Source organism: Brassica rapa, chromosome A01, assembly GCF_000309985.2.
Source record: "Brassica rapa cultivar Chiifu-401-42 chromosome A01, CAAS_Brap_v3.01, whole genome shotgun sequence".
Classification (NCBI taxonomy): Eukaryota; Viridiplantae; Streptophyta; class Magnoliopsida; order Brassicales; family Brassicaceae; genus Brassica; species Brassica rapa.
The window spans coordinates 13,782,121-13,920,923 of NC_024795.2; the positions used below are offsets into that span (position 1 = coordinate 13,782,121).

Sequence of the window (138,803 nt, forward strand, 5' to 3'; positions counted from 1 at the left end):
TAGCTTAATTCTCTACATTAACCACCTAATCAACACTAATTAACATAAAATCCGTAAACATATCTAAATTCCCTACACTAACCACCTAATCTATCCTAAACTAATCAAATTAGAGAGGAATTAGAGAAAGTTACACTTGCTACGAAATAGAGAGGAAGTGGAGAGGAAGTTGAGACGAAATGAAAGTGTGAGCGCTCACGAGTATATATAAGAGATTAGATATCCTCGTAATTTCCTCGTATATTTACAAAGAATTACAAAAGCCCGCGTTTTCTTTCCTCGTAAAGTCCACGTTAAATTATGAGGAAATAGCAAGGCCCGTGTTTTTATTTTACGAGGAAATAGCAAGGCCTGCGTTTTCCGGTTACGAGGTCTTTACGACGATTTCTGCTTACGTGGAATTAGCGACTCCCGCGTTCTTTATTTTTAATTTCGTCGTTATTTCGTCGTTATTTTACGAGGAAATTCTCATCTTCCTTATCTTCTACTTCATATATTCCAAACCACAAACCCATCTTCCCTTTGACGAGGAACTCACGAGGCCCGTGTTTTTATTTACGAGGAATTAGCGAGGTCCGCGTTTGGTTTCCTCGTAACGTCCTCGTTCATTTACAAGGAATTAGCGAGGTCCGTTTTTTTATTTACGAGGAATGAGACGAAGCTTATTGGTCGTAAATCCTTTCGAAATTTCCTATAAATACTCACCAGTTTGCTTCTCAAATCAAAGACTCACCAATTTGCTTCTCAAATCAGTGATAATTACTCACCAATTTGCTTCTCAAATTATAAAGATTTGAAAAAAAAAGAAAGAGAATAAAGATACTGGAACACATGTGGGCGGAGACAAAGCTATACTTACGTAGGTCTCGCCTTGTTTCTTTCCACCTGTGATTCCAATATCTTTCTTCTCTTCTTTTTCAAATATTGCAACGGTAGTCCCTAACTGGTCGTTAAGAGAGGAATTAGATTTCAATATCTAAATTTCCTACACAAACCACCTAATCTACCCTAAACTAATCAAATTAGAGAGGAAATAGAGAGGCCCACTTTTTTATTTACGAGAAATGAGCGAGGTTCGCGTTTTCTTATTACGAACTTTTTACGACGAATACGGCTTATGTGGAATTAACAACTTCCGCGTTCTTTATTTTTTAATTTCGTCGTTATTTTGCGAGGAAATTACGAGGATTATGTTTAAATCCCTAAAATCAAAAACCCCAAACCCCATCTTCCTTATCTTCTACTTCATATATTCCAAACCCCAAACCCATCTTCCCTTTAACCTCAATCTAATCTTTCCATTCCAAACCCCAAATTCTAAAACCACAATTCCTTAACTTATAATCTCAATCTCTTATTTCTAATACAAACTCCCATTACCTTACACAAAATCAAGTTATATAAATAGTTTTTCATGATTAAATCCATTAAATCACATGCATTAAGTTTGAAAATCAATCTTATTAAAAAAAATACATCAATCGGATACATCGACATTCTCGTCATCACTAGAAACATCATCATTTTCATTAAACTCGTCTTCAACAGCTTCGTCCGTGGCATCGTTGCTAAGATCTTCGCACTCATGATTATGCGGATCAATGAGAAGGATTTCATCAATTCCTTGTTCAGGTTCCTCGACTTCATTTATCTGTTCTTCTTGCAATGGTGGTTCTTCTCCACTGATGATTCGTCCTCGAGGTGTAACTTCGATCACGGCTAACCAATTTGTTTCCGATTCTCTCATCCGAGGGTATGGAAGGAAGCTAACTTGGTACAAAATTTTAGTTAGGTTGCCGAAAAAAAACGTGTTACAACTACAAAGTTGGTGGATTCAAAATTTCCTAGCTAAGTAGACGTAAAATATTTCCTCGTAAAGTACACGCTACATTTACGTCGAGTTTACGAGGAAAGCGTATTTCCTCGTAAAAGCCACGTGACATTACATCGACTTTACGACGAAATGATTTTGTCGTTATTTTACGAGGAAATAACGTTGATTTTATATTTTTCTCGTAAGTTCCTCGTAAAGTCGACGTAAATTTACGAGGATTAATTTTCCTCGTTAAGTTCTCTTGCTAAACTTGTGTTTTCTTTTAGTGATTGTTGCATTTCCGACAAGGACAAAACATCTTATCGCTTTCTTGGGCAAGCGGTGTCGAATCTGCTTGATGCATAAATATCTCCAGCCCTGCAAAGTATTCTTTCGTCACTCTTCCGTTAGCATTTTTATGCATATACATCCACCTCCGCAACTCGAAAATATTCCCAGAGTCCAACATTTTTTTTTCTTTCAAGTTTTTTTTTCTTGTTGGTGTGTTTAAAATGGTGTTCAAACGTCCATATTTATAGAAAATTTTTGAATCTGGTAGTTGTAATTTTGCTAGGAATTTAGGACGAAATTTAGTTAGGTTGCCGAAAAAACGTGTTACAACTACAAAGTTGGTGGATTCAAAATTTCCTCGCTAAGTAGACGTAAAATATTTCCTCGTAAAATACATGCTACATTTACGTTGAGTTTACGAGGAAAGCGTATTTCCTCGTAAAAGCCACGTGACATTACATCGACTTTACGACGAAATGATTTCGTCGTTATTTCACGAGGAAATAACGTTGATTTTATATTTTCTCGTAAGTTCCTCGTAAAGTCGACGTAAATTTACGAGGATTAGTTTTCCTCTTTAAGTTTCCTCGCTAAACTTGTGTTTTCTTGTAGTGGTAAGTCTCTTTTTTTCTTTCTTTCTTTATAATCTAAAGAGCAAGTCATATACACAATCACATCAGGGGTGAAGCTACTATGATAGTGTTGGGTGCACTTGCATCCATAATTTCTGAAAATGAGATTTGTTTAAGTAATTTGATGGTATTTGGACTAAATGGTTAAAGGTGCACCCATTAAAATCTTAAAGAAGCAGTTCAATTGCCTTAGAGCTGTAAATTGGGTTAGCCCACGTCCATTAGCCCATATTTATTTATTTATTTATTTTTTGTGGATAAAGAATGACCATGTCCATTATAAACCATGTCTATTAAAGACTAGATCCACTAACACCCATGTTTATATGGGCTGCCATAGAGTCCATAATAGACCATATAAGAAACAAAATTAAATTTTAACCAATAAGCCTACAAATTTTACAGTTTTGTCTTTGCGTTTTCGGTAAAAAAAATTGATTTTGCGGTTTTGCCGGAAAAACTCGGTTTTGACGGACAAACTCGGTTTTGACAGACAAACTCGATTTTGCGGTTTTGGCGGGAAAACTCTATTTTACGGTTTTGGCGGGAAACTCGATTTTGGGGTTTTGGCGGGAAAACTCGATTTTGCGTTTTTGGTAGAAAAATCGATTTTGTGGTTTTGCCGGAAAACTCGGTTTTGGCGGACAAACTCGGTTTTGACGGACAAACTCGATTTTGCGATTTTGGCGGGAAAACTCGATTTTCTAATCTTGCAAGGAAAAATCGATTTTACGGTTTTGGCGGGAAAACTCGATTTTACGGTTTTGGCGGGAAAACTCGATTTTGCGGTTTTAGCGGAAAAACTCAATTTTGCGGTTTTGGCGGGAAACTTGATTTTTCCGTTTTGGCGGGAAAACTTGGTTTTCCGGTTTTGACGGAGACTGAACGGAGAGACTCAGTTTCAATCGCCAAAGGAGTCGCATAAACTCTCTTTCACGATGAAATAAAATTTTCCAATTTTTCCCCAAATTTTGGAAACCTAATATTTTTTTTTTTAATTGGGCCGCTCATGTCCATATTAACCAAATCCACAAACACCCATAGATTAATTGGTTTCCCAATTTTGACCATTTAAAGCCATGTGGAAATATGGGCATAACTAATGGAAGCCCAAATATATTTGGACGGCCCACCGATTTTACAGCTCTAAATTGCCCCTCTTGTCATTCTAAAATTTTAATTTTAGTTATGTTTTTAGCTTAATTCATATTTCTATATTTTTTTCAAATATTTTTTTGTGCCTCCATTAAAAATGTGTTCTAGATTCGTCTCTAATTACATGCTTTAAACCATTTGATAGTAAAGTTTGACCAAAACACGCCGTTTTCGCAGATATAATTTCTGAGAGAGTAAACTTTGTCATCTCCGATTACAGTGTGAGACAACAGCCAATGATTTAAAATAAAATAATCTCAAGTAACAGCTTGAGAGCGCTTTATTTATCTTATATATATTTTTCGTAGCTACATATTGAGTCACTATTCTCACATAGAGCTAACAAAATCAACGATATCAACAATATCATGGAGTAGAAAATTGGAATTCACCACCCTACAATTCAGCCTGATCTGTCCTTGAGTTCCCGTAAGAGGTGTAATGTTTCCCATCCTATTCATCGCCTCCACAAACGCATTGAAGAATGTTTGTGTGCCATCAGCATATGCTCTTACCAAGGGGATTGTGTCAGTAGCATTAGGACTAGAGAACAATTCTTGGTCGCTCTGGATAAGACCTTTCTGTTCTCTTAGATTCACATAGTATTTGTTGTCGAAAACCGTAGGTGTACGCACATCAAAATCCACCAAGGCGCTTAGGTTACCAGTACGTGGACATAGTCCACGAAGAGTTTGGAGGTAAGTAGTGTTGAGAGTAGGATCAGGTAAACCGGTGTTGCTAAAGTTGTATAATCTGTCCATAATGAACCGGCATTGATTCTTACCAAATGTATGACCCCCTAACCAAAGAAAGACCATAACATTAATAATAAACTCGCTAGTTTCAACTATAAACCATATGTATTTAATAAGTTTTTGTCAATTACCGGAAAGAGCAACGAGATCAGAAGGACGGTCGAGGCCAACTTTTCTAAAGCTGGCTTTAAGTTGTGGAAGTGTGAAGAATGGAGCTGGAAGATTAGCATTAGCTAGATTCAGAAACGCTTGTAAGCTGTCTCTTCTCCCCAAAGGAACCCTCCATGAAGGGCCTCCTGCCTATATAATATGATGTAGAAACCTTTATATACAGAATAATTATTGTTTTCAGAGAATTTTGTTCCAATGTTACAGAGATTATTCATTATTCTTATTATTCGGAATTTTCAAGGAGAAAATGGAAAAAGACAAACATGTAATTAATTTCATTGATTATACATTTAAAGCAAAGTTTTTCATCTCCAGTATTTCTTGAAAATTATGATAACAATTATCATGGGTTACCTATAAAACTAGTCTTATCTAATCAAGTAATGGTATTTAATTATGTCAATGATCTATATTAAACATGCCAAGTTTTTCTTCACGGGACCACGCGTTTTAAATATTTCCGATTAGTTTTGCATAACTGTGTCTGTGTCAAAAAAGAAAGAAAGAAATAAACTGTGTCTGTGTCGCATGTGAAAAATTGATACTAAATATAAATTATAATTTATTTTACAAATTCTGTTTTCCAATCTTATATGTCACGTCATCACGCGTTTTCAATATTTAGTTCTCAACCAATTTTTTCAAAAGAAAATCAGGTTTTCTTGTTGATATTCTTAATTGAAAACAGTATTTGTAATAATGAATAAAAGAAAACGAATCAATGGAACATACCAAAGTGACAGATTGTTGAGCTGCGATAGTGAGCATATCTGCGCATGAAACGGTTCTCGGGCACGCCCTCTCCACTGCGGCTTTCATTCTATCAATCACAGGAAACCCCCGAGCCGAGTTTGCATTTCCAGCTGCATCTTTCTCTGTTCGGAACGATGTCGTGTTGTCTAACAAGATCGATGCATCACAACCCTTTTAATTTCAAAATATTATTTGACAAATCATTAGTTATTATAACCATAGGTTAAATCTTTCTCAACTGGTAACAGTGTAACATAATCAGAGAATATATAATGAAAATAGAAGTGACGACGGATAAAACTTCTCTCAAAGATGTTATACTCAATGATAAGTAATATTATTCATGCTACGTGTGAGAATTTATGGTTGGTTTCAAAATATCTTCTCGTATAATATACCCCATAATTAATAAATACTGATTGATGGATCTTAAGTTCATGCCGTTATTGGTTGCTTTCAACTTTATGTAACGCTGATAATTCATGTACAAGTGAACCGATATCTGACTAAAGCATATGTTTTTGGCATCGTCGCTGAAACTAATAACTAACCAGTAGCCAATCATCATAGTCGAAAAGGTTATATTAATATTCTTGTGTCTACTGCATAATCTAATTAATGAAATAAACCATATTTGGTTATCCAGGCTGGGAGAGAAATTGCTAAAAGACAAACAAACATATGACATCTAGCCATGTAAAATTTTATAATTATCTTACTAAGGATATCGTTTCACCCTATATAATGACATTTTCATGAAATCAGTATTTTGTAAACACTAAAAATTCACAATATAAAAACAGTGCTGTGATATTTAATTTGAAACATAGATGTAATAACTGAATTGCGCATGAAAAATTTGTATTTTTAATCACTTTTTAGGTAATGCACTGATTTATTAATATATAAAAGATGCAGCACACAAATAATTAGAAAGGAAATGGATATATGAATAGTGATATCTTACATTAACAAAGCAGTCGTGGAAGTGAAGACGAAGGATACTCGCGGCGATACGAGGGTCTGATCTTAGCTCGTTGACAATGGTTTCTCGTACGATGTTAGTGACGTTTGGGCATGAACTGTCGTAGAAGGTAGGGGTAAGCTGAGCATCGGACAGAGACGCACGAAGCATAAGACATGCCAATGTGATTAAGATTGTCCAAGTGGACAAAGTAGAATGCATTTTGAAGGAAAAGAAAATTAGATGATTGGGTTTAAGAGAGAAAGATGAGGAAAGTCCGTGATCTTAAGGAATCCTTTTATAGGCAAGTTGGGTCTAACTTGGAGGCCCTTTTTTCTTCAATTGAAGAGTTTTTTCGTAACAACAAAATGATGACTTTTACTGTAAAAAAAAAAAAACAAAACAAATGGTGACTTTTCTTCTCGAGTTGTATCTATCATCCACCACGTTTATTGGTTATCTTACATTTTCGTATCTACTGTATTAGTTAACTTCTCAAGTTCGGTAACAGAATAAGTTTTGAATTATTCTCATATACAAATATTAACATTTTTGTCAACATAACCAATATTATCCACAGAAACTAAAAATCATCGTTAATTTTATGTCAAAAGTATAAATTAATTAAAACAGTCCAAAAGGCCAAATCAGAAGGTTGTAATAATTATTTTTCTTATCATTAGCATTACTTCTTAAAAGAAAACTTCTTATAAATCCTCTGGTGACTTTTGGAAAATATACAAGTGAGCCCTCTGGTGAGTAAACAAAATTAATTTACTGGTGGTGGGATGGAGGTTTTAGGAGACTGTGTCTATATTGGAATGGAGATTGTTGTCTATTTTGGAATGGAAAATGCGATTGTGCCTCCTTTTGTTTCTCTAACCCAGATGGAATGAATACATACTCCAACACTGGGAAAATTGCATTTTTCGACCCAAACAATTCCAGTCGTGCCAAATATGGTCTAAACAAATGATCAATGCTAAATATGATCCTAACTCAATTATACTTCAAAAATACTATTTAAACTTTTTAAAACGTGATAAAAACTACATTGACCGTAATAGAAGTTCGCCAACCGTTAAAAAATAAAAACGACGTCGTTTTGGTTTAATCTTTTTTTTTTAAATATGTTCATTCTAGAATTTAAACTCGTGCATTAATACACTTTAAATGAAACACTCTAACCACTGGGCTGAAGTAAATGTTTGATATATAATTACAAATTTGAAACTATATATACTACTATTGTTCTTCATCTTCTCCAAATAAAACTTTGGTGATAATTTTTTCTGATTTTTATAAATACATTAACATATCTATTAATTACCATATCTTTAATATACTTTTATTATACTAAAATATTTAATATTTTAAATTATACAAAATTAAATAATTAAAATTTTAAAACTATTTATAAAATTTTATTATATAAATTATTTTAATTTTCTAAAACTTGAATGGTATTTTTCTTTTATTTTCCAAAATTAATGTATTGTACTATATATTTTAGTTCTTGTTTAATGTGTCTAATATTTTGAAAAAAATATCACAAATATATTATATTAATTTTTAAAAATAAAAAATTACAATTCAATTTCTTAAAATTACAACAATTTATATAAGAAAATTTTATAAATAGTTTCAAAATTTTAAGTGTATTTAATTTTGTATCATTTAAAAAATATGTTTATTCTGGGATCCATGCTCTTGCATTGATATACTCTAAAAGAGACACTCTAACCACTGGATTAAAGTAAATGTTTGATAAATAATTACAAATTTGAAACTATATATTCTACTATACTTTTTCATCTTCTCCAATTGAAACTTTGGTGATATTATATCTGATTTGTATAAAACACTGGACGTTAGAAATAAAAGTGAGCTAGTCATAAGTACTGTTGCCGTCTTGCCTAGCTTCTCCATGGTATAAATATAACTGAATATATTATCCTGCACTTTCAAGCCAAACTGAAAACAAATAATACATTCAGTAATTTTAACCATTTCGTAGTATTTCATTTCACTTTTTTTTTCTTGGGAAAGCCACTACAAAAATGGCAACAATTGTTTTTAATTACATAACTAATGCATCAACTTTTGAAAATTCAAAATAAAATGCAAGAATTTAGTTGCAATATAATAAATATCTAGTGCCAGGAAAAAGGGGAAAAGGAAAATGACAAACAACAAAAGATAGAGGTACCGTGAAGGGCTTGATGTTACATGTGATTCACCGGAGGCAATATCTATCAATACTATTAAAAGGAAAGGAATCTAAAAAAATCTACCTATAAAAGTTGTATGGACCTTTTCATTTAACTCATTATTTTTTGGTCTTACCTTAAATTTATACTAACAATATGTTACCATATATTTCTCTAACAATAATTTAGTCAATTCTTTTATCTATTTAAATCTCACTCCTAAATCCTAATCATTACTATTACTATATTTATCATTTTGATTTTTAATCATAAAAGCATTGAAACTAATGTTTTATATTATCATTTTTATTATATAATATATGATTTAAAGCAAGATAAATTACAAGACATATATGTGTACATTCTAACTTCCTCTTTCGTTTATAATAAAGTAATCATATCATATATAAACTTTCCCACTAAAATCTCATATCATATACTAAACTTTCAACCGTCTATAGTTTGATAATATTTTCATATTTAAAAATGATTTTTCTGAATATTCATGTTACCTTCACAAAAATGAAGAAATTCATTGGTTCTATTAAAGCTAACCTAACTTCACGATATCAGTATTGATTATTCAAGATTTTGAAAATTATTTGTTTAGATATTATACTTTTATATACTTTTCATTTAAAACGAATCAATACTATTAAAAAGGAAAGAGTTTTAAAAAATCTAATATAAAAAAATTGTTGGAGTTATGTATAAATATTTATTATTTTCTGATAATACATTAATCATTCTAAACATACAATATTTTAAATATTTTTTAACAGATCTTAATATTATTTCTTATGCTACCTTTATTCAGAAAAATATTTCATCAACCATGTTTTTGTACAATAACGTTAAAAATCTATATCAAAAGGTTGTTGGACCTGATATGGACGTAATGGGTCCACATCTGTTCGGGTATTTAAGATCCTAAAAGAATTTGAAATATATGAAAAATCTGAAAAATATCCGAAACACGAAAAGTATTTGAAATTCCAAACAAATACCAAAAAAATTCAAATACCTAAAAATTTAAAATCTTATTCAAAATCTGACACGATAACTGAAAAATACCTAAAATTTTATCCAAATACCTAATTTTTTTTTAATTTAAAAATTTACCTGAAATTAAAACTCTAAACGTAAACCAAAAACTTAAAAGCAATATCCATAATATCGAAAACATATTCGAAATATCCAAATATACCTAATAAACACATATTTATGATCGGGTCTAGGGTAGGACCCGGACTCAAACAAAGACATGCGGGTCAAAAAAATTTAATAGGTTATCTTTTATGGACCTGAACTAAACCTATAATTTTGGATCGGTTCGGTTTGTTTTTTTGATCCGGATATAATTCTCATGCCGAAAAGAAACTTACGTAAAAGTGTACATATAAAATCTCAAAGAAACTAATTTGTAGATTATATAACTGTTTAAAATTATGTTTTTCGTTATAAAAAAACTGTGTATTATAATATAATCCAACAACCCCGCGCTTTCCAAGCGCGGATCAAAATCTAGTATCTTATTAATTCAGAGTCCTATATTTTATTTACTATTGAGAAGTCATAGCAAAATCATTATATTAATAGAATAACAAATTAGATTTATAATAGATATCAACCAATTATATCTACAATATTAACATTATATAATTTCCTGACAAGATATAATTCTAATTCCTAAAAATCAGTATAAACAGCAAAACTATAATCTCCTAACAAGATATATGTTACCAAGAATAGATTTCGATGTTTAGCTATGTTCTAAATATTTTTAAATTAAATCTTTATAAAAATTATAACAAATATGTTTGGACTTGAAAAATATATTTTTAACTAATTAAAAATCTAACTTTAGATCACGTTATTCAAACAATCATGAAACTTTAAGCTATGGTGTTCAATTATTAAGCCAAAATTCTTCATTTAGATCTATATATGAATGTTTTATTAATTACATTTCTTATATAAATATTGGTTCTTCTTAATATCAACACGATTTATATAATAACCTCATGTCATAAATACTACAGTATACAATTTAAATGTTTTTGAGCACCAAAATAAATTAAAACTATTTTTTGCATATGCAATATATAACACAACATCATACTTCTTTTCATGTCAATATAAATTTATAACTATAACAAAAAATAATTCGCGCAAGTGCGCGGGTAAAAACTCTAGTGTTTGTTTAAGTTTAAGCAAGTAGGGTGCATACTCGATTCTTATGGAACCCTACAAAACTATTTTGAAGGAGAGTTTCACTAAGATTTTAGATGATTTCAATGAGTGAATAAAAAGTTTACCATAATTTGTTCCTAAAATTGTTCAGAAGGTATTTGAAATCATAAAAAAAATTCTTATTTTTCTTAGCTAACTAATCATTCTAAGACGTGCCACTTATTTATTTTTAATAAAACTGAATTAAAATTAATAATAAAATTAATATTTCTATATAAATTATAATAACAAATTCAATATCAATTTCTCGGAACACCCCCTATATTTTAACAAAGCCGTCCTAGCTCAGTGGTAGAGCGCGTAACTTTTAATATTGGAATAATGATTTATATGGCTCCGTTTTGATAAGGCGACAAAAAAGGCGATTTGGGGTTTCTCGTTCGACACCGGTATGAGTACAGCGGTTTTGCCGGGATCAGCTCTCTCTCCGACGAGGGGGAGTGCATCACGGAGGGAATCGCGCAGTTCCGATCACGAAACAAGACGGGAGGAGGAAGTTATGGATCTTAATCAAAATTTGGAGAAGGATGAAGTTACGAAGAGTATCGATAAAGCTGGAGAGGTGGAGATAGTTGACCTGGGAAAGGAAAAATGAAGGATTGGATCAAGATCGGGTTTCTGGAGGGATCAAAGGTTCGTGGGTAGGAGCAGTTCAGGGGCGAAAAGTTTTAAAGAAGTATGACGTGGAGGTAACGATGAAGAATGGGATTGGATCGGTGATAGTCCCGGAGGAAATAACGAAAGATGTTCCTCCATTGTGGGATGATTTTCTGGTAAGTAAATTCTTGGATAATGCTCCGCATATTGCTAAAGTTCATGCGATAGTAAACAAGATATGGATGCTAAATGATAGATCGCAGAAGATAGAAGTGTTTGAGGTTAACTCTACCACAATGAAGTTCAGGATTCCAAGCCAAGCTGACAGACACAGGATTCTGAGAAGAGGAATGTGGAATTTAGCTGGAGTTCCGGTGATATTGACAAAGTGGTTTTCTATGATTGAGAAGGAGAAGCCGCCTGTACAATCCATTCCAATGTGGGTGCACGTGAAAAATGTCCCAACAAAGATGTTCTCGTGGCAAGGATTGAGTTTCCTGACTAGCCCAATTGGTAGTCCAAGCAGGCTGCACCCGGAGACAGTTCAATGCTTAAACCTGAAAGTGGCAAAATATTTTGTAAAGGTTGACCTAACAAAAGATTTTCCTGCAAAGATGAACTTCAACATTCAAGGAGAGGAGGTGTTGGTGGAGTACATCTATCCATGGCTGCCAACAAAATGTTTGAAGTGTGATAAATGGGGGCATTCTACTAATGCTTGTTCTATGGGTGAGGACTTGGTCGTTGCAGTAAAGTCGTTTTTTGACAAAGGTTTTTTGCCTAAAGGAGTTAACTCCACTATCTTGGCTTTAATCCCAAAGAAGAATGATGCAAGCTATATGAAGGACTACCGACCCATCTCATGCTGCAATGTGATTTACAAGGTAATATCAAAAATCTTTGCTAATCGTATGAAGAACATCCTCCCTCTTTTTATCTCTTTAAACCAATCTGCGTTTGTAAAGGATCGATTGCTTATGGAGAACGTCCTCTTAGCATCTGAGCTAGTAAAAAGCTATCATAAAGATTTGGTATCTGAGAGGTGTGCAGTGAATATTGACATCTCGAAAGCATTCAATTCGGTTCAGTGGTCTTTTCTGCTATCTGTTCTTGCTGCCTTGAAGTTTCCTGATAAATTCATTCTGTATATTCAGAAATGCATCGAGTTGGCATCTTTCTATATTCAGGTTAATGGGGAACTTGCTGGATATTTCAATAGCAAAAGAGGTTTACGCCAAGGCTGCTCCTTATCGCCGTATTTGTTTGTCATCAGTATGCAAGTCCTATCAAAACTCCTTGACAAGGCTGCAGCTGAAAGGAAAATAGGCTATCATCCTTATTGCAAGGAACTGAACCTGACCCACATCTGTTTTGCCGATGACGTGCTGGTTTTCTCAGATGGTAAGAAGCAATCTATTGAGGGTATTTTGGTAGTGTTTCAGGAGTTCGAGAAGATGTCGGGTCTCAACATTAGTCTGGGGAAGTCCACACTCTTTCTGGCAGGGGTTAAAGCAGAGGATAGTGTGGAAATTTTAGATCAATTTCTCTTCGATAAAGGAACTCTCCCAGTTCGATATCTTGGTCTCCCCCTATTAACCAAGAGAATGAATGTTCAAGACTATAGCCCCCTCATCTCAAGAATCAGAACTCGGATCTCTTCTTGGACAGCGAGACATCTTACATTTGCTGGTCGACTTCAGTTAATTGGGTCTGTCTTATATATCATTATCAACTTTTGGATGTCCGCTTATAGACTGCCCAATCAATGCATCCAAGAAATAAACAGCATCTGTGCGGCTTTTCTCTGGTCAGGACCGGTCTTATCAACGCAGAAAGCAAAGGTTGCATGGGTGGATGTCTGTACTCCGAGAGAAGAAGGAGGTCTCAGCTTAAAAAATCTAACTGAGGTAAACATTGTTTCCGGTCTTAAGTTAATATGGAGAATTATGACTGCAAAATCATCTTTGTGGGTCAAATGGATATGGAAATACCTCATCAGGAAAGGGTCTTTTTGGAGTATCAGAGAAGAGAGTAGCCTAGGCTCTTGGATGTGGAAGAAGATTTTGAAATTGAGACCTTTGGCTATGCAACTGACAAAGAAGGAGATTAATAGTGGAGCTAATACATCTTTTTGGTATGAGAAATGGTCTCCTTTGGGTCAACTGATTGTTCTAGCGGGGGATAGAGGTAGCATGGATCTTGGTATACCAAAGAACGCAACTGTGGAGAGTGCTATACAGATCTACAGAGCCAGAGGTCATAGAGTTCATACCCTGAGGTTGATAGGTCAGGAGATCACAAAGATTAAAAGCAGAGGGCTTAACCAGCTAGAAGATATTTGTCTTTGGAAGAGGGAGAATAGGAACTTCAACACATATTTTCTCACGTCTCATACTTGGCAGCTTACAAGACGCAAATCTCTGAGAGTCTCATGGTTCAAGGGTGTGTGGTTTACTGAGGCTACTCCAAAATTCTCTTTCCTCGTATGGTTAGCTATTCGCAATAGACTAGCAACATGAGACAAAAAATTTCGATGGAATCCTCAAGCTATCACAACCTGTTGGTTATGCAACTCTGAAACAAAAACACGAGATCATCTCTTTTTTGAATGTGTCTACTCCAAAGAAGTCTGGAAGGGAACTATCAAAAATCTGGGAAGGCTCAGAAGTGTTTATCAATGGGACAGAGCTGTTCAAGCTGTGGTGAGTGGATTTCGAGATAGGAGCTTAACATTTCTGGTGCGATATAGTTTTCAAGCTGTAGCTTATGCTATATGGCATGAATGAAATGTTAGACGAGTGGGAGAGCCCTCACAACCTGCGGCGTGTTTGATTGATCGAGTGGATAAGATGGTCCGAAACAGAATCACGTCGATTAGAAAGAGACCAAGGTGGAAGCATGAAAAGACTATGGAGATGTGGTTTGGAAGAAGCTAATGGATTTTGGGGAATTTTATAACTTTGAAGAAATTTGCATTTTCAAAAAAAATTATAATAAGGAAGCAGTAAACTCTGTACATAATATTTTTTTTATTTGAATAAATTTAACATTCTTTCAAAAAAAAAGTTATATTTGTTTATATAATTTATAGTAATAGAAATTAAGCCTAAAATATTTTTATCATCTAAAACATTACTAATTTGATATTACTGAATTAAACATAACTAATATAAATTAAATTATAAGGTTAGAATATAATTTAAAATTTTAAATAGTGAAACTTAATATATAATAATTTCATTTTCTGATCTATACAAATCATGGCAAAAAATATATGACAGTATTATAAACCATATATTACTATTTTAAACTATGATGTATTTAATTTGTTCTTAAAATGGAACCATTTATAAATTGACAAATGTCAAATGGGCAGGTTTATCAAGAGTTCTCAAAGTCTGAAAAACGATTCTTATCTTTTGATTTACAGAAATTATTTTTGATTATTTCTTATTCTTTTTATTGTTTGAGACAGTGAAATATTTCCATTAGAGATGCTTTTAAGATCCATGGCTACAGAAACTCAGTAGCTTTCATTGATACATAGAAACTCAAATAACGAGGTTGAATATGAACGGTGTAGTTATCTGTGGTCAGGGCTGCGGCAAAAGTTGTTGTTGAAAATAAAACCGAGTGTTGTAAAGTTTTAAACGAGATTACGTACACGTATAGCGATTTCTAAAACGAAGCTGTCTTACTCTTACCTATCTGAAATATACGTAGCAATTTAGCAAACCACATTAAATTGTCTCCATTTAGCTCCAATGCTGAATCTACATTTGGTTATACAAAAAGTCTGATTAGTTTGTGAAAAAAAAATAGAAAAAGAAAGATAAGAACAAGGCCACGTGTTCTGTCGTTACAACAAGAGTAAGAACAGAGACCCTCAATTATAGAGATCACGTCAACATCCTCCAACGGCGACCCACGGCTCCAAGAAAGCGGATTTTAAGCATTTGTTTTAATAGTTACTATTATGATCTTCGATTTCAAAACGTGAAATTATTTTGACTGTTAGTAAATTTTATTTCAGTTTTATTTATAACTTTATAATTTTTTGTATCTGATTTATTTTAATTATTATTTTTTTGAACCTTTTAAATTATTTTTCTTAAATAAGAAAAATGTTTGGATTATCAAATTTTAGTTTTTCTATCCTAATTTATTGAAAAAGCTATAAATTTATTTTGGGATATAAAATATTTTCATCGTTCGAGTTAGAGCGGCGTTCAATTCAGATTTTGGCTCGTTTTTCAGTTTTTTTTTTGTTTTCTAAGAATTAGTTACCATATTAAAATCCTTTCTAATTGTATTTGTTTTGGTTTATAAATTTTTGGTTTTCGGTTTATTCAATTTAACACCAAGAACCATAACTATATTTATTTTTATCTTAAACTTTATGAATTCTAATTTATATGATTAGGAATCAGATGTATTAAAATATAACAATATCTTTGGTATTATAGATAAATAATTTGATTTAAGCATTTGTATTAACAGTTATACCAAAATCTTTCAATATATAATTTTATTAATTTTAAATGTAAATAGAAATAAATATTAGGATTTACTGATGACCATCTAAAATTTTACAAGAATCCCAAAAAACTAAATTATTTGACATGAACTTCTTGAAATTTTTAGATAAACACCCACAAAATATTAATAAAATTTTGTATTTACACTTCGATTTTTAGATATTAATATAAGTTTTTTGTTGAAAATATTAGTGAAACTTTGGCGAGGGGTCTTTTTCTAGTTGGTGATCTACGTAGAAAAATAGACACAGAAAATGTGATGTATTTCAAAATTTATACCATTTTGAAAAGGGACCCTTTTAAAAATATATTTCTAAACTGAGAAATGGGGTTTCTCTTCATTTTCTAATTTTTTTTAAAAAAAAAAAGAAACATGACAAAAAATTAAAAATATTTTTTTTATTATTAAATAATATAAAGCATTAATAATTTTTATTTATAGAGAAAACTATTTTAAGCATTTATATTTTAATTAAAATTTTAATGAAATATATGTTATTCATAATCATCAGTCACTTAAATAAAGTTTCAAAAAAATAAGAATTCACTCATATTTATCTTTACATTATTTTTACAATCATCAAGGTAAACCATAAATATATAATTTCTTTTTATCATTAAAGGTCTATAAACTGTCCTAATAATTTTTAGAAGATCGATTGATTAAACAAAATTAGATAAGTTTTTACTTATGGATAATATTTCTTATTAGCAAATTGTTGAGAAGTAGTTAATAAAATTTATAATTATATGAATTAGAGGATAGACTAAAACGAATCTTAAAATCTCATTTCAACTGTCGAAATGCGACTTAGGTGGGAAAAATGAATTAATGATTTTGATGCTAAGACATAGTTATGAAATATCAGCGCTACCACAATAGTATTCAATATTGGCGTCAAACAAGAATTTGAAATTATAATGTCAAAATGTGATATTCCTTAATCTCAGCTCTGAATCTAAAATTATGGCACCAACTCCGTGATTTTATCATGACCTGTATTTTGTACTCCCAACAGCAAAATGAGCTGTAACACATTGTCTCGTCAATTTTCCTGTTAAAATATGATTATGGAATTTGATATCAAATATGAATTTCGGTGTTGTTTACAAAAAAAAAAACAAAAGTTTGAATTTCAGTGCTGAATAAAACTACAATTTTGGTGACTGCATACAACATTGCTTTGGGGATATTTTTGAGGTTGTTTTATACTTGCATAAAATTTTTGAGTTAATAATTGGTAAGCGGAAGGTAGATAGATGTGTACTGAGAGATGAGGAGATGTCTATTCCCGAAGCTTTTTGAGCCACCTCCGTACTTGGAAGAAATGGCACTAAAGTTATTCAAGAGAGAAGAAGAGTTCATCTCCCAAAACACTTAAATCCCAAGTCAAACATTGATCAATTAGGCTTAATAATTCGAGATGTATATGAGGCCTTGGGTGAGAAAATTCATCTGTAGATTGATGTTTGACTAAGTATTGGAAGCAAAGAGAATAGAGTTGGAACTCTTCTCTTCTTCTCCCTTTTAGTTAGCTTAAGTGGGAATATCTGAACCAGTTGTGCTGCATTCTCACTTGGCTGCTCTTCTCTTCTCTTAATATATCTTTTTTTATAGTTGGAGTGGCGTGGTGAAGTGAACTTCTCCCCTTACCTATTCTTCTTTCATTTCTGGAATTTGGGACCTACTACCTTAGTGGTTATAGGGCTCTAGTTGTGGTTTTACTGTAATTTGCGGAAATAACGGTGGCTTATTCACCTATGTTGATAAACTTACATGACCTTTTATCTATATACTTGTCATATAATAGACGTGGTAAATTTGGCTGCAACAACATCTTGTGCTAGCAATTGAATGTTTTTTTTTTTTTTTTGATAACTCTGATATCTGGGCAGCCACAATCCCAACTATCCCCCCGAAAAAGGTCCAGCGCCCCAACGGAAGGGATGTTAAATCCGTTGTGGCCAAGACTCGAACCAGGGTGGCGGGCAGTACAGCTGTACCTCCTTTACCACCAAGCTACGAGCGCTTGGTTTGGCAATTGAATGTTGCATCCTGAGAAAGAAACGAACAATCACATAGAGATATCAACATAATGATTCGGCAAATCGATTAAAGCTGTGGGCAACTAAACTCTACATAAGTTGAACTTTGATACACAAATTTCAAATACTCTAAAAATCCAACTTGCAATATCTGATTAAATTACCAAGGAATAATATTTAAGCAAGAGAGAGAGAGAGAAATAATATTGGTTACATTTTGTTCAAAGTCAAATAATGATATGAATTAAAATATTGTTACCGATTTATAAAGTCGTTTATTAAATAAATATATTGTGGTCAAATATGAATGCCTTTCAAACACAGAGTAAATGAACTAATTCAGCCTCCAAATGGTGACAACGTATTTGATAATAAAAGTAGCATGGAGTTAAAGTGAAGGATGGTGCAATTGCGGTTTTTGTTGAATTAGAGTGCGGTACGGAACAACTACGGTTTAAGTAAAAAACAGTGCAGAATATTGTTTGATTGGTGACAATACATATTTGTGGTATTGAATGATTATTTAATAAATAAAATAATAATTGTATAGAATATAAATATATTAAAATAATATAATAATCTATTCATATAATAAACATATTTTAAAATAAAAGTGTCTTTACTGAAATGCATTTTTTTGTCAACTGAAATGCATTTGATAAGTGCATTTTGGATAAAATAAGCGATACAAAATAATTTTTCGATTGCTGGAAAATATTTTACGCTTTTGTTACATAAATATCAAAAATAATGTAGAATATAAAATTTGGTTATGGTTCTTGGGTTTTAAAGATATAAAATTTATTTGGGTAATTGGTATGATCCAAACAGAACAAAAAAAAAGAGATTTGGTTTGGTTCGGTTCGAATCTTCAGTTCTGGATAAATATGCATATGCCTATCTATTCCTATATTTTAATAAAAGTGGTTTGATTATTTTGTTTTTTTAATCTTCTTAATTAACTATTTTGAATAACTATATAAATGAAATATTACCATGTATGCTTTTAACAAAAGTTTAAGTATTTAAATTTTAAAATAGTTATTAATAGTTGATTATAAGAAAACACATATATATCGCAGTCATACACACTTATTTATGTTATTCATTGTCTTAAGATAATTAATATTTTATAATAAATAAATTTTATTCGGAATATTTAATTGCATATTTTTCTATTCAGTTGAAATATTTAGATATGAAAAGTCTTGAACCAAATATTTTAATTATATAGTTATAGAGGAAAATGTGAAAAGAAACGCACATTTACATAATACCGCAGTATAATTGGAGCGTAAACTACTGTAGGTGTGGTATTGTATAAGTGAACAAACAAAAAAATTGGATTTGTTAAGTGCATTATTTTAAGAATTCCGTTCCGCTTTTTTACTGTTTTGTGATTGGTGACTTTTTCAATTTTCATTCCACGTACACAAATACGCACTGCTTTTCATTCACCAATCGCAACCTAAATATCTGGACCAGATATAGAAAATGTATTCCCTCCGTTCCAGAAAGTAAGATTTTCTAGATTTTTTTCTTGTTTCACAAAGATAGTTTTTTTTTTTTATTTTTAAGATACTTTTGTATACTTTTAAGAAACATTAATTACAAATATTTGAATTGATTAGATTTAATTGATGGAGAGTAATTGGAAAGTGTGTAGAAAATTAAATAATAAATTAAGCTGTAATTATTTTTGTCATCATTAAGCTGTAAATATTTATTATATTCTTAATAATCGTGAAATCTCTAAAAAAAAATTAGTTTTGGAAACAGAAGGAGTAATAAATATGGCACTGAAAATCTCTAAAAAAATTACTTTCGGAAACAGATGGAATAATAAATATGGCACTGAAAAGCCAGTTAATTATTTTCACACTACATAAACTGAGATATACTATAAATTAAACAAAATAAAATATCATTGAATCCTACAACCCGTAATTGATGTTAGAGATCAATCAAGCAATAATGTAAAGAGATGGCCAGAGATTCCGTTTGATGAAGTGTATTAATCAGGCCGGAAAAGATGATACAAGTTTTTATTCTTGAAAAAAAAAGAACATGTAGTCAACAATCGAAAATATGGTAGTCGTTCTCTCTCTTATCCCTCTTATGATATCTCCCTTTATAAAAAATCATTTCATTTTCCCTCTTCCAATTATCCTTTTTTTGTCACAAAATACTTTAAAATAGAGCCTAGAGGCCCAGTCCCTAGGAATATGAAAAAAAAAGCGATTGAAACAAATACAAAAGACAAATCATGGATGTCTTTGATGATTCCCAACAATTCATTCCTCTGTGTCTTGTTGTTGATTACTCCAATGAGCGTTAAGTTGTCAGAGCAGACCCAGAGATTCGAGATCCCTTGATTTGCATCCATGTAAAAGTCCTTCCTTGATCGCCAGAGCTTCAGCGACCAACGGTGAATCGATATAGTTGTTCCCTCAATAAAGAACTCGATGCTTTGATTATGATCCAAGCTAGGCCTGACTTGTATCGAGTCGCGTCCCACGAAGCATCCGTCTTGCAGGTGGCGATTTCAGATTGGGCAGAATTGATTCCCTGATTCAATTGATTTGTGTTCCGGTATGAGTCTTTTGGCCTTTAGAGACCGGCGATTGTGTCTCATTCCATTCCCTTGCTAACGCTAATCCTTTGTTGTTGTATCTTCATGTTGTTCACTTTTCCCTTCAAATATGAGTGTGTTTCGGTCCTTCTAAATAGACCAGAATACCCATGGGAGAATGGTGTTTGATACTTCAGTGGGGGGGGGGGGGGGAGGCAGGTTGCTGAGCAAAAGTGTACCACCGTCGATGCAAACGGACAGAGAATAAGATATGAATAAGAGATTCAATTTCCTTACATCTTGGGCATCTAATATCTGAGCTGATTCCTCCTTTTTGAAGGTTCTCGCCTAGGGACAAGGCGACTTGGATGATCGACCAGAGAATGACTTTCATCTTAGGTGAGCAGGAGATTGACCATACGTCCTTAATCCAGTTAAAATCCCCAATCGAGCTACTGATGTTCTGTTCTTGATTAAGGTTTGCCACTGAATTATACCCTGATCTTGTAGAGTAGATACCAGAGGGGAGAGGTTGCCATATGTACTGTTGTCTGCTCCTCTTTGACTTGGTTTGGGGCATTGGATTCACTCTGCAAACTCAGGTAGAAATCTCTCAATTCTTTGCTTGTTCCTTCTTTTTTATTGGCCTTTCTTTTTTGCTAGGCCGGGTCAATTCGGGGTCCATATGTTTATACGGTCCACTTCCAACACACTTTTAAACTTGTATAGTTCTAGTCAAATGAGTACGTTTACCAAAAATAAATAAACCACACAATCTTTCATCAACTAAGGATGCGTAAAAATTCCATAGTATTTGTAGAATACCTTGATGCCCCTAAAGAAATTTAGGAAAGATAGGGAAAAAATAAGGGTGAGGTCTCATTAGCATGTTCTTGATTAAGACTTTTCCATGTATCCAGTGCCATGATCTTGATCATTTCTTCGGCTTTAACTACAATTTCTTCAGCGGGAGCTGCTATCAGTATTGGAAACGTCTTCAGTTTTGGGCTTTGCTCTAACCGAAGCTATTGCATTGTTTGCTCCAATGATGGCCTTTTTGATCTTATTCCTATTCTGATAGAAGAAAGAAGGTTTCATTCAGTCTCATGGCTCACGCGCAACCCCTCCCTGCTTCTGTAACACCCGTCTCCTCCTACATGGAGAACGGCGTGTTACTACCGGTGAAATATCGAATTAAACCGAATTATTCCAAATCGAACAAAATAACATAATATTTAATAGAATAATTTTAAAGGAAATAAATTTTTAAATTTAAGTATAAAAATATATCAAATAAATCGAATGTAAAATTCGTATAAATCATTAGTTAAAACCGAAATAAATACAATTATCCCAAGACACCAAACCGTCCAGATATCCAACAACTCGGCAAGCTCACCTGCAAGGGGGAAGAAGAGGGGTGAGCAACAGGGGAGTTACTCCGTGAGGTATGGGGATGCTAAACACGCAAACCACTGACTTGAGTAAATAGAACTCCCACTATGGAAGTTTAGCTCTAACATGAACACATACGACGCCTAGCGCGTCACACAAACCAAACAATGCGATGATAGCATAAAGCTAGTCCATACACCCCGCATCTCCTCATATGGATATATAATACGTAGCGTCGCTAGTACAGTATGTCTCTGTACCCCCGCCCTCTCAAGTAGCGTCCATGATACAAACGTCTCTGCACCACACGCCCGCACAAGTAGCATCGCAAGTCCAGACGTCTCTGAACCCCTGCCCGCACAATCAAAGTAGCGTCGCTAGCCCAGACATCTCTGAGCCCCCGCCCGCGCACATAGTCCGTACTAATAACTATGTATACATACATATATATATCGCATCTCTTAACATCACACAATCCAATAAAAAGTTGAATCCTCTAGACCCCTAGTTCCAATTTACAATGAATGAACTAACTAACAATCAAGACTCAATTCAAACAGACGGATCATGATTCGAAATCTAAAATACGATAGAGAAAATTCTACACTGGTACGGGATTTACGGAATAGACCCTCACCTTAGCCATAAAGAAAAAACCAGAAACGGATCCGACAATACATGAAATGACTTGATCATCCAGAAAGCTAGAATTTTGCCATGGATTTCGAATACTCGTTGAAGACAAACCATATCAAAAAGGAACATAGAAAAATATTAAAATAAGAATAAATAATGGATTTATAAGGATGGTTACTTGCTACACAAGTAATAAAGAAACGAGCACTTGAACCTCACGGTTTTGACTCGCGGTTATGGATCTCGAACTCGGCGAAGGGTGCTGCATCTCCGATGGATCACAGCTCACGGTTGATGATGATGGTGCGGATCAACGGCGGTCGAGGTGCGGTGACTCCGGCTTGAACGCCTTCTCTCCCTCTCCGCTCAAGCTCTTCATCTCACGGATCCGATAGGTAAGATTAACGCAATGAACGTGACGGCACATAACAAGTCTGTAATGGCAGGGGCTGCTTCTCCAGTATGATACACGGCCATTGATCTGTGGTGGTTGGTGCTAAGGGCGTGTGACGAAGATGACAGCTTCTCTACCCCAAAGCATGGAGATTGCACGAACAAGAAGCTAATCAAGGAGAAGACAAAATAGAGAAGGGAGGAGATGATCGTGAAGTAGAGAAGAAATAAAAATGGTGGATGCGGCTCCCGAGAAGGAGGAAGGGTAAGTGAAATATATATAGCTAGGTATAAGGAATAACATGATAAATTAGAAATATGAATAATTTAGTTTGGGGCATGGTTTGGTCCAATCAAATTAATTAAAAAGAAACCAAACCAACCGGTTGAGAAAACCGGGTCGTTACAGCTTCTCCCTTCCCCCTCCCCTTACCGTCCAAAACTCAGATGCCTTATGGAGTATAGCCAAGTGGTAACGCACCGGTTTTTGGTACCGGCATGCAAATGTTCAAATCCTTTTACACCAGATTATGAACACCCGATCGTATCTGTCAAGAACGAGCTGACGACTACAAGGGAAGCTCTCATTAATTAGCTGATAAGGGGAAGCGGCTGAAAGCAGTCCCTGAGCTAAGCCTTGGAAATCTAATGCCTTTCAAATCCTCCTAACCATTATCCTACTGCAACAATTCTTGCTAAAAAGAACGCCCACCCCTATCTGTTTGATAACAGTTTCTTCCTAGTTTTCTTGAAACAGATAATCTTGCTCAACTGAAACAAAAAAAGAGCGACTTATTGCATTGCTCTCACAAACTATTAATTTTATAAGAGAAGAAAGATTGTTTTAAAAAGAAAGAACGTTTGGATTCGAGGCGGATCCCTTTTTTCGTTTCCTTTACGAGTAAGAAAGTGGTTACGCTCGGGGAGTCGGGGACTTTAAATTTCTTTTACTTTGGTTCGAGTCCACAAACCACTAAGACTTCAGGCTAAATCCTGAAGTAAGTTAGAAAGCGTTGTTTGATGAGCCTGCCTAGTATTAGTTAGTTGGTTAGGTAAAGGCTAACCAAACCAATGATGCTTACCTTTCCTAAATGAATAGATTATCGCGGAGGCTTTACATGGAGAAAGAGATGATATCCCTTGGAAAATATTAAATTTTGATTTCTAAACTTATGAATTCTTTTGATCTCATTTTGTTGATATTAAGAAGTGATTATAGGCACTTAATTATCTATTCCGCTTTCTACAGTATTTTGTGCTACTTTACTTTGGAGTTAATGAATGTTCTCATATCTAAGTATAACATATCTACAGAGAGTGGAAGGGATTCCTACATGCAGACTGAAAAGAAAAGGAAAAGGGACAGGTGTGCACCAAAGCTCTGCGCTCCTGATGAAAAGAAATGTTAGGAATTCTTTTAAAAAATGGAATAGAATACTCTGATAAGTCCGATTCCAGTTAGATGGTCAGACGAGTCCCAGTTGAAAAAGTTTCATCCTAGCTAGACTCCAACATCTAGATCTAAATTCTAAAACTACTAGCTATGTTCACAGGCGAATATCCTTAGGGAACTCCTTATTCAATCAATTCAACAAGGGGCTCGGGGGGAGAAAAGGAGAGCCAATGGCGAAACCAAAGAGAGAGGCGGCCTGGTGGTGACACCACAATATGATAGGTGAATTTAAGTAAGGTCTCCTCGGATAATCTATATAATCTATCAATAGAAGTCTCTTCACCAAATGATAATACCCATGCTTGAAGGGTTGCCTCAGATCAGCAGGAGCCAGACACTGCATGGCTCATCCATCAGGTAAAGAAAGGCCAACAATAAAATACATGTTATTTGTGGATGTTTGTTGCGGGAAGAGTTTCATCAAGAGAACAAGGAAATAAAGTATCTGCAGATATAGGAGTTTGCGGGTGTAGAAAGAATAAGGGAATCAATGTTGTCTGTCGGAACAACTGGTTGGGCTACTGCTTCTTTGAGGAGTTGGTTTCTTGATTCTTTATCTTCGATCTAGAAATAGTTTCAGTGCAAACTATTCTCATACTATCAAACCGGAATAACTCGATTGTGAGGAGAGGTTTAAATAACTCGTGGAACCTTATACTCTCCTTTATCAGTATCATTTCGTTGGACCTGTTCTTTCTAAGAGATAGGGGATACATTTTCTATTCATGCCGCTTTCTTTTGTTGTATCGCTAAATAAGCAGGCTTCCGTCAAGCGGGGTCAGTCAAAGGGAAAGAAGAAGAGTGAGCGAGAAAGCACTGAGCTTACTCTTTAAGAATTGATTACTGTTGATGGCGGGGAATGGAAACCTTTCCTTTTCTAGTTGTGAAACTAACTCCATTATTTTATTAAGTGACAATAATTATAATACATTTTTATTATTTTGATTTAAGTTATTATTTTATTCACAAAAACATGTCTTTGAATTATGTTTTTGGCTACGTAATTTTTCAAAACCAAGTTATTTTACATTTTTGATTTTATAATTAGAACAAAGTTAATAATGTTGATTAACTAATAAATAAAAATCTGCACTATTATTATTATAGTAATATATGTTATAAGTGAAGAAGAGAAGAATATAATTGGTGTACATTATTCCATTAATAATGAGTCTTTATATAGGATTACAATAGCTTGGAGGCAAAGTATAACTTGGAGAACAAGTAGACTTGACAATCAATTAAATCTAAGACTTTCCATATGGACATCACATAATATTCATAACACTTCCCCTTGATGTCCATTATACCGAAGTGCTTTCAAAACACTGTAGGTGTTGCCTCGTTAAAAACCTTACCAGGAAAACCCAATGGAAAAAACCGTGGTTAAAGGAAAAAGAGTGCAATGCATAATAACTTCCCCTCTTGTGTACATACGTCAAGATCTTCGAAGTGGCATAATCCGATAAGATGAAATAACTTCTTGGAAGTAGTATGGTGTAACGTCTTGTTGAATAAATCAGCTAACTTGTCACTTGAAAGAACATGTAGGAAACGAATATCACCATTCTTCTGCAGTACATGAGTCTTGCTATGATTTTGACAATTTTCATCGATTCTTTTGATCTCAAAAGCTTTAGAACGTTGATAGATTTTTATCAATGGAATTCTAATATTTCCCTTGGATATCTATCATATGTGTGCTATTTGTTGTCTCGTTAAAACTTTGTCATGGAAAAACCCAGTGGGATAAAACCATGATGAAAAAAAGAGTATAACCACACATATTTCACATTTCTTCCCCGGAAAGCAATATCTTCAGGATATGCATTCCAATCCGATAAATCTCCTTTTGAAATTGAGAATATCATAATACTCTTTCCATTAGATTATTCAAGATCTATAGACTTCCGGTCCACAATTCTTATTTGATATAAACAATATTTTCTTGGTCTATTTGGATTTAAATCCAAATTTCTTACATACATTCGTCTTGCACATACGAGTAACTCATTCGTAACTATGAAAGTTACTATTATGACTTTCTTTCTTGTCATATGAAATTACATCTTTTAGTTATGAAAAAGATTAGTAATTTGCTCAATAACATTTTAAATATGGTACTTCAAGACCAAACATATATGAGCATCTTAAATAAAATACTTCAAGGATCTTTACGATAACATCTCATTTTAGATCGCCAGTTTGGAATACATAAAAACAATATGATATTGTCAAGGCCTTCTTCCAAAATACAATTTTTCTATAACTCTTCAGGAGTTTTTGATTATATTCAAATAATGACTCTATTGATCTATAATCTCTTGATAAATATAAATATGTATTGATTAACTTCAAATATTTCATATATCCCATAAAACATATTTTAATCAAATAGTTAGAGTTCCCGGGAACATGATTTTGATATCACCAATCCTTCAAAGATTCTATCTTTTAGGGATTCAATCTCTTAGCGATTATCAGTTTCCAGTGGGTTGTATAATTCAAGTTTTTCCTTTATTGCCAAACTAATAAGGAACATGAAAGTAGTTGCATCTACCACATGAGAATATGTCTCTCCACAATTCATTCCATATTGATCTTTCTTTGGTGTAACGAGACATTTCTATCCCACTTGTTACACCTTCTGGTGTATGGATTACTGGTCCAAATACCTCTCTCTTTCACAAGAGTTTTTATCTTTGTCTATTGCTTCTTTCTGATTTGGCCAATCATCTCTTTGTGTACATTTTTCAATATACTTTCTTTTATGATCCTCTTTCTCATTAATCATATCAACTGCCACTTTGCATGCAAAAATATCTTTGACGTCGATTTGCTTATTGGCTTCATTTTATTTCGTACATGACATAGCTTATTGAGATCTCTTCATTGTCTCAGGTACCTGAATTTCTTTCAGTCATGTTTAATGTCTCTTCTGTAGACCATTCAAAAACTCTATTACCTCGTTTTGACCATTATCAATATATGCTCCTTTTCATATACGAGGATTCTTATTTTAGGAACCAACATGTCTACCACGCTGCAGGCGTGACTAACAGTTTGATATTGTTCTTCTAGAACATATATACTTATTGGAGCATTTACAGCTGGTATATGTGACTTGATCACTATATTTATTTGGGTCAACAAATGTGTCTGGCAACTTCTTTACTAAGCATTATAATGGAATTATCTGTTGGACTTCTATTAGATATTTTCTTTAGTCTGAGGATCAATGATAACTCATATCAAATTATTTTCTTTTCCAGCTTTTTATTTTTTCCCTCTTATGTTATAACTACTAATTCACTTTTAGCATTCATATAGAGCCTTACTTATATCCTTCAGGGATGGCTTTAGATACTTAAGTATCAACAGAGATTCATATCCAACATAAATATCCAACCTTATTAACACATCTTAACTAAGCTCTATGGTGGGGCAACTGGAATGTATATTGCAGATCCAAAAATCTTAGATGGAAAATGGTTGGTTTCTGACCCAATAACAATGATGGGGAGAATCAGTGATTACTTGTTGGCTTGATGCGAATCAGTGTTGCTCAAAATGTTTAACACTTATCCCAGTGATTTTTCTATAGTCGTCAAAGACTTTAAGAAGTAGATTCACCAGTATTATAAAGATGCATAGTGGGTGATCAGTCCACTAACATCTTCTTTATTCATGCCAATAACTACATTTGGCTGGTGAAAACCGTCTTACCATTTTATCTTAGGAAAAACAACATATGTGAAATCATTCAGAAGAATCTTCTGGTTCTTCAATGAATATTCACATAAATATTTATGTATCTTATCGCATCATTACTGAACCAAAATGGTCTAACTGATTCATGCCATATATTTTGTAAACTTCTGGTTTACTATATATTTATCTCCATTACACTAATCTTTGTGTAGTACAATATATAGGAGGCTATAGATACTTTTTATAAAATACTTATATTGCCTTGATAAATATTTATGATTTGAAATGTATATAGCATTTCTTTTGCTTATTGTCTCAACATAAGTGTCTCAAAATCCCAGAGATTTACTTTGAGAATGATTCATCAAACTTAGTTTTAGTGCAAACATAATCTTCTGGATGTTTCACTTATCATAAAATGTGAGCTTCTTTAACTCTTCCCCTCGAGATGATAATACTACAGGTTTATCAATCTCGAATGAATCTCATTTTTGAGTCAACAACATACCCTACATGGGTTATGTATTATTTCTTAGATACTTCTAACTTTTGAGACGTATAGGAATACAATACCTTAAGAATTAAAATTGCATTCTTAGGAACCTTAAATTGCATTCTTATATGCAGTAATACTATATACTCTTCTAGAGCATTCATATATCCTCTTCTTGAACACTCTATAAGCTTTATATTAGCTTGTATTGTATTCACAATAACTTTCTTTCATCTTTAGATGAATGAATCATATCTTTTCTTTATTACTATCTTTATTTTCTCAACTTCAAGTGAGAGTATGAATTCTAAAAAAAAAAAAACTCTTTAGATCTTGACCTTATTTATATATACACATTCACGTCTACAACTACTTTTATGTTCATTTTCTTGAACAATACTATTTGTGTGGATTTTCTTTCCCAATATAAATGTCATATTCTCTTTAAAAGAAGAGATCATAATCAACTAGATGTGATTTATTATCTTAAATCAATAGCTCATTGTTTCTCTGAGTCTCAAAGAAACAAGATACAAGTAAAACTTTTTTCTTTTCATCTATTTTTCCAATCATGTGTCTGTTGGACAACATTACTAGTGTGAAAAATATATATTTTCCCATATATATGCATCATAAAACAAAATTCGAGAATTTTACTTTTAAACTTAACATCCAACATAGTTGAGATATACTACAGACTTCAGGTATTGTAATCTTTAGATGCAAAATACATAATGAGCTATAGGTAATCACTTCAGGTGATTGTACATTTCTTTAGATTATTCTCCAAGACTTATGGGATCTTAAGGTCAAGCCTTAAATTTAAAACTCTCACATATACAATCACAATGAAATATAATAATAAAACTATTTAAAATTATATAAAATATGTATTAACATAGATCTTATTATATAAAGAAATAGATAATATTTCTATAGTAATCATCATCATATGTGCTACTTCTTTACTTTCATGCTATTGAACAAGGAATCAATAAACTTACTAAACAAATCTTATATCACATTTATCAATTTTTCATGTAAATTATTACCCTTGTATATAAAGCATGAAAATAAAATACTTATCTTGGTAAAAAGTGCAACGGAGATGCGAATTTGAATTGCTCATGTATCTTGGCAGGATATAATTTCACATGATCTCTTCTCTTTTAAAGAGGATAAATAATTCTGAAATACTCAAAATTTGCTCATATAAATATGGCTAACATGTTAGTAAACATCAATATATAACATAGATCATATTAAATCTATAATATAATGAGGCAGTTGCCTCATTCCTTAGCCGCCACGTCAGTATTTTGGTCGGTCCCACTTTAAAAAATGTGAAAAAGTGTCAAGCCTGTGGCTCAAACTTGGGTTATTGAGAACACCAACATTTATACCACTAAACTAAATGATACTTTGTACATTGATGGCCGAAACTAATATATATTTATGAAGGTCGGAAACCTTTGCTTCTTCGGTTTTCTCTGTGGGCCGGACCTATAAGTGTATTATGAGTTTCATTTTTAAATGAGGTTCATCACGTTATATGAAAAAAATAACAATTATAGTTTTTCTATATTGTAAATTGTCTACGTTTAACATGAGTTCTTTTCATCATTGTCTTAGACAAGTCTGAGTTACAGAGTTGCGCTGTGTATCTGTTCATAATCTATTTTTTCACCGATGAACTCTTCATCTCCCCATCTTAAATCGCTTGATCTTAAATGTTCCTGATTTGTAGCCTTTATGTAAACCCTATATATATGATTCTCATCTTTGATGAACTCAATCTGCATCTCCACAAAACTCATTGATTCCTCTTAGCTTTAACGATCTTCTAGAAAATGTCTCTTTGCCTCTCCAGTTCCTCAAACCGGCGTTCCCGGCATCCGGCACTCAACCTTCGAGTCTCTCCGTGTTGGTCGTAGTAGTCAGAGCATATCCTCTAACCTCCTCACTTATGGAATTCCCTGAACTTCAAGAAAGACAGTGAATTTATAGGAATCATGGTTCTCTTCCTTGATGAAAAGGTAAGTTAATTTTCGATTTATCACACTTACTTAATATAATTGATTTCTTGATTCTTTGTTAAATAATATTATTTGCAGATTCCGTGATTCATGGATTTATTCCCGTCGAACGTGCTAATCATTACATGTCATCTTTGAAAGCCGGTTCCATTGTGAAAGTTGATCGTTTGAGGTTGCTAGGTGCTCAAACATGTACAAGATAATTGATCAACCATTCCTCATTCGTTTCATCTCACCAACTATTATGATGAAGTCATCACGGGTGCTCCTGAGATCAATCTACAAGCATAATTAGATTGTTTGACAATTTCCAAGTGACTGCGAACACAAACCTAGAATACCACATATATTATCATATTGCATCTTGGTTTATAATATGTTTTGTTATCATAACTGATATTTAAACTCGTAGATGTGGTTGGGCAAATCCGTTCTGTCCAAGGCTCTGACCTTAGCAAAGAAACAACTCGAGTCGTTATTCGTCTCTTCATTGATCCGTAAGAAACAATCAACACACAATTCCCTTTATATTATTATCTATATTGTGCTAACATTAATAATCAAAAATATTTCCTACCCAAATTATGTGGTCGTCTATTTATCTCACATACTTATCAAATTAATTTTACACAAACCTTTATTTAACAGCTTAAAAGAAACCACAACAACCCAAACAATCAAAACACCAAAAACTAGTATTCCAAAAAAGACAAATTATTAATGATCACCTCTCTTTTTTTGTCTAATCTTAGAAATAAACTTCAAGACAAATATACCAAACCAATCACCAACTAAAACTCAACGACACATACATCGAGTCAGCTAAACAAATACAAAATACACGGCCAGATATTTAACGATTTACAAACTTACTTTCGCAACGACTCATACATCAAGTCAGCTAAACAAATACAAACTACACAGCTAACTATTTAAAAATTTACAAACTTACTTTCGCAACGAAGAAGATGAAGACGACAACCAAGATCAGTGAAATTACCTAAACAAAAAAATCAGAGTAAGTTATGAACTCTGATAAATACAACTTACAATGATTTTTGTTTACATATTACCCATCAAATAAAAGATAAACAAAGACAACCACAACAGGAGATACAAGAGACAATCCCGACAGACACAAAAGGTGGCAACAACAGCTCCACCTGCTCATTCATCTTGTCTTATAAAAATAGCTTACATGCCCAATATCAATAGGCCAATGCTATTGTCTTCTTATGAGAAATACATACATTCGTTTAAAACTCATTAAAGCCCAAATACTCAGAACCGTCACTCATTTTATAGTTATTTCTACAAGTCTTCATGTATTTGTTTTAAAGGTCCGGTAAGACCAACAAATTTAAAAATAAATAAAAACATATAGCAAACATAATAAGGATAATAAAAATTATTACTTAATACACACAACTTACACAACTAAACTGGAGAAAAAAATATCCAGAAACAAAATGTACTCTCAACAACTTTAATATAATTTATGTACTCTCAACAGTACAAGAAACAAATTAAAAAGACAAACAAACAATAAGTCTCAGTGACACAGCAAACAACAACACGAACTATATCAATCACATTACTAACATAGTTTAGTCCTTCATAAGTGGAGAACAATGCATACACAGTTCATCATCACAACTCTAACCCTATAACAATAAAAAAAACTTGAAAAATAATTATTAATGCAAAATTCACAACTACAAGAACCCTAACAAATATTGATATGAAACAAGAATTCTGTCCACAACTTAAGCGCGGGCAATGTCCCTAGTAGTAATAATTCATCCGGAAAAAAATCTACTTAAATCAAGCGTATATATAATTACTATAAAAATCATTAGAGCATTAAGCAGAATGTGCAAACCAACGGTTTCTAAACCCGATGCAAACCAAAACTATTACCATATCATGTAATGTTCCAAGTAAAATAGAAATAATATATTGCATGCACTCAACCGTAACACTTGATTACTAATCACTTATATATTAAAAGAGAAACATTGTAATAAATGCGTTCACACTAAACTGGACATGTGTCACGTGTATAACATTGTAATAAATACGTTCACACTAAAATGAACACATGTCACATGTAGAGAGTTTCTCAGCCAAACTCTACATAAATATGTTCACGCTATGTATTTTACGTTTTTTTAATATAAAACTCACATATATGGTTCTTCTTTACGTTATTTTTACTGTCTACGAATAGGTGGACAAATTATTCATAAATTTTGATTCAATTTGTTATCCATTTTGATTCGAACCAAAAAATCCGGAGATCTGTTACTCTACGAAGCAAATCAAATACTAAAATGCAATATCCTTAAAAAAACAAATCACAAATATTAATATTTATAGGAACGGATATCCAATTTGATCCGTTATATGCATATATATATACATATACTTAAAGAATTATATATAAGTTATATATTATAGTTTATATAAATTTTACAATATTTTTGTTTTTAAATAATTTCATTTTAAGAATTTTATTTTTCATGTATTATTTCGGAAAAAAATGTCATTTAATATAATTAACAATATCTTTATATATTTATCAACCATCTTTATATACTTTTACATACACATACATGTGCACATTGACGTGAGCACTTTATAACTAAGTATTTACCACAACTGAAATATCTAATTTGTGTGGAAATTAAAATATTCTTTTTTAATGCTTTTTTCACTATCAACCAAATTGTAGTAAAATGATTTGTCTTTATAATTTTTTTTAACTATTATTCGTTTAGAAACTATAATATAAAACCATTGATTCGACATCACTACTATCTTAGATTCATAACATGAAAACAAACAAATAATAGTAATTTTTGATTATCACATGAAAATAAAAACCAAAAACATCAAACATTTTAACCGAACAAACCAAATAAATATTAATTTAAAATGATAGTTATATTTTAGGAGATTAAAAACAAAAAAATAACCTAAAACCGAACCGATATCCAGATTAAACAGATTAATGACTCCTTATTAAAAAAATAACAAAACTAATAATCACATTCCGCGCAAGGCGCGGGTTATTACCTAGTATTATATGTATTCGTATATATTACATGCACTCAGCCCAAAATTTTAAACCAACATGCAATATCTTATCAAGTCTAGTAAATAATTATTAACCTATAAATCCAATTCGATGATATAGTTTTAAGCATTGAACAATGCGCAGCCATAAGGAATAAAAGTGGATGCAATCACAAACGCAATAACAATATAAGATGTAGCTGCAACACTAAATCTATGAATTTGTTAATTTATACGTTCAACTGTATCGATGCTATATGCAACCGTAATAATAATATGCAGCCGTAATGAGACGTTTTCAAACTTTGGAGCTATAGTCATCTGTCTATTACTGAACAATAATGGTATGCTATAATCAACAATATGCATAAACAAACTATATGAACTTGTTAAGCAATAATCATGGTTATACGAATATGAATATCAAAACTAGCGAGATTGAGTATAGCTTATAAAGTCGATAAGATCTCACTTTGATCGAAGGATTTTTCTTTCCTTGAAACAAGGGAAATCAATATTGTCGACTAAAACTTTTAAACTCAATCTAACATGTGATGAACTATGAATCTCAATCTTACAAACCATGAATTGATAATAAGTATGATCGGTAGAAGGATTGAACATAGACTAAAAGTATAAAATAAAATCTATACCTATTAGTTCAAGATCACTAGAGATTCCTATTGATAACGTGTTATAAGTGAAGAAGAGAAGAGAATAATTTATGTATATTATTCTATTAATAATGAGTCTTTTATATAGGATTACAATAACTTAGCGACAAAGTATAACTTGGAGAACAAGTAGACTTGACAATCTAGTAAATCTAAGACTTTCCATATGGACATCACATAATATTCATAACAATATAATTAATAATTTGATGTATTGTTAAGGCAATATAATTAATTAAATTGTTAAACTGAGTGAAATATAGAAAGATAATTAATGTAATTATATTAATAAAATTACTAAAAGTACATTATCCATGTTTCCAAACAATTCTCATTTATATTGTTATCCATGTTTCCAAACAATTATCGTTTATATTATAATTCATGTTTCCAAACAGTACGAAAATGTACTTCAGTTTTAATAATATTAGATGTTAAACTGAGTGAAATATAGAAAGACAATTAATGTAATTATATTAATAAAATTACTAAAAGTACACTATCTATGTTTCCAAACAATTCTCATTTATATTGCTATCCATGTTTTCAAACAATTATCGTTTATATTGTAATTCATGTTTCCAAACACTACGAAAATGTACTTCAGTTTTAATAATATTAGATTAGATATAATGCACCAACACTACTTCAGAAACGTGTCTAGATTTACAATCATTCGCGTACCAAGGTTGCGTAATCAATCTATTGGTAAGCATGTTTTTTTGTGTGGACGACAATATTCTGGTTAAGACATGAGCATTCGAGTAGAGTGAGTTGTCTTTCAAGTGGATAGTTTGGTGCTTGCTTATATAATGTGTGGTTTCTTGGTGTGTAAGGCTCTAATCTGAGTGCCATGTGCCTTTTAAACACACTGTGCTTTTCATTTAAATGAACTGAAGAGTTTTTTTTTAAATGACATGGGTAATAGGCGGTCCTTGTTAGTGCAAGATGACACAACAATAAGGCAATGCAGAAAGTAAAGCAAGAGACAAACAACTACAAGCAACCCTTAAGCTTTATTAGAAATCGCCTTGTACACTCTATTACAAGTTCTGCTTAATCAGCTTTACACAGTCTGTTACACCCTAACAACTGCTACTGAAAGATTCCTAAGCTACCCGCTTGTGTCTCTCTTCCGTCGAGTACTTCAGCCACTGCTTCAGCACGACCCCAGAACACCTCCAAGAGCTTCTCTCTCTCTATAAGATCAGCCTCCATGTCTCTGTCTCTATACAGACGACCCCATAGCTATCTTATAGTTATTCTCCATGTTCCTGAAACCCTAGTCTCTAAGGCAACATGTATGGACATCTTCCATAACAATAAGTGCAACTTTCCTTTTCTTGGAATGCACTTATTCCTCTTTCTTTAAGTCATAAACTTGCTCCTCAAGTTTATTCCTCTTTCCATATCTCCAAGATACTCCCTTGCTCTCCAAGTCTACACGACTTCAGCTCAGTATCTTGACTCCACATGGTCTTCACCACTCACTACGACGTCTGCTTCAGCAACTACGTCAGCGACTACTTCAGGACAGACATCTTACATCTTCAATCTCCCCTTTTTAGCTTCGTGTGCCGATCAAGCACAACAATCTTCTGGTTCAGCCACCATGTTCCTCACCTGGAAACTTCCACACCAAATGTGCTTTTCTCCCCCACGAGATGTGCACCACACCATGCTTTTCTCCCCTATGAGATATGCATACTAAGTACCAGAACATCACCATTCTCCCCCTGCTTGATTGCATACTAAGCTAAAACAGATGCTTAGATGTCAAGCCTTACAGACCCACCGTCTGTTTCTTCATGTATAATCATGACACAGCCCCTGCTGCAGCGGAATAACAAGTACTGCATCACGATCTGACGCACCTGTCGAACTACCCTTCGACCAGCTTCTGTTGAGGACCAGGCTTCCTTCATGTGTCATCTCCTTGACCATGAGCCCTTCCCCATCCGCACCGAGTGCCCTCTGCACTCGTTGATATTGTCTTGGAGTGATTTCACGCCCCTGAAGATCATCTCGCACCACTTCCTGACGCACTTCGATCTCCTTCCCTATTGTGTCACAGACAACTCTGTGTCCTGACTCCACGCTTGATGCTTCTTGATCTTCCTGAAGATCACTCCAAACAGAGCTGCATCCATCTTCTGATATCTCTTCCTTGACCTCATCAAGCAAGCCACTCTTGGCTAAGAGCACCTCTTCAACCCTCTTGGGTTTAATGAACGTCTTGTTCACCTTATTGGCCATGTTTCTGCTCTTCTTACGAGCAAAACACTCCACCTTCTTGTGTTCAACCTTCCCACAGAACCAACAGCACATCTGATGCTGCTTCTTGCTTGGCCTGACACAGTTGCTGATGCATCGATCAGTCTTCTTCTTTGTACCAGCTGCACAACCATGATTCAGAACCTCCTGTCTGACCTTCATGTTGTTGCACTGATGTACTACTTTCGGCTTGTTACTCACAGCTACGCGCTGTAGAACTTCCTGCCTTACTCACTGTCGTACGTCCCGACGTACTTCCTGACAAGCTCCTTTGGCTCCACTTTTTGATGTGCTCCCATGCACGAAATGCGATAGCCCCTTCTGGTGTACTTCCTTAGTACTCTCAGCTCCTCAATATCCCAGTCCCCAATTCGCCTTGGCTGGTTGACCCATCGAGAGTATTTTATCCAACTCTTTGGATCCACTGTTGAGCATCCTGATCTGTTTGCGATTCTCAGCCAAATCACGTTCCAGCATCATTGCTCTCTCACGTTCATCAATAGCAATCTCCCTCAGTTTGCTAACCTCCTTCTCCAGAAACTCATAATTCTCATTTACAGCAGCAAGTTCTTCAGCAAGATCTTCATACTGCTCACGGCTCTGCACCACATCGTGTTGCAACCTCAGATTCTCATTCTTGAGATTCAACCACTTGTTGTGCATCACTTGATAATCCTCAGAGTCTGTACTGACATCTGAATCCGAGGATTCACTGGATTTCTCCCTGCGTGCACCAAATGCAACCATATTCTTCACCACCTTTCCATCTTCTTCAGACTCTGAATCATCAGACGACTGCAATGGAACTCCTTTTTCCTTCTTTGAGTTTGGACATTCACGCCGTGTGTATCCAACACCTCTGCATTCAGAACACTTAAGTTCTCTTTGCTGTGCTACAGGACAGTCAGCCCTTATATGACCAATGCCTCCACACTCATAGCACTTGAGACTTTCTCTCCTTCTGCCATCACTACAAAAAAAGTTGCTATTCATAGCACATTGTTATAGCACGTTTCACTGAACTGCTGTCGTTGATGAGTGAATTTTTTTTTTAGTATAGGTTAGCATTATATTAATGCTATGATAGAGTTTTGCTAAGCGGGAAGCTAAAATTAGCTTTTCCACGAAACACTTAGTAAAAATTAGCTAATATTTTCTGTTTTCCCTCTCTCTAATCGGGGTTCCCTCTCTTCTCTCTCATTTTCCCCCTTTCTCGACAAAACTCTAAGAGAAATCAATCTGGATTCTCCATCTCCTTCTCTCTCGTTCTCTCTCTATTTCCATCTCTGTCTCGATTCTCCATCTCCGGTTCTCCATCTCCGCCTCGATTCTCCATCTCCGCCTTGATTCTCCATCTCTGATTCTCCATCTCCTCCTCGATTCTCCATCTCCTCCTCGATTCTCCATCACTCTCCTTCATCGCTGCTTCTCCCAGCTCCGATTCAACTCCTGTTCTACATCTCTTAGGTATAGGAAGTCACAATTTTGATATCTCTGTCAGTGTTAAGCTGAAATCGAAGTTTTATTTTTTTGCTTTAATTTCTTGGTTGCTTTGATATGTTTGTTGCTTTGATTTCCTGTTTTATTCCAGTTATCTTTTTATTTGGTTGGTATCGTTTCATGCTCTGAATATTTTTGCTATATCATTACATCCTCTGACTCTTATGTGTTATGTTATAAGTTCGTTTTGTTACAAAAGGTTTCAACTTAGGTTCGAACACAGCATTATGGACAAAGCTTGGGTACATCTAAACAGGTAATGAGCTTAAGCGTGTATCTCATGTTTCATTTGGTGATTACTGACTTAACTTGTTTAATTTTGTTTTTCTTTTGATTGTTAATGGCAGAGTTGATCCTGGATATGAGAGAGGGGCTTCAAAGTTTGTCCGGGATGTGGCTTCAGCAATGGGAGGGGTTGATGTTATTGTATGTCCGTGTATTGACTGCCGTAACATAGTTCGACATTCAGCAAGTGTGGTACTTGATCATCTTGTTACTAGGGGTATGGAGGAGGGTTATAAGATGCGGGCTGATTGGTATCTACATGGAGAGTTGAACACAGAGGTTGCTGATGAAAGCAAAGGAAGTGAGTGGAACGATGAGATCTATGGGTTGTTCAGAGCTGCTGAGTGTTTTGATGAAGAGTTAGCTGGTATGGGGAATCTATCTGATATGGCAGAGGGAGAGGACAAGAAAGAAGATGAGTTCTTGGCAAAGCTAGCTGACGCTGAAACACCATTGTATCCGAGCTGTTCAAGCCATAGCAAGTTATCTGCAATTGTTTCGTTGTTCAGATTGAAGACTCAGAATGGATGGTCTGACAAGAGCTTCAATGATTTGCTAGAGACCTTGCCAGACATGTTACCTGAAGAAAATGTCTTGCACACATCACTCTATGACGTGAAGAAGTTCTTGAAATCATTTGACATGGGCTACGAGAAGATCCATGCTTGTGGCAACGACTGCTGCCTATTCAGAAAGAGGTTCAAGAAGCTCGATAAGTGTCCTAAATGCAAGGCTTCAAGGTGGAAGACTAATGTTCACACGGGTGAGACGAAGAAAGGCGTCCCACAGAAAGTTCTCCGTTACTTCCCTGTAATACCAAGACTTAAGAGAATGTTCCGGTCTGAAGAAATGGCCAAGGATTTGCGGTGGCACTTTACCAACAAAAGCAGTGATGGAAAGCTGCGTCATCCTGTTGATTCTGTGACATGGGATCATATGAATGCCAAATACCCTACGTTTGAAGATGAAGCAAGGAACCTGAGGCTGGGACTTTCAACAGATGGATTCAATCCATTCAACATGAAGAACTCGATGTACAGTTGCTGGCCTGTTCTGCTAGTTAACTACAACTTACCTCCAGACCTGTGCATGAAGAAGGAGAACATCATGCTTTCTTTGCTGATTCCTGGTCCACATCAGCCTGGTAATAGCATAGATGTGTATTTAGAACCCCTAATCGACGATCTTAACACTCTGTGGAGCATTGGAGAGGTAACATACGACGCTCTTACTCGATCAGCTTTTACACTAAAGGCGATGCTGCTTTGGACAATCAGCGATTTTCCAGCTTATGGGAATCTAGCAGGCTGCAAAGTAAAGGGAAAAATGGGATGTCCGTTATGTGGAAAAAATACAGAGAGCATGTGGTTGAAGTTCAGCAGAAAGCATGTGTATATGGGTCATAGAAAGGGTTTGCCACCAACTCACAGTTTTAGAGGAAAGAAGAAATGGTTTGATGGAAAAGTAGAACAAGGGAGAAGGGGAAGAATACTTACTGGGCGTGATATTTCTCAACATCTGAGAAATTTTCACAATGATTTTGGAAATTTCAAACGGTCTGCCAGTAAGAGAAAAATGATGCAGGGTTCAACTGATTTAGGGTCTGATATTGAGGGTATGTCGAGTGAATCAGATGAAGAGGAAGAAGTACTAGTAGATAAGGATGAGTTATCTAGATGGAAGAAGAGGTCAATATTCTTCAAGCTACCTTATTGGGAGGTAGATTATTATTTCATTTGCTTAGTTTTTTTTTCCTCATCACTGTTATTTTCTTAACTTAAATATGATATTTTATTTCTCATGTGTAGGAACTCCCGGTGAGGCACAACTTAGATGTAATGCATGTGGAGAGAAATGTTGCTGCAAGCTTAGTTTCAACGTTGTTGCACTGTGGGAAATCTAAGGATGGTCTTGCCGCTCGTAAGGATCTGGAGGAGCTTGGTATTAGGCCGGATTTGCACCCTAGAGTGCAAGGAAAAAGAACTTATCTCCCTCCAGCACCGTGGTCTTTGTCCAAGCAAGAAAAGAAGATATTTTGCAGGCGTCTATTTGACTTCAAAGGGCCAGATGGATATTGTTCTAACATATCAAGAGGTGTCTCGTTGGATGACTGTAAAGTCTCTGGTCTGAAATCACACGACTACCATGTTTTGATGCAACAACTTTTTCCGATTGCACTTAAAGGGTTGCTGCCAAAAGGACCGAGGCTTGCAATTTTTAGATTATGCTCTTTCTTCAATCTGTTGTGTCAAAGAGTGATTGACATGGAGAAGCTTCTGGTTATGGAAGCTGAGATTGTTGAGACTCTGTGCTTGTTTGAAAGATACTTTCCTCCAAGTTTGTTTGATATCATGCTTCATTTGACTGTCCATCTAGGAAGAGAAGCTCGGCTTGGTGGACCAGTCCACTTTAGATGGATGTACCCGTTTGAAAGGTAGATAGATATGATTTTTTTTTTCATTCTGTTATAAACATATCCAAAACTGACATTTATTGATTTGATTCAGGTACATGAAAGTCCTCAAAGACTTTGTTAGAAATCCTGCAAGACCAGAGGGCTGCATAGCTGAGTGCTACCTTGCTGAGGAATGTATCCGGTTTTGCAGTGAGTTCCTGAAGAAAACAACAAATGTTCAAGAGAAACAGGATAGAAACACAGAGTATGAGAACAATTCTATCTTAGAGGGTCGTCCAATAACCACTGCTACTTCAATAACTCTCACTGAAACGGAAAAGAGAATTGCTCATCTTGCTATCATCCAAAACATGGCTCTGGTCGAACCTTATGTAGAGTAAGTATAAATTTATCTTTCATTACATAGTTTTTATTTACAATCAATAACTTTTTCTAATTTATTTCTATTTTGATCTGCTACTAGTGAGCATCTACAATATTTACAAGACACAGATGGAAGGTGTTGGCGAGATGCATCAATGTTATGGAGTATGCATACTAAGAATTTTGCTTCCTGGCTAAAAGAGAAGGTACTGAATTACATTATACAATTCTCCTCTTATAGACTGCCTACTTGTTATTGACTTGTTATTTCTTTATCAGGTGCCGCTTGATTCTGCAGAACATGACGACACACTTAAGTGGATAGCTTATGGTCCACGTTGTTCTGCGAGATCATATACAGGATTCATTGTTAATGGGCAGAGGTTTCACACAGTGTCAGTTGATAGGAAAAGTCAGAATAGTGGGGTCTATTATGAGGCTACAGCAGTGTGTAGAGCTAGTGCAAAAGATACTTCACAGGTGGTAGATTTAGTATCTTACTACGGCAGGGTGACAGACATCATTTTGATCGACTACAATGTCTTCTATGTTCCTCTGTTCCGATGTCAATGGGCAGTTAAGGGTAATGGAGTAAAGATCGAAGATGGTTTTACGCTTGTGAACATGAATCAAAGTCAAGCCTCCTTTGCAAGTGACCCTTACATTCTAGCATCTCAAGCGAAGCAAGTGTTTTACTCCAGAGAAGATGAGTCATCAAACTGGTATATTGTCATGAAAGGTCCTTCTAGAAGATACAGTAAGGAAGATATTCAAGAGGGAAATGCAGATATTGGGCCACTACCGTCGAATGTTGACTTGGATGTTGACATTGATGATGCTGAGAATGTCAGAACTGATTGTGAAGGGATATATGTGTGACGAAGTTGCCTTATTTACATTGATGATATCATTGCTTGTTTTTGTTTTTGATTGTGGTACTTGCTTGGTCATTGTCTGCTTGTTTGGTTGTTTCTTGTTGTGTGATTGTTTCAGTGTTCTGTTGAGTATGAAGTTAACTATGTATTTCTTATTATATTTCAGGTGAATTAAGATGGGACGTGCAAAGCAGACTAAACGTGGAAGGAGACAAGCAAAGAAGTCAAAAAAGGCAGATGATGACGAAGTTGAGTTCGTTTGTACTATCCAAACACATGAAGAAGAACATGAAGAGGAACATGGGCAGCAACAGGAACAGGAAGAGGAACATGTGGAGGAACGAGAACCGGAAGAGGAACATGAGGAGGAACAACAACAGGAAGAGGAGCGTCCACCAGAGCAACATAATGGCGACGAGCCTGAAGGTGAGATAGAACATACTCAAGAGGCTGAAGGTGGAACCTCCCGTAAGAGAAAGCGTGGTCCAACAATGATGAGAGACCTAGCCAAAGATCCAAATACCAGAGTTCATGTCGATTTCACTTTTATGGGAGAAGCTTATGGTCCTGGTTCAGTCAAGTTATCTTCATATTTGGGTCCGTTGGTAAGGGAGCACGTGCCTGTTACAGTTGAAAATTGGAAAAAAATTACTGAAGAAGTGAAGACAGTGCTTTGGAAATCAGTCCAGGTGACAATTTCTAAACGATAACAGCATATATATTTCTGAACAGACATCAAGTTATTGATTATTGGTTGGCTAACTACGTTTGCAGGCAAGGTTTGAACTTGATGAGGACCACCAAAGGGTTGCAGTTCTTAAGCAGATGGGAGCCTTGTGGAGATCATCCAAGTCACGTCTTGTTACCCAAATCAATGAAGCTGAAAATAACCAACAAAGGATGAATCTCAGACCTAAGAATGTTCATCCAATTGAGTGGCGCAAATTTGTGAAGCTAAAAACAAGCCAAGAATTCAAGGTATAAATTCTTAAATGAATAAGATCGTTATTACTAACTAGATTAATAAGATCGTTATTACGAAATGATAGGTTCTGAGTGATAGCTACAAAGAGAGGAGAAGCAAACAGATTCCTCACACTTGTAGTAGAAAGGGAATGGTTAGACTAGCAGAAGAGATGGTAAGCATATTATCTTAGATTTTGGTTTCATTTTTTTATCTGTAGACAAGGCTGTTGACATATAATTTTGCAACAGAAAAATAGTTCTGAAGACAAATCTGAAGTGTCGAGACTTAAAGTCTGGGTGAGGTCACGTACAAGAAAAGATGGAACTCCCATCAACACAAATGCTGCCGAGAAGATTGTAAGTTTATAACATAATCTGTTCCTCCTATTAAAACAATCTTATAACTTTTTCTGTTAATTGTAATGTGGTATACAGCAAAAGGCAGCTGAGATTGTTAAGGGTGGTAGTCAGAGTGGAAAAAATCTGGATGAAGATACGCTCATCCAGGTCTTAGGACCTGATAATCCTGGTCGTATGAGAGCAATGGGGAGGATAATTAGTAAGACGAAATTAGCTTGCTTCAATGTCAACCAGAAGTCAATTTCTGAAATGCAACAGACACAAATTCATCTTATGCAAAAGGTTAATGAACTACAGTCTGAACTTGCGAAAGTAAAAAACCAGGTTAGTTACATCTCCAAGAATACATAAAGATAAGTGCTTATCACATAATAATAAGCTTTGTGTTGGGTTTATGTTACATAGAGATGACAATGAAGTGGGGGAAAACTCGGCTGCAAGAGTAAGCAATTTATATGAGATCAATGGCATTTTTTTTCTACTTTACACTACTCTTATACTTTAACAACTGAACATTTAACAGAGTGTGAACAAGATACCACAAAAGAAGTGTCTTCTCATTGACTGGGCTGATGAAGATGGAAACGTTGCTGAGGGTCGTATCATTTCTTCTGACCCTGAAGCCATAGTGAATGACAGTCGATTAGGTCCTAATGATGTTAAAGTCTTGGTTGATGAAGCTACTGAACCTGAAGCATTCCTCTGGAGACCTGCGACTAACATGTGCACAATTAAGGAAGCTGTTGGTCATATTATTGCATGGCCGAAGAAAAAATGCGTGGAACTAGGTCTGGGGCTTGAACATGAAGACATTGCACCACTGGTAAATTTTTTTCATTCTTGCAGTTACATAGTTAATAAGGTCATGATTTCGCCTATGATAACTTCTTTTTTCTGAATGTGTTTGATAGGGCTCAAGAGCAAATTCTCTCAACAAATGCAAACTTCTGGATTTGTCTGATGACAGTGTAGTTGTTGGTGAAGGGCGTTGGCAGACAAAAGAACCAAAAGCATTGGTTAATGGACTTCCTCTAGGACCTAAAGCAGTTAAAGTATTCTTGGATGTTGTACATGAGCATGGAACATATTTATGGAGGCCTACGATGGATCATTCCTACCTGGAGGACTGCTTACATTCTTTTATGTCATGGCCTGCTAGCAAAGTTGTCTTTGACAATCCACCAGAAGCAACAAGAGGACAATCTCCTACGGGTATGAAAGTTACATCGGTTGGTTATAAGTCGCCTACTGATACAAGTGGTAGAAAAGGTGCAAAATCAGGAGCAACAACATCAATTCATACTGACGAGTCTCCTGCAACTGATCAGGTAAATTTTTAACTTATATGTTCAATCATCTGCTCATATTAATATCTGTGTTTTGAATTGTGTGCATGTCTATTGTAAAGTGTCAGCTTAAGCATGGATCTCAGACAATGAAACAGAATCAGAAGTGCAAATTGATGGACATTGGTGAGAGGAAACAAGTTGTTGCTGAAGGTCGTATCCATTCAACAGACCCAACTCAACTGGTCCACTTTGTGCGCTTGGGTCCGAAAGCAGCTAGAGTGTGGGTAGATGCAGTGCTCGTAGATGATGCCGAAGTTTGGAGGAAATCAGATGAAATAGAGAGTTTGAAAGATGCACACGGTTCATCAATTGCATGGCCAATTGATAAATTGGTCATATTTTAAGCTGCTGTAAGTATTCTGTTTTGTGTGTTTAAATCTGCATATGTAATTGCATAACTGATCAGAGTTTTCATTGTTGCAGCAGCTGAGGGAATGAAGAACTTAGGTCCAGATTTAGCTAGTGTTTAAGCTAGGCTAATGAACTTGATGTATGATATTATTGCTTATGACTTTGGTTTGTGTTTTAGAACTGCATCAGTAACACTTATGTGTAATGACTTATGTATGTCAAACTTATTTTATGATTGTGTTAGTTTGTTATGAAGTTTCTGCTTTTTTTATTACAAATTTTCGAAAATGCAAATTCATAGCTCGTGGACAAAATAACAATAGCTAAAAAAAAACAGTTATGCTTGTAAAGCATAGCATTAAATATTTCATATAATGTAAACTATCATAATATATTTCTAAGCTATTAAAAACTTTAGTATAGCACTTATCCACAGCAATTACCAAAATAAGCTATTGCTATTGTAGACGTTGCTACCATGGCACACAATACGTATCATAATCAATTTGTAACAAAAAATAACTGTGCCGTAGATTCATTAATAACATCAGCTAATTAATGCTATCGTAAACGTACATTTCGTAGCATCAAAGAAAAACGCTATTGTAGGGGCCTACCTATGATGGCTGCCGTATACACAGCAGTTGTGAATTCGCTATCAAAACTCTAACATAGCATATAACCCGCGCTAACAATGAGCATTTTTCTTGTAGTGCATTGTCACGATCACCTCCCTGGCGACCATACTGATTCCTCCCACCAGAAGAATTCATCTTACCAAAAATTCCTGACCAGCATACCAATGTCATCTTCAATCTTTTGAAACCTATCAGTATATTTGTCAGCTACAAGCGCCACACTCCTTGGCGCACTGCTTGATGTAGAGACTGAACTATTGTCTGTCTCCATCTCTTGTGCCTTCAGCATACCCACAAGTTTGTCAAACTTGAGCTCATCCGTGTTTGTAGTCATCTGCAAGACTGCCTTGTGAGCTCCAAACTTTGTTGGAAGACAACGTAGTAACTTCTTTACCAGCTTCTTCTCCTTGTACTTCTTCCCAAGTACAAATGCTTCATGCGCCATAGTACTGAGTTTGGCACTGAAGCTCGCCACAGAATCATTATCAGACCACCTGAGATTCTCAAACTGCGACCCAAGATGATCTAGACGTGTCCTCTTGACATTCTCATCTCCTTCAAACGAATTCAGCAGGATCTCCCACGCCTCTTTAGCCGAAGTACTCCCCTGAATCAGCTGAAACTGCTCTGCTTCAACAGCTCCAAAAATCACCGACAACGCCTTTGCATTAAATTTTGATGCATTGCGTTCTGCCTCTGACCAATCTTCTTTTGGCTTAGGCTTCTTCTCACCTCCTGTGACTATGGTAGGCTCCTCCCAACCAATCTCCACAGCTGTCCACGCATCTTCATTGATTCCTCGAATCATCTGCTTCATGCGAGCCTTCCAATGACCATACTGGTCCGCATTCAACACGATCGCCTTCTGCACAAAAATAATCGTGTCCATCTTCACCTTTAGGATTACACCGATAACTTAGGTGCCCTGCTCTGATACCACTTGTTAGTGCAAGATGACACAACAATAAGGCAATGCAGGAAGTAAAGCAAGAGACAAACAACTACAAGCAACCCTTAAGCTTTATTAGAAATCGCCTTCTACACTCTATTACAAGTTCTGCTTAATCAGCTTTACACAGTCTGTTACACCCTAAAAACTGCTACTGAAAGATTCCTAAGCTACCCGCTTGTGTCTCTCTTCCGTCGAGTACTTCAGCCATTGCTTCAGCACGACCCCAGAACACCTCCAAGAGCTTCTCTCTCTCTATAAGATCAGCCTCCGTGTCTCTGTCTCTATACAGACAACCCCATAGCTATCTTATAGTTATTCTCCATATTCCCGAAACCCTAGTCTCCAAGGCAACATGTATGGACATCTTCCATAACAATAACTGCAACTTTCCTTTTCTTGGAATGCACTTATTCCTCTTTCTTTAAGTCATAAACTTGCTCCTCAAGTTTATTCCTCTTTCCATATCTCCAAGATACTCCCTTGCTCTCCAAGTCTACACGACTCCAGGTCAGCATCTTGACTCCACATGGTCTTCAGCACTCACTACGACATCTGCTTCAGCAACTACGTCAGCAACTAATTCAGGGCAGACATCTTACATCTTCAGTCCTTCTTATAGTAAAATAGGCACACCATAGATAGAGTAAGTTTCTTCAGTTTTACTGATTTGGAACTTATTATTATTGCAGATCCTGGTCGAGCATTTGGAGACCTTATGCTAAGTCGGGTATAACAGATGAAATGCTAGATAGTTTGATAATTGGGAATGACTTCTAAGGGGTCGATGGACTGCCTCCCCAAACCGAGATTGAAAACTTGCCCCGTGACAAGAGTTCGAAGAAGTCATCAAGAGCTGAGATAGAGAAGTCCAGATGCAAGAGGAAATCGCAAAATCACGGGTGGATGAAACATGTAGAGCCTATGGAACCTGGAGAAGAAAATGCAGCATTTATGGGGTGTGGATTGTACTTGGGAAAGGAGAGTTCCGTGTGTATTTTTAGATTTGTGTGTTATTATGTACATGTAAGGCTTTCTTTCAACGATGTGATACTTGCGACCAAGAGTGTAAAGCCGCCTTGGATCTTTGAGCAACTTTTGTTCTGGAACACATGTATCTTTCATGCACCTTATGCAGAGAAACATGACAAATTGTAAACACAAAACCCATTACAAGGAAGCAAGAGTAAACGAACTAAACATATTTGTAAGTAAAAAAAAAAGTTTAATCAATAGTGAACCAAGAGCCATAAGATGTCCCAAAAGAGCAGGAAAAACATATTAAGGATATTTCCGGACCGGACCTGTGAGAATGTTGTAAGCTATCTTTGAAAGTTTCAAAAAGACAAGAACATATTTCCACAAATACTTTAGATTCAACATTTGGAATGACTTAGGTCATTTGATGTATTTAGACACACCTGAAGCAAAACAGAGTTGATCACATCCGACACCTGACAGCTAAACTCAATGACATACACCACGCAGGCGCAATAGCAAAACACCTTACTCTCTTCTATCAATATTCCCCAACCTATCCAAATGACGAACCACTTACAAAGCCAACATTGTAGCTATACCAGACCCGAGAGAATGTCCAGCAAGTAAAACTCGGATACTTCACCACCAATTCTTTCAAAACTTTACATTCCTCATCTTCAACAGTCCGTTGTGCACATACCCGACCACCATCAAACTTCATTTCCCTAAGCTTGTTATCTAAAAGCACAGAATATTCGCAACTCAGCCCCGGATGGCAACAACGACATCTTTATGATCAAGATATAGTATATACGCTGGAGCACGACCCTGAGTGTCTTGATAAGTCTTCTTTAGAAACAAGCAATCTTGTTTCATGATCATAAACAAGATTGCTTGATATGGGATTGCTTGTTTATCCCATATCCATATCCTTGTGGAGGCTCCCATAGAGGAATTTGGATGTCATCTTCGTAAATCGATAAGATGTAGCGGCAAAAGGCAGAAACTCTCCGACAATCTTGACTGTCCTGACCAGCAGTGTAAAGATAGCGTTTGTAATCCCAACGTGCACAGCCAAGAGAGTAACAACATTCTAGAAGAGGGCAACAACCACATAGAATCAACATGAACAGGTTGGACTCACTCATACCATCATCATATAGCTATGAAACAAAGGTATAAACTTTAATTTTCAATCCGAGAAATTTTGTAACTTTAGTACACGCTGAACTAAAATTACAAAAAGTAACCAAATTTTGTTTTTTAAGAACAAAATTATCCACTATGAACTTTTTTTTTAGTTTGTTTCTTTTATCCCATCTTGGTGAGAGCAATTTGGTCAAGGTGCAATAATTGTGTGTTGCCTTAAGTGTTTGTACTTCTGTTCCACGTTGAACAGTCTCCAGCTTTCTCCAAAGTCTTTAGACAAGACCAGCTTCAGAGCTTCCACCCCTTCTGCTAAAGCTCCATCAATCTTTTCCCACAAAACACACAGAGATGCAAAAAAAAAAAAAGAAGAGAGAGATCATTTCCTAGTGTTTGATTTAAACCACAACGTTTCAATGTCTATAAATGCTCAAAAAGACTTTTACCCGTTCACGAGCTAGCATGCTGAACTTCTGCAACAAGAACGCCTTTGGATCCATTTGTCCAGGAGGCTTCCCAATCCCTTTTAACATTAATTAATAGATGATAAGAACAACAAGAGCTCGATTTAGAACCCAAATATCAGAGAAATAATGTTAAGTTACAAGAGAGGGTCCAAACTAACCGATTCGTAGCCTTGCAAATTCCTTATTGCCTCGGAAATGGTGCATTACTGACTTTAACCTGAGAAGAACACAAGCAAGTATATACAATAACAGTTTTCAATAGATTGATTCACATATTATAATGGTCTAAGTTAAGCAAGTTACTGATGAACTCTGTTTTACACATGGCCACAGCCTATATAAAATAAAAATGTACCCGTTGTGACATCCATGGCCTCCTTTTTCTTGAAGGCGAAGAACACCACATGGCAATTGTGTGTCATCATGCACCTGCATCACCACAGCAACAATGAAATTAAGTGGCTTCTGCTGCTAAAGAGATTGTAAGAATGGGTAGGGGCCGCTTGAGAGACAGAAAGAGTAATAGGATTTACCACAAGCACACGATTGAGGGGTAACTTGTAATAAGCCGCGAGAGGTCCACTCTGATCAGTTTCAGGAGAGGTGCAGTTAGTAAGAAAAGCAATAGATTCTTATGACCCATACATCTCTTTCACACATGAAAGCTTCTTATCGACCTCTAACATGTCTATAGAGAAAACCTAACCTTGGTTAATGGATGAAACACATTCAAGAATATATGTTTTGGTACAACAAGAGACCACTTTAAATCATTCAGGTTTCATCTACTTTTCTACTCAACCTGGATCTCACAAATTTGATATGCTGCCAAGATGCAATAGTTTACACATGAATAATAGGAGAAGCAAAATTACTGATTCACCGCTCAAGTTCATGTAAGTTTGCGGCTTTGCCAGGATAACAGGGAGATCGCCCACGAAACCTGACAGAAGGACAAGACAAAATTAGAAGCCCTCCTTAATGCAAACATCAAACTAACAGAGTTATTTGTTCATACATGTTTACACAGATACCTTGTCCCATTATAGCCTTGAAATTTAGCAGGTTCATCTGAATCCCCACTGACTCAGCAAAAACATCTATCATCTCGAACCCAATCTGCAACATAGTAGCCAAACAAGAGCAGACATCTTGAGAATCGACGCAGGCAAATCCAAGTTGTTTTAATAACTTTAAGGACTAAAAAATGTGTGGGTACATTGTGTCTAGTGCCATTGTATTTGTCGCCAGGATTTCCCAATCCAAGAAAGAGCCATGGCTGCTGATGAACAGAAGTGCAGTAGCAACGCCTTGACAACTTGCCAAGCATCATTAGCTCAAAGTTGAAATCTTCTCCAAGTTTAATAAATCCCTAAACCTTTATTTCCAACAGCACGCAATCTGAAAAGAGAGACAAATTAGTGTTTTTTTTTTTTTAAATACTTCAAATTTGATTGATCTGTGTAAATATCAATGTTGAGCTATTTACATGGAACCATTCACATCCACAACACAACAGCAGAATCAGTATACTTGTGGCATAGTAAAGAAGCTAAAACTTAGTCGCAGTTCATTTCAAACAACCAACAAACTAATCATCAGCAAGAGTGGTAATCATAATATTCAAATCAAACAAAAAAAAAGCATTAAGCAGGTCAAGAGAAACATAATAGTGCAAAACAAAGACACTTCTGAAACAGCTAATAGCTAAATGATAGAACAAGCGAAAACAGAAACTAGTAACATGGCAAGGATGGAGAACACAACTATAAGTAAAGCGAGACTTCAAGAGTTAGCAACCAACCTCAAATCTCAGGAATATATCTCTATTGAACATAAATAAGGAATCAAATTGTATTTTGCAGTGGTCGAACATTTAAAAGAAACTTCAAAGGGCGATTACTTTTGATTAATAAGCCAAAACAGACAACAACAAATCAAACAATTGGATTATCAAAGAGATGATGATGATTCCGACAAACATAAAAACTAAGAAACATTACCATTGTTGTTCCATTTTCGTTGATAAATCATTCACTTGATTAGTTAGTTGTTCAGCGAAGTCACAAAAACCTTTAGGAAGAAGAAGGTGGTGGTCAGGTCTTCGGTTTCCTTTGGTTTAAAATTGAACCAAAAAGGCTTTCTTTCTTTAATGGGCTTTTAATGCATCCCAGCTCGTTGAAGAAAAGGCCCAACAGATAGCCATTAGGGTTTTAGGTATTTATAACCTAATCATCAAACAAGCCCTTGTCATTTCTCTCGTCTCGCCGCAACCTTTTCTCTGACATTCATGTGAGTACTCTTCTTCTTCTCTGTGAATTTTTATTGCTGTTAAGACCTAATCTCTAGAATTACATAGCCGTGACATCGCATTGATCGGTTTTGTCTCATTTTCAGTCTTAAGTGTCCGTCTAGCTCCTGCCACTTGTTTTGTTTCGTTTACTGTACTGATTTAATTGTTTGGTCTCCATCCTTTTGCTAGTTTCTTATCTGTTTCTATGTTAGCTTTTATTTAATGATTTCTCTTGACCTGCTTAGTGTTCTTTTTGTTTTGAATATTATGATTGTCTAACTCTTGCTGATGATTTACTATAATGTGCAGCTGAGGAGAAGAAATGAAGCACAACAATGTCATCCCCAATGGTCATTTCAAGAAGCACTGGCAGAACTATGTCAAGACTTGGTTCAACCAGCCTGCCAGGAAAACCAGGAGAAGAGTTGGTTAGTTATCAATCTTGTTCAATAACGTTATGTGCTATGTTGTATTTTACTTGAACATGTGTTTGTTTTATGCTTTACTCAGCGAGACAAAAGAAGGCTGTGAAGATCTTCCCCCGTCCCACTGCTGGACCTCTTCGCCCTGTTGTGCATGGTCAGACTCTCAAGTACAACATGAAGGTCCGAACCGGTAAAGGTTTCACTCTTGAAGAGCTCAAGGTATTTTTGTCTATCTTTTTTCTTTGTTTCCATTTCTTTGTGAGATATTTGTTTGTAATCTTTACTTGTCTTTGTCTTTAGGCTGCTGGAATCCCCAAGAAGTTGGCACCAACCATTGGTATCTCTGTTGACCATCGCCGCAAGAACAGATCTCTCGAGGGTCTTCAGTCCAATGTCCAGAGGCTCAAAACCTACAAGGCTAAGTTGGTCATCTTCCCGCGTCGTGCCAGGAAGGTCAAGGTATTACTCTCCAAACGACAATCTTCCTCTTCTTTTAGATTAGACTTTACATCTGTGCTCATGGGTTTTTATTACTTTTGAGACGACAACCCTCTAGTTAAGATTTATCTTTAAACTTTTGCTCAAGACTCTTCTTTTTCTATTTCTTTTGTGTCAGCCTGGTGATTCTACTGCTGAAGAGTTGGCCAATGCCACTCAAGTCCAAGGGGACTACATGCCTATTGTCCGTGAGAAGCATGCTACAGAGCTTGTGAAGCTGACAACTGAGATGAAATCAGTCAAGGCTTTTGACAAGATCCGTCTGGAGCGCACAAACAAGAGACATGCCGGTGCTAGAGCCAAGAGAGCTGCTGATGCTGAGAAAGAAGAGAAGAAGTGAGAGACGCACTTTATCTCTTGTCAACGTTTGAATCAGTCTTTTTTTGTGTATCAGACTCTGTTTTTGTTTCTTCAGATTTTTATCCTTCAAAGATTTTGCTGCTACTTGGTTATCTGGATTTATGGAAAAGATCGTTTTACACATCTACTATCTACTTCAAACCCATATCTTGCTCTACCATATTAAGCGTTACTTTGTAGCCTCTCTCTCTGAATCCACTTCATATGTCTACCTACCTCTTTTAAGTTAAATGAAGTATTACATTTCAACCAACATTTCCTTCTACACAATCACATTATTCGTCATTTTGTGGATTTTGGATTATTCAATTAACGTCAGTATTCACATAATTCAGATTCTTTAGCCACAAGGAGGTACGTGTCTAGATGCAAAACAAACGGTCTCTGTATTGTTTTGTTCAAGTTCCAGAAGCTATAAGGTCTTGGCGCAGGCTAGATTCGTCTTCCTCTTCAACCACCATCCATGGCAATATAGGCCCCTGTTAAAACCACATAGACATTAGCGCTCTTTTTGGATAAGATCAAAGCAGTATGCACTTGAATGTTTTGATTACCTTGCCTTCACGTATGACCTTGGGATATGGTCCTGTCATATCAACAATGGTTGATGGTTCAGCCACTCTTACACCTCCATCTACCAGAAAATCCAGACCCTGTAGAAAGAAAACGGAAAATGAGACTAGAGCAAGCAGAGAGCTTGTTTAGTCAAATAGACAGCAGCTATATATGTACCTCTGGTCCATATATGTCACCAATTATGGTTGGATCAATCATCCATTCGTTTTCTTTTGGCCCTTTCACACTGTCATTAATCATACGTATTAATTACCACTATACACAAATGTAAATGATTGGGATGAAGAAGGAACCAACCTGGTGCAAATCAGAGGGGCATCCATGGACTGTAGAATGGCTTGGCAGACAGCATCATCTGATATGCGTACACCCACATTCTTCCTCGAAGCGTATTTCACACTTGTCGTTCCATACCCTACGCATTGTTTAGGTAACTCCTTGCTTGCAGTCAAGATGAAGGTGTACTGCGCAAAACATACGCCATCATGTTAATGGACAGATGAAAACTGTTTGGATTATACAAGAGTCATGGAGTATCTCACAGGTCCAGGCAAGCATTGCTTAACAGCACGGAAAACGTTGGCATGACCATGACCATCGCCACGAGGGAACCCCATTGTATATGTGTCTATGTCCCTTAAGGAACGGCATAAGATACTAAGTGGCTGCATCATGGCAAGAAAAAAAACAAAGAGTTAGCCCACACACAAACAGGTCCATTTTGCAGCTAGTATCTATGTTCATGGTCCTGACCTTGGAAGATTCAATCTTTTTAATCCTACAGCGACAAAACAGGTTTATGTTAGGTAATAGAATCGATTCGGAAGTAAAGTACACACACTGTTTTAAGACAGAAAGGACTAACCTTCGGAGACGTTCTACAGCGGAATGGTTCTTACAGTCACAAACTATTGCATAGACTGTATCAGTGGGGATAACACCAACGGCTCCTTGTTTGAGAAGCTCAATAACAGGTTCGAGTTTCCACGAATCAGCACCTGAAGGGTCCACCTCTATTGACACAAACTCCCCCTCCTTTGTGAACCGAGGGGTAGAGTATTTGAGACGCTTAGGGCTTCTCTTTGCCGATGCCATCGCAACATTTCGCCTCCGTGGGGTGAAAGAGGCGAAGCTCGGAAGCGTTGGGATACGGCGGTGAGTTGACGGGAAAGGAAGACGCATCGCCATGAAAAGAATCCAACTTTGAGAAACAGAAGAATATACGAAAAAGGCTCATCTTTGGGCCTTAATTGGACTCTGTTATAGCCTCATAGACCATATCAATCACTTTTATCATGTTTTTTTAACTCAAAACTTTGTTTTAAAATGAAGATTATCGACAAGATGTGTAACACTACTAAAGAGTCAAGGATACAAACACTCTATTATAGCAGAGATAAATAGAACTTTGTCTTCAAGAAAAGGAGGAACCTACAAACGTCTCCTCTCTCTCACATTCATACGTTTCATCTGTCGCTTACTAGAAAGATAAGACCCTAAACCGATGATACCCGCATCAACGAGTCTGGTATCACCGCTTATCTCTACTTTCATAGCATCTTCAAGAAACCTTTGGATCTTCTCAGAGACATCTTCTTTACAGACAATAGGAATTATCATCTCCCAAGTGTCTGAATGCAATGCATCCCCATTCTTCATCACGAGCTCCACCACATCACATGCTTCTTCTACTTTCCCAAAGCTGCACAACCCTTTCACCAAACAATTAGAAACCGAGAAATGAGGAGAAAACCCATTTGATATCATCTCCTGTAGATACTTCTTGCCTTCCTCAAACATTCCTTCACCACACAATCCCCCAATCAATGTTCTATACGAGACCGAATCGGGTGAGCAACAGCTAGACGACATATCCTCGAGAACCTTCCTAGCATCCATAGCACGACCTTGTCTACAGAACCCGAGAATCATCGTGTTGTAATGAACAATATCAGGGTTGCAACCTTTTAACTTCATCCTACATAGAAGCTTATAAGCCTCTCTAAGCTGTGTCTTCCTACACAAACTATTCAACAATGTCGTGTAACTCAACCTATCAGGCACAAACCCTTTATTCAACATATCTTCAAGCAACTCCATAGCACCATTCACTTGTCCTTTCCTGCAAAACCCTTGTATCAGAATCCTATAAGACTCTACACCAGGGACAACATCTCTCTCAAGCATTTTGCCGAACAACTTGTACGCAATACTCAAGTCATCGTTCAAACAAAAGGCTCGCATCAATACGTTGTATGTTCTCGTGTTGGGCATCACCCCGTGAAGCCGGGCACTCTTGAAAAGCTCTAAAGCTTTCTGGAGATAACCTCTATGGCTTACGAGGACCTCGAGGATCCGATTCAGATGCTTGGGTTGTGGAGTGAAATTGAACTCGATCATTTTGTAAAACGTCTTGAAAGCTTTCTCAGGTAACTCTGCTTCTGCGTAGACTTTGATAAGATACGTGAAAAGCTCTCCGGTGACTGGGTAACCACTCGATCTGTGCTTGGCCAGAACGTCGTCGATGAGATTGAAGTGTCTCGAACGGCCGAGTTTGAGGATGAGGACGAGGTGAGAAGATTGAGAGTGACGGAAACTGGGATGTTGTGAGGCGTAATCGAAGATCTCTTTCGCGAGGAGAGGATCCGATTGCGAAGCTATGAGCTTTTGAACGCGGGTCGGAGACCCAAATGGTGACTTAGGGTTCCGGTTTGATACAATGGGCTCATGGGTATTGTTTTCAGATGAAGAAGAGAATAGAAAACGGGAGAATAGAGAGATTGGAGAAGTTAGGTGACGAGACACGGCGGAGGAGTTCTGGATCGGCCGGCGAATCATTGCTCTCCGTTTTTCATAGTCAACCGTTGGAAATCATGACGGCGTTTTCTGAAAAATAATATACACAGTTTTTTTACTTGAAACGCTTCTTTCAAACATTTTAGATTTAATTAAAAACTCGGTTATTTAATTTTGGGCAAATCTCTCGAACAACTTTTTTATTTATTTTTCTGTCACAAAAAAAAGTCTTCAGAATAGAAATGACGAAAATAAATTGGCCAATTCTCTCAAATAAATCTTTTTAAGTTTTTGTTACAAAAATAGACCTCAAAAACTAAAATGACCAAAATAGTTTTTTGGAGAAATTATATGTTTACCACTTTTATGGTACTACTTTTCATTTTTACCACGACTAATGAGATATTTTCAAAAATACATTCTTTATTAAGTGACAAAAAATTCTTATGCCCTTGTTATTTATATATAATAAAAAAAAAAAATAAAAAATAAAAATAAAAAATAAAAAATAAAATAAAAAATAAAAAATAAAATAAATTTTATGTTTTCAAATTATACTTTTTCAAATTCGAACTTTTTTATAATTTTTTTTTCAATTTTTTTTTATTTTTTTCTTTCAAATTTCTTTTTGAAAAACGAAAATTATGTTTGAAACTATTTTTAAAAAAAATTTATATATTTTTTAAGTATTTATATATTTATTAGAATCATAAATTTCACATTTCAAAAACTCTACCCCACCCCTCAACTCTAAACCCTAAGTCTAGATTATTTAACCCTAAGGTTATAATTGTCTTTTACCATTCATTAAAAGTGAGGGTAAAACTGGTTAGTGTAAACATGAAAAGTGGTACTACGAATGTGGTATTTGTGGCAATTTCCCTAGTTTTTTTTTATTTTGAAAACTTTAAATTTTTTTATTTTTTTTAGTTTGAAATCATATCCCAAAACCCCACTCCTCAATTTTAAACCCTAAACCTTAAACCTTAAATCATAAACTCCACCACTTAACTCTAAACTCTAATGTATAGATTAATTACCCTAAAGATATAAATGTATATTTACTTCTTTTGATAAAATATTTAAGTCTATTTTAGTCATTTTAATTTTTAAGGTTTATATTTGTGATAAAAAAAAAATTTAGGTCTATGCTAGGAAATTTCTCAAATAAATTTTACTAAAGAAGCAAAAAATCATTCTACCTAAAGAAGCAAAAAATAAGTAAAAATACAAAAAATATATATTTGAAATTCGAAAATGTTTTTTGAGACTTTTTAAAATTTTTATTTTTAATTTTTAAAAATTTTAATATTTATTTTTTATTTTAAAAAGATTTAACCCCCTTTCCAAAGTCTATGGTTAACTAACCCTAATGATATATTTATCGTTAATAAAAAAATTTGAGTCATTTCTTCCAATTGAAGAAGTTGAGAATAAAAACTTGGATTATTTGACCAAAAAAAAAACTTGGATTAAAGTCATTTGGGATCATTTCTCTTTAGTTTTGTCCATTTTCGTTTTCCTACTAAGGCCAAGTGGTAATATTTCTTGACTTGTAGATTTTAAAATTTAGCTGGAAAAAACAATCAAATAACAAAAATTTGTAGCGAATGAAGAAATAAAACTTACAAAATCATCTAAATCAGTTATTGTGATATTAATATTTTATAAGTTGACAAAAATATACTGATATATTACAAAATTTATATTAATACTATTAGAAAATTAACACAAGAAATGTGCTAAAATATTGAACATTTATTTTGGATATATTTGTTTTACACAAAAAATTTACTGATGATGTGAAACCCAAAACATAATTTTATTTATTTTATAAAAAAATTAATTTATAAAAAAATTAGTTATTAAAATGATATATTATTAGTCAATAACAAAATAATGTAAAACATTTATTTAAAGTCAATCATTCTAATTAGGGGTGGGCGCAAGGCGGATACTTGCTTTTTTTACGTATACTTGATACTTGGCTTGCCTTGAACGAATAATGAATTCTTCGACTTGTATTTGACTTGTCAGAAACGAGTATTTGTTATTTCGAATACTTGTCCAAAAATATGTTACTTGCAAGTTACTTGTCTTGTTCGATTAATTGCTACTTACAAGTATTTATTAATTACTTGAATATATATTCAAGTTTTTAAAAATTACTTGATAGATAATATTTTACGAGAAAAGATTATAAAAGTTTTTTTTATTTACTCGACTCGGTAAAAACATGAGAGTTATTTTAAACTAGTATATTTCTCGTGCTACGCACGAACATCATTTTATATGATATTGTTTTTTCCAATATATGTGTGGAATTTATAACGAAAAAGGTTAGTATCATTTTATTTATTTGAATTGTCATCACTATCACAACTAATTATCACGACACAATAAAGTGATTTAATTCATTGTGAATCTGTTATTGGCATACTTTGTTTAAGTTTATTTTTTTCTATTTTTGACCATATCTAAAGAAAAAAAATTTAAGTAGGTTAGAAGAAAAATTTCATGAAAAAAAGAAATTTAATATGATGAATTGAGCAATGAAAAGCTTGTTTTTTTTTTAGTTTCACTAACCTGAATTTTAAAACCTTCTAGCCGAATACACTTACTTCAGCCCATCGCATATTTGTATTCTCCTTTTTCTTAATACACTATAAGAATCAAATAACTTCAATTAACAAAAAGAATTTCTTCATTTTTGTTTTAAAATCATTTTGTTATCTTTGTATATATTTCTAACTTGAAATATGCAAAAAAAAGAAGATAATATTGATTGATAAAAAAAGGAAACTGAATCTAAATTAAGAGTAATCATAAACCAAAACCATGTACGAATTATTATTTTGCATCAGTCAAAACCTCAGTCCCAAAATATGAAGCGATGAAGATGAAATTATTGTGCTACTTCTTTTTTACCTGGACTGGTTTTCCATTCCAATTTCCAAGCGTCCTTCTTTCTCTGTTTATTTATATGTTTTCTTCTTCTGTCTTAATCTGTAGTTTTTAATTTAATCATTTTAAATATGAATGCCTAATAAAAAAAAATGAAGCGATGGAGAAGAAGATAAAATGTAGAAGAGAAAGAGATTGAACAAAGAACAAATTAATAGATGGAAATTTATATAAAAGGTAAAACAGTTTTAAACCTTACGTAGTGTTGAGGATCTTTTTGAACGTGGTGTCGATAATCTGAGAAAAAAATGGGAATTTTGTTATTAGGAATTTAGAAAAACGGGAATCGAAATACTTTTGTATTTTATTTAGTTTTTTTTTGTTTTAAACATATTTCATGTGTCAAAATTTGATTGGTAAAGTGACTTGTGCTTTAGTATATAAGGGATAAAATATTTGCACATAGTATAAAAAAAGAAGATGAAATTCGATAAGAAAGTATTGTTTATTTCTTACAACAAAAAAATGTTTGTTTAGGGTTTTGGTTTTTATGATTTAATTATCATGTTTTAAGTCGTAAAATAAGTAACGAGTAATATCAAAGTAAGTCGTGATTTTTTTCGTGATACTTGTTACTCGTCTTATACTTGCAAGTAGCAAAACTCAATGACTTAATACTTGACTTGGCAACAACGAGTACTTGGAAAAACGAAACGAGTACGAGTCAAGTAACGGGTATAAGACAAGTGACGAGTATTTGTGCCCAACCCTAATTCTAATTGGTAAAAAAGCAATTCCACAATTCCGTTACTAATTTTTTTTAATCCTCAATTTAAGGATTTCTTAGTATTAGGCCGAGATATTAAGGCCCAATATAGAAGGGCCCAATAAAGCTTGGTATATTACGTTGTTGTCGCAGGAAATTTCTCACTATATAAAGACTCTTTGTACACTAGGGTTTTTCTTTCTTAAAGCTTTTAGCCGTCACTGCCTCTCCTATCGTCTCCTACATCCTTGCCTCAAGCTTTCACAAAACAGCAGCCATGGCAGAACAGGTTATTTGATCTTTACCCCCTCTTCCATTGCTTCCTGTCTATTTAGTGAATCTCATGCCTTTTCTTTTGCCCATTTGCAGACTGAGAAGGCTTTTCTCAAGCAACCTAAGGTCTTCCTTAGGTAACAAACGAATCGATTTCACTCTGTGTTTAGAATTTTACTGTAGTGTATTAAATGATTTGTTGTTTCAGCTCGAAGATATCTGGAAAGGGAAAGCGACCTGGTAAGGGTGGAAACCGGTTCTCGAAGAACATCGGTTTGGGCTTCAAGACTCCTCGTGAAGCCATTCAAGGTTTGTTTCTTAGCATCTATGTGGAACTGATAGATCAATGTCCTAAGCTTTAGTGAACAACCGAACCTAATTAGTTAGATTCTCTGGTGGTTAATGTTTTTGTTTTGAACAGGAACTTACATTGACAGAAAATGTCCCTTCACCGGAACTGTCTCCATTAGAGGTCGTATCTTAGCCGGTACTTGCCACAGCGCCAAGATGCAGAGGACCATCATCGTGAGAAGGAACTACCTCCACTTTGTCAAGAAGTATCAGAGGTAACATTCTTGTATAGTTTCTTGACTTTTGTATGGATGTTAAGAAAGTATTATCCTTTTCTTTGTCAGGTACGAGAAGAGACACTCGAACATCCCTGCTCATGTCTCACCATGCTTCCGTGTCAAGGAAGGAGACCATGTCATCATCGGCCAATGCAGGTTTGGTTCTGGACCAACAACAATGTTGATTCTGATTTGTTATATGTTCGTGTGCGAAGTTTTGATTTGGTATTTTATTATTGGTGACTTTAGGCCTTTGTCCAAGACTGTGAGGTTCAATGTGTTGAAGGTGATACCAGCTGGTGCTTCTGCTTTCGCAAAGAAGGCTTTCACTGGAATGTAACAAGGGGGCTTTTCATGTTAGTTTATGTTTTTGGATGCTATTCCTCTTTTATCTATGGAGAATTTGACATTTGAATTTTCAGATATTAATGTTTTGATGCTACTCGATTTTGTTTACTTTGCTATACCATTTTCAACCAAACTTGAGATCTCGTTTTGAATATGTATTTATTTTTCTTTATCAGATCCAAATACCGGTTAAACTGATTGGTCCATCCAAATACCGGTTTGATTCCAAAGATGTTGCGACTTTTAGGATAAAATAATATCTTTATTGAAGTCATATTCATATATATACACATCAAATTAGAACGTAAATAGAGTATTAAATGTTTTTGACGTATTAAAAAATTCAACTTCATAATGAAGTGATGAAGTCTAATTTAAAGTATCTACTCTTTATACAATGTCTCAATTTAATCTCTCTTGTTTACTAACTAGATACATTCCTGAATCTCTAATAGTATATTTAGTTATATCATATCATATACATATATAGTCTGACATTTTATTACGAAAGAACCTTTAAAGCTTTGAGATAATTGGCATCTATAGGCAAAGCATATCCCTTAATTGCCCATCTACCATCGCCTAAGTCTTCATTGTTTTCGTGACTAAAATGCTCCTACTCTCTATTCCTCTTTATTCTTGGAAAGATGTTATGGCGTCTGTTGCATATGTCAGTTTAGTGGACGTGAATTCTCTATCAACTGAATGTGGACGTGAATTCTCTATCAACTGAATTGCATATTGATAACGTAACCGGCGTTTTGGTCACGCCTATTGGACAAGACGTAATTATACCTTCCTTGTTCATCTTGTTTTGTTTTTTGTTCTCAAAAACAAGCGTCGATTCACTGTACTGTCGTCATTACTAGATTGAGACTCTTCTAAACTCTATCAAACTACATCTTTAGATATTGCAAATCGCATCCATAATTTTCTTTGATTTCCTTTCATACTCAATTTCTTCGTGTTCCATACTGAAAATAATGGACTATCCCGTTCTTCCACCACGCATGTTCGCCGCCGGAAAAGAACCCATTAGAGAGCGTGTCAATTCCTACCACAAGATAAAGCAGACTGAATCGATTCTCGATGTTCTTGATTTTTAGGAAACAAAGTTTTTTCGGAAGTCAATATTTGGAAAGATTATTGCTCTCGAGGAGAACACCCTTTTCTCTGGTGCATTTGGGCAATTCATAATAGTCCGTATGCTTAAAGTTAACAAAAAATACGAGGTATGGTTTATGTTTGCCGGTCGTCCTATATGATTCTCTCTAAGAGAGTTTGCTATAGTTATTGGTCTCAATTGCGGTACGCTTCCCACGGTTTCAAGGAAGAAGAGAAAGAACCCACTTAATGTGAAACTATATTGGAATGAGCTTTTCGGGTCCTTGAAATCTGTTTCAATTGAGTTGGCCGTCGATTTGCTCAAGATACACAAGGTCAAAGATCACGACACCAGACTCAAGATTGCTTGTCTTGCAATAACCTCGTCTATTTTGCTTTCGTCCTCTCATACACCTCGTATAATCCCTGACTACGTTGAGCTTAAAGGGATTTTGATGAATTCCTAGCGTATCCTTGGAATTAAACGCCCTCAGATGCTCCTGCCCGAAAAAAAGAGAGCTGAAATACTCCTGCCCGAAACTGCCCGGATTTAGAATTAAATATATCTTTATTTAAATCAGAAAAATATTAAAAGACTATGGACCCAACAGAAACTTGCATGCATAGTTACAATCTAACCAGAGTCATTTCGCGGATTATCCAGACCCGATACATAAAATTCGGATCTGTTTCTCCATAACTTTCGAAACCTTTGTAAGACTTGGTGTAATCATAAACCTTGGTGTAACTGTGCAGAATAATAAAAATTCAACTAATAAATTGAAGTTATCCTAAATTGAACTAAGTCGTACTTTTAGATTCCACAATTGTTGTTATTGATATATTCATTGAAGTTCAAATAAAAAAGATTAGTTTATATATATAACTAGAGAAAGTATATTATGTTTATAGCTATAACTAGAGAAATAACAGAGCATATTGTAAAGAGTAATTTACATAACAACTTAGTAAAAGTAGATAAAACTTCTATGTGATAAACACACAACTAATCTTCAATGGGCCAGGCACGAGCAGTCAAGTATATGTCATTGCAGAAGTCCCAAGCTGCACAATTCCAGAAACAACGATCGCATTTCCAATGTAATCTTGATCCATTTAGGGAAACTACAAACATTGGAGGGTCTAGGTTGGAGCACCAGCAATCATGTGGCACATTAGGATCTATCCTTTCAGCCCTAGATAGAAACATGGGAGGTTTTTCGTAATTCCAATAGCCTGTGAGATCCCAACTATTGATGATTTGAAACATCTCATCATCATGTTGACGAGTAAAAGCAGGGTAGTTGTGAACAATTCCTCTACCATCAACGCTAAAGGCTAAGTTCAGCATAGCATCTACAAATTGTGCCAACACGCACCCTCTCTCACCAGCACGATGTATTTTTTCCCTTCCTTCATCAAGTAAATGGAGGAAGAAGTACTCGTTCATACCTCTCAGGTAGATGGCCTCTGGATTACCCAAACGGTTACATTTAAGCTTGAAAGTTCGAACAGCATTGACTTCGTCTACCCAGTCATTCAGGTAAATGAGATTGGCCGATCTGTAGAAGTAATCATCTCTTCCAACTTCGTTGAACCCGGGAAAAGCAATCCTTGCAGAACCAAAGTCTCGGATACTCTTCGTTGCCACCTTAGAGAGAATCTTATGAAGCATTATTGGAGGGAGAGAAGCCAAGTTCAAGTTCTCCATGTCTAATTCTGATAAAAGAAAACGGTTAATGTGTGAGAGAAATCACAAATTTGTAGAAGTGATAAACCCTTAAAATTTAATGAACCACTCACCCTAATTAAAAGAAGTGTGTCCATTTAAGTGTGATATGATGGACTCCTCGAGAAGACACGACTTCTCTCACACGCCTTTTGATTATCTACACTCGCATCTCTTGGAACTGAACTGTAACTTTGTATAACTTTAATTTATTAAGATATATAACTATATATAAGTAAGTGAAACTAAGTGATTTTAGATTGTCTAAAGTTATGAAACTAAGAAAAAGTTTAGAATTTAGATTGCATAAATATTTGAAACTATGTAAAACATAACGAAATTTAGATATTTCATTGTTATAATTTGGAATATATTTTGCAAGAGTTGATCAGTATCCAAAACTTATTATACTTAGTGGATATATTTAATTATACTGTAAGGGTGATTTGATGTGGATATAATGAAAGCAAGTAGTAGGTATACGATATATTAAATGAAAATGGTAATATTAAGATTTGAGAAAAACTTGTAATTATGGGTGATTCGATGGACTCCTCTAAAGAACATGACTTCTCTCACACGCCTTCTGACACTCGCATCTCTTGGAACTGAACTGTAACTTTGTATAACTTTAATTTATTAAGATATATAACTATATATAAGTAAGTGAAACTAAGTGATTTTAGATTGTCTAAAGTTATGAAACTAAGAAAAAGTTCAGAATTTAGATTGCATAAATATTTGAAACTATGTAAAACGTAACGAAATTTAGATATTTTATTGTTATATTTTGCAAGAGTTGATCAGTATCCAAAACGATTTGATATATTAAATGAAAATGGTAATATTAAGATTTGAGAAAAACCTGTAATTATGGGTGATTTGATGGACTCCTCGAGAAGACACGACTTCTCTCATGAAAAAGTCTCTTGTAATAATCATTACACTTGCATTTAAACGCCACAACACTACACCGTCTACTATCATCATCACCTTCTCCATCAGTTTAGTTGTGTAACATTTAGTGAAACTACGTGAAACAAACTGATTTAGTTATGTAACATTTAGTGAAACTACGTGAAACAAACTGATTTAGTTGTGTAACATTTAGTGAAACTACGTGATTTAGTGTACGGACTGATTAGTGGAAATACGTGAAACAGACTGATTTAGTTGTGTAACACTTATGTGGTAGATATTGATGGACTCCTCGAAAGAACACAATTAATCCCTTGAAAAAGTCTCTTATAATAATCATTACATTTGTGACTTTTCTCCTCTACAGTTGCTTTGAAAATTGAAACTCCACAGGAAGTTAAAAGAGTTTTGAAGTTAAGAAGTTTAAATCGAATAAATCGTCTCCTCTCTTATCTCAACTTCTCTGGTCTCTTCTCGAAACTCTCTCTTCTCTCATCGAATCTCTCTCTCTCGTCTCTCTACAAACAAGATGGCATTCTACAACAAGCTTTCAGAGGTTTCGGCGGTTTCTTATCCCAGGCTCGTGGCTTGGCGTTTCAGAGTCAAATTACACAGGATCTTCTCTTTCCATTCCTATGTTACAAACAGTGGATCTTACTATACCTATGTCCTAGCAGATGAAGATGTAAGTGTTATATCATCATCTCTCGAATTTTTCTTAACATTTAACCGTGACAAACAAAAATTTGATCCTTATACTTTATTTATTTATGTAGGGGTACAAGATGGAGATGACCGTTTATGGGGATTATGAAAATTTTAAAGGCTTCGAGGAGGAAGAGGAAAAATGGGTGGAAATATTTCGGGTAAAAGTAGATCGTTCCGGTCCAGGTTTCCAGGCAGTTAACTCTCCGTTCAAACTAATTGGTACGCGCGACACACAAGTCCGCTTGATCAACCCGCCTGTTAACGATCGGGTTTTCATTGACTTCAAGAACATCCATGCAATCCCGCACATGTCCAGCAAGGAACGAAACCATCCCATAGGTATGTTTCGTAACATTTAGTGAAACTACGTGAAACAAACTGATTTAGTTGAGTAACATTTAGTGAAACTACGTGAAACAAATTGACTTAGTTGTGTAACATTTAGTGAAACTACGTGAAACAAACTGATTTAGTTGTGTAACATTTAGTGAAACTACGTGAAAGAAACTGATTAAGTTGTGTAACATTTAGTGAAACTACGTGATTTAGTGTACGAACTGATTTAGTGAAAATACGTGAAACAAACTGATTTAGTTGTGTAACACTTATGTGGTAGATACAATGGGAGTGGTCTTCAACACGGAAGCCCGTTTCGACCTTGCAACACCAATGATGGTGTTTTACATTAGGGACAACATGTAAGTAGGAAGTAACTTATGATCCAAAGAAAATTTATCGATATTGTAATTGACACACTTCTTAATTCTGAATAGTCACAGCCAGATAAAATGTGTGGCAACTGGCGAACAGGCCTATGCCTTCTGGGATGGTCTTGAAAAGATGGGACGTGGACAGGTGATTGTGGCCCTTAAGATGTGGAGGATCAGGAAGCATTGGAGTAAGTGTAGTTTCTGTGTCTTTTAAATGTGATAGTTGAGTAAAACGTTTACTAAAATCATTTATATTTATACAGATTGTTCTGGTCCTGATGATCTATCGCTTGAGACCGAAGGTGAAATTTCGGACTTCAGGTTCAATCCGCGTTTGTCCGAGGTTGAGCACTTCAGGCAGTCTCTACTAAACAGCGACCCTTATGTTAAGAAATATGGGGTTGAAAGTCTTGTGTAAAACTTGTTGTTCTAACTGTTATCTAACTTCTAGTTTCTCTTAATCAGTTGTTCGACTTATCGTATAAATATGTCAGATTTTGTGTTAGTTTCACTTTTTCCAATGGTATAAACAACTTAAAACTAAAAGATTCAAGAATCGAACTAAAACGACTTCATTATGAAAGTTTAGAATACCGACAATAACAGAGACACAATTACTTGTACATCATAATACCGGCTAGAACTACAACGACACTGATGCCGACAATAACAGGGACAAAACATCCTGATATCTTAGCCGTTTTTTTCGGACCTTCGCTTCTTATTGTTGCTTTGAGCAATTGAACTTCTTCTTCTAGGATTCGAACATGGTAGTCCAACTGTTGAATCTCATCGGTGAAAGCTTCGTCGACCCATTTGAAGACGTGGTCGTCGTTCTCCAGCTACAATATTAGATCCCACAACATTATGTAAAAAAAAATTAAACGAGCAGCTTAAGAGAACATAGAGAGACCGATAATACCCTAAGTGAAGCCGCATGGTGACACCAATAATACCGGCGGTGTGGATTTGGCGTCGATTTGGATATTAACTCGACGATTCTCGCTCCGCACGAACATTTAGTAGGTATTCCCGCAGTTTTTACTCGTCTCCGACCACCGGTAATATCTCCGGTCGTGGACGATGAAGCGGCCGTTATTGGGTTGGACGACATTATCTGACGGAAAAGTTAGTTGAGAGAGAGAGAGAGAGGAGCCAAGCAGAAGAGAGAGGAAGTTGGAGATAGATATGGGGAAAACCTAAAAAAAGGTCTTTTATACGATTTTGGGGTTTAGCAAATTGGGAAGAGAGAAATTAGAAATTCAAAAAGTTGGGCGGGAAAAGAAATATCAGAGTTTTTCGTGGTCAAAGTTTCACCAAGTACTAAGTTTCACAGAACACATCAAAGTTGTACTTTTTTTATTATTTCCATTAATCTTAGTTATACTCGACTTAAATTGGTGATTTTATGGTTATACCAATGCAATTGTGTTTCCTATGTTCATTTCTCATACGATCGCATACACATAAACTTGATTTGGTGCCATAGAGAGTTATCAAATCTAACGAGGTTGGTTTTAGTGATAAAGCTATGATAACACAATATATTTCCCATATGATTGCTACCAACCGACGAGATGGAATTTTAATAATTCCGATTAAATAATAACCAACATAACATTAATAATAAATAATATATTATAGTCTTGCTACTTCCATGACTTATAAAATTAAAAAGTTAAGAATTTACAAAGCTCACACATAATGTAAATAAATAATAAAGATTCGTTTTTTTTTTGAGGTTTCGTGGTTGGAGTGATCAACCCTCAAATCCTCATTTTGAAGTTTTGCTCCACTTTATTCAATATATGTACAATGGTTTTAAGATTCAATGGTTTTGTTGAATAAAATTCAACACTCTATTTTAATAATTAATAATTATTTTGTTTATATATCCAAATTAAACAAAATTAGTCTCCATTTATAGATAATTTAAAATAATAAAAATTTGTGTAAAAATATCAAAAAATAGCATAAAATAAACACAAAAACATATATCGTGAAAACAATATATGCAAAAAACCTTAACAACAACTAAGAATATAACATGTGGTGTGTGTCCCCACCATAATCATTTTTCAACATGGGTGAAAACTTTCAACACAAATGAATCCACCTCATTTCAACACCCATATTCACCACTTCCATTGTGATCATTCAACTATTGAATAAAATATTCAACACCTCCCCTGCTCATAGTCTTACTAAGTTTACCTATCGTAGTTATACCAGTAAAGAAAACTACTTTCACTTTACTCATCAACACACAAATATAAATTATTTTATTTCGGCTCACAACGATCCCATGCGATAAAAACACCAAAACTGAAAGTGAAAGGCTTACAGCCCGATCCACATCAAAACTGAAACGAAAGGATTACAACCTACTCTTCTTCTGTTTCTTGTGGGGATGTTCACCGTGTTCCAAACCAGTGCCTACATTCTCTTCTTCTCCATATCCACTCTCACGCTCACAATAGTTCCTACTACAAGAGCTCTCTCCAACTCTTGACAGTTGCTCGGTTATTCGAACTATTTGCAATTCTTCGATGTCCTCCACATGCAAAATACTTCTTCTTTGCTCTCTATCCACTGATGTTAGATAAACATACACATCTTCATTATCCAAAATATATGATTGCCTCTTAGGTTCCACTACCAATGAAATGTAACCCAAATTGAGCATCTTCGCAAATGGATTTATTCCCATCTTCCTGCATATCCTCTCCTTCAACAACGAATAAGTGATCTCCTCCAACAATGATGTCTTAAAGGATATATCATACAAACGAGCATCGGTTGGAATCCATTCATAATCATCTCCATCCTTCGAATAACGTCCATCATAATCAAAGTGTATGTTCGTCGAACAAGAACACATTATCTGCAATAAAAAAAATTAACCTTAAAGTTACACTTGGTTACTCAGTTATAGCATTAAAGTTATACTTAGTTATACCATGTCACAAAACGGTGTCAGTAATCAATTAAGTAATCAGTGAACTCGTGAACGTCTATGAATCCTATGAATAAGAATATGAATATATTTCAGAGTATTCATTCAATCATTCATCCATTCCTTTCCGATCCTCGACTAGTTCATGAAAACCAAATGAATAAGAATACTTCAATTCAAAACCAAATTGTAATCAGCTTTGATTCCCGAGTCTCCATTCAATTATACAGCTGTTGATTATCGAATTCCCTAATAAACAGACCATTCAAACTTTCCGATCCTCCATTAGTTCATACACAAATACGAAATCTTCTATCTAATGAGTTCGTCTATGGTGGATTCTATCGATTCTATACATCGGTCTTAACGACGATTTGAGATACATACCATGTAAAACTGAATTAATAGCTCAATGATCCAGCATCCAAGATCGCAATTCGATGATAGCGAGGAAGAACAAGGAGGGAGGAGTCGAGAAGATGAATCGACGAGACGATTCGACGATGACCGAGCCCTGGATTATGGATTAGTCGGAATCGAGCGGCGAGGAGGAGAGAGAAGAATAGAGAATGATTCGATTAATATTAATTTATTCATTAAATCAGTGAGGGGTACTTTCGTAATCAACCACTCTCTCCAAGAGTATGTGAATGGATAAGAGTATGACAGATCACGTGAGAGTACGCCGGCTCACTTTTTGCCTCATTAAGAGTACCTGAGCACTTTACTCTTATCCTTGGGGTCGCGTTTCCTTTCATTTCTTGGTGACCAACATTATTAGTAAAGACGAAGTGTCTCTGGCTCAGTCATCAGTTGCGCTTAAAGGACAAGTTGATTCTATTCAGCAAGTGTTGGTTGCTGCTGTCCCGATGTTGAAATAGGAGGTTACACTTAACGAGCTCGTAGTCCTTGTCGACTCAGATAGCGATTGTGACATGGAAGAAATTGGGCTGAACGATGGCGAGGACAACGATTCTGTAAAATAGAAACCACCTTTGGAGGAAAATTTGAAGTCATCCCTGCGAATGCTAGGAAAGTTGACCGTGAATGCAGGGTGAGATAAACCATTATCCTTTTTTTGTTAAAATATAAGTTTTTTAATTTCCGCTAACCTTTATTCTAACAGTTCCAAGTAATAATATTACACATTATAGTCATTAACCCCATATGAATAATTTGGATGCTAACTTTTTCAGGTAGAAGTGAAATCAATACTCGATGATCTGAAAGAGAATTGGGCTCAAACTGTTGATTTTTCATATGATGATGAGTTAGAGGACGCGTTGGTAGATGATATGGTCTGATTAATTGTTGAATGCTTTGCGTTTAAGAAAGAGATGTTTGTTGGTGGCTTAACCTCGGTTGACCTAGCAAGATTAAAGCTGGAGAAAAAAACAAGGATAAAGAAACGAAAGATAAGCTGGAGAAAGAGCACATGTCTGAATTCACAGAGTGTGACTCGTCTGAGTTACCTCATCCGCCAGGGCTTGCTAATCATATTTGTACGCTGATGAAAGATTACATTGGTGGTATAGAGGGGCGTGTAGCTTCCTCTGTGCAGTTGTCTGTCCATCACGGGCTTTTGGAGTTGCAGAAAAGTCTGGATGTTTCCTTGTCGGCCAGTTTGTTGAAAATTCAAGGCGCAATAATCCAATCGTTAATGGATCATGTTGCCAAAGGCAGTGCTTCGTCCGCGTCTGAAAAAGAGGACCATGATCGGCCATAACGAAAACTCTCCCAGTTCTGGTGGTAGATCTCCTCCTCTGGTTTCGAGCAATGCCCAAGCAAATTGGACTTCACCGGCCCGCGATATCATTGATGGTGTGCTTGATGATCTTAACTTAGGTTCTTCACCGCGTAAGGTATCTTTATCAACCAATTATTGATGTAGCCGTTATATTATCAATTTTCCTTGCAAATTAACCTTTATTTTCTGACATCAATGCAAGATACTGGAGCTGAAGCTTCTGGATCTCATGTGTCTATGCCGGAGAAGAAGACTGGCAACCAAGACGTACAAAACCTGGCTTCACATGATTCTCTCCTGGTAAATGAGCTAGTAATATAACTGTTAAGTATATTAATCCCATTTAATACAATGGTTAACTGATAATACTACTGTTTGTACCAATCATATAGGACAAGCCAGCTGATGCCTCTGTTCTGGCTGTAAGCGCGTTTGAAGCAAATGGTAAGCCACAATCAAAGGCGTAGATTAATTTGGACGCCCCAGTCGCATTTCCATCTAATCCAATCACTCAGGTTTTGCATCGGTTCTGTAGTATATTATCGTGTATTGCATTTCGTAGCATATAAACATCAATGTAAGTGTTAAGAGTTTTATTACCCGCTAATCATGTCATTCATTATCCCGGAGTCAGGAGAAGTCTGCTGGACACACTGACCCACACAACAATGGGGATCATCCGAATCCAGTGTCAGATCAATTAGACACAGAGGTATGTTTCTAAACATGTTTTCGTTTAATGAAATTTTATCTTATCTCCCTCCTATCTTTCTTGTTGATAACGTATTGTTTGGGACCATACTATTAAAAGATGCATATACCTTATAATCTTCTCGGAATTCCGTCTTTCTCACTCGGACTATTGCATAAAGAAGTTACTGAAGTTCTTGTGAATGTCAAACATGTCAACTTCGTCATGCACGAAGACAATGGTGACGGTGGACTAGTTGAGCCACGGAAGAGTAAAAGGCCCCAGAACAAGCCTATTGTACTGAACGACTTCCATTATGATCTGAAAATTGGCTTAGGGTACAACATCAACCCCAATATTGGTCAACTTTTCTCGGACCTCCAGGAAGAGCTTAGACAAAAAAAACGTACGTTATCCATTTATTTTCAGTGATTTCAGTCTAACTTTATATTTAAACGCTAAAGGTTTCCGTATAGGTTAATAGATATTTCGCCTACTCACACAATTACCCCAACTGAGTTCTCCGATATTGCGCTTAGGCCTCAACATATATCCCCTAAGGTAATTGTTGTTCTTTTATTTCTCAGCATTTTTTTTTCAACCCTTGTTTAACATTAATTTTTGTTAGGTTATGGATGCGCTAATGCTCTTCCTTGCTCGTGAGCTTCCTGATGATGATTCCAGGGTCCAAATCTTCGATACCACATTCCATGCATATATGGTGATGCAGCATTTTCGCGTTGTCAAGACCGCCGTGAAAGACCGTCCTAAGTTGAAGTTTGCTGGTGTCTATCTTTGACTTCGAGAGAAAATATACTTTCCATTTTGTATTGATAAGCAGCATTGGGTTGGTGTTTTTGTCGACACGAAAGTCACGTCTGTGGTCATACTTGACTCCAATGTTGCATTTAAGAGCGAGAGTTTAATGAAGAAGGATCTTAATCCTATTGCTGCTCTCATGCCCTACATCGTCAAAGCTGCCAATGGCACAGAGTTTGTAGGATCGCTGAAGCCATTTAGCTTGAACCGAGCGAAAGGTGTACCTCAGATCGTTAATGCTGGTGATGCTGCTGTAATGTTTGAGCTCCTCATTGAGGTGCACACCAAATGCGGGTTACCAGGTTTAAAATGCATCACGACGCATATCCTCCCAAAGGCTGCCAAACAGCTGGTTGTAATATTCTTCAACGACCTCAGTAGCTCCTAATCAAGAAATATCAATTTTCTCTCTAGATCCCTCGTACAACTTGATTTCTGTTGGCAGTCACGAAAACTATTTAAGGATAATTTACAATTTATCGGTCAAGATTATCAATTATTTACCTCTTCATCGCTCTCAATTTTTAGTTTCACCACAATTTTCTTTCACACCATTAGTACTAATTATATCCTATAAGTATCGATGTGGACGATATTCTAAATCTGTTCAGTTTCTGATTTCAACAATCTGGTAAAAATCTACAAACATCTATTTAGTAAACTAACCATACACCTTAACTGTCTATGCATATAATATAGATTAGTGAAGCTCGGGTTAGCTAATAACAATGAACTTTGATAACACAATCTTGTACAGAGCTTCAAAGATCTTCATATTTAACTAACCTTGTTATTTAAATCTTAATATTCTAGATCACATTAGGCTTCCTACCCTGTAAAGATACGAATTAACGGATAATAATAAGTTTAACACATAATAAGTTTAACATAGAATCTTACATCAAAGTTGGGGACAATAATAATCAGATACCACAAAAGACATATACGGTTCTCAATGTGGTGCTGCTTTGGGGAACTTTAGTGTTTAACAAAATACAAAAGGGGTCACCCCAGATCAGACCTTCAAAAGATTAGCGCTTTCTTCCATTGCACCTCCCCAACGTCTGGATATGTCCTTATTATATGGGCATCTTGCATGTTGTGTGGTTATGGTTTCTCCCGCCACACCTGCTGCATGCCCTACAAGTCTTTAATTATCCCTTCAACAGCGATAGTTAAATATTTACCGGTTAAAAGTTCTGATGTTAAAAGTCTTTTTCTTAGCTGAAACTTTCCCTTCACCATTTCCAGCAGTGGAACGTAGCTTTCGTTCTCTCTCACAGCTACATCGTATTTTACCTCAGTATGATCAACATCGAACTTCCAAACTCCTTGGCCATGTCTCCCCCATACTCATGTAACTAGTTTTACAAGCTGACCCATTTCTTTCCTACAAAAAAATGATTTAGCTTAAGAGAACTGAATAAAACATTATGCCTTTCAAACCTTTTTTCAAGTAAGAAATGTACTTTGAACCTGAAACGAGTACAGTCACCGGAGTTCTCTTCTTTCTTCTTCACTCTCTATCACAGTTCTCGTTCTAGACTTTCTTCTCCCACAAAAGAAAGTTGAACTGCTATCTTATGTTATTTATTTTCTTGTTTACCTTTTAACAAGTACATAAAAATTTTCAAAATATCCTTTCCCTTTACCGATGAGATCTTGGACATAGCGTCCATCTTTTCGTCTCAATACCCGGAGCAAACGAGTGGAGGAGAAGTAAGCCAACTGTCTACCTATGACCTCGAACGCCACCCTACACACCTGCAACGCTTTTCTTCCCTCTGCAACGGCAGTGTACGTACCTGCTTTTTTTCATCATCACACGGGGGTAATTTCGTCTTCTCCAGGCATAAATGGTATAACCCGGGCTTCTTAAGTCATTTCATGCATGCTTCTCTAATATGGGCTTCCATGGAGTATATCCACCTAAATATCTCTAAAGCTTTGCTCGTTAAAGAGTTAAATTAACCTAATCCACCTTTTGAATTTAGGAGGGTTATTGCTTGCCAAATACTTTAACCTCAGAGTGCTTAGGTATATATCCCAGACCACAACATCTTCATATTCTTAAGGCGACATTTATGCATAATAAAACATTGGCATCCAGAAATTAACCATCTGCTAGATGATTCAAGATAGACAGACACTTAGACAGCCAATTATTTGAATTTTCATGAGGTCATCGAGTCAATCGAAGCTAGTATTTTCCTTTTTTTAGAAACATAACCTATATTAGGGGTTATCTGAACATGTCAAACTAGACCGAAAATTATGTGGTTCATTGACCACCCTTTTTTACGGACAAAAATTTACGTTTCATCTTCTTTTTTTAGAAAACTTAAAATCCGTATATATAATTAACAATTAGATGAGTGGATACAACATAAATATTCCATAAGAAGAAAAAAAAGAGAATAATAAAGAAGAAAAATAAACATGGCGAGAAAAATAAAGATGGCGAAATGTGGAAATGTCGTCGCTTTCATCTCTCTTTTAATGATTTTCTCGTTGGTTTTGACAGGTAATACATATTTTGACAAATAAATCTCACAAAAGCTTTATTTGTTGTTTGTTTCTTTTTTTTCAATCCTTTTTATATTTTTCAAAATGCTGATTTTTTTTCCTATTATTTTCTTTTCCTACACTAAAACATAATTGATTATCTGGCAATAAAAAATTCAGGAAATAAATGGTCACAAAATATTTTATATTATATTCCCTCTATTCATATTAAATGTCACTTTAGCATTTTTTTTTCTTATTACATAAAAAATGTCATTTTACAATTTCAATGCAATTTATACTTATTTTTAACTTAACATTAATTATAAAATGCATTGATTTATAAATAAATGTATTTATCTAAAATTTTATTGGTTAAATAGATGATATTAATGAAAACATAAATGTATTTCAATCAGTTTTTTAATATCTATGAAAAATGTCTAAGTGATACTCTTTATGAAACGGATGGAGTACTATAGAAAAATAAACTTAAACATCAATTAAAAGCAAACAGAAGAAATATTAAATTATGCTTCGCTTCTTTTTTTTTCAAATGAACCACATAACGTTAAGAACTTTAAACAAAACTCATTTAGCGACTATAACTTAGGGCATTTCCATCCCTATTTCATAATTAAAAAATAGAGAATGAACAAAAAATAAAAGATTACTCTATAAATAGAATTAATTTTTATTATTTGTTCATACTTCATTTTTCTCTCCACTTATGGAATAAATTATGGAGTAGTGATAGAAATGCTAACACGAACCTTTTTTTTTTTTTTGCATTTGCAGTTTTCGTTACAAACTTATTTCCGCAAACAAATTTCATCTATTTGTTTTTCACTTAAAACACACAAAAACTAACATATAAACAAAAAGTCAAAATGTTATATGATTTATGAATAAGATAATGTTTCTTTCTTGTGAAACCTAATTGAAACTAAATTATGTTTATTAATTGAAGGAGTTAAAAAAAAGTTTATTAATTAAAGGGATTTTACTGATTCTTCATTGACTCCATTATGTTCAGGAGAAGCTCAGGTGAAAAGTAAGTATGTTAAAGCCAAGAGTGCGCCAACTGAAGTCTGTTTGGATCGTAATTCTGGTGATGAAGTATGCACTCAGTATTGCGTTGCAGAAACAAATCCGAAAAGATGTTCTGGAAAATGTTTCCCATATAAAAGTGCAGGAAGGAAGGAATGCTACTGTCATCCATGCTAAAAATGACAATAGCTGGTTTATACAACTTTTAAATAATTAACAAATGTTTTCATATTTTATTAAGTTTCTTTAAAATATCTGTTTTTTTGTAGTCTCATTTTTTGTTTAACTCATGAAGCTACATGTTTCTATAGAATCTCATTACATGAAACTAATTATAAGAAATGCCTTTAGTGTTTTGTATTTTTTAAAAGATGCCCTAGGCCAATCCTTCTTATTTTCTCATGTAAGCACGGTACTGCGTAAGATACTAACAATCTTCATCCACCTTCCTTATTGATCGATTGTATTTGTATAGCTGCTTCATATTCAAACGACTTGGTGACCTGCATAATACAAATGATATGTGAAATATATCAGTTACGTGAAAATCCATTGTTGCAGAGTTACGAACATTTCATACAAAGCGATCATTAGCTCTAGTTCACTCTAAAGATGTACTGCCTCAGCTTCCTGAAACTGTTCTCGTTCCGCATAGATCAACTTACCTAAACCACGAAAACAGTAAAGACCCGTTTTCTATATTGAGGATATGTATTTTATATGAGGTTTAACAACTATCTGTTATATATGGCCTGCGAAAGAGAAAAGACGATTTGATTTAAAAAAAATACATGTGCATATATATATATATATAACTAATCTAGATAAAAATGTTTTAGCAAGTACCATATACTTATTATAATGCAGAAGGCATGTTATATATTTCTACTTCAAGCATCAAACTGTAGTTGATGATGAGCTACAAGACTGAACCTAATCTAAGTTATCTTATATTCCATTGCACACTAGAAAAAAGATCATCTTTGAGACTGCAAAAGGTTTGAAAAGGTATATGCCTTGCATATCAAAAAGTTTCTAAACATAAATGTTGAAATCTAAAACCGGAAATCTAGTTTATCAATAATAAGAGAGACTAGGGGCAAAGATTCTGTTTATTGAGTGTTTAACTGTTTAAGAGCGCATAGTGACTCTCTCTAAATCTCCCCCTTTTTCTTTTTTATTCAATACGTATTTATGGAGTCCCTCCTTTCTTTCCTTGCTTTTGTAGTGATTGTGTCAGGAATTTGTTCCGACAATCATCATTATACTTATTGCTCGAAGTTGTTGGCGCAAGCTATGCTCGGCGGTAGACACATATTACTGATATCTTACTGCTACATTGCTCATCCTTGTGTAGGGAGGTGTCTTTTCTACCAGGGTTGATTCGGCGATGGGCCTCCTGTTGATAATGGACTTCATTTTTCTGATCTAACTCGCAAAACAAGCTGAAGACCCACCATTCAACAATAAACAAAACAAAATTTACCTGGTTAAAGAGTTTGACTCTTGATGTTTTCTGTGAAAGTCCCTCACATTCTTATAAACATTATGTGGAAGGTAACTATTCATACATAATATATTGCATAGTTATCATAAATGATCATCGTCCACTTTTGGCTCAGAGGGATTAAGTCGTTCCTAATATATTCAAGAAACATCCTATAAGCATTTTTAGCTTTCTGTAATTTGTACATAATAATTAGTGTCGGCTTTACACGTGTGTTTTTGTACATGGTCTCATTTTTTTCTTTAGTTTTTCTTTATATTTTGGGGTCCTTAATTTCTGTTTTTTTGTTAAAAAAGTCTACAATTTACAAAAATGATAAACTTAAAACTTTATATATGGTATAAAAGATTGATTATGTACAAGGCCCAAAAATATTTTGAGTCGGGCCTCATTATAATCTATCTTTGAATCACTCAGCTCAACACATTCTCAAGCTTGTGGTCATGACACTTCTGCTCTTGATAACTACGAGCTTGAGGGCTAGGGATTATCAAATAAGTGACTTATGTTTCTAGATACAATGAATAAGAACTCTTCAAACACAAAATCTAGCCATGGTTGGCCAAACAACCAGTCACTATTTGAAGTTTCTGTAGCAGACGAATTGATTAGACACAAGTAATCATGTTTCTTAGAGTTTTGTTGTTCCTTCTCTTGCTCGCTTCTTCTATGGAGCTTATATCTACTACAAAGGTTATTGTAACATTCCGGTTTGTGATATATAGAAAATACTTAAGAGAATTGATTTGGTTACCTATGTCACCAAAGTTGACTTACCTTTTCTGGAGCACATCCATAAATAATTCCAGAGTTAAGCGTGCTTGAGTTGGAGTAGAGGAATGATGGGTAGCCTATCGGGAAGTGATTCGCAATAGCGTGCGAGTGAGACTAAAGCATGGAGAATGGTCGGAGGTGATTGCATGGTCAGTAAACAAGACTTTCGGGCCGTGGAAAATTAATGCACTGCCCGTCAGACAGGATGGGACCCACAGACCAAAAGAGCGGGCGTGGGTGGTCCATTAACCATGGACGATCGGGGCTTTACAGTTACACTGAGATAAGTGTGCTGGAGTTTGAGGTTAAGTTGGATAATAAGAGAAAACTATTTGGTTATTGAACTTGTTTCCTTCTCTTTTGATTTACCTTGTTTTTTTTGTTTTGGTTTCTTCTTTTCTTTTTGCGTTCATTTATGGATAAACTGGCGAAATGTTCGTAGACCCGTTCTTCAAATGTACACAAACCAACAATTCTGAACCTTGTTTTGGTACAATGTGACAAATAAAGAGTAGCATTAGGCTGCATAAGTAGTAAGTCAAGCCAACCAAATTAATATGGCTGAACCGGGAGCATTTGTAGTAACCGACTTTCCCTTACAAAAGTACATTCTTCTGCAGCCGGTGCCAGAAAAGTGACCGGTGTCTGAAATCATAGACTCGGAAAGTACATGGACGAGAATGTCTAGAAGGATTGTGAAAATAACTGTCGGTGAAGTTGATGAAAAAGAAGAAGAAGAAAAAAAGTGTCGGTTTGTTGCGTACATATAAATATATAAATCGGACACCCCATGTTACTTTCAGACACAAACTTATGTGGGCATGTGGCCCCTCTTACCTGCTTCTGCGCTGTAAAATATTCGAGACAGCTTTGATTCTTATTATTATTAATCATATCTCTTATAATTATAGCATTTCTTTCTTCTTCATTGCTACCGCACAAGTCCACTAATCACCTAGCCGCCGACACTCCCAAAATGGCTTATCTCCGGCGAGCAGCCGCCGCATTGATTATTATTATGTTCCAACTCTTGTCTCTCTCAAACGCCCACAACATAACCAAAATCTTGGCCAAAGACCCTGACTTCTCCACTTTCAACCACTACCTCTCGGCCACCCATCTCGCCGACGAGATCAACCGCCGTCAAACCATCACCGTCTTGGCCGTTGACAACTCAGCAATGAACTCAATCCTCTCCAAAGGCTACTCACTCTACACAATCCGCAACATTCTCTCCCTCCACGTCCTCGTAGATTACTTCGGAGCCAAAAAGCTCCACCAGATCACAGACGGCTCCACCTCCACCGCGTCCATGTTCCAGTCCACCGGATCCGCCACGGGAACTTCCGGCTACGTCAACATCACCGACATCAAAGGCGGGAAAGTTGCTTTCGGTGTCCAAGACGACGACAGTCAACTCACGGCTCGCTACATCAAATCCATCTTCGAGAAGGCTTACAACATCTCCGTCCTTCACATCAGCCAAGTCTTGACCTCCCCGGAAGCAGAGGCCCCCACCGCGAGCCCTAGCGATCTCATCCTCACCTCCATTCTCGAAAAGCAAGGATGCAAAGCTTTCTCCGACATGTTGAAATCCACCGGAGCCGACAAGACGTTTCAAGACACCGTCGACGGAGGCTTGACGGTGTTCTGTCCTTCCGACAGCGCCGTCGGGAAATTCGCGCCGAAGTTCAAAGCCCTCTCCGCTGCGAACAAGACGGCGTTGGTGTTGTACCACGGCATGCCCGTTTACCAGTCGTTGCAGATGCTTAGATCAGGTAACGGCGCCGTTAACACGTTGGCGACTGAGGGTAACAACAAGTTTGACTTCACGGTTCAGAACGACGGAGAGGAAGTGACGCTTGAGACGGACGTTGTGACGGCGAAGTTAACGGGGACGTTAAAGGACCAAGAGCCGTTGATTATTTACAAGATTGATAAAGTTTTGTTGCCGAGAGAGATCTATAAGGCCGTTAAGGCGTCTGCTCCAGCACCTAAATCAAGTAAGCACAAGCCTAAGAATGCTGAGGCTGATGAAGACGCTGATGGACCCAGTGCCGATGCTCCGTCGGACGATGACGGTGAGGTTGCTGATGATAAAAACGGCGCCGTTCCAGTTACACGAACCAGTATTATTGTGACGGCGATTGTGGGGCTCTGTTTCGGAGTTTGGCTCATGTGATGTGTTGTTGTTGGGAATCTTGTTTCTTGATTTTCTTGTTTTTGATCTTTATTGATTTTCTTGTCGGACAATGAGTTCAATCATTAAATTCATAATCACTTATTTCATATTTCATTATATACATTCAACATTTTTTGTTTTTGTTTTTTTTTTTATCAAATAACATTTTTTTTTAAAGTTCAGTAATCTTCAGGGGTAACAGTTATTTCTCTTCTTCTAAGCTTGTATCTCATCAGAAATCCCCTTGAGGCATTTCATACCATATTTAATTTCCTCTGTGCTCTCTTGTTTACTTTAAAGTTACCAGTTTTAACGCAAAGAAGCATCACCAATAGTTAGAACCTATAAGTAGAAACTACTAAACAAGTAGCATGATTTAAATTTCAACAGCAAAACTATCACTGCCAACAAAGAGAATCTGTTTATTAATAATAGCTGTTTTACTAACAGTTTTCATGAAACCTACACAATTAAAAAAAAAAAAAAGAATTCATAAATCATAGACATTATGTGGAATGGAACAATTCGTACATAATAACATAGCATAGTCACTTATCATAAATGATCATCGTCCACTTTTGGCTCAGCGGATAACGTCTTTCCTAATATTTTGCAAGAACATCCTAAGCTCTCTGGCTTTTCTGCAATGTTCACCATCATCATCATCATCATCATCTGTCTCTGAATCACTCAGCTCAATCACATTCTCAAGTTTGTGATGAAGGCACTTCTGCTCCTGAGACTTCTGTTCTTGATAACTTCTTGACACGTTCCGTGACCGAGCTTCAGGACAAGGGCTTATCAGATCAATGACTTCTGTTTCTGGATAGAATGAATAAGAGCTCGAGCCAACACCGAATTTACCAATGGTCGACCAACCAATACTGGAATTTTCTTTAGCAGGTGAATCGATTAGACGCAAGTAATCATGTTTCTTGGATTTTTGCTGTTCTTTCTCTTGCTCTGCTTCTTCTATGGTGCTTGTAGCTAGGTCAGATGTTGAACTAAGATCAATCTGTTGGAGTTGGAGGCTGAGTTCGATAAGTGAAGAAGCTTTACTCGGTGAACTTGTTTCCTTCTCTTTTGATTTAGGTTGTTTTTGTTTCGGCTTCTTCTTCTTCTTCTTCTTTGCTTCCATTTTCTCCTTGAACTCTATGATCTTCTCAGGACAAGCCCTAACATAAAAAAAAGAAGGATAAATTGGCAAAACATATATTAGAAGGTTCTTCAATGTAAGCTAACCAAAAAATCTGAACAATGTTTTGGGTGCTATGTGACAAAGTTACAGTAGCATTTGGCTGCATATGTAGATATATGAAAGTTTCTATAACCAAGCTAACCAAATATCGCTGAACTAGGGCATTTTTAGTAACAAGTAACTGACTAATTTACCTGAAGAACTGCTTACTTCAGACATACTATTTTAATTCAAACAAAACTGAACCACAGCTAAATGTCAACTTTATTTGAATCCTTTCGACAAATGGGTGAAGGTCTGACTTTGAGCATTATCATTACCTTTCTACAAGATCTGCAGGAACAATAGACGTCTCTAGTCCTTCTAGATCATTCCATGAGACTTCAAAACATTCTCGTCCCTGTACTTTGCGAGTCTTAATGATTTCAGACACCGGGCACTTCTCTGGCACCTGTAGCTGCAGAAGAATATTTTCGTTCCAGAGTTAAGACATGTTCTTGTTTAATTTCCAACTGAATTATGTAAGGTGAAGCCAATCGACTTTTAATGTCTGAGCCAAAAACTTCCTTTACCAATCCATAAACTTTTATGTACCGTACGTATCAATTTCGCACAACTTATGTAGTTGCTTTAACTTCAAAGATCTATAGAAAATAACGTGCAGTAAGAGAAAGAAAAGGCACCTTGTGGAGAGGACGGTTAACGCCAACCTCAGTTGATCTTGATTGCAGAATAGCATACCTTCTCAGATTTCTTTCAGCAATTTTAGGAAGTATGTATTCATCTAAAAGAAAAGAAAGATAGAGAAAAATAAGAAGGTCGGTTAGACAATCGTTTCTGCACAATGACTGCAAATGCAAACCAACAAGGAATAGAAGAAGTTCAAAAGTGATACCTGTTTTCTCAGAGGGCCACTCAAAGAACTGGTGGCATATCTCCTGTAGCTTGGTGCGCTGGAAAGTGAATTCAGCCAGAGCCCTGCAAAATCAGTACTGAAATTCATATCTAAATATATATTCAACCTTTTCTAAGCTCATTTAATCTCCAGGATTAACATATATTCCTGTTCCAAGCTTGTATATTGTCTGAAATCATTTTGATTTCTTTCAGGCACTTTGTGGAAGCATTTGATTCCATCTTTAGTTTCCTTTGTGCTCTCTTGTTAATTTTAAGTAACTAGTTTGACACAAACAAGCAACACTAATACTTTATCTGTAGAAACTGCAAACAATGCATGTAACATGACTTAATTCAGAACAAAATCGGTGATCCCTTATTGCTAGCTCCACGCATAGTTATATTGAGGAGAAGAACTATCACTACAAGGAAATGGAAATAAGGTTTAACCTGGAAACTGTATTAGAGTCTGCATTGTGGCACTTGGGATTCATGAACGCATCGATCACCTCTTTGATCTCTTGCAGTCCCTCTGGATCATGACTACTTCCTAAACCAAGTAGTAATTACGAAAAGAGCTTCTATGAGACGAACAAAATATATCTAGGAAAATCAACTAACTGCATAAGCGAACCATGTCAAATCACAATACCATTTACAGCCACCAAGGGTAAGGTCCCCTTTTTAGGCCTAATTTGCTTCTTTGAATTTCTCTTATTTTTGACAAAAGCGAGTCCTTCTGATGAAACTTTTTCAAGGATAACGTTTTCTCCAACAGACCTAACAATCTCGCAGGCTTTCTCCTGTTTGTTTGAAGAAGAAATTCAACCTTAATAATGTCTGCAAATAATATGAAAACCCCTATAGATAATGGTTCGAGAGCTTCAGTTAACAACAAACCTGACGAATACCACGAACTCCCTGAGAGTAGTCACTGCCAAGCAGAAGCGCCAGAGCTATCTGTAACCTCATGGAACAAACTTCTGAGTAAGTAACCTTTAAACTGATGAAACATCATAGCAAACATCTCAAAGTTCATTGACATATGGAACAACATACAACAATCTGTAGCTGCGTTTTCTAGTCTAACAAAAAGAAAACATTGTAGGTTAAAATATCAAACGCCACCTTTTGCAAGTATGCATTCATCAGTCATACTTTTGCTGATCAAACCAACACGGTTAAGTATGTAAAGCTAATGACTAAAAGAGACTCGTCAAGTTACCAATGAGTTCCGTCCAAGCCCAAGCTTTTTCTTGATGTCTTCCATCTCATAGCAAACAACGTAACCTCCTTCACCTAGTTCAAGAAGATTGATTAAGTTATATATCTAACCACAACAATTAACTAAAGGGATGGTAAAAGAAATCACGACGGCTAAGGAGTCTCTTTCCACTCACCAAGGCATATCTCTCGGTACACAGTCTTTGCCCCAAAAAGGAAAATATCTGAATCAGAGCTAAAACAGGCGTCCTATGGATCGATAATCAGGAAAACGAAAACTTATCACTTGAGTAATGAGTTAACAGCATGAAGATTGACGAACAAGAAAGGGCAAAATGTATCTTACACATAAGTTTTCAGAGTTTAACAGAGCACATTGTGCTTCAGCTTCCTCAACCCTGCAATTGAAGGATATGCTTTCATGTGTCCATGTTTACAACTTGGCAAAACACTCGAACCAAAAAGTAGTATTGTCAATCTTGAAGAATTACCCGTCTAAACAGAGTATCCCCAGTGTGGAAGCAATAACTTTGGCCTCTTTTATCATGCAAGAGAACTCAGACCCCTTATTCCTTCTGAGTGAAGTCTGTTTCCCAGGTTCGACGCCGCCATCGTCAGCAACCTGGCTAGACCCATAAAGTGTTAACCGGTGAAAATAACTAACTCCGAGAACTAACCATGAGATGCAATGCAAGGATGAAAAGAACACTAGTGCCTCATTTAGTTAGCATGCAGTGTACCTCGAATCTTGCTTTTAATCGACGCCTGTACGTTGGTACTTTGATTCCAGGAATTGAACCATCTACAATCAATTACAAGACACATAAACAAAAAAAAATCAATTCTTTAGAGCAAAGCACTGACAACTCAGAACTGATTTGATCACTACTGAACAAACTTTACCTAAAAAAAAACCCAATTTCGTTGAAATTGATGGCAATTTCGTAAATAGATAAATACCTGAGACTAGAATGATGGAGCAGTTTAGGGCAATTAGGGCTCGAAGACGATGAAAGAACCCTCGGAGATAAACTTTTTCTTTAGTAGCGCAATACGACTGGTTCACTTTATGCATTTCCACCATCCAACACGAGAGATCCACGCATACCCTCTTGTTTCTGCGGACGACGGAGATGAGATCTCGTCTAAGTCAAGGCCTTGTCTTTTCTTTAATTATACAGCATAAATTTTTCTGAGAGGAAACAAGAATACTCACTGAAGATGATCGAGTGGATATCTCTTCTTGCAAGGCTCTACTACTTCCCACAGATACTTCACCCCCATTTTAGCTTCAGCCTTGAGATTGAGATTGAGATTGAGATTGAAATGAGAGACAGGAAGGGGGAAGATGGGAGATAATTTGAATTTCTCAATTTTGAACCCCGTTCGAATATAATGTTCCACATTTTTTAATTTAAATCCCAATGAGGCCCAATACCCAAAACGATTTAACCACCTTTTATGCTATCTATCGGTTCCTCTGATCCGTTTGGTTCATATTTTCGGTTAGACAGGTAATTTTGGTTTTAAATTATTCTTAAATTTACTGAATATACAGCTACGGTCTGTTTACTGATTACTTTAGTTGTTCAAAATCTTAGTGAAATTAACTGAAAGTTTATGGTTTTTATTCAAACTAGCTGTTTTGCCCGCGATGCGGACTTAAACATTTTCATAATTTTTGAAAAGTTTTTTGTACATTATATTCATAATTTTAGTAAAAAAATTATTTGATTAATATTTAATTATATAATTTATGTTTTTAACTTTTTACTAAAATACTTTTTCATATAACAATAATATATATATATATATAAATCATCTTCTTTTTTTAATTATATTTTTAGATTTTGGTTAATTCAATATTCTATTTTTAATTATATAATTAAGAATTTTATTTGATTAATATTTAGTTATATAATTCATGTTTTTAAGTTTTTACTAAAAGACTTTTTCAGATAACAATATAATATATACATAAATTATCTCTTTTTAGAATTATATTTTCAGATTTTGAATAATTATTACTATTATTAATTTTAATCAATTATCTAATCAAATAAATTAAAATTTTGTTTTTGTTTTTTAATTTAGTTATACATTTATTCATTAATGGTATTAACCACTCTAACTTTTAACGTGAGAGCTCGATTCCAAAAATTTACTTCGCAAATAATAGTATAGATTAAATATACAATTTATGTTTTTAACTTCTTACTAAAATACTTTTTCAGATAACAATACAATATATATATATATATAGAAATTATCGTTTTTTTAAATTATATTTTTAGATTTTGGTTGATTCAATATTCTACTTTTAATTAAATAATTAAGAATTTTATTTGATTAATATTTAGTTATATAATTCATGTTTTAACTTTTTACTAAAAGACTTTTTCAGATAACAATATAATATATACATAAATTATCTCTTTTCAAATTATATTTTCAGATTTTGGATAATTCTTACTATTATTAATTTTAATCAATTATCTAATCAAATAAATTATAATTTCGTTTTTATTTTTTAATTTAGTTATACATTTTATTCATTAAGAGTATAAACGATATTAACCACTCTAACTTTTAACGTGAGAACTCCATTCCAAAAACTTACTTCGCAAATAATAGTATAGATTCGTTTTTTATTCGGCTAAATCTTATTAATTTGATTTTTTGAGTGTAACTGGTAGTGGTTGTAAGTGATGTCCATATCACATTTATTTCTATATCACTAAATTCACAGAAATCAAGGTTTAATAAAAAATCCAAAATCACAGCTCTTAAAATAACCTGCAGCTTTTCATAAACTTCTAAAGCCACAAAATCTAAAGCCACAACAAAAAATCTAGAGATTTTTTTCTACAGCAAAATTTTTAAAGGTACAGTCATTACCAATCAGACCCTTTGTCTCATAAATTTTAATAAATTTTTAAAGATTGGTATAATTCAGTTTAGGAGAACTTAAGAAACAATCGTTAACCAATTGTGAACCGAGTCAAATCAGTAATTAAATTAATTTTGAAAAGCTTGTAATCCTTTTAACCGCATAACTAAACAGAACCGAAAACAAAAAAAAAAACCACGTATCAGTTTGAAAACTCTAGTTCAACTAAACTCAACCTATATATACGTACTATGGGCATTCTGGCGCTACGCGCCAGGGTCTAATAAGTTGTAAAGGATTTGTTGATCCATTTGGTATTGGTTAGTGATAGTAATATATTTGTCTGTTTTGTAGTTATTCAGGCAAAATATGAATAGCGTAAGTTGTTTCCCATTTATTAATGAAGTAAGAATAATATATAGGTGATAGTTGCACCAAAATTAATATAATTTGGATAATAAAATGAGTTTGTATCTTTACATATATCAAGTGAAGGCTTTATTTACCGAATCAAGGACACCTCTAATCGACACATACTTTTTAGAGATATATTTTCCAACCAGCACATATTCAAGCTGTGCTTCTTTCGTGATCTAGTTCTGATTTATTTAAATATAACTTTAACAATACCACTCATAGGCGTTGTGTGGAAGTGAGTGCTTGCTTAGGTTGGATTTTCCTGAGCTTGGGCTGCAAGTTATTCTTGTAAAAGGATGTGGGATTAGAGGAGAATGCATGAGAACATGAATAGTCATGAAAACAAGAATAGTCGAGTTTATATGTATATGATAAAAAATTTAAATAGAATTTTGGTGTCAAATTTTTACCTATTGTTAAGGTTGAATTTTTTGGAGCTTGGATTGAAAATTATTGTTGTATAAGGACGTGGGATTAGAGGAGATTGCATGGGAACAGAAAGAGAAGGGTTAATAAGTATATAATATTATTGATAAATTGAAGTTTTGTTTGAGCACTTTAGAAGGGAGGGTGTTTTTTCCTTTTAAATAAAATGGAAAGCAGAAAACAAAGCATAGAGCTACAAAGTCAAGATGAACATAAATCTAGAAATTTGTAATGGTGAGAAAGAAAAATTCTAAATGGTGAGAAAGAAAAAGAAAAATATCAAAAAGAAAAATATCTAAATGAGGACAAAAGTGACAGAAGTGATATTGGAAATTATAACCCAATAAACCCTTTTATTTATTTTTATTAAGTTGGCATCATAGATTACTTTCTCTATATACCAGACAACTTATTTTGTGCGAAGCCACTGATCAATGCAAGGAAAATGGAAATGATGTCTGCAAGTAAGAGAGCAAAGATTGTTTCCATCGTTGTAATTTCTGAAGCATACGATGCATATATCGTTTTCTTCTTCCGTAGTTGGAGGCCTATTAGTACCCTCTAGATCGGTGATGATCAGATCAACGTCTAGTCTTGATGTTGCGTTTTGGTTATAGTCTTTGATAGTTAGAGTAACTTGAAGATCATTAGCTAAGATATTGTTGTCGTCTCTTACTTCATTCATCACGTATTGGGTGGTTTCTTCAATAAGTATGTTGAATTGTGGTGGTGAATGTCATGGTATGTTAACATGTATTCCATGCTCTCAGTCATTAAGTCATTAAAATTACCTTGGCTGTCGATGATGGATGGTATCTGAAAATCAATTACAGATTGTTGTGTGTTGGGTCTGTGGATGTAGACTTGGAGTGTTTGCTTTGGGTTTCCACATGTAGATCTTGTTTGATGTGAGAATCGATGAGATATAAGTGGTAGGTTACTCATTCTTGGAGTATTTGTGGGGGCATAAGGTTTTGTAGAATTGTATTATACAGGGTGAGGTTAAATAGATTATTTCATTGTCTTCTTCTAACGTTGGTTTTAAGGATCATTTATTCATGGGTGTTTAATTTTTTAGAGTTATTTGTTTGTGTTGAATTGATTTTTTTTAATGTGTTACAATTTTGTTTTTATCTAGACTATGTATTATTTTCATATTGTGTTTATTTGTAAGAGACTTTCATAGTATTAGTTGTTATGTTGCATTTAGCTCTAGTAGTTATGTTATTTTAATTTTAAATTTGTAAACAGTCTATGGTTTAGCTAACCAAGACACTTGTAGTATCTATTGTAAAGTTTGTATAGGGAGTGTTGATTTATAACCAATTGAGTTATAGCTAAGCTTTGCATGAATCTTGTTTGAGTTAATTTTATATAATTCATGGTTGCAGTGGAATATTTTGTTTTGTTTTTTTTCGGAGGATGGGTGATAGAAATATAGACTGTTTTGTCATTTTATGAGTTTTGTATCTGTAAATATCCACTTATGAACATGTTATGTTGTTTAATTATTTGGTTTGGTGGTTAATTGTTATATGAATTTTCCATAACATATACTTCATTATCGGTCATATAGTTTCAATATACTAATGAAACTGATTCATACATTGATAAGAAAAGTCTAGTTGTTCAATCTACTTGAATAAATTTGGTATACACGTTTTTATAAAAACATGCAAACGCTAATCGGTTTTTATAAAAACATGCCCTGGTCACATTATTCAAAATAAAGAAAATACATAGATAGAAGTGTTGCTGCTTACTTTACTCTAGGTAAATAATAGAAGTGTTGGAACTGATCAGTTTCTTTTCCGTAGACGGGAGACTAAAATGTTTGCACTTTCCTCTTCTTCTTGACCTTTCACCACGTGTACATTCATCATAGAAACAAGGAGCAGTTGACTTGAACATCTCAAACACTTACTTGGTTGGTTTAGATTTTGAATAACGCGTATTCAAATAAGCAAATATGCTTCAAACACGATCTTGAAAGTAGTCATTACCAAACCTGAGCACCAGAGCTATATCTAACTTCAAGGAGGAAATTTTGTATAAATAATCTTGTAGAATGATGAAACACCATAGAAAACATCTCAATGTGCTTTGAGCTGTAGTAGCAACATTTTCGCGTCTACTAATGCAACTAAAATAAACTGATCATTTAAAACTAAAATGTTGCAGTGGGACTCATGCTTTAGCTGATCAGACCATTTTATAATAACACGGTTAAGTATGCAAAGCTAATGACTAAAATATACTTTTGAGTTTTGAATGTAGCTCTCCGTGTCTGCCAAAAAGACATGAAAAAAACATATTAGAAATTGTTTGTTTTTATTTATTTTCCTACTCATGAGTCAAGGTTGGTGATCTAGAACTGATCACTAAATACAAACTTTTGTGGCATGGCCTACATTTATATACACACAATAAACGTTCAAAACCAAAAACAAACCAACAAAAAAAGAGAGAAACACACAAACAATGAAAGATGGGGAAGTAAGTCAGATACACCAATCAAAGATGAAGAGAGCTCACTTCATCAACTTTCCACTCTCCTTCTTCATACTTGTACCATCTCACAATCCCTTCATCATTCTCAGTCCTCTGACACATGACACAAGTCTCATGCTCCATACAAGTCAAGAACCTCTTCAGCCTCGAAGCTTTCTCAAGTATCGTCTTATCCAGCTCTCTAACAATCACTTTCTGCTGCGGTTGCCACACGCTGTACTCCACCAGGTAAGAGTGCGATATGTTGAGCACTTCAAGATGAGGTAACCCGTCGAGGATCTTTATGAGCGCTTCTCGCTTGATGGCAGAGCATCTAAGGCTGAGTGTTTTGAGGTTAGGGAGGTAAGTGATGAGCGTGTTGGCAAAGAAGATCTCGAAGGGTCCCATGATCTTGAGCTCCTTGAAGTTCTTGCAGTTCTTGGCGATCTCTGTTAAGAGGTAAGGCGGGTTTGCGATGCTAGGCATAGTTAGTGACTCGAGATCTTTCCAGATCCTTATGGCTTTGCATATCCCAGTCTTCTTTATCCTGTTCCAAGCCGGAAGGACGATCCGTCTCAACCCTGGACACCTACAAAAGATTTCAAAATCTAAGTAAAGCTGAATCTTAAAACTCAAGTAAGACTGGTTACCTCTCTGCGGTGTAAGTAAGCTGATCATCACTCAAGAACAAGTTGAAATGGAAAACCAAGGCCCTGGTGTTTCTTCCACTGAGATTCATGGAGAGTTTCAGGATGCGGGTGAGGGCCTCATCGGAGCGACGCTCCACGTAGACGTAAGGCTCTAAAGGGATCTTGATGAAGCTAGATCTCATGTGGGAGAGATCAAGAGTCTTCCAGAGGATGGGATCGCAACAAGCAGCTCTCCAACCACTACAGACATGAGCTAAACCCGAAGTCAACTCAAAGATGCTAAACTTCTGGAAGATGCGGACTAAGATGTCAGTGTCCAGCTCTTCCCATCTACTCCCTCGACGACTCTCATACCCTTCTTCCATTTCTCTATTGCTCTAGTACCCTAACAAAGAAGGTTTAATCAAAAAAAAAACTGTTCTTAGTATCCTTCACAAGACTCCATTGTTAAATAGGGAAAAATCAACCCAAAAAAAAAAAAAAAAACGGAAAAGAGGAATCAAGTGTCTTAATTCTCTAAATAAATATGAGAGATTGTAATCAATCAATGCAAGAAAGAAACTGAAGCAAAGAGAGAAAGACACAAACGTCAGCAAAACTTGTCACAAACAAACAGAGTATTAATTAAAAAAAAACCTCAGAGTCACAAAAACGAAAAGACTTGTCCAAGATCGGACAATTAACTCAGAGAAACACGGAAGGACCAAGATCGTTAAAACACAGAAAGAAACCGAACTAATCAATCGAAAGCAGAGTAATTCGAAAACAGAGATGACTAAGATCGTCTAAAACTGAGAAAGAAACCGAACTAATCGAAAACAGAGAGAGAGGAGTAAGATCGAAAAGCTCTCTCTAGCCATGAACCGATCTGATCTATTGACATTCCTAAAATTGAAAACGTATAAACCGACATAGATCTCAATTCACAAGCAAACTAAAAGGATAAGATCAAAGAAGAAGAAGAAAGCTGAAAGGTGAAAGACAGACGCAAAGTGGTGGGGGGGGGGGGGAGTGAGAAATTTAAGAACCTTGGAAGAGCAAATAATCGTAGGCAGCGACGACGACACCGTAACTCATCTCTTTCTCTCTCTCTCTCTCTAGCCGATGAAAGTAGATATGAAAAGAAAAAAGAGTTTGTTGTCGTCACAACGACCCGGTTTTGATTTTTGGTTTTATTTTTTGATTGTATTTTTTTTGTTTTGGTTCGGAGAAAACCGGTTTGTCTAAACCCAAACCCTTAAAATCCCTGAAGACAAAAAGGTAATTAAAATCTGACGGCGCAAAACACACTTGAGTGATCCAACGGCTTCTACGTAACGTTGTTAGGTGGGTGACATGTTATGAACGGCTGCGATGCAGTTTAGACGACGAGACAGAGTTAGATAAAACGAGAGAGAGAGAGAAGCAAAAGTAATCTCCTTTGTTTCGTTCGTCTTCCGCTACCTATCTCTTTCCCCAGACGGGCCGACCATTACAAGAGTCTCTCTCTCGCACTTTAGCCGGTAAAACCTAAAACCCTCTTCTCTGCCTCTCTCTCTTTTCCTGTTTCCATTAATCTTACGAGAGGTTTCTGTTTCTGTTTCTGTGTCGTGTTAACTTTGAAGGGTAAAGGTCAGAGACTTTTTATTAAAATCTTCAGGTTGTTCCTTTAGGTTCTCTTGTATTCAGTTGAGAAAAAAATGTTTACTTGGGGATTAGGGTTTTGTATTTGTTCAAAGATTGTATGCTTTGGTTGCTAATCTCACTCAGAATGACTGTTCTGCTTTTAGTTAGTGGACTGAGTTATGCATCTTTTGTGCCAGAGAGAGAGAGAGAGAGAGAGCTCTTTCTATAAACTGGTTTAAGAGTATGATTAGCTTCAATCTCTCTCTCTCTCGCTTCTTTTTGTGATGTTTGCCTTCTCTAGCCAAAACTTTCTCTTCTTCTGGTGTTGTCTTTTATTTTTGGTCTATAAGAGCTTACAACTTATGATTTACCGTTTACCCAATGCAGCCTCCATCCAACTCTCGCCATCATGGCTAGGCTCTTGGCTAATTTCACAGCCCGTCCTTTACTTGGTCCCGGAAGACATGTTCAGTCCGACGACTATAGAAAACCAAGACGATGTGTGAAGATGATGTACACTTCACAAACGCCGGTTTTGAGCATCCAGAGCTTCTCAGGCTTAAGGGCTGCCAATGCAGTGGATCTAATAGCAAGGCCTGCTCATGGTTTCTTTAGTAAAGTTAACCTTCAAATCTCTTCCCGCAAAGGAAAAGCTAGCCGATGTGTGACAAAAGCCATGTTTGAACGGTTCACCGAGAAAGCTATCAAGGTCATAATGCTGTCTCAAGAGGAAGCTCGGAGACTTGGACATAACTTTGTTGGCACTGAGCAGATACTGTTGGGTCTCATTGGGGAAGGGACTGGAATCGCTGCAAAGGTTCTTAAATCCATGGGGATCAATCTTAAAGATTCTCGCGTGGAGGTGGAGAAGATCATTGGGAGAGGCAGTGGATTCGTGGCTGTGGAGATCCCATTCACTCCTCGTGCAAAGCGTGTCCTGGAGTTGTCTCTAGAGGAAGCTCGACAACTCGGTAAGAGCCTGTCCTGGATCTGTTTCTGTATTACTTTAGCTTTTTAGTCTCTTGCTAATTTGGCAACCTTTTTGTTGTTATTTAAACTATAGGGCATAACTACATTGGGTCAGAGCATCTTCTGCTTGGTCTTCTTCGTGAAGGGGAAGGTGTTGCAGCTCGTGTCCTGGAGAATTTGGGTGTAGATGCTAGTAACATCCGGACGCAGGTAAATGCATCAATCTGAGTCCTCACAACCATGTTTAGTCTTTGGAAACAGTTTCTTGATTACATTTTGAGTCAGGTTGTACGTATGGTCGGAGAAAACAATGAAGTGACCGCAAGCGTTGGTGGAGGATCCAGCGGAAACAGCAAGATGCCAACGCTAGAAGAGTATGGGACTAACTTAACTAAACTAGCAGAGGAGGTAATAAAAATGGCTTACTTAACACTCATCTTGAAGAAACTCTCAAGAAAGTGTAATGTTAAGCTTTTGTTTTCCACTTTCTATTACAGGGAAAACTAGATCCGGTTGTGGGAAGGCAGCCACAGATTGAACGAGTGGTCCAGATCTTGGCTCGGAGAACCAAGAACAACCCCTGTCTAATTGGAGAACCTGGAGTTGGTAAGACAGCAATAGCTGAAGGACTAGCACAGAGAATAGCCAGTGGTGATGTTCCTGAAACAATTGAGGGGAAGACGGTAAACAAAATATTCTCCCATTGGTTCATTTGTATTGTTTATAAGATGCTGAGAAGAGTGTTTACCTTTACTTTCCAGGTTATAACCCTTGATATGGGTCTTCTAGTGGCTGGAACAAAGTACCGTGGAGAATTCGAGGAAAGATTGAAGAAGCTTATGGAGGAGATCAGGCAAAGTGATGACATCATTCTGTTTATCGATGAAGTGCACACTCTGATCGGCGCAGGAGCCGCTGAAGGTGCCATTGATGCTGCCAACATCTTAAAGCCAGCTCTTGCCAGAGGTGAATTGCAGGTAAAGGAAATCCTCATTCTTTCTATTGGTCAAAATGTATGTTAACTAAAAATGGAAACTCTTAAGTTTATATTATTTTTTATTGTTGTAGTGTATTGGTGCAACAACGTTGGATGAGTACAGAAAGCATATTGAGAAAGATCCTGCATTAGAGAGAAGGTTCCAGCCTGTGAAGGTACCTGAACCAACTGTAGATGAAGCTATACAGATCTTGCACGGTCTGCGTGAGCGTTATGAGATCCACCACAAGCTCCGGTACACTGATGAAGCCTTGGTTGCTGCTGCGCAGTTGTCTCATCAGTACATCAGGTACTACTTGTTTCTTCCTGTTGTCAACACAGTTGATTACACAGGTTTGCATCATTTACTCAAGTCCTGTTTCTTCTCTTGAATGAATAGTGATCGGTTTCTTCCGGACAAAGCGATTGACTTGATTGATGAAGCTGGGTCTCGAGTTCGACTACGCCATGCTCAGGTTTATTATCAGCAGATTGTCTTTTATATCTTTTTGAGTTTATTCAGAGTGGAATTGTGTGTATGTTTAGGTACCTGAGGAAGCTAGGGAGCTTGAAAAGCAACTCAGACAGATCACAAAGGAGAAGAATGAAGCTGTGAGAGGCCAAGACTTTGAGAAGGTATCGTCTTCGAGTTTTTGTCTTACTGTCTATAAACCCAAGATTGGTGTTTACAGTTTCTTCTCCAACAGGCTGGTTCTCACCGTGACCGGGAAATAGAGCTTAGGGCCGAGATAGCTGCTGTTTTAGCCAAAGGCAAAGAAGTGAGCAAAGCTGAGACTGAAGCTGGCGAAGAAGGAGGACCTACTGTCACTGAATCAGACATCCAACACATTGTCTCCACCTGGACAGGAATCCCGGTAGAGAAAGTCTCGTCCGATGAATCTAGCCGTCTTCTCAAGATGGAGCAGACCCTTCACACAAGAGTCATTGGCCAAGACGAAGCAGTCAAAGCTATAAGCCGAGCCATCAGACGTGCGCGTGTTGGACTCAAGAACCCGAACCGCCCAATAGCAAGTTTCATCTTCTCTGGTCCAACCGGTGTGGGGAAATCAGAGCTTGCCAAAGCCTTGGCTGCTTACTACTTCGGTTCAGAGGAAGCAATGATCCGTCTCGACATGAGTGAGTTCATGGAACGACACACCGTCTCAAAACTCATCGGTTCACCTCCTGGCTACGTAGGGTACACGGAAGGAGGTCAGTTAACTGAGGCAGTTCGACGCAGGCCTTACACGCTTGTCCTCTTCGACGAAATAGAGAAAGCCCATCCTGATGTTTTCAACATGATGCTTCAGATCCTAGAAGACGGGAGACTCACTGACAGCAAAGGAAGAACCGTTGATTTCAAGAACACGCTTCTGATCATGACATCGAACGTAGGAAGCAGCGTGATTGAAAAGGGCGGTAGAAGAATCGGGTTTGATCTGGACTACGACGAGAAAGACAGCAGCTACAACAGGATCAAGAGCTTGGTCACTGAGGAACTGAAACAGTATTTCAGACCGGAGTTCTTGAACAGGTTAGATGAGATGATTGTTTTCAGGCAGCTGACGAAGCTGGAAGTGAAGGAGATTGCTGATATAATGCTTAAAGAAGTGGTGGTGAGGCTTAAGGACAAAGAGATTGAGCTTCAAGTGACCGAGAGGTTTAAGGAGAGAGTTGTGGATGAAGGGTTTGACCCGAGCTACGGTGCGAGGCCGCTGAGAAGAGCGATAATGAGGCTGTTGGAAGATAGCATGGCGGAGAAGATGCTTTCAAGGGAGATTAAAGATGGAGATTCAGTGATTGTTGATGTTGATGCTGAAGGAAGTGTGGTTGTGTTGAATGGTAAGAGTGGAGGTGGTGGTAGTTTTGCTGAAGAAGCTATGGAAGATCCTATTCTTGTCTTGTAGAAGGAATGAGAATGTGTTCTAGAGATTTTTGTTTTAGTTTTTTCTCTTCGATCTGGATATTGATTGCTTGTGTTATGTTGCAGTGTTTTTTTTTTCTTTCCTTATCACAAAGCGTGTTGGACCTAGATTTGCCAAAATAAGAACACCAAAGGTTACACAATCAAGTGTGTGAAAAAAGGATGGCACACAGATTCTATATACATTTACTATGAATCTGCATCGAGATTGTGATTTGAAGAAGTAGGTGATGGAAGCTGATCAATTTCTCTTCGAGAAGCTTCCCATAGCTGTTGCTCTATCCCCAGTTTCCTTGGCTCTATCAATCCTCTTTCCACTAAAGAAGAGAGCAAAATCGAAACACTTTAGTTTCATCATTAAGGTTTTCAAGTAAAAGTCAGGAGTGGAAACGAAGTGTGATTGTACCATCTAAGGAATCGTGAGAAGTCGTAGATTTCCCGCTGCCACGGCTGATCCATAGATGGAGACGTTCTTCTTCCACACCGTGTAACTTCGCTTTGCCCCAGAAGTACATCAGCCATCTTACATAAAAAAGGACACATTATTTTGCATTTGCTGAGTCTAATTTCTTTGAGTGGAGGCGTTGGGTAATATTTTCTTACATGTAGCTGAAGTAGTGAACACACTAAGAAATGAAGCAAAAATGGTTTCGATTTTTACAAAAGTTAACTGGGTTGTTACTGTTTTATTTAACAACTCATGTACATATGTGGCCAGAAATATAAACTTATTAGATTATTTAACAACTCGTGTACTGTTTAGATGGTTATGGTTAAAATTACTATTTTTGGATTTAAACTGTTTGTTACAATTTTGTATAACCATTCAAATTTGATTAAATATAGTAATTTTTTTTGTCAGAATAACAAATAAAAGTCTATCGAATCCTAATTATTATTTTCAAAATTAAATAAATTAGTCACTAAAGAAAAAAAAACAAATCTATCAAATTCAAAATAATTCTATTAGAATAAAGTAAATTTGTGGTCAAAATAAAAATAAATCTATCAGGTTTTAATTAAATGTGTCAAAATAAAGTAAACTTGTGGCCAAAATAAAAATTAATCTATCGAATCTTAAGTAAATCTATCAAAATGAAGTAAATTTGTGGTTAAAATTAAATCTATCGATGCTACATAACTCTATCAAAATTAAATAAATTTGTGGCCAAAGAAATTAAATTTGTGGAAATCATCACTAAATCTGTCAAAATTTAATAAGTTTATGGCCAAGACATGACAAATTTATCAAAGTAAGTTTGTCTAAGGAATAAAAAAAAGAAAAAAATACTTTATATATGTTAATAATTGATTTTATGGCTAATTTATTGAAAAATATAATATATATTTAGATGAACTAACTTATTTTTGTAAGAAATGTAAGAATCGTTCTCGTGACATATGACGTTGATCAAATATTATAATGTTTTCAGACTAATATATAAGGAGAAATTTTCTAGGATAGTCATCTTTAAATTTTTGTCACAAAAATAATTTTCAAAAAGAAGCTTTATTAAAGTAAAAATATATTTACACCCTAAGATTAACTAATCTATACTTAGAGTTTAGAGTTAAGGACTGAAATTTTGAAGATAATGTTTCAAATTGTTAAAAACAAAAAAAAAAACAAAAATTCTTTTAAAAAAAAAGTATTTTAGTTATTTTCTTTGTTAAATGCTATTTTTGTGACAATTTTTTTATAAAAATATTTGATAGAATTGTCCAATATATAAGTGTTCTCTCAGTTTCTTCTGCAACGCGGGTTCGTAATGAATCCTAAGCGCGATTACTTAGGCAAATGACATAAATAATATTAAAAAAATTTCGTAACCGAAGGATTGATCCTAAATTAAGGCGTTTAAGGATCAAATCCTTAAGGACGTGGCAAGGCGGGAGTGGTCCTGCTGGGGGTTGTGTTTCGCATGTGGAAAAAAACATTCACTCTCTTTCTCCGTCTTTTAAAAAAAAACTCTCTCGAAGGCGACAGGCGATTCAGAGATCGTGAAACGGTGAAGGTAAATCGGCAGTATTTAGCTCAATATTTTTGGATTTGGAGTTGATGCATGTTGATTTAGTCAGTTTTAGGGTTCTATCGTGGGGTTTAAATCGATTTTAGGTTTCAAATCGAGTTGGGGATTTTTTACGATTTACAGTTTTCGTCTGGGTTCAATATTTTCTGCATCTCGATTTGGTTCTTTGTTGTTTTAGTGTTCTATCGTGGGATTTTAATAGATTGAGGGTTTCAAATCGAGTTGGGATTGACTTCTGAATTGATTTACAGTTCCTGAAAGCGTTATAAATTATTTTAGGGTTCGAGATTGATTTCTAAATCGATTAAGGGTTCGGGATAATCGAAACCATTTGAGTTTAGCTATCCTTATAGCTATTTACGAACCTGATAACTTTTTTTTACTTGCAGGTTCTGAAATGGAGGAAGAACTTCGAGATAAGAAAGCACAGAAAGACTACTACAACATGGTCGATTTTGTTGCAAATGCGCAACAGGGGATTCCCAAAATGTGCCCATGTGGATCAATCACGAAGGAAACCGTTAATGAAGATGATACGTACGACTACCTCCTGGGAAAAAGATACTTTATCTGCAAAGACTTCGAGGTATGTACTGTTATTAATCTGGTTCTTTTTATGGTTCATATTCTGACAAATACTTATCTGCTTTTTGCAGAATGACGGGCTGCATTTCAGGCAACCATGGGTTACGGCTATTCATGAAGAAGTTGAGAGGCTCAAAGAACGGTATCACGAGCAGGCGAAGTTTCTGAGAGAGTGTCAGGTACTTAAGGTGAGTGATGAGTGATCTGTTCTTTACTTATATGTGTGTAGGACTATAGTTCAATAATAACTTTCTGATGTATGTTCAGGACCAGGTATAGGGACTATCATGTTCGTGATAGGCATTTACATGAACAATTGAAATATGATTTAATCGAAAATATTTGGAACAAGTTTGGTAATGATGAAGATGAATAATTATTGTATGTTTACATTTAATCTTTCAATAAATGAATTTTAAATTAAATGTTTCGCAAATTTCATAATTTTTAATTTCTAAAATTCAATAAATAGAAGACGTCAGACTCATTGAAAGGAAGTTCAGAAAAGTACAGAAAAGAAGAACATCGCCTCTTCATCACAGACAACGTCTTGGACGACCTCGACCACTAGGCGAGCTCGGCCCAGACAACCTCAGACCATAAAATAGAAAGATACTTGTTTAGACGAACTGTTTAGACGAGCATATTTAGTTCTTGTAATTGATCGAGCTTGTTTATTCTTGACTATTAATACGAAAATCTCCACCCCTTTACATCATTTACAAATATTACATCACCGACCAGATATGGAAACAACAATTGGCGCCCACCGTGGGGCCGGAGATTCTTCTTCACCTCAAGACAGCTCGGCAGTCACAGAACCCACATCGCAACCAGACATTCTGATCTCGGCAACCACTGACCATCCTGGAGCGACTAGCGCACAACTAGCTGCAATGACAATCTCGGACCATCCAGCCAACACCTCGACACTGGTGGCGACGATCTCAGACAAACCATCAATGGTGGCAACCTCGGACCATCAAGCCAACACCTCAACCCAACCATCTATGGTTGCGACCTTGGCCCTACCAGCAGCGGTTACGATCTCACATCATCCAGCCAGCACCATGTCTAACACAAGAACGATGTACTCCACTCAGCCGGACATCTCCCTGATCTTTCAAACACTTCTCGGTAGGATCGACGAGCTCGCTCGAGGAACGACTTCTCGTTTGGACGACCTCGCGCATTCTCAGATTATTTGCAACAACCGCATCAACGAACTCCAGTCTGTCGAGATTGGTGCACCACGATCACAACAAGTTGATATCACTCCACGACTCCAGCGTGTTCTTTTCAACGATGTACCAACACCAGCGACCGGTTCAGGACAGCATCGATCAATCCAAGCCAACGATCTACATGCACCAATCGCAAGTTCTGGACAACAATTTCAGACTCATGTGAGCGAATCTTCAGCACCAATCATCGACTCCAGACATCAGCGCCCAGGCAACAATACTAATTTCCTGCAGATCACCAACAGGGAAACCCAACACATAGACGGCGACATTGAAGAAATGAGGGCTCAGGTGCAAAACATGAACTCCAAAGTCCATCAGGCAACCAGCACAGCACCAGAGATCGATCGTGTACTCCACGAGATCCACAATACACCTTTTACAACTCGTTTCCTCAGTATTCCTGTCCGACATCAGAAGAACAAAATCAAACTCCCGACTTACAACGGAATATCTGATCCAAGAGAGTATCTCACCGCTTTCAGTATCGCAACGGGGAGAGCCAACTTTTCACCAGAGGAACGCGACACCGGTCTCTGTCAATTGTTTGTGGAAAATTTAAGCGGACTCGCCCTTGGTTGGTTCTCACGCCTTGAAGCTCATTCTATCGATGACTACAATCAACTCTCGACGGCTTTTCTCAAACACTACTCGCTGTTTATCCAACAGAGTGCAAATAATGCCGACTTATGGACTCTAGCTCAAGAACAGAAGATAAATTCGAAAGAAAGACGAGCTCGAACCAAAAGACGACGAGCTCAACCCCACCTCACCGCGACACGGCTCCATCGATAACGGCAAGCTCGGAACAGAAAACGACAAGCTCGAACCTAGGAACGAGCTAGGAACTGATGAACTTGAAACAAAAGCCAAGCTCAACCCCACCAATGGCAAGCTCGTGCCCTCCGCATCTCGACCACACTCTTTCACCAACAACGAACCCGAAGTAACAACAGGAGATGAGTTTGGAGTCACCATGAACAAGCTCGGGGCGTCAGGAGGCGAGCTCAGACCCGCCGTTGGCAAGCTCGGGACGTCAGGAAGTGAGCTCAGAGCCACCGTCGGCAAGCTCGGACCCGCCGTTGGCAAGCTTGGGACGTCGAGAGGCAAGCTCGGACCCGCCGTTGGCAAGCTCGGGACGTCGAGAGGCGAGCTCAGATCCGCCGTTGGCAAGCTCGGGACGTGAGGAGGGGCGCTCAGATCCGCCATCGATGATCTAGGGACATCAAGAGGCGAGCTTGGAGCCGCCAATAACGGGTTCAGAGAAACAGGAGACTAGCTCAGTACCACCGTCGACGAGCTCAGAGCCGACGTTAACAGGCTCGGAACAGCAGGCAGCAAGCTCGGCACCACCACCGACGAACTCCTCTCAGACCTCTTATGGATGACGAGCTCAACCCCTTTTCAAGCAAGCTCAGTACCTCCTCCCACACATCACAGACCTCCACACTTCCTCTACCGTAAAAAAAAAAGAAAAAAGGGAAGGAGAGAGACGAGAAAGAGTGTCGGCAAGGAGAAGCCAAAAAAAAATATAATAAAAAGAAGGGTGAATTTGCCAAATGACCAAATTTGAAAAGGAAATTAAGTGCAGAGCATTGATTTTGACATAATAAAGCCTATAACAATTATGTCAACTTCTATCCGGTATTACCCTTTTTTTGTTCAAGTTGCCAGTAATAGAGAGAGAAACTGATGATATCAACAATTTGACACCCCCACAATTAATTATCACACGTAATACAACCAACACCACACTTTTGTTTAACACATAAATATGCATCTAATTTTCTATACCATATCACTAAAATTAATAGGATTCAAAATCCACTCACATCTAGTAAATACTAAACTTTAATCCAAACCTCAACTCCTAAATACTAAACCCTAAACTTTAAACATCACCCTTCCATCAAAATACTAAACCCTAAGCCCTAATTACTGAACTCTAAACTCAAATATAAACTTTAAACTCAATTATCAAAATCTGAAAATAGTACTCCCTCTGTTTTTTTTAAGATGTATATTCTAGATTTTTCACATATATTAAGAAAACTTATTAAATATGCATTGTTTTTTGTGAATAACAATTTTCTATAACTTTTAGCCAATAGAAATTCAATAAACACCATTAGTTTTTTTGAAAGTTACAATTTTTCATAAAATCATACATTAAAAAGGTAAAAAATGTATCTTTTTTAAACAATTTTTTTTTCAGAACATACATCTTTTAAGAACGGAGGGAGTATATAATATTAAACGAAATCCAAACAAAACTCCCCAATGCTAAACTCAGACCTAACTTTTGAATACTAAACCCAAAAATGCTATCACTAATCCCAAACCTAAACTCACACCTTCCAAATACTAAACCCTAAATCCTAATCACTAAACCCTAAACCCAAGTATAGACTATAAACCCAAATAGAATGGAATAAAATACATAGTATAGTACAAATTGGTGAGCTAAAAAGAACACTCTTTATTAATCGTCAAATGGAACCATACATAATACGGTCACTAAACCCAAACCTCAATCCCCACCTTCCAAATACTAAACCCTAAATCTTAATCATTAAACCCTAAACCCAAGTATGAACTCTAAACTCAAATAGTATAGAACAAAATACATAGTATAGTACATATAGTTGTAAACTAAAAATTGATAAATAATGAATTTATCAAACAATCGATGGTACAATAATACAAGAACTGTAGCATACTATTTAGTTTGGTACTTGCGAATTGTACAAAAATATAAGAATCATACTATACTATAATTTTCTTTCATTACATATACTATAGTCGACGAGTTCATCTTCTTCACATCTTCCTCTTTTTACAGACATGGTGATACACGCATTCACTAGTCCAGAGTAATTATTCTTCACTATACCATATCAATACATCGTACTATAACAAGTTAAATAACAACGAAAAAAATCAAGATCAACAACATTAAAAAAAAACTTAAAAAAAAATCGTGATGTCACCTCGTCATTCTCTACGGTGCCATCTTCTCCTCCAAACTCAATTCCACAAGCTCAGAATCTATGTTCTTTTTTCGTCTAGTGGTTTGTGTTCGTATGTATGAAAAAGAAACAGAGATTGGAGGAGAAGAGGAAGAAGAAGAGAAAGAGATGTGGAACAATGATAACCACAATTTATTAAATTATTTATTTAATAATTCTTTTAATTAATAATTCTCAGCAGGTTACACATGTTGAATTGAAGGGTAATATAGCATTATTACATAAAATACATGTGCTGTAGATAAAAGTTAGGGGTTTTAGTTATCTAATGAATTATAATTTGTTTGAAGGTTATACAGCCCAATTTCCCTAAAAAGAATAATAATAAACAAAGATGACAAGGACCACACCAAAATAAAAAGAGAGAGCAAAATCTTTACCTTTGCTTCCAAATGGGAGACAAGTTCTAAAAAAAAAATACATAAGAGATCCAACCATCATTTATATAGGAAAGAAAAAAGATGTTGTCCTATTTCCCGACAATTTCCAAGCCTGACTTGATTTTCTCAGAAGATTCGAGAAGAATTCACCAAGATTCAACACTTGGCGAACTGTGGAGGGGATAATTGTTGGAGATGGGCTTAGCACAGACCCGTTAAGAGCTAAGCCCAAAATCAGGCCCAGTCCGTTAAGCAACAATTGATGATTTCACTAGAAGACAAAACGTACGTCACTATAAATAGAAGACGTCAGACTCGTTGAAAAAAAGTTCAGAAAAGAAGAACATCGCCTCTTCATCACAGACAAAGTCTTGGACGACCTCGACCACTAGGCGAGCTTGACCCAGACAACCTCAAACCATAAAATAGAAAGATACTTGTTTAGACGAACTGTTTAGACAAGCATCTTTAGTTCTTATAATTGATCGAGCTTGTTTATTCTTGACTATTAATACGAAAATCTCCACCCCTTTACATCATTTACAAATATTACATCACCGACCAGATATGGAAATAACAGCTTAGAGTTTTCCGTGTAATCTCTTGACGTTAGGATTGATTGTTTTGTTATCATGTTTTCGGAAATTTTCTTCACGAGCGCTGTAGGCAAATGTGAGATAGAGATTGCTGTGCTCCATGTTGAATTCTATAGCACATAATCAAGTTCAATATTATAATCTCATGTGAGATCTTAAAGCTCAAGGAAACTTCAACATTATCTTTTGATCATGAGTTCATAACTTTCAATCAAGGGTTACAATATCATAACATATTGTTCTATTCATCAACGAACTATCTATTATACACAAAAGAATATAAACTCAAAACCTTGGCCCGAGAATCTAGAGCTATCTCCTTGAGGAAACACTCTTTGACGGACTGTCTCATCATATTTGCCAATGTATTCTCAGTGTCACATACCGAAAAGCTTCCATGTGATCACATGATTCCCATATATCCTCCAGAGTTTATGCTTCTAACTCAATACATAGATGAACTGAACAAGTTTTGACATGTCATATGGTAAACTGATCATGAGCTCAAGTTGTCATCAATGATAAAACAACGAAGCAATATATTCCACGTAGCAACACTTGGGAGAATCCTTTCACTTATCATCCTCTCCAGAATAATAACTGCATCTTCCCTACAATTAGAACTGCATAACCCCCATATCACATTTGTGTATGAGATTACATCTGGCCGCCACTTTCTTCCTCCACATGAAGAAACTTGATCCAACATCTGAACAGCCCTCTCAGCCTTCCCGAGTTTGCAATACGCTAATACTATCATATTCCTCGTTATCTCATCCGGAGACTTACCATCAACCACCATTTTCCCTGCTAGCTGCAGAGCTATCCCTGGGAGACCTGCACTGCATGACCCATGTAAAAGCGTGTTGTAAGTAGACGAGCTCCACTCCACACCTCTCATGGATATCTCTCGGGTGAGACTATAAGCTTCTTCTATCCGGTTTGCCTTTGAGAGCCCATCTAGTAGCTCGTTATACGTTATAATGTTGGGAGGACACTTGTATTGCTGCTCCATTTGTATGAACACTTTCTCTGCCCAGTCAAGCCTCCCTGCATCGCATAAGCCTTTGATAAAGGCATTGAACGTCGCCACAGAAGGAGCACAGTTTTCTTTGCACATAATCTCTATAAGAGACTCAGCTTCTCTGAACTTGGAGTGCCTACAAAGAGCTTGCACCATGCTTGTATACACCACAACGTTTGGGGAGCATCCACTAGTTAGCATCTTGTTCCATGTATCAACAGCGCCATTGAGGCTACCTCTTTTGGCAAACCCGTTGATGAGAGAGCCGTAAGTTCTGATGTTTGGAGAACATCCGTTTCCTTCCATGTGTGCAAAGACAGACAGAGCCTTCTCCATATCGCCATGGGAACAGAGTCCTTGTACCAAAGTATTAAACGCTACAACGTTCGGTTGCAACTCAAACCCTCTGATCATCGAACTCCACAAGTCTAGAGCATCACTGCTCGTACCTCTCACAAAACAACCCTTCACAAGAGAACTCAACGTATGGACATTTGGATGACACCCTCGTTTCAACATCTGCGCCAGAAGCGAGAAAGAGAGCTCGGTTTCTCCAAAACTGCAAAGCGCGTTGATGAGTGTAGAGTATGAGATAACATTAGGAGATACCCCCTTCTCCCCCATCTCTCTCATCAGCTCAAACGCCCCTTTGTAATCACTCTCTTTGCATAACCCATTAATCAAAGCGTTATAGACGCTCACGACAGGTTCAAATCTTGCGGCGAGCTCCCTGCCTTCCTTCGCCATACCGAGCTCACACATAGACGAGATCACCGTGGTGTAGCTCACAGCATCAGGAGAACAGCCTTTATTCGACATCTCCACAAGCAACTTCTGAGCTCCCTCCACCTTACTGTTCTTACACAAAGCCTTGAGAAGCACATTGTAAGTAAACACATTAGGCTCAAACCCATCTCTCTTCATGTCTCTATAAACCGTATAAATCATCTGAATCCTGTTCTCACCGAGTAGCGTATCCAAAACATGGTTATATATCTTAACAGAAGGATCACACCCGAACTCCTTTATCCTATAAAACATCTCCACGGCTCGTTCAGACAAACCCACTTGCCGGTACACGCTAATAACATTGACAAACAAATCTTCGGAACACTGGAAGCCTTGGAGCTTCATCTGCTGCAGAAGGTACTGAACACTATCCACCTGACCGTCCACCGCTAGCTTCCTGATCATGACCTCGAATGTCAAAGGCGTGTGCTTGAAGAGATTTGAGTTGGTAACGGATTTGAAGAAGTGCAAAGCCAAGGGGACACATGGCTCTTGTCTCAGCCTCTTTACGACATATGACTCTTTGATCTCCGTTGCTGGGTTTGGAGCTTGAGGGAGGAGGTTCACGTTGAGATTTGTGTTGAGGACGAAGGGGATGATTGGTTTTTGAACTTTTAAGAGCAACGAGCATCCTTCTTTCAGGTACATGGATGGCAACGCAACGAGACCGGAATATAAAAAAAAAGATGAGAACTTTTCTTGCAAAGGAACACTTGAGAGTCTTCTTTTTTTCTTCTAAATTTACAGACGGAGCCGATGATTAGATTGGCCGGAGGAAGCGATTCAAACGGCGGCGTTTTCAGCGAGGGTTTTGCTCGGATTTTGTTTTCTTTAAAAAAAAAAAAGCAGGAATTCGATAGGTAGTGAGAAAGTTAAAGGTATTGATGAATATACCCCTCAACTTCTACTAACTTTGCAAAATATCTATTTATTGTTGAAAAAAATCATAGATGATGTACAATGGCACACTAACTATTAATGAATGAACATAGTTACAAAAACATACCTAATTTAAAATGTTGTTTAAGAAACTATGTAACATACTTGATCTGAAATTTATATATACAATTTGTAAATTTTGTAAGTTTAGTAATTTCCAAATCTAACTATCGTAAATTTATAAGTTTTCTTAGATTTATGTCTTTGTATTTTTACACAAACATCTTTTTTAAAATTCTCTAGTTTTTTTTTTGATAAGATTGATGTTAGATATGACCTTCCGAAGACAAACCTTACAGTCAGTTGCAACCTACTTTCTCTCCCATTTCTCATTTAGAGCACGTCGAGGTAGCTATCACCAAGGGTCATATTAGCTTCGTAAGAAGCCAAACGAAGATCCTTCACATGTTTAGCCGACGAAATTTTGATCTGCGCCTCCAGCAAAGAAACCCTCTCGAGGGCTGCTTTTCTTTCATTTCCAGATCACCGAGCTTCGAGAGAAGTGGCTTGATTCCCAAGCTTTTCGGCATCATCCATTGGGGCATAGTTGGCACATTCTCGATCATGAGCCAGATTCAAACTGAGTTTCAACTCCCTTACGACCTTCTTGAGTTTTTTAAGCTCGTCATCACACGGAACATCCTTTAACATTTGCTCCACAGTCGCACCAAACTCATTATAAGCCTCCATAGCTTGAAAAACAACCTCATTTAAAGGAAGATGAGTACAATAGCGAAAGCAGATATCAGATCCAAGGGAGGCACCTTGGCATGAGCAAAAGCCATCTTCACATAGGTGTCACATTCCATCATATTCCAAAGAGACGGCAACGGACTACCGACAGACTTGAAGTGCCTTACTAGATGAGCAACGCTATCCAGATCTTCAGTGATGAGGCAATCTTTTACCTTATAGAATTGCCAATGGAAAGGTCTCGCGCCAGCACCATCACTCGACGAGCTCGAACTCAAATCCGTATTAGCAATTTTGACTTTCTTTAGTGGATGATCTCGACCACCAGAACCCAACAGGTTAATCGAATTCGTACAAACGACATCCACTGAAGCAACATCACTGCGGCTGCTAGGCTTGGTGTCACCACTAACTGACCATGGGAGACGTGTTTCCTCTCTTAGTACTTCCATAAGAGAATCACTCACATGGATCTCTTCCGAACCACCCACACAAATCATGCTATGAATCCTTTCATATTCCTGCTAGCTGGGCTTCTTCCATGTAGCCATCATTTTGAAAAAATGATGATGGGCTAGAAAGACAAGTACATCCAAAGGAAGGTGCGGCTGCGAGATTTATGGCCTCAGAAAGATTGCGATAAGGAAGAATTATACCTAAACGATGGGGATCATATCCCACAAAAATCGATGGAAATTATTGAAAAGCTCAGCGAAAAAAATATATTCAAAGATTGTAAGAGATCGAGTCAAAAGAATAACCTCCACAATCATCGGAGAAGATGACTCAACAATAGTAGTACCCCGAAGATCTCGGGATTGGCAACCTGCAAGAGAGAAGATCACGAAAGCAAGGCAAAGAAGGTGGGATATAAAAGGAAGATGAAAAAATAGAAAAAGGGCATTCCTAACGTTGCAGCTTTCACCCCTAACATCGACCTCGACTTCACCTTTTGTTCTTCGACTTTAGTTAATCCCTTTCTGTATCTGATCAATCCTTGTAACTTTTTAGTTTTTTTATATCAATATATACAAAAGTTTATTTTTGTCGACTTGAATTTGATTACAAAATTGTGTTATGAGGATATTGTTACCCACATAATTCTTCTTCCCTACTCTTGTACATATAATCACTACCAAATACCCATGGACAAATGTAGAACATATTGTTAGTGGGTGCATATATTAGTGTACATATACAAATTAGAAAGACAACATCACAAATGTACGGAATTAAGAATGCAAAATAAATTTCCAATGGGTGCAAAAATTGAACAAAACTCCTTACAAAACCTTTTTTGAGAAAAAAGGTGGGTGCACTTGCACCCTTAGTCCTCTTCTACCTACATTCACCACTACAAATATCTATTGTGAGTTTTAAGATCCACATGAGTATGATGAGGTGGAAGAAGTGTGAAATAAATGTTGGTGCCAAAGAAATGCCAAACCAACTCCTGGTGAATGATTCTCAATTTTTCATACTCTAAAATTGGCAAAACTTTGAAAGAACCAACTCATCAGTTTCTGATTACACTTTACCTTTCAAGAATGTACGTGTTATGATCATTTCCCATAACTATCTTGGTGAGTTGGCTCCCGACAAGATAATAGTTATAGAGGATATGGTGGGGTGACAAGAAAATGACAAGAAATCTTAGCACCATCTTCAAATCACTTAATCACTGTCAAATTATTCTTGAAATGACTGGCCATATTACCTTTGAATGGTTTAGTTCACCAAGGTCACCAGACCAGTGCAAAAGCGAGCATTTGGTACATCAATTGGCTACTGTCTTTTCTCACATGGATGCAAGGAATCAAGTATTGAATAAGTGGAGATTCTGAGTATGGCGGATTCGTGTGGCTACGGAATAAGTAGAACTACAAATGGAAAGAAACTACAAGGTAACTAGACCAAGATTCAATTTTCCTACAACAATTTTATTGAGTATGTGAGGTCACTGTGACCATTACGATCATTGAAGTCATCCACCTACAACACTTGTTTTCTATTCCAGCAACATGACAAGTTGGATCTCTTACATGAAAATATTTTTAAGCTCTGAAGATATATGGATCTCATATGGAAAGTTATTAAGCCTCAGATAAAACATAGAGATGAAGCCCAAGCCATATATTTCTACTTTCTCCATATATGTTAAAATTGTTAATTATTTAGGATTATTGAATATATCATAATTGTTTGACAAAAAAAAGAATATATCATAATTAAAACAATAGGTTCAGTCCCTAACTTTTTTTTGTCCATATTTTTCCTCTCTTCTCTAATTCTTTTTATTTCTGTCACAGATCAGATAAGCTTATCATGAACTTACCATATTTTGTAAACCATTAAATAATAACATATTATTTTACAATAAATTCTAAAATTATTGAGCCAATAATATACATATTTTTATTTGAAATTCTAAATCCATTAAAGTCAGCTACGAGTAACTCAGTAAGCTCCGCTAAGATATGAATTGAAACAAAACATCTTTTGAAACAAAAAATATACCGTAAAACATCTATAAATTCTCGATAAATTAATAATTTCTATAAATTAATAAATTTCGCCGGTTTAGATCGGTTCAAATTTAACAAAAATCAATAAAATAATAAGATAATAATTTTTAAAAACCATTCTATGTAATATATGGTCTCATTAAAATTATAAATTAATAATTTATATGTATACATATTCAATATAAGTAAATACCTATTATTATATTTTTTATTTTATATTCACAATAAAATTATCTTTATATTTTCTTAACACGTAATATATTTTTGATGAGATTTAATAATATTATATCTAAACACACAGTTAAGTTCAATGAAATATATATTATATATACTAAATAATATAATAAAATTAATATAAATGTCAAATTTCAAAAAAATAACAATTAATGTCTATACATTAAAATAAAATATTTTTTTATCTTAAAATAAATATATTTTAAAATAAAAAATTTAAATAAGAAAATTTTCATAAATTAATAAAAATTTAAAGTTTCGACATTATTAATTTATAGAGGTTTTATTGTAAAAACAAAAATAAAATTAGGAGAAGCGAAAGGATTTGTTTATAATTAAATAACTGTGAGTGAGTGTGTGCATAAGCGTACACGTGTCAGGAAGTGAACATGTATTCTCTTCCCTCTATCTCTCTTGTGCGACTCTAGTGATGACGATTCTCTTTCTCACATCCCACCTCAGACTTCCCCAGATAAAAAACCCTAATTAGCTAAAAGACTTTTGCCCTTTCATGTTCTTTAGTAGCATCACATCTATGCCCGACAAAGTGAAGCAAGAAACCTCTCGAATGGCGGAATTGCAACCAGGCAACGACAATAGCCAGCAACCCAACGGCGGCGTTCCTCCTTCTCTGCCGTCAACATCAGCCGAAGCTCTGGCCGGATCGAAGCGATTGAGGAGACCGAGCGTTAGATTAGGCGAAATCGGCGGCGAGCAGTACCAAACGGCGTACGATTCGCAGGTGAGGAAACCCAAGAAAGATATGAGCAAGTCGTCGACGAGGACTCGAGCTTTGACGAATTTGAGTTCTGGGTACGATAACCTAGGTGACGAAAGGGAAGTGAATGTCGATTCTTTCGGTGTCGGGAGCTGGCGGGTCAAGAAACGGGTCGGGCCGTCGACGAAGCGAGTGAGATCCAATTGGGTGTCGAGAGTTGGGGAAATGGATCACGGCGATGAGCTGGAAGGTGGGGGGTATAGGGATTTCAGTAGAGAAGATTCGGAGAGTCCGATAAAGGACGAGTCTTTAGTGAGAGACGGTGGTGGGTATTACAACAGAGAGTTTGAGTTGTCAGAGCCCTCCAATATGGAGGGAAGAGAAGGGGTGAAGATTTGGCTGCAAGAGCTGGGGTTAGGGAGGTACTGGCCAATGTTTGAGATACATGAGGTTGATGAAGAGGTTTTGCCGTTGTTGACCTTGGAGGATTTGAAAGATATGGGGATTAATGCTGTTGGGTCCAGGAGGAAGATGTTCTCTGCTATTCAGAAGCTTGGTAGGGAGTTCTCCTGATGGATGTTGGAGAATTTCGACTGTGTTTTTGTTGTTTGTTGGTGAGATAGTCAGACATGGCAATGTCTGAAAGCCTTTTCGTCCTTTTTGCCTTAGTATGCCATTCCTCTGATTGTTTCTTATCTTTGCTGTTTAGTTTTTGATTGTAGCATTAGCTACTGTACTACTGTTTGTATAAGTAGAAGTGAAAAAGAAGAAGGTTTTCTACTCCTTTTGATTCGCCTGAGACGTTTCCACGGGTGGTCTTGATGATAAGGAACTTGCAGTTGAATAGGTTAAGTGTTTAGCTATCTCAGTATGTAGAAACGGAGCAGGTAATTAGTTTATTTTGTTCACACAGCTTCTTTTTTTTTTTTTAGGAACATCGAAACAGTGAGACATGGATATATGATGATTTTAGGTTGGTTGTGGATTAGAGTTAAATGTGAAAGATTGGCATTCGGGTTGGTAAAAAGAATCGAGTCCCACATGCTGAAGATTTGTGGAAGCAGAGCAGAACGATTGGTCTTTACAAATTTGGACAACATAGTTTCGTGAAGCACAAAATGTCATATCTGTTCTTAAAGAAGCCAACTATACAATTTTAACTCTGACAAAACCAAGGAACCAAAATGAAAGAAGGATCACAAAGTTTCAAGACAAGTAGACCAACAAAGGACGAACCCGCAAGGGAAACAAGTAAACTAATGCTAATTAGTACTGATCAAACCTCTTCTGGTACGAGAAATTGATGATGCCATTACCCCCTCGTTTTAGTCCAATTTGATGGTATCTTTCACTTCTTCTTGCTTCTTTGGAGCCGCCGGAAAATATTTGATTCCGGTAAGGTCACCTGCTTTGCTTATAACCTGTCATATAACACGCACAAATTTATAATATACAAAATCAATTTGTGGATAAATAATATAGGAGGGAGAGAGCAAGTGATGCAAGCTTTTTGTTTACCTGTAGAGCTTTAATAAGATCTTCTCTTGAGTGAGATGCGGATATACAAATCCGAGCCCTGGCTAGCAACAGAGGTGTAGCTGGGAAACCAACAACCACAACTGCCACCTGTTCACAGTTTTGAGCATAGATGTTAATGATCTCTGGTATGGGAGGCAAATGAAATATTGGGAGAAAGCATAATATAGTTCCAATTACGTTTTCTCGCAGGCATTCCCTTGAGAAGGCTGGGATTTTGGCAGGATTGTAAAGCATTATCGGCATGACTGGGGAATCATTGTCTCCAAGAACCTCAAATCCCATCTTCTGCAACTCAGCCCTGAAAAAGTTGCTGTTCTCCCTTATCCTTGCTAACTTTTGTGCACCTGCCCAGGGGTTTTAGTAGAATCTTGAGAGACTATATTTAACTTGAGATTATGAAGCTTAGAGAGCAAAAGAAACTATAGAGATACCTCTGTTAGAACCGTCCTCTCCAAGGATAACTTTTATGGCCGATATGATTTGTTGCGCGGAAGGAGTTGAGATTGATGTTGCGTAAAGGTGAGCCGGGCAATGGTACTTCAAATATTGGATAAGATCCTACAGAAATTGAAAGCACCGCTATAACCTTTGTTTGATACGAAGATAGCAGTGCACTACTACTTGCCTAAACAATCTGTTATGTAGGATTAGAGTATTGCTTTACTCATCTTTGATAAGGTTACTTGCTTCACTGTAAGAAATCTTTATATAATTGCATAAGACAGTTACAACAATTGCTAACCTTGGATCCGGCAATATAGCCACCACAAGATCCGAAAGATTTGGTAAAAGTTCCCATCATTATGTCCACATCAGCTGTGTCAACTCCAAGAAGCTCGCAAACTCCCCTGCCTGTTTTTCCAATTGCTCCAATGCTGTGAGCTTCATCCAAGTAGACATAAGCCTGAAACAATGTATTAGCTTACAAGAACTCTTTTGCCAAAGAGTTTCTTAAACTCTCATCAATACTGAAAAAAAAAGGGGGATGGTTTACCTTATACTTTTTGCATATTGAGACAATCTCAGGCAGTTGACAAATTTCCCCTTCCATGCTGTAAATACCCTCAACAACAACCATGATTTTCTTCCAGGGTCTGTGTGTCCTAGGTTGTCCCTCAGCGATTTGTTCTTTCAACACTCTTTCCAAATGCGCAGGTGCTGACAAGCATAGCATAAAGGTAAGTCACCCTTTGATAAATACGTGGAAAGTGAAGGAGCATAAGAATCGCTTTACTGTTGTGTTGGAAGACACGGATAGTAGCTCCTGAACCTCGAGCACCATTGACAATTGAGGTATGGTTCAAAGAATCGCTTATTATCAGCCCTCCCTGTAAAAAAAGAGGGGGTAGCAGTTAGTAACAATACATAGGCGTTCGTTCACCACAAGAAAAGAAACCTTTCCAATCAAGACAGGGATGATAGCGGAGTTGGTAGCGTAGCCCATGCCAGTGACAATAGCAGCAGGTTTGCCGACATATTTAGCAACACATTCCTCGAGTTCCGCATGTACAGATGTAGTCCCTGCATCAACTCGGGAGCTGCATGTACTTGGGGAGAATTTCTTCAAAGAGTCGATAACAAGAGGGGTGCAGTATTCATCATAAGAACCAAATCCAAGATAGTTGTAAGAGCCCAAGTTAAGGCATCTTGTGCTCTTTGTTGTTCTCCTGCAACCAAACCAACCAATGGTTTTATTCTAAAGAGAGCTAAAGTTTCAACCTTTTACATGTAAACAATAATAGAAGGAGAGAGAGTGACTTGAGGGTCTTGTTGTTGTCATTAGAGAACCTCTCGACGACATCAACCCAAGCATCAGGTGCACTTGAGATGGGACGTCCAAAACAATCCTGAATGCGATGATACAAACGTCTGATGTAGAAATCCTCATGAGCCAAGCAGATCGGGGCGTATCCATGGAGGTTGTTGGTGCTCCACCAATCGAAGATTCGCCGGGAGTAATCGCGGAGCTGCCCGAAGGCGAAGAGCAATCCGTAGCTGAAGTAGGTCGATACAGCGGTTAGGTATGGGATCGTTATCATCTTCTTCTTCTTCTTCTTTTCCTCTCGGAATAAAGATTGAATGATGATGAGATCTGGAAAACTCTGCGGGCTTTGTCGTCGTCACGGGAGAGAGGAGAGAAGAGAGAGATTTGAATTCAATCTCTTCCCCTTTTTGCTCAGCAATGAAAATGGATTCTTCTTCGGATCTTCAAAACATTTCCTTCTTTTTCATTTTTTCAATTAGTTATTTTTGGACACTCCGACTATTCAATAATTCTCCCCAACATTTATTCCTAATAAAATATTTTTTGACTACTAAAATTAAAATCCCTCAAGTAAAAATGCACTCTATTCACAGCTCATAAACTTGTCGTTAGTTCAAATAGACTTCCATACAATACGTTAATTTTTAGTCGACGCGCAAATTAGAAAAGTCAAAGTAGGCCACTTGACTTTGAGCATAAGACCCCCTTTCCCCAACGTCGTTCTTCACTCAATTTGTCAAAATTTTCATATTTATTTTCGGATTTGAGCCAAACAATTTTTACCATGAATCATTACTAAGGAGCAAAAACGATTTAAGACATTGCAATTGCATTCAAAGATTTGTGATGATCTTTATTTTAGCTGTATTTGAGATCTTTAGAGGGTTGAGTGTATAATCCAAACGAGAAAAAATCTTAGGGATTCGAGTCACCAAATGGTCTATGCAGAAAACCAACTACAAACTAGCAAGTTGTTCTTGCCAATCATGTCTTCATGAAATTAGTTTATAATCGCTGCTACTTTTAAAGTCCATGACTGTTTATATTACTGCTTTAATTAATCAAAAGAAAACATAAACTACTCTTTTCATGTCCAATGGATCAATGGTTATGGACATCAAAAGGATACTGAAGATGTAAGATATTTGTCCTGAAATAGTCGTTGACGTAGTTGATGAAGCAGATGTCATGTGAGTGGTGAAGACCATGTGGAATCAAGGTGCTGAGATGGAGTCGCATAGAATTGGAAAGCAAGATAGTATTTTGGAGAAAAGAAAAGAAGAAAAAACTTGATGAACAACTTTATGACTTAAAGGAAAAGGAATAAATGCATTAAAAAAAAGGAAAATTGCACTTAATGTTATGGAAGATGTTCATGTTGTCTTGGAGACTAAGGTATCGGGAACGCGGAGAATAATATAAGATAGCTATGGGTCGTATGTATCGAGAGATCTTATAGAGAGAGAGAGAGAGAGAGAGAGAGAGAGAGAGCGAGAGAGAGAGAGAGAAAGAGAGAGAGATAAGCTCTTGGAAATATTCTAGGTCGTGTTGAAGAAGTGGCTGAAGTACTTGACAGAAGAGAAACATAAACGGGTAACTTAGAAATCTTTCAGTAGCGTGTGTTAGGGTGTTAACATTAGACGTGTAAAAGCTGAATTAAGCATATCTTGTAATATATTGTTTAAGAGATTTCTAATAAGCATAGTAATTTGCTTGTGTAATTTGTCTTTCGATTTACCTTATGTATCACTCTACTGTGGTGTCATCTTGCAGTTATAGATACTTCTTGAAATTTCTCTTATTTTTTTCATCTATCTTAATGTTAAATTTTTCAAAGAGTCTCTAAATAATTCAAACTTCCACTTTTTTGCAGTATTCAATGTTTTTTCCGAAGTTAAAAGTTCATTGAGATCTTTATACACAACTTGCATGAAACCATAAACTAATCTCATCTTCAATGTCATCTTCTTAAGAATCAAAACACGCGGAATTGTATTATTCTCCCAAAACCCATCAAAGAGATTGTTGTTTAAGTATCTCTGCTAGAGATGAGCATCAAAGAGATTTAGTGAGAACTTATTCTAATGAGACTTCTCGTAAAAATTTACCCTTGTAGAGAGGGTCTATGGGAAAATTTTAGTTGAAATAAGAACATGATCATAAGTTCCAATACAAAATTAAAATGTTGTTGCAGATAGGAGTTTAAGAAAAGTTGCAACTAAAGATTTGGTTCACAAATTTATTTATTTTTGGTAAAATGTTAAATTATTATACCAATTTTCAAATTTATGACAGAAATTACATAGTAAACAAGTAGTAGAATGCGATAATGAAACTAAACAATTGATCCTAAACGGAATGAAAACAAACCTGAAGGTAGCATGACAAAGTCGAAGAGCCAGATTTTCTATGAGTCAAGCTTAGACCTTACAAACCGAGACTAGTCGCAAACGAGAGCCATGCACCACGAGCTACCGAGAGAAAATCACCCTCAAACCTTGAAACAACGGCTCCTGCAGCTTCCGACTGCACAGCCGAAACCAGGCTCAGAGGAAGAATTCAAACACGAAAAAACTCAAAAAAACCCGACAGCTAAACGAGAGAGAACCACCGAGCGATGATGCTGTCGTTCATCGAACCATCCCTGAGATTGCCGCCTCCATTCCAACTCATTGTGACCGTTTACACCCATTGAACCAAAATCTCATATAGAGATAGCAGACCGAAAGGTAGCTAACTCTCTGGTAGCTTAACCACAGGAGAACGAGCCGTCCGCTAGACCAACAACATCACCAGAACAAGAACAGGGTCCAAACCAACTAACGAGCTTATCCAAGAGCCGCCATACCTTATTTGAGAGAGATGAAGGTGTGAAGGACTCATGACACGGCAAAGACAACACCAGAACCACCGGGAAACTGCCCTGAAGAAGGACATGAAGAACTAGGAACACATCTGAAACGCATGAGCTGCCACACCACATGCCGCCATGACCGCCACAGGTTACCACTCAAGCTTGCCGGAGACAGAGAATCTGACTCCTGAGAAGCTCATGTGCCCACCAGAGACTACCAGTAGAAGAAGAAGAGACATATGCAAGATCCGCGGAACCTCACCATACATGATGCTGAGCTCAAGAGCACCACTTCAGTGCCACCAAATGGAGCACACCGAGCATGACCGACATCTCAACAACCACCACACTACACCTCTCAGCCACGCAAGACTAAGGAAGGTAAAAACGTTTCCGAACATAGACTCTCCTAAGACCGGAGATGTAGATTCGTGGAGGAGCTAGCGCCGTACTCAAGTGCGGAAACCTCCTGGTTCTGAACCAAAACCCAGGAAGTCGCCGGATCTGACCTGGAAAACACACCCGAGTCGAGCTTAGCAAGTCACAGAGAAAAGAGCACGAGGAGACGGAAATGGAGAAGAAGGAAACAAGAAAAGAAAAAAGGCCCGGCGGTCACCAAAAGCACGACGGTGACCGCCATAGGCGGATTTTATATGGCGGAAACCCTAACAGAAGAAGAGAGAAGGGAGAGAGAACGGGATAGAGAGATAATGAGTTTTAAGATTGATTTTGGTTATTGTTACCTTCAGATTCGATTTGCCTTGCCTCTCTTTCCTGGACTTTCCAGATCTCCATAAAATCCTTCGAGAATCCATAAGCTCCTTTCGCTTCCATCCTCCACTGAAACCGTCATGAAGATGAAGATTTACTCTCCGATAACCACTTAAAACCTTTCGATTGCCCCTTTGAAGCCTTAGATCTCCGGGATCCCAACCTTGAGAATCCATTAAGAAGAGAGAAGGGAGAGAGAACGATATTTTTCTCCTTTTTGTGTCATTTTGGTTATTGTTCGATATAAATATTGATTTTTGAGTTTATTCTCATTTTTTTTCTTTTATTTTGGCCTGAGATTTAGAAATTGTTTAAGATTCAAAATTATTTAAGAGATACATACTTAGGTTAAGATCTGTGTCTTGTGCAGAATAAATACTTATTTTATATTTTTCTACATATTATGAAATAATAAAATAATAATATATATTAAATAACTAAGAAATCAGTTACTATTATGTAATAAATTGGCTTGCACATATAAATCAAATGACTGCTCTTGTTTATTCGTAATCATTTTAGAATAAATAAATCAAAACAATCAATCTTATCTATCGTATATGATATATAATTAAATTTAAACGATATAAAGTATATATATATTTACATAAACACCTATTAAAATAAAATTATTTATTGATATGATTTTATTATCATTATATCTTATTATAGAAAAAAATTTAAACATTGATCCGAAAAGTTTATGTGAGACTTTTAACAGGTTTAGTAATTTATACTCGTTTTGAAAAATTCAAAATACAACATATACAAAAAAAATCTAAATTTTTAATATATGATTAATGTAATTGTGTAATTTATTTTAATAGTAGGGAATTAAACAAAAATGATAGAAAACATACAGATTATTAGCAAATCTTCATTTTTTAAAATCATTAATTACTATATATCATAATCACATTAGGTAATTCTATATGTTTTATTTAAGGAAATAATATATAATAAATAGCCACCTTGCTTTAATTAATATCATATAATATCATATAGTTGGTGTTAAATATTTCTAGTGAGATATAAAAATCGAATTGGACCAACATGTTTTTCAATTTCAATACGAGGCTGACACGTATGACTAATTAACTACTTAATTGATTGACACATAAGCAATATGTCTTTTTTAATTATTACAAAATTAACCGGGACTTCTAGCTCTAGTGGTAAAGGACTTACAGCTATGAGTACCGTCACCTGGGTTTGAATCCCGGCCACTGGGGAATTAACATTTCAGCATTGTCAGGGACAGATGACTGACACGTGACAATATGTGACTAGTCTGGATCACTTCTGTGGGGCTAAGATACCTCTGTATAATTCAAAAAAAAAATTATTACAAAATTAAAATTATATCTTTTCAAATGTTCCTTAATTAATATACATGAGATACCATGCGTCTCACTTTTCTGCAAGTGAAAACTATGCATGGACAAAACGAGCCTTTTAATCCAGTTTTGACTATAGTTCAACTTCATGTTTCAATTGTCAGCTTTAAAGTCGTTATCACTAATGTGATAATTGTTTCTAATTTTTGCATTACTAGTAATGCACTAATTATATATTTTATGATACTAATACATATATTTTTGTAGGATCCTCTCAAAACTCTAAGCAAATAGCAAGAGGAAAACAAATTTGTTTTAGAAATTAGAGGTTTGAATGCATAACATTCTTTAGTCCTCATGGCTTGCCACATTCAGAGGAGTATATCATATTTAGGCACACCTTCTCAGCTTTGCCTAGGCATTTTGGATTTTAATTTTTAAGCATTGTAAATGGAAACACCGTCGTATCTATTATCTAGCATCCGCGTTGGTCACAATTTGGGTTCCCGTTTATCGTCGTATCTACAGACCATCCGCGTTTCACAATAGGGCAATTTTCAAACTAAGATAAACCTACAAGCGATTCAAGAAGGCAACTCTTCCAAACTTTAATCCATGTCAGGACCATACTCAAATTGATGAAAACATACAATAAGATACATTACATAATGATCATCAGATGATAATCACTACAATAGTATGAGATTTTGCAAAATAAAAACATATATAAGGCATACTGAACTTGGGTAAAAAAAGATAACACAAAAAATCATCTCAAACGCTTAGAAGAAGAAAAAAACTACTCCCAAAAAATGATTGCACAAAATAAAAGCCACTTGATGTATTTTGATTCATTTTCTTCGGATTAACAAGGATTGAGAGATAATTATATATATAGTGAATGAAGGAGATTCCTTGTTCTGAAGCATTGTCTAAGGCATGACGCTAAGATCCTTGAAGTAATCATGCTCCAGGGCAGCTCTTGCGTTGATTCTTTTGGTGGGATCCATTAACAGCATTTTCTGTTACACAGACATAATATCATCCATAAACTCATTATATCTTAGTGATAAATATCCAAAAGTTTGGTTTTGCTCTTTTCCCGGTTATTGAAGTTTGTTCATGTTTCAGACTTGGTTTTGGACTTCTTCTTTTGCGGCACATTCAAGAAGCCAGAACCAATTTATTTGGTTTTGGTTTAGTCAAACAGCTAATGGGTTTAACTGTACAAACGGTTTCTAGTCCTAAAGACAGTATGTGTGTGTAAATATATATATGCATATGGTCAGTGAACTTACAGATAGGAGATCTATTCCCTCGGGATCCAGATTCGGGACAAAAGATTCTAAGTCCTGTTGTATAAGAAGAAAAAAGGCATGGGCATGGATCACAATATGTCGTGACATTTTGTCTACTGAAAACGTGATGCAGAAGTGAATGAAGAAAATTGAAGTACCGTTGGTTTCCATTTAGGCAAAGCAGATTTGTAATCGGGCAGCGAAGTTACACCGGGCCATGTATCTTCGTTTGGAGTTCCCATGATTCTGGAAAAGAGATAGAGAAAAGCATGGTAGCAAATTATCAGTTAACACTTCAACACTAGGCTCTGAAAATTAGATTTCAAGTTGAAAATGAGTTCAGATTCCTTTGTGATATAATTGCAGGCAAGGAAGTTATTTAAAATATAGAAGTAGAAAAATGGATCAAGGACCTGAAAATCTTGAAGAGTTGATCAATCTCGGAGTCTCCAGGAAACAGGGGCTTTTGGGTGATCATCTCGGCAAATATGCATCCCACAGACCAAATATCAACGGGTGTAGAGTAATGATGAGAACCTAGGAGTATCTCAGGTGCTCGGTACCAGAGAGTAACCACCTACAAGGAAAGAAGCGAATATGAATGAAGCCAATGCCAAACAAGAATTAAGCTCTTTTTTTGGGCACCTCATGAGTAAATGTCCTGACGGGGATACCGAAAGCTCTGGCCAGTCCAAAATCTGCAAGCTTTAGTGAGTTTGTGGCGCGATCAATCAACAAATTCTGCGGCTTCAGATCACGGTGGAGAACCCTGTGAGAGTGGCAATACGCGATTCCACGGAGAATCTGGTAAAGATAGGTCTGCAAAGACAGCTCTGATCAGCCAGCCAGTAATGATTACTAAGAATACAACAGACGCCTTTAAAAGTTTCCAAAGGACAAACTTTGATCATATGCAGATCCTTGGAGAAATCAGGAGAGGAGTCCATGTGCTTCTTGAGATCCAGGTCAAGATACTCAAAAACAAGATACAAACGCTTCTCGCTGTGCACAACATCCTGCAACCTACCATCAAAAACATTAGCCACCAGATATTATTATGATTATAAAACTTGATTCTCTCTACTTGACAATGTTGCTGTGCTGCATTTCTTTCAAGAGGGAGATCTCTCTAATGGCTGTGCTAGGTACACCTTCATCCTCCTGCTCGAGCCGGATCTTCTTCAAAGCAATAGTCTCATTAGTCACCTTGTCTCGTGCCTTATAAACCACACCGTAGGTTCCTTCACCGATCTTCTCAACTTTCTCGTACTGCAACATTATCAGCACGATCAATCAACCGACAGATTCGTCAATGACTATGAACTTCGACCAACCTGATCCATAAGCTGAAAAGCAATCTCCCAACTTTGTATATCTGCAGATTGATAATGAGGCATCATCTAGTGAAACACTAAGAAATGCTAAACGGAGTAGAAAGAAGCTCCTTCGCTAAGAAATTGGATCGTAGGATAACCAAATCATCTTACCGGCGACGATCCAGGCAGTGTGGAGAGAGAGAGTGGCGGTGGTTTCTGTGCAGTTTCAAGAGAGTGGACTAGAGAAGAAGGCGATTGACTCAGGGTTTTCTTTTTCTTTTTCTTTTTCCTTTTCTTTTTCGTGTGCATCGAAAATTCGTTGTTTTTCTTAATAAATATTCTACCGGACTCAATTTACCTAACCACATTAAATCGGTTGACTTGGGACGGATCGGGTATTCAAACAATTAAAAAAGGTATCAGGATCTGGATCCGGATAATAATCCGACAGATCCATAATTTTACTATTTTTATCTGAATCCGGGGTTCTCGGATATCCTTCTAAAAGTTGTAATATCCGGCAGATATCTAGATCCAGATTTGGATCCTTAAAATAAATAAAAAAAATAATATTAATATATATATATGATATTAACAATAATTTAAAATATAAAAATATATAATGTTTTGAATTATTTCTATGTATAAAATTACAAAATTTACATAAAATTTACATATAGTATTATAAAAATATATCAAATAAAATTAGTTTTTATATATAGATATTACAATTTTTGAAATATTTATTAATAAAACTTACGGATCCGGATATCCAGACTAAAAAATTAAGATATCCGGATTCGGATTCGGCCCTTCCAGATATCCGGATTTTCGGATCGGATCCGGATCAAATCTCGGATCGAATCTGGATCTCGGATAAAAGTCACAGACCTACTTTATAGCGTCAATTGGATATTTTATGCCGCATTAAATCGGTTCCTTTGTCTACCGCATTAAATCAGTTCTTTATAACACATTAAATCGGTTCTTTTGTTTACCACTACTAAAGGAACATTTTCAAAAATATATTTTTCATTATATGGCAAAAACTTTTATATCATTGTTCTCTATATATAAAATAATAAAAAATTAGTTAAATAAATAAAAATAAAAAAAAAATTTTTTTTTTATGTTTTCGAATTATACTTTTTTAAATTCGAACTTAATTATAATTTTTTTGAATTTTCTTTTTCAAAAATCAAAAAATTATCTTTGAAACTGTTATGGGGTCGTAAATAACCAAAATATTTTATACATAAATAAGTTTTGAATATAATACATTCAACGAAAAAAAAGAACTAAGAGTCGTTCATCGCCCGGTAGAATTCCTCACTCCTCCTCTCTACATCCGGGTCGGCATGTGTGTCGGATGATGACTCGCCTGGAATGGGATTTTGGGGTCGCATGTTCCTCAACAAAAAGTCCCATTCCGGATTTGTGGCCGCTATAACGTCCAAGGAGCCCTCAACTCCATCCATACGAGTTGTGAACGCAGATCGCGTCGAGTCCAACTCGTTACGCAGCTGAGTGACTTCATCTTTCCGTCTCTGACCATAAGACGATGTCGCTCTTGGAACATCGTTGAGGGAACCAATTCCCAATGTACGTCCTTTTTTCTTAGGGACAACCTTAAAAACAAAAAATAAATATTGTTAGTAAAAAGTTAAATTAAATGAATAACAAAAAAAATTAAAATTTCAAAAAATTTACCTCCTCGTAAATCTTATCCACTTCAAGTGTGGATAAGGTGACGTGTAATCCGTCGGTGGACTGCTGGGTCAGCTGGGTCTGGCGGTCTTCAACGTGACCAACCAAGTCGTTGAAGATCTGCTCGGACCTAGCATCTAGAAATTGGCTCGCCTTCTTCTTACTCGTGAAGTTGCAAGAGAGACGAGATAACTCCCATCTCTTTGGCCTAAAAAACATTTAAGAAAGTTAGAATATATATATATATATATATATATATATAAAATTAAATATTTAATTACCATCTCAAGACGGACACCGGCGTGGGGTTTTTGACCCGTAGAGTGAAGCATCGGCCCGTGGCCGTGCTCATCTACCGTCTGACGGGAGGCAGGGCAAGATTTGGCGACTCTAATGGAGTCAGGATCCCACCAATAACGGATGAGGCCATCCCACACGTTCGTGGTGAGCTCAGTGGGTTTGCCACGCTCATACCCCTTCACGATCCAGTCACCCTTCTAGTTGGAGACTGTGTCCAACAAGCGAGCTTGCGCCTTCGCGTTAAACGCTTTTTTCACCCTCTCATTGACCCCCAGGGACCAATGGTATTTTTGCTGTAATAGAAAAAAAAATTAAATTAAGAATTAGTTTTAAAAAAATTAAAATTCTATAGGATAAAAAATTAAAGTATATATAATTAATTAATAGTAACTTACAGTGAAAATTTTGAACCATGTCTTTCTCACGTAGATCGGCGTCTTTCTCCAGTATGTGGCTCGGAGACGTAACCTTTGATCGACTCGGTTACGTTCCGAGCAACAGAAGTGTCAATCCCAAACCTGAAAAAACAAATTTAAAGTATAAGTTATTTATTATTGTTATAAAAGGATTTTTTAAAAAAATGTTACGTACCACAAAGTTTCGTCCGGTCGGTCGGGGTCTAAGACTGGTAAACCTTCTCAGCCTGGCTGAGCGAGAAGATCTTCAACAGTGTATTACGAGTAAGGAGCACTCGGCGGCACCATCAAATCGGGATGAATCCCGGCCGACATCGGATGAGCCATCAAAGGAGGCACAGGAGGAGGCACCTCTGGGACATGATCATGAGGACTGAGGAGCCGGCGGTGCAACGAATTGAGGAACCGATGATGCACTAGAAGGAGGGGACCTAGAGACTCTATGAGTAGACTGAGTCTCGGGGACAGTCTCCGGACCCGAAGGGAGCTGAAGAAGAACCGGGAGCTGAAGAAGACCGGTCTAAACGACTACCAGGCTCACCGAACATCTCTGTGTAATGGGGAGTAAGGCTGTTCTTTCGAACCGTCTGGAAAAAAAAATAATTTTAAAATTAACATCAACAGTAATTTAACAAATTCTATAATTAACCACCTAATCAACTCTAACTAACATAAAATCTGTAAACCTATCTAAATTCCCTACACTAATCACCTAATCTACCCTAAAACTAATCAAATTAGAGAGGAAATAGAGAGAGCGTACCATAGCTACGAATGAAAGAGGAAGTTGAGACGAAAGGGGAAGTGAGAACTCGCGTGTATATATAGGAAATTAGGAATCGTCGTAAATTCCTCATAAAGTTACAAGAAACTCGCGAGGCCCGGGTTTTTATTTACGAGGAATTAGCGAGGCCCACATTTTTATTTACGAGGAACTAGAAAGGCCCGCGTTTGGTTTTCTTGTAACGTCCTAGTTTATTTACGAGGAATTAGCGAGGCCCGCTTTTTTATTTACGAGGAATGAGACGAAGCTAATTGGTTGTAAAACCTTTCAAAATTTTTTATAAATACTCACCCGTTTGCTTCTCAAATTAAAGATAAACTCACCAATTTGCTTCTCAAATCAGAGATAATTACTCACGAGTTTGCTTCTCAAATTAAAAAGATTTGAAAAAAAAAGAAGGAGAAGAAAGATACTGGAACACATGTGGGCGGAGACAAGGCTAGACTTATGTAGGTCTCGCCTTGTTTCTTCCCACATGTGATTCGAGTATCTTTCTTCTCTTTTTTTAAAAAATATTACAACGGTAGTCCCTAATTGGTCGTTAAGAGAGAAAATAGATTCAAGTATCTAAATTCCCTACACTAACCACCTAATCTATCCTAAACTAATCAAATTAGAGAGGAAATAGAGAGGCCCCCTTTTTATTTACAAGGAATGAGCGAGGCCCGCGTTTTCTTATTACGAGTTTTTTACGACGAATACGGCTTACGTGGAATTAACGAGTCCTGCGTTCTTTTTTTTTTAAATCGTCGTAAGTTCCTCGTTGCATGCACATCTCCGGTGGCCAGGTGTATGGCGTAAGAAAGACTGGCCACAATGAATATTGTCTCCCTGACATTCCGAATGGACTAAATCCATCTGTGCGTAATCCAAGATACACATTCCGGCTAATGCTAGCGAATTCCGGATATACTTTGTTAAAATGTTTCCAGGCTCTTGCATCTGATGGATGAGTCATCTCACCATCCGTCTGAGTATGCCTGGCATGCCATCTCATCCCTCCGGCTGTCTGCTCAGATTGATACAGTCTTTTCATTCTGTCTGTAATTGGTAGGCACCACATCCTTTTGTACGGTACCCTATTACGTCCTCGTCCTTGCGGCTTGAATTGTGGCTTCTTGTAGAATCGACATTCTTCTAACTTCTCATCATCTCCCCAGTAGATCATGCAATTGTCGGTGCAAACGTCTATCATCTCTGAAGGCAACCCAAGACTGTAAACCTGTTTTTGAATCTCATAATAAGAATCAGCAGACACATTGTCTTCCGGCAAATACTCTTTAAACAAGTCTGCCCATTCATTCATGCAACTTTCAGGTAGATTGTGATCAGTTTTAATATTCATCATTCTAGCAGCCAACGACAATTTAGAGAGATCTTCTCTACAACCACTGTAAAGTGGCTGATTCGCAGCATCTAACATTTCATAAAACGTTTTTTCATCTGTGTTAGGTTCTTCATCTTCATCATGAACTACGAATGCATCATCTACCATATCATGAATCCTATCATAATCTACCGTTTGCTCCTCCTGCAGATGGTAACTATGTTCATTATGGAAATAATGATCAACGAGTTCTTCCTGAAAATTGCTATTACTACTACTAGCTTCATTCTCATAATTATAACTTTTTCCATGTTGAAACCATATATAGTAATTTGGCGTGAAACCTCTATTTATTAAAATGCTTCCAAACATTTTCACGATTTGCCATTTTTGAATTGTTGCACTTCCGACAAGGACATATAATCTTACCGCTTTCTTGGGCGAGCGGTGTGGAATCTGCTTGAAGCATAAATGTCTCCAGTCCTTCGATGTATTCTTTCGTTACTCTCCCGTTAGCATCTCTGTGCATATACATCCATCTCGCAACTCGAAAATATTCCCGTAGCCGGACATTTTTTTTCTTTCACGTTTATATTTGTTTTCTTGTTGGTGTGTTTAAAGTGATCTTCAAACGTCCATATTTATAGGAAATTTTCGAATGTTGAAAATTTACTACGAATTTACGACGAAATTTAGTTAGGTAGCCGAAACAAAAAACGTGTTACAACTACAAAGTTGGTGGACTCGCAATTTTCTCATTAAGTAAACATAAAATATTTCCTCGTAAAGTAGTCACTAATTTTACGTTGAACTTACGAGGAAACCATATTTCCTCGTAAAAACAACGTTATGTTACGTCGTTTTTACGACAAAATCGTTTCCTTGTTATTTTACGACGAATTACGTTGCTTTTAAATTTCCTTGTAAGATTCTCGTAAAGTCGACGTAAATTTAAGAAGATTAATTTTCCTCGTTAAATTTTGTCGCTATAGTTGTGTTTTCTTGTAGTGTATTTATTAACTTGAGAAAATAACTCAAAACTCAAGCACTCACAAACTCACAATCTCTAAAGCTCACAAGTTATGCAGCATCCTTGCATCTCCTTTTATATAACTCTAAATTTCCTAAACTCATTAGGTTTAACATATTTTAATCTTTCCTAATCTTTTCTCAACTAGGATTGGTTTAACTTGGATCCCAAGTTAGCTTCATGTTTATCTCTAACATTCTCCCCTTTAAACTTGAAGTTAACTTCATTCACATCTTGAACTCCTACAAACTCTCTTATCTCCTTGAACTTGATCCTTCCTAGTACCTTAGTCAAAATATCAGCTCGTTGTTCGATTCCTGGAACGTGTTGGACGTCCACTTGATCATTTTCAACACATTCCCTGATGAAGTGATAGCGCTTGTGTATATGTTTGCTACGTCCATGAAACACCAGATTTTTTGTAAGAGCTATTGCAGATTTATTATCCAGCCGGATTACTCCTTTCTTGCACGATTGTTTGCTGACTTCTTCGAGTAGTTCTTGTAACCATATTGCTTGTTTAGCAGCCTCGGTAGCAGCCATGAATTCTGCTTCACATGAAGATAGAGCCACTGTTTCCTATTTTTGTGAGCACCAAGAGATTGGACACTCATTCAAATAGAAAACATGACATGTAGTTGATCTCCAGTCATCTTCATCTATGTTATGACTCGAATCACTGAACCCACTCAACTTTGTTTTGTCTTCTCTACGAAACACAATTCCAAGGGAAACTGATCCTTTCAAATATCTGAGAACTTGCTTTGGATCATGCATGTATCTACTTAACAAGCCAACATTAAACGCAAGATCCGGTCTCGTGTGAAGTAAATAACGCAAGCATCCAATGCTCTTCCTATATTGCTTCACATCTATGCTCTGCTCTTCCTCTGCTCTTGAAAGTTTGAGACAAAACTCCATTGGAGTATGCACATCATTGCACTCTCCCATTCCGGTTTCACTCAGGATCTTTCTCGCATATCGCGCTTGTTTCAATATTATTCCTTCATTTCCCTGGATCACATCAATACCTAAATAGTATGTTATCAGACCGAGATCGCTCATCTCAAAAACCGCTGACATCTCTTCTTTAAACTCGCGAATAAAGTTCAGGTGTGAACATGTAACTAGTAAGTCATCAACGTATACTGCTACCATAAGTATTTGTTCCTTTACTCTCTTCCGATACAATGAGGGCTCCTTTGAACACTTAACAAACTTCAATTATTCAAGCACATGATTCATCTTCTCGTTCCAAGCTCTCGGAGCTTGTCTCAATCCATATAAAGCTTTACTTAGCTTGTATACCTTATCCTCGCATCCTTTGATCTCGAAACCTTCTGGTTGACTAATGTAGACGTCTTATTTTAGGTCACCATGAAGGAAAGCTGTTTTTACGTCTAGGTGATGAATCTCCCACATTTTTGATCCGGCTAGAGCAATGATGAATCTCACGGTTTTAATTCTTGCAACAGGAGAAAACACTTCTTCGAAATCAACACCATGTTGATGTATGTAACCTTTAGCAACTAATCTCGACTAGTATTTGTTTATGCTTCCGTCAGCGTTACGTCTAATCTTGAAAATCCACTTCACTCTGATTGTTTTTTCTCCTTTGGGTAGGTCGACTACGCTCCACGTCTTGTTCTTGATGATCGAGTTGATTTCATCTTCACAAGCATCACGCCAAACTTTCTCTTCAATTGCCTCCTTGAAGTCCCACGGTTCCTCATTTAACAGAAGTAGAAGACCCTCACCTTCCTCTTCTGCTATATATATGTAATCCTCGAGGTAACTTGGCTTCTTTGAGATCCTTGTTGATCTTCGTAATTGTACTTCTTCTTTTTGATCATCGTTAGTTTCTTGATCAGATGATGCTTGGTGATCGTGCTCATTCTCGTTTGTACCCTCGGTTTCATCATTCTCAACATTCGTTTTAGTCTCTCCTTCATTGTTGATATCTTCTATTCCTTGATTTCCATATTCTCCAATAGTCACTCGCAGTATTCCTGGTTTCTCGATAGTATCATGTTCAGATTTGTTCCACTTCCATGTTTTATCTTTGTTAAACACAACGTCTCTACTCACAACGATTATCTTGCTTATTGGATCATACATTCTGTATGCTTTTGAACCGGGTTATGTTCCTAGAGGCACAAGAGATCGCGATCTATCATCCAATTTCTTCAAGTTTGGCGCCTCTGTTTTCGTATATCCGATAGAACCGAAAATTCTCAAGTGCTCTAAGCTTAGCTTTCTTCCCTTGTATGCTTCATATGGTGTTTGACTCGCCAACGTCTTCGTCCCAACACGAATGATCAGATATGTAGAATGTCTCACAGCCTCTCCCCAAAGATAATTTGGTACTTCCATATGCTTCAAGATGCTTCTATCATCTCTAACAACGTTCGATTCCTTTTTTTCTACAACTCCGTTTTGCTGTGGATTATAGGGAGCAGTTAAGTGTCTTTTTATTCCTGATGATTTGCAGAATTGATTGAACTCTCTGCTCGTAAACTTGCCACCTATGTCCGTTCTGAACGTCTTGATTGATGATTTGGTTTCATGCTCAACGATTGCTTTGAATCGTTTGAATCTATCAAACACTTCTTTTGTTTTTCATGAGGATGGAACACATATAACGGGAGTGATCATCTATGAGCACGAAGATATACCAATTTCTTCCAGCTGTGGGTGGTGTAATAGGTCCGCATAAGTCGCCATGAACAAGTTCAAATACCTTTTTTGCCCGATAAGATGTTGATTGTGGAAACGGTCTCCTTGATTGCTTACCAAGCAAACATGATTCACAAGTTTCTCTTCGACTTTCAACTTTGGTATGCCGGTCACAAGTTCTTTCCCTATCATTGCTTTCATCGTATCCACTCCAATGTGACCTAGCGTTGCATGCCATCTTGTGGAATCATCTTGTCCTCTAAGTTTCAGACAACATGCTTCATCTATCTCCATTAGTACTTTGTAGAGGCGATTCTTCGATCTCATTGCTCTTATGATCAGATTTCCATCCTTGTCATGAAGTGTAAGAACGTCTGATCTCATCCTTACATCGCATCCTGATTCAGTAGCCTGCCGAAGACTGATGATGATACTCCTTAGATCCGGTATAAAGTATACATTGGCTAGGATTTTCCTTTCTCCGTTTTGAGTGAGAAAGAGTATAGATCCTTTGCCTTTGATATCGATTCTTGAGTCATCTTCGAATCGTACTTTCCCTGAAATTGTTTCATCAATCTTGTTGAAATACTGACGGTTGCCAGTCATGTGATTGCTTGCTCCGTTGTCTAGATAGCAAACTCGATCTCCATCCTTTGTAGATTCAAACTCCTTTGGCTTGACTTTCTTTTGGTTTAGTTAAAAAATCTCAAGCATCAATAACCCATCAGCCTCCCGTGTTTCATATTCTTTAGTCTCTGTTGCTTCTTGCAGTTTCAACAATATATCCGGGCACGTAGAGGAAAAGTGGTCGAGTTTATCGCATCTGTAACACATGACTTTGGACATGTCCCTATTGTCCCAATACAATCTTCCTCGTCCTCTGCCTCTGCCGTAATATCTACCTCCGCCACCTCGTTCTCTATATTCTCCATGATAATCTCGGTTTGATTGGCTCTCCATATTGGTGTACATAAGCTTACTTTGATTCTCTTGTGCTTCTTTCTCATCGTCACAAATACGTTCTCCATATGTCTTTAGCCGACCTATGATATCTTCGAACCTGGTGGTTTTGGAGTCTAGGATTTGTTCAAGAGAAGCAACGATGTGGATGTACTTCTTTCGTGGTAAGCTTTGAAGAAACTTTTTGAAAAGTTTTGTTTCATCCATAGCTTCCCCTAACGCAGCTGATTTGGAAGAGATCTCAGATAGCTTGCCTACGAAGTCATCGATTTTGTCGGTTTCCTTCATCTTTAAGCGATCAATCTCGGTCATGAGGGTTTGCAACCGTGCTTCTCAAACTCTGTCCGCTCCTACGTGGCGTGCCTTGATCGCATCCCATACCTTCTTTGTGGTATCTAACCCACCGACTTGGAGAATTAGAGTTTTCGGTATAGATTGAAATATAAGTGCAGTAGCCATGTTGTTCTTAAACTCTTCCACTTTCATGTGCACAATGGACTTCAACTTTCTCCCTTTCTTTTGGATTAGCATAGACGCTTAAATACTCAGAACTCAATTTGCCTCATAACCATTAAAAATTACAACAGGTTCTTGCAGAAATTAAGAATTTGGTTAAATTTTATACTCGACAATAAATAATTTAGATTTAAACTATAATACAATATTACATGAGGCTCAAAGTGTTGAATCATAACCGATTCATACTAAGCATACTCTAGAAACCATCATTTACTGGTTTACCTATAAGAGCTCCCGGTTTCACCTTCTTGTGAAGCCTGAAACTGCGATGATTCTTCCAATAGACTTGAGAAGGCTTTCTCTACATTCCAATTTCTCTCTGTAAGGTAAACAGTTGTAACATCTCGTGTAACTACTCCATCAGCCAGGACGACGAAGAATTGATGAGTTCATCATTCCATTGAAAAAGTTTCCCCAGCGAACTCTGCAGCTGATTCAAACTCGTAAGTGAACCTTCCCTGGTTTGTGTAGGACTTGAACTTTCCTGAATCTGGATGTAGAAATGCAAGCAGTGTACGCATGAACATTTAGTTCCAGTCTCTTTAAGAAAAAATAGTGAAGATTATGCTTTGAGCTATAACTTTTATCATACACAACGGACTACCTTTTGAGTATTATGTTTTGTCTATTTGGATCTGCGAACGGATTACCTCTGTAATGCGAGACAAGTCTTTTTTTTTTGTCAAACCACTTGCATTACTTCAAATCCAACCAGTTCAAACAGCATTTAACAATCTAGAGAGGATTACCTCTGTAATGCGAGACAAGTCTGAGAATTAAAATCCATGTATAGTAGTCAGATCAAGGGCACATGAGTAAGAATCGTTGGAACATGACAGCGTACTTCGCTAAGACAAGTTTGAGAATTCAAATCAACACTATTTTGCTGAAGACAGATTACTTAGCAAATCTTAAACCACAAGATTCATACCTACTCTGAACCTAAATCCACCCAAGAACACTAAATATAAGTACATTCACTGAAACCCTATCAATCTATAGCTGCTACCATAAGAAACCAAGACTTTAAATCATCACATAGAAACCCCAAATCCCGAAATCCAATCAAAATTATCAAAAGGGACATTGTTGAAAATTTATAAAGAATCTCATCAAAATTTCAGCTTTTTTTTTTAAATAATGCATTAGTTTAGTTAGAAAAAGTCAAAAAATCATATAATTTTTCAAGATCAAAAGTTATAAATGAAAAATTACCCATACGGATGTGCGGGTCAAAGTCTAAACTATCAATACTATTAAAACAGAAGCAATTTTTATCTACTTATAAATAGTCTAGGTTGGACCATTATATTTAATTATATTTCTTATTATTTCTACTCAAATCTAATTTAATTGTTAAATATACATCATACCTAAAATTAAGGAACTAACTAACTAATCTATTATTTTTTAAACTAATAAATTTAATTTATATTAATTAGAAATTCAAATAACTAATCAATTATGTTTTAGTTATTAATGTAATAAATAATTATATATATATATATATATATATATATATCTATTCATTCGTATATATACAACTATATATTAATCCAAATGCAAAAAAAAAAACAAATTGTTCAAAACCCTCACCAAATACATAAAAATATAATTCTTATAGTTAGAGTATTAAAATATATATAAATATATATTATAAAATAAATATTAACAGTAATTATATGATGAAACATGTTACTATTGATAGTTTAATGAATACATTTTTTATGGGTTACTCAAACAGACATGTAATATATATATCAAATATAAACCAATTGAACAAATATATTAACACAAATATATCATAAAACATTACATTAACATAAATCGAAGCCAGAGAGTAAGAGTCAATATTTTAATTGTTTAAATATAAAATTATATATATAAATTATAAAAATTAAGAACTAAATATATTAAAAATATATATCAAAATTAAAATAACAAATAGTTACATTTCTAATGCGAAGAATGAAATTAAATTGTAAATTTAAAATAAGCCATAGACAAAACATCAAAAAGTATCTAATAATATGTGAATAACAAAAGTAAACTAACTAAATAAACAATTATATTTTTTTTGCAAACGTAAATCATTAATTTGTAATAGACGTATACACATTATTGATGCTCAAATCTATTTTATTTTTAGTATGCATCCACTCAAATATTAATCCATTAACAAGATGGAATTTTAGTTGGACTAAAATTATATTAAAATTGAAATATCAATTTCATAATATATTCACTATTTCATCTGAACGTTCATGAATATATATTACAATAAAAATATAATAATAAATCAAACCAAATTACATATTGGGTCATCTATCAGTTCAATCGATAACCAGATCTCGGGTTTTAGCGGTTGTTACGGATTCTATAGAATTTTTAATTAACAGTTTAAAAAAAAAACTAAAATGGATTAGATATGAACCACCGAATTTGGCAATTTAACTGCGGGTCGGGTCGGATTTCAAAACATTGAATATAATGTTTCATTTGTAATATCTAAGTGTAGATACAATTAAAATACAAATTTATATCAAATAAATTTGGAATGTTTAGAAAATAATTCCGCCATTTGAAAGCGCGGATCAAAATCTAGTCTTCTCTATTAAAAGAGAAGTACAACTTTTATCTACCATTAAAAGTCATATTAGGTCCAATTTATTCAATATATCTATTTGATTATGTACATTAATCTATTGAATAACTAACATTTCTAATTATTTTAATAATTATAAATTTATTAAATTATAAATCTTTTGAAAAAAATCTAACAAAATCATACTAATTTTTTTAAATTAATAAATTGAATAATTTCGTAAATAGTAATATAATATTATTATAAATCAAATTTTAAATAAACAATTATTATTAAAAAGGAAACTTAAATTATATGCTACTTTTATAAATTTTAAAATTATTATCTATAATATACTAAAATAGAAGTAATATATGAATTAAATATGAAATTATATTAAATTGGTAAATTAACATATTTTGAAAAATACTATCATTTAGATAAATAAATAAAATATTATTCAAAATTTAAAAAGATTAAAATATCATTGACCATTTATAAGGATTAAAAGATAAATTATAGTGTGTTTTTATTTTAATTATGACAAAATATGCTGAAAGATTTATAAAGAATCTCATCAAAATTTTCAGCTTTTTATATAAAATAATGCATTAGTTTAGTAACAAAAAATTCAGAAATTCATATAATTTTTCAAGATCAAAAGTTGTAAAATGAAAAATTACTCTCAAAGATGTGCGGGTCAAAATCTAGTCTAAACTATTAAAACGAGAATACAAATAAAATTTGACCTTGACTTTTCATAAAAAAAACTACCATCTCATGCCACTGAAAAAAAAAACTATCGTTTTATAGTATTCCTACAATTTACATTACCATTAACTTCTGTGTGATTCACCATCATTTCAAATTCCTTTTTTGTTAAACTTTTCTATAGATACGGGGATTAATAGTTTAGATACTAGGAATATTCCATTCTTATTTTTTTTGACAACTCTACCAACCAGGAATATTCCAATCTTATTATGTGTGTGATTAAGGGCCTTAATTATAGACCATAAAATCCCTAAATCCTCTATATATTAAAAGAGAAGCATTACAACATATTTTTGTAGCCACATGTCATCACCACAATCATTCTTAGAATGCTTAGAAAAATATGTTGATCCATATAAATATATAATAAGTTTTTTATTAAACTAACCATAAATTAATCATAAATATTCTTCATTGTTTCCTTAAATAAAAATCACGGAATTACCTAATATGGCTAAAATATATATGACAATTAATGATTTTACATAAGAAAGATTTGATAAAAATTAGTCTATTCTCTATCATTTTTTTTAAATTTTAACTTATTAAAATAAATTAAACAAACACATTAACTATATAATAAAAACTTAGATTTTTTCCTATATGTTATATTTTGAATTTTTAAAAACGAATATAAATGACCAAAGTTGTTAAAATCTCACATTAAAATTTTTGTGATCCATAGTTTAAAATTTATGTTATAACAAGATACAAATGATTACGAAATTACATAATTATGAAATCTCATTTAATAAATATTATATATATATGTATATTAATATTTTTTTAAATAAATTATATACCATATAAAATAAATATGTATTTTAATTTCGGATTTGCTTTGAATTTTTTTGATAAACATTTTGAACAATTATTAACAACTTAATATTTTGATTTTAAACTTTGCATTGAATGTTCTTAAAATTATAAATTACTAAAACTATTAAACATCCCACCATTTTTTTTATTGTTATCATTGATTTAAAAAATTTGTTAAAAAGAAATACAGATGATCAAAAAAAATATGAGTATAAAATATTTTTTAACAGATGTCAATATTAAAAATATACTATATATCTATATATCTATATTAATATCATTTAAACTTAATTTTATACCATATAAAATAGAAACAAGTGTTTGTCTGGATTAATAAAATTTATTTAAGTATTTGTACCAATTTAATTATATACGTAATAGTTACTTAATTTTTAATTATTAAATATATATTTATTATTTCATAATATGTAAAAAGTATATAATACTTAAAAATAATTTATATATAATATTCATTCCGCGCTTTGCGCGGGTCTTAACCTAGTATCTAATTATTATATACGTAAAATATTAAATTGCATCAATAAAATCATTGTGTTATATTTTAAAAAGGAATATTCCATTTTGAAGGCTACAATCTCGCAATATCTAGAGTAAGGGTAACCCATATTACTGTGTCATCTAATTGTATATATTTTATATACCTCTTCATATTGTCTCAATTCACAATCACATTCACAAATCACATTAAAAATGACGAGCCAAAAAGATGTTACACTTCTTACGGATCTGAAGCCTTTATAATCACATTCTATATGTTTTCTTCGTAGATGTATTTGGACAATTTATTGATCTTGGAGCAATAGCTACTGTGCAAGTTAAAGAAAAAGACAGGAAAAAGGTTCAATTCCGTTTTATGTGACACAAGATAATCAATTTTTCCAATGATTTGTAATTTTGCACACTGGTTTTGTTCAGGTTAACTAAATATTTCGCTGTTTTCTCAATGTGATTGTCTTCAGTGGTCATGCCGTGGCGTGTTGTTTGTGGGGGAAGTATGCTGAACAAATTGAAACACAAATGGAAGAAGCAAAAGATGAAACTATTATATGCTTGATTAAGTTTGCAAAAAATAAGATTTTACAAAGGTACAAACAAAAATCTCTAAACTCATTTGAATACAATCAATGTCAATGGACTTATAATTCCTGATCTTAGTTTTTGTATGGTTTCACATATTATATTTCGTTTGAAAATAACAAAAGATATACAAATCACCAATTCATTTGATGCTTCACTTTTGTCAGTCAACACAACAAATGCAAGAAAACTAAGATTGGAAATTTGTTTTCATTTTTTTACGAATCTTTGGAATTATATATATTTATAATTTTAAATAGTAAAAAGAAGATATATTTTTTTATTTTATTATAAAAAGTAATTTCAGAAAATAGAAAATAATAAAATCGGATATTCACTTTTTATTAAACCATGGAGATATATGAGATTTAAGAGGCTTATAAGAAATTGCTCTTTAACAGATGCGGGCAAAGAAGGTGATGACTCTAAAATAACTCTACTAAAAAGTAAAGTGAACTTTTTTCGAAAAAGTGAAAGAAAAGGAAAAAAAAGAAGAAAATGTTTCGAAATTTCCTCTCAAGTTGCCAAGTAAGCCTCCCTAGAAATTGGGATATGTCATTATTGACACCAAAAGAGAGCCTCCTTTACAAAAAGATGATTCAATCGCTCAAATGAATACAACTGTAAGCCGTTTTAGCAACAAAAATGAGCTACAACCAACGAAAAAAAACATATACGAATTATGCTTTTAATGATACTTCATCAGAGATTGTGAATTACCTTAATCTATGTATAAACTTATCTATTATTAATTGCTAACTATCGTAAGCGATTTATAACAAACTTCAGTGTCCGGCAAAAATAACATCTCTAGTGCATTTTTCTTTATGATCTTGATATCTGGAGCTTCGAGAGGATCTAATTATCGCTAATGACCATTCGCCGGAGCTTAGTCGGAAAACCCGCCAAGGTATCCAAAAGTGCTAGTGATCATCCCATGTAAATCTTACCAATAGCTACACGTTAGCAGGCTTCTCCCACTACAAGAAAACAGCGGTATTCTGACGGACGTTCCGACGGAAAATGAATTCCTCGGAATATACCGAGGCATTTCCGAGGCAATTCCGAGGAAACACAAAATTTTGCTTCCTCGGAATTCCGTCGGAATATTCCGACGGAATTCCGAGGAAAATTCATTTCGTCGGAATATTCCGACGGAATACCGAGGAAACTAGTATTCCTCGGAAAAAACCGATGAATTCCGAGGAAATATTATAGACGTTAGAGAGCCGTTGGAGAGCCGTTGGGGGATTTTAAAAATTCCGAGGAAATTCCGACGAACTAGCCGTTTGCATCGGAATTCCGTCGGAATTTCCTCGGACCGTCGGCAGGATTTCAACTATAAATACAAGCACCCCTCTTCCTCTTCATTCACACCATATCTTCATCCTCCCTCTCACTTTCTTTACACACGAATTTGATTCATAAAAAACATGTCTTCTTCAAATTATTTTCGTTCTTGGATCGATCGACCTCATTTGGATCCGAACACGAGATTGCTTACGGAAGAATACCAACAAGGTATAACCGAATTCATGGGGTTAGTTCACCGACAACCGGAAGCAAAAACAGGTATGTTAAGATGTCCTTGCTCTAATTGTAAAAATAAAAAAGTTATTAAAGAATGGGATGTTTGGACTCATTTATATTTGAGTGGGTTTACACGAAGTTACAAAATTTGGTATCATCATGGAGAAACTGATTATGAACTTGGTAGTACTAGCGAACCT

The 138,803-nt window shown here is 35.8% G+C and overlaps 21 protein-coding genes and 2 long non-coding RNA genes across 30 annotated transcripts; 10 read left to right on the forward strand and 13 right to left on the reverse strand.

Annotated features, from left to right (window-relative positions):
* Positions 1-4,128: 4,128 nt before the first annotated feature.
* LOC103875079 (peroxidase 34) lies at positions 4,129-6,809 on the reverse strand. Its single transcript, XM_009153530.3, has 4 exons — positions 6,538-6,809; positions 5,550-5,741; positions 4,778-4,946; positions 4,129-4,690 (listed from the first exon to the last, which is right to left on the reverse strand). The coding sequence occupies exons 1-4, from the start codon at positions 6,754-6,756 to the stop codon at positions 4,221-4,223; spliced, it is 1,050 nt and encodes a 349-aa protein (XP_009151778.1). The 5' UTR covers positions 6,757-6,809; the 3' UTR covers positions 4,129-4,220.
* Positions 6,810-21,751: 14,942 nt separating this feature from the next.
* Positions 21,752-37,656, reverse strand: LOC117127329. Its single transcript, XM_033277405.1, has 2 exons — positions 36,792-37,656; positions 21,752-21,853 (listed from the first exon to the last, which is right to left on the reverse strand). Exon 1 carries the CDS (start codon positions 37,638-37,640, stop codon positions 37,245-37,247), a length of 396 nt encoding a protein of 131 aa, XP_033133296.1. The 5' UTR covers positions 37,641-37,656; the 3' UTR covers positions 21,752-21,853; positions 36,792-37,244.
* Positions 37,657-37,686: 30 nt separating this feature from the next.
* LOC103828374 lies at positions 37,687-42,485 on the forward strand. Of its 3 annotated transcripts, none has more exons than XM_033277083.1 (7): positions 37,687-38,360; positions 38,575-38,649; positions 38,741-40,397; positions 40,487-41,112; positions 41,186-41,470; positions 41,558-41,663; positions 41,737-42,485. In XM_033277083.1, the coding sequence occupies exons 2-7, from the start codon at positions 38,621-38,623 to the stop codon at positions 42,334-42,336; spliced, it is 3,303 nt and encodes a 1,100-aa protein (XP_033132974.1). In that variant the 5' UTR covers positions 37,687-38,360; positions 38,575-38,620; the 3' UTR covers positions 42,337-42,485. The 3 variants fall into 3 exon arrangements, with proteins under 3 accessions (XP_033132974.1, XP_033132951.1, XP_033132919.1); XM_033277060.1 differs by having other exon boundaries at positions 38,593-38,649; XM_033277028.1 differs by having other exon boundaries at positions 37,687-38,649.
* On the forward strand, positions 42,457-44,270 carry LOC108868760 (X-linked retinitis pigmentosa GTPase regulator-interacting protein 1-like). 2 transcript variants are annotated; one of them, XM_033277192.1, is made up of 7 exons: positions 42,457-43,021; positions 43,107-43,310; positions 43,382-43,471; positions 43,548-43,655; positions 43,734-43,982; positions 44,064-44,100; positions 44,182-44,270. In XM_033277192.1, exons 1-6 carry the CDS (start codon positions 42,509-42,511, stop codon positions 44,067-44,069), a joined length of 1,170 nt encoding a protein of 389 aa, XP_033133083.1. In that variant the 5' UTR covers positions 42,457-42,508; the 3' UTR covers positions 44,070-44,100; positions 44,182-44,270. The 2 variants fall into 2 exon arrangements, with proteins under 2 accessions (XP_033133083.1, XP_018513130.2); XM_018657614.2 differs by lacking the exons at positions 44,064-44,100; positions 44,182-44,270 and having other exon boundaries at positions 43,734-44,058.
* On the forward strand, positions 44,127-45,680 carry LOC117127282. Its single transcript, XM_033277266.1, has 4 exons — positions 44,127-44,481; positions 44,570-44,986; positions 45,067-45,357; positions 45,431-45,680. The coding sequence occupies exons 1-3, from the start codon at positions 44,380-44,382 to the stop codon at positions 45,349-45,351; spliced, it is 804 nt and encodes a 267-aa protein (XP_033133157.1). The 5' UTR covers positions 44,127-44,379; the 3' UTR covers positions 45,352-45,357; positions 45,431-45,680.
* Positions 45,681-49,066: 3,386 nt separating this feature from the next.
* Positions 49,067-51,660, reverse strand: LOC103874987 (peptidyl-tRNA hydrolase, mitochondrial). Its single transcript, XM_009153432.3, has 9 exons — positions 51,543-51,660; positions 50,759-50,940; positions 50,574-50,658; positions 50,415-50,482; positions 50,073-50,123; positions 49,895-49,968; positions 49,698-49,756; positions 49,519-49,595; positions 49,067-49,400 (listed from the first exon to the last, which is right to left on the reverse strand). The coding sequence occupies exons 2-9, from the start codon at positions 50,870-50,872 to the stop codon at positions 49,266-49,268; spliced, it is 663 nt and encodes a 220-aa protein (XP_009151680.1). The 5' UTR covers positions 50,873-50,940; positions 51,543-51,660; the 3' UTR covers positions 49,067-49,265.
* A 117-nt stretch (positions 51,661-51,777) lies between these two features.
* LOC103874976 (60S ribosomal protein L13-1) lies at positions 51,778-53,242 on the forward strand. Its single transcript, XM_009153420.3, has 5 exons — positions 51,778-51,831; positions 52,142-52,260; positions 52,343-52,476; positions 52,558-52,716; positions 52,874-53,242. Exons 2-5 carry the CDS (start codon positions 52,155-52,157, stop codon positions 53,093-53,095), a joined length of 621 nt encoding a protein of 206 aa, XP_009151668.1. The 5' UTR covers positions 51,778-51,831; positions 52,142-52,154; the 3' UTR covers positions 53,096-53,242.
* A 120-nt stretch (positions 53,243-53,362) lies between these two features.
* On the reverse strand, positions 53,363-54,941 carry LOC103874967 (uncharacterized protein YciO). Its single transcript, XM_009153409.3, has 7 exons — positions 54,557-54,941; positions 54,445-54,469; positions 54,234-54,356; positions 53,989-54,155; positions 53,848-53,917; positions 53,670-53,768; positions 53,363-53,594 (listed from the first exon to the last, which is right to left on the reverse strand). The coding sequence occupies exons 1-7, from the start codon at positions 54,877-54,879 to the stop codon at positions 53,514-53,516; spliced, it is 888 nt and encodes a 295-aa protein (XP_009151657.1). The 5' UTR covers positions 54,880-54,941; the 3' UTR covers positions 53,363-53,513.
* A 23-nt stretch (positions 54,942-54,964) lies between these two features.
* Positions 54,965-56,720, reverse strand: LOC103874957 (pentatricopeptide repeat-containing protein At4g01400, mitochondrial). The gene has a single exon (XM_009153397.3). The coding sequence runs from the start codon at positions 56,527-56,529 to the stop codon at positions 55,123-55,125; it is 1,407 nt and encodes a 468-aa protein (XP_009151645.1). The 5' UTR covers positions 56,530-56,720; the 3' UTR covers positions 54,965-55,122.
* Positions 56,721-60,290: 3,570 nt separating this feature from the next.
* On the forward strand, positions 60,291-61,505 carry LOC103874947 (40S ribosomal protein S11-3). The gene is made up of 6 exons (XM_009153388.3): positions 60,291-60,446; positions 60,527-60,567; positions 60,639-60,739; positions 60,852-60,996; positions 61,066-61,155; positions 61,249-61,505. Exons 1-6 carry the CDS (start codon positions 60,435-60,437, stop codon positions 61,337-61,339), a joined length of 480 nt encoding a protein of 159 aa, XP_009151636.1. The 5' UTR covers positions 60,291-60,434; the 3' UTR covers positions 61,340-61,505.
* A 4,122-nt stretch (positions 61,506-65,627) lies between these two features.
* Positions 65,628-66,934, forward strand: LOC103828353. The gene is made up of 5 exons (XM_009103962.1): positions 65,628-65,783; positions 65,875-66,145; positions 66,423-66,504; positions 66,580-66,704; positions 66,780-66,934. The coding sequence occupies exons 1-5, from the start codon at positions 65,628-65,630 to the stop codon at positions 66,932-66,934; spliced, it is 789 nt and encodes a 262-aa protein (XP_009102210.1).
* Positions 66,935-73,577: 6,643 nt separating this feature from the next.
* LOC117133560 lies at positions 73,578-75,253 on the reverse strand. Its single transcript, XR_004457439.1, has 2 exons — positions 74,199-75,253; positions 73,578-74,119 (listed from the first exon to the last, which is right to left on the reverse strand). It is a non-coding gene; the product is annotated as an uncharacterized LOC117133560 (long non-coding RNA).
* Positions 75,254-79,369: 4,116 nt separating this feature from the next.
* LOC103874931 (fasciclin-like arabinogalactan protein 2) lies at positions 79,370-80,921 on the forward strand. The gene has a single exon (XM_009153371.3). The coding sequence runs from the start codon at positions 79,542-79,544 to the stop codon at positions 80,745-80,747; it is 1,206 nt and encodes a 401-aa protein (XP_009151619.1). The 5' UTR covers positions 79,370-79,541; the 3' UTR covers positions 80,748-80,921.
* A 228-nt stretch (positions 80,922-81,149) lies between these two features.
* Positions 81,150-85,815, reverse strand: LOC103874916 (flap endonuclease GEN-like 2). Of its 2 annotated transcripts, XM_018655259.2 has the most exons (15): positions 85,387-85,815; positions 85,283-85,355; positions 85,027-85,184; positions 84,807-84,868; positions 84,558-84,688; positions 84,413-84,464; positions 84,243-84,315; positions 84,068-84,141; positions 83,743-83,802; positions 83,495-83,645; positions 83,293-83,392; positions 82,841-82,923; positions 82,629-82,729; positions 82,266-82,402; positions 81,150-81,922 (listed from the first exon to the last, which is right to left on the reverse strand). In XM_018655259.2, the coding sequence occupies exons 2-15, from the start codon at positions 85,348-85,350 to the stop codon at positions 81,331-81,333; spliced, it is 1,842 nt and encodes a 613-aa protein (XP_018510775.1). In that variant the 5' UTR covers positions 85,351-85,355; positions 85,387-85,815; the 3' UTR covers positions 81,150-81,330. The 2 variants fall into 2 exon arrangements, with proteins under 2 accessions (XP_018510775.1, XP_009151607.1); XM_009153359.2 differs by having other exon boundaries at positions 84,558-84,692; positions 85,027-85,806.
* LOC108870105 lies at positions 81,809-82,551 on the forward strand. The gene is made up of 2 exons (XR_001956536.2): positions 81,809-81,979; positions 82,277-82,551. It is a non-coding gene; the product is annotated as an uncharacterized LOC108870105 (long non-coding RNA).
* A 4,296-nt stretch (positions 85,816-90,111) lies between the features above and the next one.
* Positions 90,112-92,153, reverse strand: LOC103874908 (F-box/LRR-repeat protein At3g48880). Its single transcript, XM_009153337.3, has 3 exons — positions 91,968-92,153; positions 90,940-91,324; positions 90,112-90,878 (listed from the first exon to the last, which is right to left on the reverse strand). The coding sequence occupies exons 2-3, from the start codon at positions 91,302-91,304 to the stop codon at positions 90,314-90,316; spliced, it is 930 nt and encodes a 309-aa protein (XP_009151585.1). The 5' UTR covers positions 91,305-91,324; positions 91,968-92,153; the 3' UTR covers positions 90,112-90,313.
* A 135-nt stretch (positions 92,154-92,288) lies between these two features.
* Positions 92,289-96,556, forward strand: LOC103874893 (chaperone protein ClpC2, chloroplastic). Of its 2 annotated transcripts, none has more exons than XM_009153319.3 (10): positions 92,289-92,441; positions 92,932-93,515; positions 93,608-93,723; positions 93,799-93,921; positions 94,011-94,196; positions 94,275-94,490; positions 94,582-94,799; positions 94,890-94,965; positions 95,036-95,125; positions 95,197-96,556. In XM_009153319.3, the coding sequence occupies exons 2-10, from the start codon at positions 92,954-92,956 to the stop codon at positions 96,394-96,396; spliced, it is 2,787 nt and encodes a 928-aa protein (XP_009151567.1). In that variant the 5' UTR covers positions 92,289-92,441; positions 92,932-92,953; the 3' UTR covers positions 96,397-96,556. The 2 variants fall into 2 exon arrangements, with proteins under 2 accessions (XP_009151567.1, XP_018508890.1); XM_018653374.2 differs by having other exon boundaries at positions 92,367-92,550.
* A 7,606-nt stretch (positions 96,557-104,162) lies between these two features.
* On the reverse strand, positions 104,163-110,498 carry LOC103874872 (pentatricopeptide repeat-containing protein At3g48810). The gene has a single exon (XM_009153301.2). It carries the CDS (start codon positions 106,736-106,738, stop codon positions 104,774-104,776), a length of 1,965 nt encoding a protein of 654 aa, XP_009151549.1. The 5' UTR covers positions 106,739-110,498; the 3' UTR covers positions 104,163-104,773.
* A 282-nt stretch (positions 110,499-110,780) lies between these two features.
* On the forward strand, positions 110,781-111,991 carry LOC103874855 (protein bicaudal C homolog 1-A). Its single transcript, XM_018654637.2, has one exon. The coding sequence runs from the start codon at positions 110,993-110,995 to the stop codon at positions 111,770-111,772; it is 780 nt and encodes a 259-aa protein (XP_018510153.1). The 5' UTR covers positions 110,781-110,992; the 3' UTR covers positions 111,773-111,991.
* Positions 111,992-112,250: 259 nt separating this feature from the next.
* LOC103874866 (long chain base biosynthesis protein 2b) lies at positions 112,251-115,012 on the reverse strand. 2 transcript variants are annotated; one of them, XM_018654634.2, is made up of 9 exons: positions 114,527-115,012; positions 114,135-114,405; positions 113,973-114,066; positions 113,733-113,896; positions 113,481-113,642; positions 113,170-113,296; positions 112,916-113,082; positions 112,718-112,825; positions 112,251-112,620 (listed from the first exon to the last, which is right to left on the reverse strand). In XM_018654634.2, the coding sequence occupies exons 1-9, from the start codon at positions 114,775-114,777 to the stop codon at positions 112,525-112,527; spliced, it is 1,440 nt and encodes a 479-aa protein (XP_018510150.1). In that variant the 5' UTR covers positions 114,778-115,012; the 3' UTR covers positions 112,251-112,524. The 2 variants fall into 2 exon arrangements, with proteins under 2 accessions (XP_018510150.1, XP_009151545.1); XM_009153297.3 differs by having other exon boundaries at positions 114,497-115,010.
* Positions 115,013-120,068: 5,056 nt separating this feature from the next.
* On the reverse strand, positions 120,069-122,438 carry LOC103874842 (cyclin-dependent kinase A-1). 2 transcript variants are annotated; one of them, XM_009153272.3, is made up of 9 exons: positions 122,251-122,438; positions 122,098-122,138; positions 121,848-122,032; positions 121,666-121,786; positions 121,409-121,582; positions 121,177-121,340; positions 120,922-121,009; positions 120,764-120,817; positions 120,069-120,487 (listed from the first exon to the last, which is right to left on the reverse strand). In XM_009153272.3, exons 2-9 carry the CDS (start codon positions 122,104-122,106, stop codon positions 120,398-120,400), a joined length of 885 nt encoding a protein of 294 aa, XP_009151520.1. In that variant the 5' UTR covers positions 122,107-122,138; positions 122,251-122,438; the 3' UTR covers positions 120,069-120,397. The 2 variants fall into 2 exon arrangements, with proteins under 2 accessions (XP_009151520.1, XP_009151525.1); XM_009153277.3 differs by having other exon boundaries at positions 121,848-122,138; positions 122,251-122,421.
* Positions 122,439-123,334: 896 nt separating this feature from the next.
* On the reverse strand, positions 123,335-134,717 carry LOC117126259. Its single transcript, XM_033274086.1, has 2 exons — positions 132,548-134,717; positions 123,335-132,448 (listed from the first exon to the last, which is right to left on the reverse strand). The coding sequence occupies exon 2, from the start codon at positions 126,983-126,985 to the stop codon at positions 126,002-126,004; it is 984 nt and encodes a 327-aa protein (XP_033129977.1). The 5' UTR covers positions 126,986-132,448; positions 132,548-134,717; the 3' UTR covers positions 123,335-126,001.
* On the reverse strand, positions 129,783-130,925 carry LOC117126695. Its single transcript, XM_033275524.1, has 2 exons — positions 130,437-130,925; positions 129,783-130,082 (listed from the first exon to the last, which is right to left on the reverse strand). The coding sequence occupies exons 1-2, from the start codon at positions 130,923-130,925 to the stop codon at positions 129,783-129,785; spliced, it is 789 nt and encodes a 262-aa protein (XP_033131415.1).
* Positions 134,718-138,803: the final 4,086 nt, after the last annotated feature.

Coding starts and splice junctions, on each gene's coding strand:
- LOC103828374 (XM_033277028.1), top strand. CDS start 38,558: ATGTGTTATGTTATAAGTTCGTTTTGTTACAAAAGGTTTCAACTTAGG. Junction 40,398..40,486: donor TCAAGCTACCTTATTGGGAG/GTAGATTATTAT, acceptor TCTCATGTGTAG/GAACTCCCGGTGAGGCACAA. Junction 41,113..41,185: donor TGGATGTACCCGTTTGAAAG/GTAGATAGATAT, acceptor GATTTGATTCAG/GTACATGAAAGTCCTCAAAG.
- LOC103874866 (XM_009153297.3), bottom strand. CDS start 114,777: ATGATAACGATCCCATACCTAACCGCTGTATCGACCTACTTCAGCTAC. Junction 114,067..114,134: donor TCCCTGTCTTGATTGGAAAG/GTTTCTTTTCTT, acceptor CTTTTTTTACAG/GGAGGGCTGATAATAAGCGA. Junction 113,643..113,732: donor CAATATGCAAAAAGTATAAG/GTAAACCATCCC, acceptor ACATTGTTTCAG/GCTTATGTCTACTTGGATGA.
- LOC103874855 (XM_018654637.2), top strand. CDS start 110,993: ATGTTCTTTAGTAGCATCACATCTATGCCCGACAAAGTGAAGCAAGAA.
- LOC103874916 (XM_018655259.2), bottom strand. CDS start 85,350: ATGGGGGTGAAGTATCTGTGGGAAGTAGTAGAGCCTTGCAAGAAGAGA. Junction 85,185..85,282: donor TATCCACTCGATCATCTTCA/GTGAGTATTCTT, acceptor CGTCGTCCGCAG/AAACAAGAGGGTATGCGTGG. Junction 84,689..84,806: donor GATTAAAAGCAAGATTCGAG/GTACACTGCATG, acceptor GGGTCTAGCCAG/GTTGCTGACGATGGCGGCGT.
- LOC117126259 (XM_033274086.1), bottom strand. CDS start 126,985: ATGTTTGGAAGCATTTTAATAAATAGAGGTTTCACGCCAAATTACTAT.
- LOC108868760 (XM_018657614.2), top strand. CDS start 42,509: ATGGGACGTGCAAAGCAGACTAAACGTGGAAGGAGACAAGCAAAGAAG. Junction 43,022..43,106: donor TGCTTTGGAAATCAGTCCAG/GTGACAATTTCT, acceptor CTACGTTTGCAG/GCAAGGTTTGAACTTGATGA. Junction 43,472..43,547: donor TTAGACTAGCAGAAGAGATG/GTAAGCATATTA, acceptor ATTTTGCAACAG/AAAAATAGTTCTGAAGACAA.
- LOC117126695 (XM_033275524.1), bottom strand. CDS start 130,925: ATGACTGGCAACCGTCAGTATTTCAACAAGATTGATGAAACAATTTCA. Junction 130,083..130,436: donor TTGTGAATCATGTTTGCTTG/GTAAGCAATCAA, acceptor TATAATCCACAG/CAAAACGGAGTTGTAGAAAA.
- LOC103874872 (XM_009153301.2), bottom strand. CDS start 106,738: ATGTACCTGAAAGAAGGATGCTCGTTGCTCTTAAAAGTTCAAAAACCA.
- LOC103874967 (XM_009153409.3), bottom strand. CDS start 54,879: ATGGCGATGCGTCTTCCTTTCCCGTCAACTCACCGCCGTATCCCAACG. Junction 54,156..54,233: donor AGCAATGCTTGCCTGGACCT/GTGAGATACTCC, acceptor TGTTTTGCGCAG/TACACCTTCATCTTGACTGC. Junction 53,595..53,669: donor AGGTCATACGTGAAGGCAAG/GTAATCAAAACA, acceptor TGGTTTTAACAG/GGGCCTATATTGCCATGGAT.
- LOC103874947 (XM_009153388.3), top strand. Junction 60,568..60,638: donor CAACCTAAGGTCTTCCTTAG/GTAACAAACGAA, acceptor TTGTTGTTTCAG/CTCGAAGATATCTGGAAAGG. Junction 60,740..60,851: donor TCCTCGTGAAGCCATTCAAG/GTTTGTTTCTTA, acceptor TGTTTTGAACAG/GAACTTACATTGACAGAAAA.
- LOC103828353 (XM_009103962.1), top strand. CDS start 65,628: ATGGCATTCTACAACAAGCTTTCAGAGGTTTCGGCGGTTTCTTATCCC. Junction 65,784..65,874: donor ATGTCCTAGCAGATGAAGAT/GTAAGTGTTATA, acceptor TTATTTATGTAG/GGGTACAAGATGGAGATGAC. Junction 66,505..66,579: donor TTTTACATTAGGGACAACAT/GTAAGTAGGAAG, acceptor AATTCTGAATAG/TCACAGCCAGATAAAATGTG.
- LOC103874987 (XM_009153432.3), bottom strand. CDS start 50,872: ATGATGCTTGGCAAGTTGTCAAGGCGTTGCTACTGCACTTCTGTTCAT. Junction 49,969..50,072: donor CCCTCAATCGTGTGCTTGTG/GTAAATCCTATT, acceptor GTGGTGATGCAG/GTGCATGATGACACACAATT. Junction 49,596..49,697: donor ATTTGCAAGGCTACGAATCG/GTTAGTTTGGAC, acceptor TAATGTTAAAAG/GGATTGGGAAGCCTCCTGGA.
- LOC103874908 (XM_009153337.3), bottom strand. CDS start 91,304: ATGGAAGAAGGGTATGAGAGTCGTCGAGGGAGTAGATGGGAAGAGCTG. Junction 90,879..90,939: donor CTTACTTACACCGCAGAGAG/GTAACCAGTCTT, acceptor AATCTTTTGTAG/GTGTCCAGGGTTGAGACGGA.
- LOC103874957 (XM_009153397.3), bottom strand. CDS start 56,529: ATGATTCGCCGGCCGATCCAGAACTCCTCCGCCGTGTCTCGTCACCTA.
- LOC103875079 (XM_009153530.3), bottom strand. CDS start 6,756: ATGCATTCTACTTTGTCCACTTGGACAATCTTAATCACATTGGCATGT. Junction 4,947..5,549: donor CTCAACAATCTGTCACTTTG/GTATGTTCCATT, acceptor CATATTATATAG/GCAGGAGGCCCTTCATGGAG. Junction 4,691..4,777: donor TGATCTCGTTGCTCTTTCCG/GTAATTGACAAA, acceptor TTCTTTGGTTAG/GGGGTCATACATTTGGTAAG.
- LOC117127282 (XM_033277266.1), top strand. CDS start 44,380: ATGTGCACAATTAAGGAAGCTGTTGGTCATATTATTGCATGGCCGAAG. Junction 44,482..44,569: donor ATGAAGACATTGCACCACTG/GTAAATTTTTTT, acceptor TGTGTTTGATAG/GGCTCAAGAGCAAATTCTCT. Junction 44,987..45,066: donor AGTCTCCTGCAACTGATCAG/GTAAATTTTTAA, acceptor TCTATTGTAAAG/TGTCAGCTTAAGCATGGATC.
- LOC103874893 (XM_009153319.3), top strand. CDS start 92,954: ATGGCTAGGCTCTTGGCTAATTTCACAGCCCGTCCTTTACTTGGTCCC. Junction 94,800..94,889: donor TTGTCTCATCAGTACATCAG/GTACTACTTGTT, acceptor TTGAATGAATAG/TGATCGGTTTCTTCCGGACA. Junction 95,126..95,196: donor GAGGCCAAGACTTTGAGAAG/GTATCGTCTTCG, acceptor CTTCTCCAACAG/GCTGGTTCTCACCGTGACCG.
- LOC117127329 (XM_033277405.1), bottom strand. CDS start 37,640: ATGGTTGCATTTGGTGCACGCAGGGAGAAATCCAGTGAATCCTCGGAT.
- LOC103874976 (XM_009153420.3), top strand. CDS start 52,155: ATGAAGCACAACAATGTCATCCCCAATGGTCATTTCAAGAAGCACTGG. Junction 52,477..52,557: donor TCACTCTTGAAGAGCTCAAG/GTATTTTTGTCT, acceptor CTTTGTCTTTAG/GCTGCTGGAATCCCCAAGAA. Junction 52,717..52,873: donor GTCGTGCCAGGAAGGTCAAG/GTATTACTCTCC, acceptor CTTTTGTGTCAG/CCTGGTGATTCTACTGCTGA.
- LOC103874931 (XM_009153371.3), top strand. CDS start 79,542: ATGGCTTATCTCCGGCGAGCAGCCGCCGCATTGATTATTATTATGTTC.
- LOC103874842 (XM_009153272.3), bottom strand. Junction 121,583..121,665: donor AGGATCTGCATATGATCAAA/GTTTGTCCTTTG, acceptor CTGTCTTTGCAG/ACCTATCTTTACCAGATTCT. Junction 120,818..120,921: donor TGCCTAAATGGAAACCAACG/GTACTTCAATTT, acceptor CTTATACAACAG/GACTTAGAATCTTTTGTCCC.